The sequence below is a fragment of the Hesperophylax consimilis genome, chromosome 23, assembly GCF_061612785.1.
Source record: "Hesperophylax consimilis isolate HC1 chromosome 23, BYU_Hcon_1.0, whole genome shotgun sequence".
Classification (NCBI taxonomy): domain Eukaryota; kingdom Metazoa; phylum Arthropoda; class Insecta; order Trichoptera; family Limnephilidae; genus Hesperophylax; species Hesperophylax consimilis.
The window spans coordinates 21,671,513-21,815,691 of NC_142858.1; the positions used below are offsets into that span (position 1 = coordinate 21,671,513).

General features: G+C 35.6%; 2 protein-coding genes across 2 annotated transcripts; one reads left to right on the forward strand and one right to left on the reverse strand.

The window, feature by feature from the left end:
- Nucleotides 1–15,094: 15,094 nt before the first annotated feature.
- Aplip1 (JNK-interacting protein Aplip1) lies at nt 15,095–37,656 on the reverse strand. Its single transcript, XM_089645692.1, has 8 exons — nt 37,556–37,656; nt 34,914–35,158; nt 30,109–30,363; nt 27,309–27,506; nt 26,080–26,197; nt 20,007–20,169; nt 18,744–18,925; nt 15,095–17,034 (listed from the first exon to the last, which is right to left on the reverse strand). Exons 1-8 carry the CDS (start codon nt 37,636–37,638, stop codon nt 16,962–16,964), a joined length of 1,317 nt encoding a protein of 438 aa, XP_089501818.1. The 5' UTR covers nt 37,639–37,656; the 3' UTR covers nt 15,095–16,961.
- Nucleotides 37,657–68,646: 30,990 nt separating this feature from the next.
- On the forward strand, nt 68,647–119,410 carry Trhn (tryptophan hydroxylase). The gene is made up of 11 exons (XM_089645956.1): nt 68,647–68,768; nt 72,971–73,297; nt 85,596–85,758; nt 89,091–89,256; nt 92,197–92,247; nt 96,667–96,784; nt 97,822–97,985; nt 112,095–112,221; nt 112,724–112,956; nt 117,870–118,086; nt 119,103–119,410. Exons 2-11 carry the CDS (start codon nt 73,013–73,015, stop codon nt 119,199–119,201), a joined length of 1,623 nt encoding a protein of 540 aa, XP_089502082.1. The 5' UTR covers nt 68,647–68,768; nt 72,971–73,012; the 3' UTR covers nt 119,202–119,410.
- The last annotated feature ends 24,769 nt before the right edge of the window (nt 119,411–144,179 follow it).

Genomic DNA, 144,179 nt, shown 5'->3' on the forward strand with positions numbered 1-144,179 from the left:
TTATTCTCCTAAATAAACTCGACCAATTTGGATTTTCAGCGAAACTTCTATGTCTATTTGTAAGTTATTTCTCAAATAGACAACAATACGTAACTTATGGTATTTTCCACTCTTCCAACTTCATCACAAACTCTGGAGTTCCACAGGGGTCGAATCTTGGACCCTTACTTTTCTCGCTATTTATCAATGACATTTACCATTGCATAAAATTTTCCAAGTTTCTCTTATTCGCGGATGACATGAAACTATTCCTTTTAATAAAATCTTTGGAAAATTGCTTGCAGCTACAAAGTGATATAAATTCTATCGTCGAATGGAGTCATACCAATAAATTAGGGTTTAATATTAAGAAATGCTCCATTATGTGCTACACCAAGGCAAACCAAACGATTTACTATAACTACAAAATGTCTTATTCATCTCTTCAGCACATTGTTATTTCAAGAGATTTGGGAATCGCATTTGATACGCACTTAACATTTCACGTCCACATAGAAACGATATGCAACAAAGCTTTAAGAATGCTAGGATTTGTGCTAAGCAACTCCAGACATTTTTGCAGCTCGGCCGCGATTCGTGTGCTATACTATAGTTTAGTACGTAGCATTTTGGAAAGTGGTTCTGTAATATGGGGACCAATGGATTTAACTTACTCTAAAATGATAGAGAAAGTACAAAAGAAGTTTCTGAGATATTTATATCTTAGAGACTTCGGATATTATCCCTGGTTATATCCATCAGCCTTTTTGTCCGGCATGCTGGGTATTAATAGCCTCACCGATAGAAGGAAAACTGCTTTGCTGATAACAGCATATAAACTTCTAAATGGTAACGTCTGTATTCCCGATATTATAGAAAAATTTGAGTTTTATGTCCCCGACAATTATACAAGAGCGCGCAGGCACAGAACCTTTGTCGTTCCAAAATGCAGAACCAACTTACCATTAGTAATGCCGCTCGGAAAAATGATTATGTTACTAAATTACCTGTCCCCTGATATAGATATTTTCCAACTTAATATTCACCAGTTCAAAAACGCTATTATTACTTAATAAATTAAAATAAAATGTATGTTTATTATTGGTTATGTATAACTGTAAATGTGCATTTAAAATAAAATAAATAAATAAATAAATAAATAAATAAATATTCCTCAAAGTTGTCAGTTGAACAAGTTGGCATGTAGATTGTAAAAATACTTAATGTTTCAGTAATCAAACTAACCTCGAGTCCGGCCATCCGACAGTTATGCATTGGGATTGCGGTAACCCTTAAATTTTGTCTGTAGATTATCCCCACTCCACCGTACGGTCTTCCTAGGAGTGGCCCATCGGCGATATTAACGGCAGAGGTTCCCAAGCTGTTGAAATCCGGGTGTATATGCGATAAGAAGTCAATATCTGTAGGGAGTAACCACGTTTCTTGAACTAATATAATATCGTGTGATTCGCAAAGATCATGTATAAATTTTACAGAACTGCGAACTGATCTGCAGTTCACGGATATAATTCTTAAATTGTTATTTGTCATTTTGATGTTTGGTTGATATGCGCGATTTTATAAATCTTCGGAATACAATTCCCTCCGGCCAGAGTTATTCTGCCAGGAATCTCTTTACTTCGATCGCTTTGACAGAAAGTTTAAAGCTGTTAAAAGGCGTAGGGCGGAAAGCCCGCCGACTGAACAATATTTTTATGGTTTTTCTGTAATTTTCAGTGTTTAAAGACGATTTAACACATTTTAAGTACTAAACGACGACTAAACAATAATTTTATGGTTTTTTGTATTTTTCAATGTTTTACGACTATTTTTGACATTTTTAAGGTTTTTCAATATTTTTTAGTGTTATACGACGATTTTATGATTTTTATTAAACACATTTTTAATGGTTGTTCTGTAATTTTCAGTGTTTTACGACTATTTGAGATATTTATAAGGTTTTTCAGTGATTTTTAGTGTTATACGACGATTAAACACATTTTTTCAATATTTTCCAGCGTTTAAAGACGATTTTACACTTTTATAAGGTTTTTATATAATTTTTTGTGTTATACGACGATTGAACAATATTTTATGGTTTTTCTGTAATTTTCAGTGTTTAACGACGATTTGACACATTTTTTTTGATTTTATAATGATTTTGAGTGTTACACGACTATGAAAAATATTGTTTATGAATTTTCTGTAATTTTCAGTGTTTAGAGACGATTTGACACATTTTAAGTATTAATCGACGACTAAACAATTTTTTACGATTTTTCTGTAATTTTTATTTTTATTTTATTTTATTTTATTAGGAACATTAACAGGTTTATAACATAACATGCATAAAGAGAGAGAAAAAATAAGTAACAGAATTAGGTTACAACCCAATAACCAATGTTCACATCATGCAATAAAGATAAAGAAGGTTAAAAAGCAAAAAACAAACAAAGAAAACAAAGAAAGGTTAAAAACAAAGAAATGTTAAAAACAAGGAAATAATAAGAGAAAATGTATGTATATATATATACACGTATAAACACATACTTACATATATATACATACACATGCATATACACTTATAAATACATACGTACACACATACATATACATAGTTGCATACATACATACGCATACATACATGCATACATACATACATACACACACGTACATTTGATATTAAATACAAATAATATGTAAGAGTGATAATGAATAAATGATGAATGTAATGTATTAAATTTAGAAAAGGGTTAATTATTACAATACTCTGTTAACAATTTTTTTTAAATCTCCTAAGGTACACGACAGGATATCAGCATCAAAATAAGTTTTATAATAATGATTGCAAGTTCTTAGTAAGAAAGAATTTTGCCTGAGACTCGTTGAAGGAATTTCGATATGAAACAATGATTTGTCTCTAGTTTTCTTACTTGGGACTCTAATATTGATTGATGACAAAAGGGCTGGATTTTTCATTGTTGTACGACTATTTATAAGGTTTTTCAATGATTTATGACTTCCTTCTGTGTGGGTTAAAAAAATTTGCGATTTTGTACCAATGACATCAAAGCCAAGTCTAGGGTGAGGGATATCGCCTGGCAGCCATCTTACATGACAAACTTTTGAAATGATTTGTATTCCAAGAGGTGGTGACTTTGTGGTGTCTCACTTAATTTAAATGAAAATTAATCTCTTTGAACACAACTATTAAATCAAAATATTGTTTTGATTATTAATTCCTTTCCTGATGACGAGGAGAAGGATAATTAGGTAGGTATATGGATGAATATAACATATAGCGGGAACATAACAAATCAATCGGTTTAATTGTTGGCAGATGAATCATCTAAATGCGTTTAAGATTGACGATTGATTTTATTCATTAATTTCATTCATTTAACATATATATCCAGCTAACAATAAAAACACCCTAATATAATGGAACTTCCTTCTTCTTCTGGCGTTAGTAAGATTAGATTGTTAATATTAATTTTAGTTGTAAGTTGCTAAATATGTAAATACTGGTATATATGTCGTTAAGATAGTAGTTATAGGCCTTAGTCGTAAGTCACTAGATATAAGTCTTAGAGATAAGTCAGTAGTTCTAGTATTAACTATTTAAGAAATGTATTTGTACAGCGCCCTTGAGGTGATTTCTCACGAAAACGGCGCTATATAAATTAGCTAAATATTATTATTATTATTAATATCAAATTTTTGTAGGTATATGAATGAATATCAAAGCTGTAGAAGTCGTGCACGTGAAACGCAACCGACGCAGTCCGACCGGTTAGAGGCTGAGTTGACAAATGCGTCGGGGTTCCACCCAGAATCAATGCTGTCATCTATCATAACCGATATGAATGGGACACGCTGTAAGCTCACTAACAATGTTATTTTACAAGCAACGTGTACCCCTGCTGTCCCTCTTCCGCTAGCGACATTAAGCAGGCGTAAAAAAGACAAATAGCTGTTCCTCGCCGATGGAAGCGTATATCGATGCACAAATGCATTCAATGCTAACCTTTTTTATTACAGCCAACTCGCATTGCGTTACTTACACCGGGAAGGGTAATTGTATTATTTTCTACATTATCTATTTATTTACCTCATACAGAGGCCTTTACATACATTAACAATAATTATTTAGAGTTTAGATTTTATAATACTATTACTCAAAAAAAAATTAAGATAATGTGTTTTTTTACGATGATTCAATGTAGATAAAGCACATTGTTTGCCGCATTTCAATATTAATTCAGTTTCAGTTCAGTTTCAGTGCCGGCAACCCGGGCGTTTATTCAAGGTTGGTTCTGTACAGATTTTTTTTTCATTACCCTCCTCACTAGACATAGTCTGTTCTGAGGCTGGTAATTTTCATTTTATATATAAACTGAATGTTTAGTAAAAAATATTTAAAAATAATAAGAACAAATAGAAGTAAAAAAATGAGTAATATAAAAATAAGTGTAGTACTATATGTGTTGGAGAATTATGTATAAAAATATGAAATGAGTATTTCGTATTATAATAAATTGTAAAATTTTGTAATTTTGTTAGAATTTGTGTGCAGTATGGTTTGTAAAATGCATTAGATGTTTAGAATATATCTAATATCTGTTCTTTGTTTTATCATCAACCAGTTTACAAATCTTTTGAACACCCAATTCAAATTATTTGGTAAGACGTAAGTTTTAGTTTGGGTTAGGAACATGTGGAATATGTGAGGAGCCAGGTAAGATTCATGTCTTTTAGCGATATTTGATTTGATATACGGTACTTGTAATTTTTTGTGTGTAATTGCTCTCGTGTTTTGCGAGTGAGTTATGTGATGTGGTAATTTTTTTGTGCAGTTTTTGTAGATGATCTTCTTTATGAATAGTTTATCAATATCTAATAAGTTATTTTCAATCATTAGCTGTTCTGTCGGATGTTGATAAGGCTTTCTGAACATAATTCGAATTATTGATTTATGGTTAATTTTAAGGGATTTGAGTTTTGAGGAATTAAAGATAATGTGCTTTGTTTACAATAATTCAACATAAAAAATGTGTTTAGTAAATAACTAAATAATGAAATATGCTTCTCGAACCACATTATTCACGTTTCATTCACCTACACAGGATCAACACGAATAGGATTCGCGTCGAAACTTTAACCGTCCAAAGAATTCGCTTTTTTGATTACTTTTTCTCGTAATTCGTTGCTCGGCTCGCGATAAATTTCTACTGTTTATACGCAGCCTAGCAAGTTGCATATAAGTTGCTAGCTATTGCATGTTCAATAATATTGTTTTCCTTCAAAAAGCTTGGCTAACAGCTAACAAAAATTATAGCTATATATCTCATGGACAACAATTCGGTCCAATGGATGGGTGTTGAATACAAAATAATGGACCAAGTTTATGATTTCTAGAACTTCTTACTATTGTTCATTACTTATTAGGGCAATTTAATGTGCGTTTATAATATCCGGGTGGCCTAGGAGTGATTTTTTCCCAAGTATGGCGCTACAAAAATGGTCACTTAGAATGAATTTACCCATATTGAATAATCAGATATCAGTTACTTCCCAACCTTCATACACAGTGAAAGAAATCACAGTAACGCCATTGTAAAAGACAGACATTCTATTAAGAATACAAATGTTTGTTATTTGATATGGCTTTACCAATGTTTGTTGAACAAATCTGAATATCCAGGTATTTCCCAACCTCTTCCATTCATTTAGAATGCATAACGCATTTATTTTCCGAAATCATACGATTTTTATTTGAACAAGATATAAATATAATTGATAAAATAGGAATAATTTAAAGAATAATTCGGGGTCTTGGGATCACGTGGGCCTAACTACAAAAGCTTGGTTTCAGTAATGCCATAATCGTATTTATTAGTGACACGAAACTCTATCTCTTAAGGCGAAGCTTAATGCAGAATCACTCTTTTGATTAATCTTTATAACGAATTGGTGTAAATTATGAATACCAAAAAATATGCTTTAGATAAATTGAAGGTTTTTCTATCGTTTCGCTTGAGTAGAATGCAAATAAAAAATAAACTACTCAATCAAAAATGTAAATGTAAACTAATAAAAAAAAAATTTCAATAGAAATGTATGAATGCGTAAAGGAAACAACTTTTAAAAAATACAGTATTATAGCTAAGATTATTTGTGACTAAATAAATTTTTTTGCTTTCTTGTAAAATTATTTACAAACGATTCTAGACTCCGTTAGTCAAGCGATTTTAATGCATATTACCTACCATATAAGGTATACCAAGAATATACACTTTTTGGCATTCAAATCTTTATTTGCATTTATCTCAAAACTATGTTTTGTAGATGGGCACCTGTGATCAACCCCCGAATTTATAGTAATATTTCATTTTCGTAATTATGTATCTAGGAGGTTAAGGTTAAAATGAGAGTTTTTTTTTACATGATCTTAGAAATCACGAACATCTTCATCTTTAACCGTTTAAAATAATACCTATAGATATACTCGTGGATATAAAATAGTAAAATATATAAAATAGAACGTAATAAAACATCTTGGGCTACTGATCCAATTAGAAAGCTCGCAGTGGCCTCTCTGACGTGATAATAATAATATTGGACAATTTGTATAACGCCGCTTTTGTGAGTTATCATCTCAGGGGCGCTTTACAGTTGATGCAGGTATATAAAAAATTATAAATATTACCAAAATAAAGTGAAGTTAAGTAAAGTAAAATGAAGAACAGGAACAGGTGACATGAAGATAGAAAATGGAGACTCTGCAGCAAGAATCCTAGGTGGTGAAGAAACTGGACCAGCTGCTGCAGCGAAAGAGTCCACCAACAGTGCCAACACAAGGTTCGTCATCCATCCAGGTATGTGTTTGCTGCTAATAAAGCGCTGACACCATATCCTCACATAGATACCAGACCCAGGCAGCACCGCTGTGACGTTCGACGAAGATAGAAGATGGAGACTCTGCAGCAAGAATCCCAGGTGGTGAAGAAACTGGACCAGCTGCTGCAGCGAGAGAGACTACCGTGCCCACCAACAGTGCCAGCACGAGGTTCGTCATCCGTTCAGGTATGTGTATGCTGCTAATAGCATACATTTCGGTAAAATTGGGTTTATTGGAGTGTCCACAGGGAAACGTTTTATTAAATTTTTGATTCAGTTCAGTAATGGATACAGGCACACTTGGGGGACAGCGGAAAAAAGTTTGTGTATTTTAGGAGGGAGTAAACACAGAGGTCGGCAAATCGTTCCATAGTTGTAGAAACAACCCGTTTTTGTGTAACACATAACAACCGTGTACAATTTTCGGGTGGCGTTTGGCGTATATCTCGACACGCTAGTTCCTCGGAGCATCTTCCATTGAAATGGCGGTAGAACAAGGACAGCAGTGCCACCTGACGCCTGTGCCTGCGTTTGGGAACCTATTTAACTGACTGCCCTTTTTAGCACGGTCGAGGTATAAGGCTCTCGACTAGCAATCTGGTGGTCCGCGTTCAAATCCCGGCACGTGCAAGTAAATACTAGTTGATTAATTTGTGTTATTTCACAATTTATTAATATAAAATAATAAGTAGTATATTTCCAGCACGTTCCAGAGTGGAAGATTCTCTTAGTATTAGTTAGAATAGCCCTGGTGTAAGACCACCATTCAGAATAGGAACGTTGCATGAAATGGCTTTGGCCGTGTTTGGTAACAAGATCTGAATAGCCAGGTACTTCCGCACCTTCCTCTTTTCCAACTCCTTCCCCTCCACAATGCCTTCAGCCTCACAACATACCCCAATTGGGGATGCTATAGTCTCACTGGCTTCAGACGGTTGAGAGCATGTTGGCACTCTTGTGCGGTTTCACATTAAAAAAAAACAAAGTCAAGAGTTTTTTCAAGTATTTTGGGACTTCAGACCAGAGGTGGCTGCCAAATCTACAGGTTTTAGATACTATTATCAATCCGTCATAAGCTTCCTCATCGGCCTCTCTTCATTGCAGACACAAACTCTGGAGCAGCACTCCCCAGCTTGGTACAGAGTGACCGATTAAAACTGGTAGACGGTGGCGGTTTTATCAAAAGTGCATTTGTAAAGTGAACCCCCCATTAAAAATATGAGATTAAAACAAAATCAAACAGAACCAAAACAATTTCCATGGCGGTGAAATCTTATAACCTACGCTAAAATAAGACAATCTTTGTGCGCCGCGATGGACAAGGTTTGACGCCACCCGCCAGCAGCTGAACTTTGCACTAATATAATTTTACTTTAGTAGTTTATAGCAATTTTTGTACATTTTTATTTGTTTGTTCCTGCGTTTCACCAACCATTTGCTTTTAATGACATAAATAAATATACTTGTCTTAATCATCTTATGTCGCTTATTGTGTTGCGTTTTCTTTGGTTTGGTATCGGCTTTTGACACTAAAGCAGTTGCATTTAATGATTTTGACGTAGTTACTCTTGTTAGTTATACCTAATATTGTACAATGGCGAAGTATAGTGTTGCTTACATTAAAAAATGCGAGTTGGTGTGAAAAGGGACTTGAAATTAAACATGAAAAAAATTTGATGAAGTAGGTACTTATACAAATATAATATCCTCTCTTGATATTCTGAACCACCAGTGAAAAGACCACGAACCGCCACTGGTGGTAGATACTAGATACTTTCAGTATCGCTCTGGTAATAGACCACTATTAGGAATCGAAAACATTATTTGAAATGTCTTTAACCACACCTCCTAAGGTACCTTCCTCTTTCCCCCTTCATTCAGTCTAACAACCTACCCCGATTTTAGATGCCATAGAGTTCCACTCTGGAGCAATTGGGACTCTAGTGCGATATTCACGTATTTTTGTTACTATAATAGACAAAAAATCAAAGCACAAAGTTAACAGGAAATTTTCTAAGTGGCTTTTGTTTTCGCGGTTTTTTTCCGTTCCAACACATTTATTAGAAATTGCTTTGATGCTTTATAAGATGAATTATTGGCCAAGTTATTCGTATCTGGCGTTGTATAGTATGTGGGCAAACGTATAATAATAATATTTATATATTGTATCCCCTCCTCATATCCGCCTATGAAGTTTCTTGACCACTGCGAGTTCAAGGCTGGTTGCAATTCCCAAACACGTAATGCCACATCTGCGATCCATTCAGCCACGGTTCGCAAACATGACGCTACCTCACCAAAAGGGCATATTCTCTCCCCGAACTTAAGTTCAGTTCAAAAGACACGGTTTGGCTTTTTAGCAGTGATGGCGTAGTTTGAATTCGACCCGCTCAAGACCGGTTTTGGATTGATAAAAATAATAATATTGCAGTAGGCGCTAGCTCCACTGACATCTAACGGCAGAAGTTATGAAGCTTGAGAAAAATGTAATAAAACATTCTCCCTTTGAAAACGATATAATTTCCTAGTGTGTAAGTACGGGAACAGGAATAAAATAACAATATTATATTACAAAGTTAAAATTTAATTGTATTTATTTTAAAATGTAACTTCTAGCTGTTAAGTAATTGCTACTTCAATCAAAAATAAAATGTGTAGTGAAAAATAATGCCATCAATCACCAACATGATTTTTACAGGCTGATAAAATCGCTTTCTGTTCAGTGTTATGCTACGTATACATCCGCGAGCCAAACTGCCGAACTGAACCTCAACTTATGGGAAAGAAACGAAGCAACCGCAAATGGCGCGAAACGCCGCCGCTTGCAGTTGATTCGTTCCTTTCCCGAAATTCGTGGTACGGTTCGCGTTTCGGTTCGCAAATGTAAACGTACCCTTAGACTTTGGGGTGAATATGAACAATCAATGAAAAAAGAACCGTAAATGGCGCGATACGCTGCATGTGGTTGCTTTGTTCCTTTCCCATAATTCATGGCTCGGCTCGCATGTTTTTTTTCGTGTCTACTATTGCACTATTGATTTAAAAAACGATCCACTTTCCGAAACGGTTCCAACTGGTTACAACGTCATTATGACATAGAAACGCCACTGGCTGGTAAGACTGGTAGGCTGTCACCAAAGTTTTCCGGCGTGATGTTAATGCCGAATGTGTGTTTTTGGTTTGAAAATTTGGTCACCTAGAAATGTTTCAGACCCTTTAATTAAATACTGCGAGTAGAATACATCTTGGCCTTTAAAATAATCGGGTATTTTTTAGATAAGTCTTTTTATAAGCCCAGAAAAAAATAATGTAAAGGCCTATGAAAACTGCTTTAAAGTTCAAAATCTACTACTTACGAACCCATTTTCGGTTATGATTTTATTGTATAATGTTGCAAATTAAGTTATTTATAAAATGATCGAAAAAAAATTTATGCCTGATCCACAAAATAAAATAAAAGGCACTTTTTGGCCATGTTTATTTCTTGCATAAATCAAAACAGGCGGATGGTGTTAAGCGGGAATTTAAACCTTATCGCCATCTACGTAAGGGGTTAAGGGGTTACGTAAGGGTTGTTATTGATAGCGGCTCAATTTAAAATATTACACGACGTAGTGCATCGCCTTAATAACAATGGAATAATTGCAGAAGTTCGTTTGAAAATTTGTTCTTGAAAGCTGTGGGAGTTAAGACATCTAGTGTTATTATCAGCAAGCTTTTTAGTACGTAGTAAAACTTGATAAAAGCTTACACAAAATTTCGCTAGGTGCTGATGTACTCATCTACTGATGTTTCGGTTTTTTGTTGGTAAATTATATAATGATTTTATTATATTAATTTATGGTAAATCTTTTTTGGAATTTAATCAAAATGTTGGAGTTCAGACATAATATTTCCACTCTATACAATAAAAATCAGGATGTGAACGAGGGTTGTGTTTTTTTAGTAGTCTAGCGGTATTGTCAGTAAGCTTTTTTCATAGCTGGTAAAATTTTATAAAAGCTGACACAAAATTTTGCTAGGTGCTGATGGTGGTTATCTACAAGAAGTCTTCTAAATTTTTTTTATTAAAATAAATGATCTAATTAAATTGAATTTAATATATAACATAAATAGCGTAATTTTTCTTTAAATTTAATATATTTTTACTATTTATTTAATAATTTTATTATTTTTATTTTGTTAGTCGTTAAGACATCTAGCGATTCATTAGTAATCTTTTCCATTGTAAAAATTGATAAAAAGCTTACACATAATTTCGCTAGGTGCTGATACTTGGAAGAAAAATGCTGTCTGCGAAGGAGAAAGAAGTTTTGAGAATTTGTAAATATAAATCATTTAATTAATTTAGACGTCTTTCAAAATGCCGAAGCTCAGCTGTAATGCTCAAATACCTACAAAAATTCTTAAGAAATTCTTCACTAAATTGAGCATAAAAATATGTTAAATATGTTAAAATATGTATAAACGCTCCTGCCTCCATTTTTTGTCAATGAGGGATGGTTTGCCTAACACTTTTATTTTCCTTGATTTATTCAACTTTTCGCAATTTCATTTTAGCTCTATTTCAGATATTCTCCTTTTAACTTCACTTGGTACTTCAAACTTCAAATATATGCAAATAATGTAAGATAAAGCGCAACAACTATCGACGACCGATGGGGTAGTTATTAGCTATAATAAAAATAATTTTGCCTTTGACACCTCGCTCACAGATGTCTACTGAACAAAATTTACGATTATACCGTTTCTCAAAATTCCCTAGATTTGTAATTTAAATAAAAAAAATCGCCTTTCAAATTTAATATCCCCCAGATCTGGGGACTTCTCCCCCCGACATAGCATCACCGAATGGGACCCTCTTTTCAGATGCGGCACCTAGCGGCCAAAATCTTTCGAAAACAACTTATTGTAGGCTGCAGTATCAGATAAGCAGCAGGCCCGCCATAGTCGTGCAGGGCGAGCACAGCACGAGGGCGGTCCATCCAAGGGGCGGCGTTGCGAGAGCGTCATGTTCAAAGATTCTCATAAATCAGTAATTAAAGCATTATGAATGTCTTTCGATTTATTGCAACCTTTGTCTTACAATTATTATTTTTGATTTATCCCGTTACAACGCCATCTGTTATCAGCGGGTTCGAACCACCTTAACAAAAGTAGGTGCTCAAAGGTACATATCCGTGTTGCATTGAACATAAGATATCTGGGCATCTGTTTCACACAATCACAATCACAATCACAATCACAATCATCCCCGTTCTTTATGTTTCTTAATTTATTTATATGTTTAAGCTACTTTATCTGGGCCAATAATTAATTATATTTTAACTAGTGAATTTCATAAATTTATCAATGATTTTATTTACTTATAACTGAACACTATATTGCTACGATAAAAATTCCTTCATTATATAATGATGAAGTTCCCGACAATGCCCCGGATTGCACAGAGTTTGTAAAATTATATATTATGTAGAAAGTAATTTTCTTCTTCCTTCGAACATCAAACGTGCAAAATTTCATTAAAACGTATCATAATTCTGTTTTTCGAAATCTCATGTAGAGAGTCGTTTTTGTCTTATTTTACAGGTCAGTTGTGAAAAAAATTATGTTTTCGATGTGAACATTTGATTTGGCAAAATAAAGGGTTACAAAAACTTTTGGACCCTGTCTACACTTCACTGGTTAACCGATTTTAACCCTCAACCCACCGATTTTTTTCAATTTTGACTGAAAAATGTCAATCTTGAACTAGATTTATTTAAAAACGAAAAAAAATAATAAAAAAGCTTTTTACCAAAAAACCAAATACTTATGTGATGTTTACTCTGCAGTTTATCGTTTGTACTACGATTTTCCGAACACCTTGTAGATTGACTGAACTGAAGCATTAATGACGCTCAATTGAACAATTTGATGCGACAACCGCAAAAAAGCGGCATAATCTTCTTTTGCCGGTGAGAAAATTCAATTTTCTCATCTTGGTTACATTGTCTTGACTTTTCAGTCATTGATTCGCCCAACATGACTTTTCTGAGAATCTGTGACCGAATAAACGATTTGATAAAGTCGGTATTTCTTACCTACTCGTTTCAAAATACAATGGAAAAGGAAACCTCTTCGGTGTTCTGTAACAGGTAGAATTGCAATGACAGTCCAATATTTATCAACAATCTCCAATTTTTAGGGTTTTGTTGTCGTCGTCCCCTCAAAATTGACGCCCGGACGCACCGCTCGTTCGCTCCGTCCCGGAGTCGGTACTGTTAACATATGTCAGTATTTAGTATTAGTTCAACTTCGCAACACAGTAGCGCTGTCAGTCCGGAACCTTTTTCCAATAAAAACTACCACCCCTAAAGATAAAATAAGTAGGGATAGGACCCACAATAATCTATTAGTTAGTGAACTTTTGGAACTTGCCCTTCTGGCCTGGCCTCCGTGCGGTTGTTGATTGTTTTTGGCTTCACTCGATAAACGCTAAAAAGTTTTAGTTTTACGAATTTGTTGGGTTTACTAATAATTATTCGTTTTCTATTAAATTTGTCGTAAAAACTTTTTGAAATTTAGTCAACGACGGTTTTGTTTTCCATCCTTGCTTATTTCGTAGTGAAACAAACAATCAAACTTTGCTGTGTTTGTTTGTTAAAATAATTACTTTAAAAAAACTACTCATTCCAGTAATTGTCTGTGCGTAACTCTGGTTCAACTCAAATTTGATTTGAATCTGAGTATTATTTTAAATTGGAACTTATTGTGTGAAGTATTCAGAGTCGATAATTCAGTCAGTGTTATTACAATTGTTGATTCGTGTTAAATATGTTTAAATTATTCTGAAAAACTTCTACATAGAACTGATTTTTACTAAATTTTCGTGTTGTAACATAAGTGTGTTGATTTGTAGATAAGTTTATCTTATCAAGTTAGACTAGTGACTACTGGAGTTACGGTAAGTGAAGTCTTTAATTGGGTACATAATAATTAACCCCCTAACATCCCTAGCGACCTACTTTTTTCAAATTTGTCATTAAAAAAAATTAACTTCGATTGAACTTCCAATTTGGATTTGACTTACTCGAAATTAAAATGTGTAGCTATATAACAAAATCGACTTCAAATTTGATGTACATTTCCCGCTTGTACTACGAGTTTCAAGAAGGAGTTTAAAGGATCACGTGATTCGCGCTCAATTTTAAAAACGTTTATTATTTAGACATTATTTTTAAATTTTTTTTTTTAATATATTTTTCATCATTTATTTTTCAAATCCTTTGACTGATTTGTTCGCTTTTTTGTCTCCATTACCGTCATAGTTAGAAATATGAACTAAACGATGTTAGAAAGAGAAACACCAAGCTTTATATTCAAATATAGAAGTTAACCAAAGAATAATTAAAATGTACACCTCTGTCAAACCAAAAGTTCCGACCGCATTTTTAGAAAAAAATAAGAAATATTGAGATTTTTTTACTAATTCATTTTATGCGAAATGACAAAAAAATTAAGTGTAAAGTGAAAAATTTCGAGTAAATTTTTAAATTAAAATATGTATTTTTTTTATTAGTAATTTTAATTCCGTGTTTATAGGTAAAAACGTAAAGCCAGAACTTGAAAAGTTTGCATTAACAAAAATATTTAAAAAATTATATGTTTATTTATAATAATAAAATTTGAAAGTGTGTTTCATCACCTTTCCAAACAGTTTTTAGTTTTCAGATACGTTAAGAAATATACCATTTATTTGGATTTTATTGAGAAGCGGAAATACACTCAAACTCTCCGACTCTCTGACAGCTTCTTTAAGAAATATAACGGTCAATATGTCAGAGGCCTGAGGGGTAGGGTATTATCTTTTCAATAAATAATTTCGATTTAGCAATTTGTTTGATTAATTTCATCATAAATTTTACTAAAATATCTTACTTCGGCACAAGGATACTTCTACAACACACAATATCTCTTTATTATAAAGAAAATTTATCTCTTCAGTGATCATTTATTGTAAAGTCATCTGTAAACAGAGGAAACAGTGACTTTCGACAGAACGGTGACTGTGACATGTAGATACGAAATTGCTAAACACATATTAATTTAATATTGAACTATAAATATGTTTATGTTACAACGCAGGCTACTCAAGTTGAAGCAATACATAGTAAAATATTACATGGAATGAGTGGGGGTAAAAGAAATAGAAGAATTTTAAAGAGGCATGGGTGCCAGATCATTTATTTTATCAGTTGATGTGAACAAATATGCTGAATAATTATAACAGAAATCAATGATACCAGGGTATCGATTCTCCAATCCAGGTCGCTCGCAGTCGCCGTCGAAATTACATACTCCAAATGTCAAAAGTCATTTCACTCGAACAAAGAGTGGGTCGTACCACTCGTTGTTTGAGTCGAATGACTTCGTCGAGAATCGAGGCCCTAACCACACCACCTCCAGCAGATCTTCTGCCGCAGCGTGATGTGTATTAAAATATGTGATATTATACCTTATAAAGTTTAAACTGTAAGCATCACCTGAACAACACCCTTCGAAGTATAAACGCGCACAACTGCGCGACTTGTTCACCTATTCAATATCAGGAAATGCTAAGGGAAGCCTGTAGGGAATCTTCTGGTATTTAACAGTACCTTATTAACAAACTGTAAGCATCTTGAACACCACACTTCGAAGTATAAAATGTATGTCTTCGTAAACGCTTACCGCGGAGCGGCACGGGTTAATAACTTATTCAATATCAGGAACATACTTTAAGGGAAGCCTGTTGGAATACCTTCTGGTAGTTAACAGCACCTTATTATGTTTATCTGTATGCATCACCTCAACACCACACTTCGAAGTATAAACTATATGTCCACGCGTACGGCAGACCCGCATTTGTTTACACTTTCGATTACCAGAAAAAAAACTAAGAGAAGCCTGTGGGGGAATCTTCGAGTATTCAAGCCAATATGAATTTATCTATATTTAATTTGCTTTTCAGAGATTCTTGGTTAGTTTAGTTAACCCCTAGTGTATGTCGAGTGAGACCTACTCACGTAAAGTGTAGGATTAAAGATTATTAGAAATATCCAACAGCGGCAGGTGCCAATTGTGTCGGGTACTAACCATTGTCATTGTCATTGTCATCATCCACATTCACTGATCTGCCGTTCCGTTTTCTCCTCGAGTTCTCCTTTCTAATGATCATTTATATTTTTAATGATAAAATATTGAGATTATTATATACATTCATTCCTAAATTACGTTACTTCAAATACTGATCTTAAATATTTACAATACTAAGAGTAGATTTCCTTACGAAATCTGAAAATTTCACTGACGAAATAATAATTTAATCACAGAAGGTTACAGATTCACGAAAGCCTTTTTAACAATAATAATAATGAGTAATTTATTATTGATTTCAGCTAGCATTTAAAAACAATATATCACCAATAAATTGGGTTCTCCTTGTAAAGTACTCTGTGTTGTATTGCTTATGGCGAAGGCTACTCGAGTCTTCGGAGGTCACTTTCATTGTCTCTATGAATAATAATTGTTATAATAATTAAATCTGAAAAAATAGATTTGTCACACCTATCTTACCGGCAACCAGGGTGTGTTGTAAATAAACACCTAATGTTAATGTTTTTCTCACTTTTGATTTCGGCTAACGTACAGTTATTTAAAGCATCTCAATGCATTGCCATTGTGTAATAATACATCGTATCAATAAACAAGTTTCCTTATCACTTCAAGATACGGACATTTCCTTTTAAAATATTATGTAAAAAGTGACAGTACATAGGTTCGAATATTAAGTTATTAAACCTTGTTCATATCAGATATCTACATATTATTATTATGTTAAGTGAGTAATATTACTGTGACTTTGCATCACTGAGTTGAAGTCTAAAAAATAACTACTTAATTAATAATAATCATCATGTTAAATGAAATCGTAAAGTTTGAACAAAACAAATTTGTTTTCAATCACAGAAAATAACAAATTTAGGTAAAAGCTTCAATAACAGTAATTTGTTGGTGAAAACCTAGTCTTAACGAAATAAAAACAACGGGTGGGTTCTTCTTCACTCTATGTAGATGTCCTCCACGGGATAAGCGGTTTCTATGAACTTCTGGTAAAACCTTTGAAAGGCGCGCCTGAAACAGAAAACATTCCACAATTTGAGCTGAAAGGAGTAATAATTGTGTATAGGCAATACAACTTATCAGGATTGTCTTACTGTCTTTGACTGTTTTGCATACGAACTGGGTATCGATTCTCCAATCCAGGCCGCCCCCAAACGCCGTCCAAAATACATACATTGGTCGACACTCTTATTTTGAGTCTCGTCCAAGGTACACACTTACATACGCCAAATGTCAAAAGTCATTCCACTCGAACAACGAGTGGATCGAACCATTCGTTGTTCGAGTGGAATGACTTTGTCGAGAATCGAGGCCCTAGCAAGAAAATTTTGGGGGTGGCAAATACAGTGTATTTAGTCTCTTAACGTTCAAACTCGTTCTATTAATCAGTACAGATTAGGCCTACAAGTAAACAATAAGAATCAATTTTTTAACATATTAAAACAGCTTGGCACGTGAAGGAACAATTATCACTCGGTGGTCCGCGGTCGGCTGCAGAAAAAGCAGGTACCTAGTACCTGAACCTTAAAAGCCCTTTGGGGTTTATGGACTTCCCCGTATTGCTGTGAAGAATGAGAAAGTCGGGCGTCAGTTCAACGAACAGGGAATTTGTAAATTTGTACTGTAAATTAAGGCCCCTGTCCCACGAGTCGGTGAGGAATCTAAATAAACCGAGAGCTGTAAGGATGCGGGGAATGTTCCGCGATGTCTCAGCACACTGCAGATGTCAAAACAATGTTGTACTTTGTAGGTTAATATTTAAGTAAACAATAACAAACGACTGTGTGTCAAGTCACTACCAACGAGGTTATGGATTTTTTGTGATATTATTAATGCGCCTTATTAATTCATAAGAATATTGAAGCATTTTTTAATAAAATAAAGGTTATCGATAAAATTGATAGTTAAAAGTTTGTCATTTGATATCAACGGTGACGCTGAATATCGAGCGTCTACTGAAACCACGTACAGCTAGCTGTTATTGGAAAATACGTCTCAATCCACCCGCTGCTCTCCGACCAGTTTGCAGGCCAAAATCCAAATAAATGGATCAGTGGGCTCTCGGTATACCGCTTAACTACCCGTGGGACGACGCCCTAAAATGCATTCGAAATTTCATTAGTGTTTGCTTTTTTCACTAGTTCGCACGTAGAGCTAGTTCATTGCTCATGGCATCGATGTATATTAATAGTTATTTTATAATATACGAGTTATTCAAGTAATTGTAACTAGTTTCTCCCAGTCAATAATATTCTACTTCGGCTAGTAGTTTAAATTTTACTATTTTACCAATAAGTGTCCCTAATGTTATGTACTTAAAGTTTATCCGTTTCCCTGCAGGGGTAGGCAAAGTGGACGGACCAGCTGACTCCTTCACATCCATGGACTTACTTTGGAAAATCTCAAGTCTTAAAATCACAGACCCATTTTGCAGGAGGGAAAAAACACGAATACCGGCTGACAAATCGTTCCACAGCTGTTGAACTAGAACGACAAGAACGAGTCTTTTGACCGTACACAAATGTTGGGCGCGTGTTTCCCGACTGTGCTTTAAAGATTGCTATACGTTTGCTAAGATATCAAACGGACCAGTGGTTTTTTCAAGTTCTTTAGGGTTCCAGGCCAGAGATGGCTGCGAAATTCAACAACTGGGCGCACGTGCGATTTGTACAGGGTCAGCATTACACACGTATACATTGTGTAATGAAGGGTGTACTAACCCGACAGCTTCTGCCACGGGGCGCGTGGAGTCCTGACCACGGAAGACGTGGCACGCGAACCTTTGCAGCGTGGGGTGCTTGGTGATGAAGCCGAGGTAGCGGTGGTCGCGAGGGTGGAACGCGCAGAACGACACGTTCTTCAGGGAGTAGAAATAGTCGATGCACGGCGCGTTGTCTCTACGCTGCAACACACAAACAAAAACACAAATTATTCATAGGAGGTAATAATGATTTTATATTAATCTTTACTTCTGCCACTCGATTATTTGTGCCAATTAGTAGGGTCACATCTTCCTCGTGCGCGAACTCCTTCTACCGTTATTTATCGAGTCGTGTATTCTCCTTACACCCTTTCTCTGTTCATTCACTATACACTAGGGTGTATCGATTTTTAACTTTTTTTTTGTTTTCAAATTCCAAGTTGAGAAAAAGTTGTTACTAGGTACCACAACTTACCACAAAAAGTTTTGGATTTTTAAAAAAATGTTTAGGTCTCCCGCACAAGGCTTAAAGTTTTAATTTTTTTTTTTAAATATTTAAAAAAAATTAAATTTTAAAAAAATAAATACGTAACTTTTGTGTTCTGAACTCATTTTATGCCTTCTGTAAGAAAATTAAAATTAATTCCGGTGGTTTAAACTTAAAAAACTAACATGGTTCATATATGTACACAAAATTACAAAATTTCATCAAAATTAACAAACTTTAGGGCTTGTGCGGGAGACCCAAAATCCATTTTTTATAAAAAAAATCGTTTCTTACTTATTTTTATGCCCTAATATTACTGTTTTTTAACTTGGAATAAACACAAAAGTTACGATTTTATTTTTATAAATTTTAAAAAAATTGGATATTTTTTGAAAAAAATTAATACTTTAGGCCTTGTGCGGGACACCTAAACATTTTTTTTTAAATCCAAATATTATTGTGGTAAGTTGTCGTACCTAGTAGCAACTTTTTCTCAACTTGGAATTTGAAAACAAAAAAAAAGTTAAAAATCGATACACCCTACATACACGTTCAAACCATCTAAGCGTCCCATTGTGAAACTTTTAAATCTTGCATTCTTATCGGATCTCCACTTTTGTACCACGGTCCACATTCATTTCATGTAGATGTTTCTCGCGCAAATATTATATACAATTAGCAGAAATCTCCTGTGTTGCCCGCGCTTCACGCACAGTTTTGTTGGTGTTTTTTCTAAATATCAAGTAGATAGGGATCGTACGCTAGTAGTATATTTAGTTTAGTTTGGGTACTCACCCCCGGCTTTGATCTGTCGACCATCCTGAGACCCTGGTCGGACACCTCGAGGATGCAGGACTGAGAGCGAGGCTCCACGTCCGGCTCGCCGACTATCTTCTTGACCGCCTGACACACCACACCCGTGCCCTTATGTGCTAACGTCTCCACCGAGCCCAGATACCTGAACAAACACACAAACATAACCAAAATAACTATTTACGTTATTTTTCTTCAGTTTTTCTGCATTAACAATGTGATTTTGTGAATGTTTTCGAAAAAAAAGAGGTTATTTGGGACACATTCTTTTTTAATTGAATTTTAATAAAACTTCCATGAAAGTGAATTTTTTAATAACATATTTTATGCATGTGTAGGTAAATACAATTTTTGAAATCTCTGTTTAAAGTGTGCCAAAAATAGATCCATAATATATGGATTTTTTGGTTATTCTTCAGAAATTATTATTAAAATCATAAATTGTATGAACGAGATACGAGAACGACACGTGACTGTGAATTCTATTACGATTGAATCCTCCAGCGTTTGGGGGTCATATATGACGGGGCGTCCAAATTTTAAAAATGTATTTGTTTTCGAATTCTTTCAATTTTTCTATGATTGGACTAAAAATGTGATCAGCGTGAAGCAGATTTTTTTTATTTAACCCCTCCTACGTTTTAGAGTCATATTTGACCGGGCGTCCATATTTTATATATATATTTTTATGTTATTTTCTACCACGCGGAAATACTTATTAAATATTAAATTTTATTATAATTTGAATAATTTTGACGTTATTAAATATTTAAATTTTATTATAATTTAAATAATTTTGACGTTATTAAATATTTAAATTTGATTATAATTTAAATAATTTTGAAGTTATTAAATATTTAAATTTTACTATGGTATAAATAATTTTGACGTTATTAAATATTTAAATTTTATTATAATTTAAATAATTTTGACGTTAGAAAGGAAAATAATAATTCTTTCGAGTTTGTCTCAAATATTTATACTGGATGTCACTAATAAACTCCTAAAAATAGCCACAATGAATAATTCAGATTTCGCGCCGCTATCGTAACATTCGGTTTAATCTGAAAAATTATTTCTTATTTTTTTATTATATGAACGAGATAAAAGTTAAGTTACAATTTTCTTACAAATTCCCCAAATAAAACGAACGTGTTTTCGAAATATCGAGTTCTATCAATTTTTCTATGATTGGAGTAAAAAATTATATAAAAATGTGGTTAGCGTTTTTGACATTTTTCACGTTTGATATTAAAATTTTATCATTCAGAAATAGTAATGTTTATTTTAAATACATACACCTTAAGATAATTTCGTCTGGTTTTTACAGAAAATTAAAAAATAAGATGTATATAGCGCATTTGAAATACTCAGAAGGCATTACAAACTAAACAAATGTGATGAATGTACTGAAGGGTTTAAATAATTTCTAAATACTAAAGTATGTATATTTCAAATACAAATCTATAAGGTAATTTTATCTAGTTTTTAATCTTTTCCACTCTGACCATTTTTTTCTCAGAACCAATTGGCTACTCTGATTAAAAACTAATGTTATATTTTTGATTTAAAAATTAAATTTTTGGTTTTTATTTTCGCGGCACCCTATCTGGTAATTCGTGTGACCATTATATGTTTGGTACATTTTGCATAAAATAGTTGTTAAATCACACCTTAGGTAACTAAAAAATAATACGTTTGATTTCAATATGTTTTATTTACAAAATTTCTTTTATTGCACAGCGTTAATTTGTAAAATATGGGAATAATATACAAAGAATCCAATGTAAGTCCTTGTAGAAGTTCCTTTCTAATTGTCCTGTACCGCACAAGAGTTGACCGGTGACTATCTGGACCCGATTGGCTTAGGTTTTATGGCTAGTAAACGGTTTCTTATTTTGCATTGGTTATATTATTTTAGGTTCCGCTACATGGTGATTACAAGTTAGGGTTTTGTACATACTATAATTATAACTAGTAACTTACATGTACGACTTTTAGCTAGTGACTTATATTTCTGGCTTACAACTAATTTTTACAATTATTACTAGTGACTTACACCTAAGACTTATTTATAAATGACTATACATAATATAACAATGTCACACTTTAAGTATATTTATCACAATAAAAAACTCATGATTCGGTCCAATGTCATTATGAATTTATCTTTCTTACTTATTGTATTATTACTAACTTACCATCACTTCGAATTTATCGATTATCGAATTTATCTCCGGATTCATTTTTATAATTTTAGCATTTGCATATTTATTTGTTTCATCAACGATGTTACTAATTAGTGAATTTGTGAAAAATAGCTTAAAGTAGTCAATAGGCTCCAAACAATTTGTGGGGGTATTCGGCCCGACTATTCTATTTCCAATAGAAAAAGGTATTTGTTGTTGTGGTGTATTTGGTGTATGCGTAGACATTAAATCCCACCTTTTTGTTGAATCAGAAGAACTTGATAGTGAGGGATTGATGGATGTTGAAGGTTGTTGCGGAATCTCAATATTCTCTTCATCACTATCTTCACTGAAATAAGCACATCTTTTTCTTTTGGGTGGCATAATGTCACTTCCAATATCTGTATCACTTGGGTTGTTTCCCACTTATTCACTATCACTTAATATCACATTACCATTGTCATTGCAATCAATGTTATTAAATGTAAAAAGGTCCTCATCATCACTACTAGCGATACAATCACATTCGTCATTATAACTGAACTGCGCAGTAAAACTATCATTTTTTTCCATGACGGTTAAATAAATATATGTTTTAAATACGTAAATTATATAGAAATATAATAGTTCCACAAAACGAAAAAATATGGTCACAAAAAGTGGGACCGTCGTAGGACAACAACTGACTGTTCCGAAAATATTGGAATACAACAAGCATTCAGCAAGTTAAAATAATGCATCTATTTTTCCAAGAATATATCTAATTAATGGTAAATTTAAATGAATAAATTTTGGTTTATCCAACATTTTGCGACGACTCTTTGTACTTATCGGAAATAATATTTCATAGAATGTACTGGATGAATGGGCCAGAATGTGTGGCCTACAGAGTGGAAAAGGTTTTAAGAAGGTATTTGATTTTACAACATCCTCAAAATGAAGAAATATACACAACACTTAAATTACTCTGGAAAATTCCAAAATTCGATGAGAATTTATTATTATTTCAAGTTTATACAACACATAAACAACCTTCTTTGGCTGGGTAAGCGATGTGTATGTATATCTTATACATCTTTCCAACAATTTTACGTTAATTTCTATTTATTGGAATCAATTAGTAAGGTTTTCACATGCATGGTCGTTTATCAATTGAATGAATTTTCACCGCGTTTTTTGGCAAGTCTGTAATTATGTAAGTTTGATGAATCAATTATTGCATTTAATTATGCTGTTTGACGGGCGAATTATTTGAGACCTGTTTTTATTGCATAGAGTCATTAACAACTTGACAGGCCTACCATCATAGCCACTGTTAAATTACATGTACCTACCGACTAGGAACTCAAGGAACCCAAGATAAAAACTAACATATTCCTCAACACATATACCCACGTGCGTACAAAACCAACCATCAGACACACTCTCTAACTAATAGGATGCATGATCAGGGCATCAAGCTCGGGGATGATACAATTAATATATATATATAGCGTAGGTAAGAAGTTTTAGTAATTTGTCTCACGGTATTAGTTTATATTTTAGACAATATCTTATGTTACTGATAAGTGATATCATCTATTCAGTTTTACATTAGTGTGTGCTAAACGTTTGGTATACTTTTCGATAGCTCATTGGGTAGGTATTGTCTGTTATCACAATCTGCGTAAACGCCTAGTTTCCCAGGCAAAGAGGACGGACCGCCAAACAACTCGGTGTTGGTACACTCCTGGCTTCATTCACATTCAGACATCGTCTCATACATACCCTTCTGTTATTTTAACTTTTGCCATGGGTCGACTCAAGTTTATGGTTCACTTGATCGTGACATGGCTTTCACGACCTCTTCTACCATTCACATTCGCGTCATATATTATATTATCTACGTGAAACCATCTAAGCGTCCCTTTCTTAATCATACTCATTACGCTTACATCAGCTTTGAATTCTTCCCGAATCTCAGGCATCCTATTTCTAAAGCGTTCAGTGTACTTTCATCCTTCCTCTATTTGTTCCATGCCCCACTGCCATGCATCAGGGTAGGCACCAGCACCCCATTGTAGACTGCTAGATTCTATTCCTTGGGCAAATTTTTGTTAGCGCCAATCGTGTTCAATCCTCCAATTTTTGTTAGCGCCAATCGTGTTTAATCCTCCAATTTTTGTTAGCGCCAATCGTGTTCAATCGTCCAATTTTTGTTAGCGCCAATCGTGTTCAATCCTCCAATTTTTGTTAGCGCCAATCGTGTTTAATCCTCCAATTTTTGTTAGCGCCAATCGTGTTCAATCCTCCAATTTTTGTTAGCGCCAATCGTGTTTAATCCTCCAATTTTTGTTAGCGCCAATCGTGTTCAATCGTCCAATTTTTGTTAGCGCCAATCGTGTTCAATCCTCCAATTTTTGTTAGCGCCAATCGTGTTCAATCCTCCAATTTTTAACCAATAATAAAGAGTCTTTTTGTGTACCTATGGCGCCCTTAATACGATTAATTAACTAATACGAACAACGCCGTTTTTTAAAAAAAATCACGGATGCTGTAAAAATGTGAGTTTATGGGTTCTATCTAATTATAGTCAATTAATATACGTTTTTTCAACGTTTAAATACATTTAAAAATAAATTAACGGAGACATATTTTTCCGTCAATTTAAATATGAAATTATCAATAGTTATTGACACTTAGGTGATGCTTTATAAAAGCTTTTTTTACTATTATACATCTATTTTCAAATTTCATCAAAAACTTAAGAGGAAGCTGCAAGGCAAACATGTGTATATTCTTGGTATACCTTATATCGTAGGTAATAGGCATTAAAATCGCTTGACAAACGGAGTCCAGAAACGTTCGATTTCAAGCACAAAACTGGTTTTTATTTATTTTGTAAATAATTTTATAAGAAAGCAAAAAAGTTAATCAAGTGAAAGTGTCGCAGATAATCTTATCTATTTTTAAAAGTTGTTTCCTTTACGCGTTCATACATTTATATTGAAAAAAAGATTTTTTAGTAGTTTACATTTACATTTTTTATTGAGTAATTTATTTTTTATTTGTATTGTACTCAAGCGAAACGATAGGAAGACCTTCAATTAATATAAAGCATATTTTTTGGTATTCATAATGTACACTAATTCGTTATAAAGATTAATCAAAATAGTGGTTTAGCATCAAGCTTCGCCTTAACTGCTGTAATGTTATCGAATTTTAAAGAAATGTTTCTGCGTGTGTTTGCGCGAGATTGCCACTAAATATTGATGGTTAATTGTCATCGATCACCCGGCGTTGCCCGGGTGCTTCTTTCTGCTTTAAAGGATGAGAAAAAGGGTATGGGGTGATTTTCAAAATATCACATAGACAGTGCCCTTCGTCGCGTTTTGAAGGTCAAAATTTGATCAATCTCCTAATAAAACTGTAGATTTGTAAAAAAAACCTCTTATTTAAATATAAATTGCTGAAGTACCCGACGTTGCCCGGGCTTTACGCATATTTCGATTTCACCCGTAGATATTATTTTTTGTGTTGTTTTATACACAAATCAATATCCACATCGCCCGCCACAAACACAAACATTGTCAAACGTAACGAACCACCTAAAGTGATATAATATTAGGTAGTGACCGGATTACTCTAAAATGACAATTTGACACATTTATTTAAACCATTTATTAAAAAGTGACCTAAAGTCATGAAAAGTGAAGAAACAAAACCTAGGCTTAATGGGTTCTTAGTTTAGGTTTATTGGTTAGTTTTTTGGCCACTTTATATAATTTTTTAAAGGTGAGTTGAATTGTCATTTTGATGAGTTATCCTGTCAGATTTTTTTTATTTATTATAGTACTATTTTATACGAGACTGTAATCAAAACCTACCCCAATAAGTAGCGCTCCCTCTTGACTTGAACGTTTGCCGGATCAAAGTCATTGTAGTCCATATCCACTGCGTAAGCCGATGGAAATATGCCTTGTCTGCCTGTCCGTAAATTTACACCTGCAAATAAAAGTGTATGTGACATTAGCTTATCTACTGAACACCTTTATAAATACTAGTCTAGGTGGTGGCATCGATATATAATAACAAGGTGTTGGGAAACGAACCCTTAACCTTACTTCGGCGAGCTTCATTATCGGTTTGTAAAGTTTATACGTAGCATCTCAACATAGTTATTTTTTTCAGTTCCATAATACTAAATTTTAATCTCTTATCGTGAACACACCTCCTCAGAAATGTTAACAATAGTATTCATATATTAAATGCTTTGGAAAGATTAATATTCTATTACGAAATCTTTAATTCCATTAAACTTCGAACTACATACACAAACTAACTAAATCGAACTTCATACACGATCCACAAAACTACTTCCTTGGTCGTCCTTTGAATGAACTATTGTCTATCTTTGTGTACCTACTTATTTATGAATAGTTCACATCGTTGCCGATTGACAAGTGAGCATGGAACATCCTCGGAGACTCCGCGGTCTTTAATAATTGATGGGCCGGAGGGTAGCTAATTACTCAACCAAACATAATCATTTCTCGTACAACACAAAACACACAAATATCCGTCTGGTTCTTACCTTCGCACCAGAGATCCTCGGCCTCCTTCTTGGTCCCCAATCTCCACCTCGAACTTTCTATGGTGGGCTCTGTGTGTGGTCTCGAGCATCTCCAGCTGGCTGAGGGAGTCTCGCGATGTAAAAAAATAGTGCGTGGACAGTGTCAACAGTTTGTTTATTACTTTCGCACCATCCTCGGCCTCCGTCTGCACGTAGAGCGGGTCCCCTATCTCTACCACGAACTTTTTGTGGTGGCTTCTCTGTGTGGCCTCGAGCATCTCCAGCTGGCTGAGGGAGTCTCACGATATAAACGAATAGTGTGTGGACAGCGCCATCAGTCTGTTTCTTACCTTCGCACCAGAGATCCTCGGCCTCCTTCTGCACGTAGAGCGGGTCCCCAATCTCCACCTCGATCTCCCCGTGATGGCGCGGGATGAACTTGTGCAGGCCTCTGTGCGTGGCCTCGAGCATCTCCAGCTGGCTGAGGGAGTCTCACGATATAAACGAATAGTGTGTGGACAGCGCCATCAGTCTGTTTCTTACCTTCGCACCAGAGATCCTCGGCCTCCTTCTGCACGTAGAGCGGGTCCCCAATCTCCACCTCGATCTCCCCGTGATGGCGCGGGATGAACTTGTGCAGGCCTCTGTGCGTGGCCTCGAGCATCTCGAGCTGGCTGAAGGACACTCCCCCACCCGCCGCGCCGGGGTACGTACTGCAGCTCGAAGAGGGGGAGAGTGATCCTGAAAATCGATAAAAAATACAGCTTTATCATAAGTCAAATTAGAAAAACAACTAAATTAAATCAGACGAAACAAGATGCGTGAAAATCATGGATCTAATCATCCACCAATGAGCAATTCAGAAATCTAAAAAAAAGTTTTTCTTCTTCCACACCTTTTGTTTGGCGGTTCTCGGTAAGTTTCCTGCGGGTCCTAGATCTCGGAACTCCTGATTCGGTATCATTTTGGGTTTCTGGAAGTTTCTTTTCGATTTTAGTGCTGGTAAAGGAAACATCTCTCCACTCTGTCATTATTCTAATAACTGCTCCTAGTGCTTTATGGATTGGTGTTGGTTATTTTATCAGTGTTTTCACCATTTACAGTTATTGCATTGTTCTTCAAGTATTAGTAAGCTATAATTTATGACAAATACCTAGAAGAAATAATAATTATTATTTTCTCCACTCCCTGCGGAGAGGGGCGATTTCCAATAAATATATATATTCTTTACTGTTTAATCTTTTTTCTGATTATTTTAGTGATATACTCAATGCTTCAGTTCTGTGGTTTTCAATCGATAACGTTTTTTAATAGACACCTATGTCCCAAATACAATCCTTTTACGCGTATATATATGAATATTTAAAAAATATCACATATTTTCAGTTTTAATTTGTTTATATTTCTGCATGTATCAACGACTCATTACTGTTTTTTTTTCTAAAGGGGAATCTTATTCGATTTCTCGAGAATGAATTCTGTTGATGTATGGCCATTAATTATTTTGCAGATTAAAAGCATTGAAGGTTAGGGGCTACTTTTCTTCATAATTTTCATTTGGATAAACTTCTAATAAGAATCTTATAATAATATCACTATTGTATTTTTTGTTTTCATAACATTGACCATACCGTATCATTTAATTATTTTTTTGTTGAAATAATAATATGTAAATTTGAAAATTCACAATCGTAATTATTGGGATCGACCAAATGTAGTTCCGTGAGGTACCGGTTGGGAATCCTCATACTGCATAACTAAGCTAAAATGCATTCATAATGCCCAATACAAAAGCTAATTATATTGGGTATTATGAATGCATAACTTAGCTAAAATGCATTCATAATACCCAATATAAAAGCTAATTATATTGGGTATTATGAATGCATAACTTAGCTAAAATGCATTCATAATACCCAATATAAAAGCTAATTATATTGGGTATTATGAATGCATAACTTAGCTAAAATGCATTCATAATACCCAATATAAAAGCTAATTATATTGGGTATTATGAATGCATAACTTAGCTAAAATGCATTCATAATACCCAATATAAAAGCTAATTAATCTGTTCACAAACCTTGAGCAGGAGCTACTTTCGTCAACGAAATGCAAACATTGATTTTCTGGGTCAATTCTCAGCGGAAACAATCCATCCGAAGGCATTTTTTCTCGTATAGGTTCACAGATACCTATTATTTCTAAAACATTCAATATCTTTAAACTTCTGCAATAGACGTGCCGAGTAATATCTATAAGTAATTTAGTAATTTTAGCGAAGCGAGACCATCATTTATAACTAGATCTAAATACGTAGTCAGAAAAGTTAAACTTTTCTCTTCACACCTTCTTATTAAATTCTGTCTCCGTGAAAGTAATTCTCTCATGGGGAATTAATAAAATAAAACGGTTTTCAAGTTTGCAAGTAAAATTAGATTATTAAACGCAATTTAAATAATATAATACGCGGTTGGTAAGGTAAAGCCGTCGTTAAGACTGGTATAAGGTTTTTTTTAACTACATAAACGCCGTGGTTTCCGTGATTTTTTTCACATTTCCGACCTTACGCGCCGCGTTATATTTACATAGCGTTTTTAAGTAAAATTATCTTGTTATACGCCGGTTAAACTTTTGTATGGTAAAGCCGACCTTAAATCTGGTTGAAGGCCGTTTTATCCATACAAACTCAGTGGTAACGAGTCAAGTTTTATGCAATTCCAACCTTCCGCGCTGCGTTATGTTAAAATTATATTGTTTTATGTTAACCAGACAGCCGAGCACATTCTGTGGCACTGCGAGTTGATGAAGGATGCCCGAGAAGAAATGTTGGATGGCTTGAGAGGGATTTCAAGACCGGCATGGAATGCCGATCTCGTGTTGAACAGAGAGAATTTTGAATGCTTCAAAAAGTTTTGTACAGTCCTGGGTAGAGAGATGGCCTGTGCTTAGAGTTGCTGATTTAGATTAAAATCATTTTGTTTCAGGTGCCAAGCGTATTGTTCCTGTCACTCCACGGTTACTTTTTTTTATTTTTTATAGTGAATACCTCGAATTGAGCTAACTCTTTTTGATGAGCCGTATTCATAAAACTCCCAGTAAATCGTATCACGGTTCAATTGAACGGTTACTCTTTTTTTAACGGGAGATATTTTATAAAAATAGTGCCACTAAAATTATCAAAGTATTAATTGTTATTACATATTCAGAGATGTGAACAGATTTCTTCTACGATTTCGCTTCTACTTTATGTCTTAGCTTCTACCTTGAACTGTTGAACAGTTTCTTCATCAGATCTAAAATGGCTTTACCTAACTTCAAAAATAAAATGTGCAATAATCACCTGTGTGTAGCGTCTGGAGCGGCGTGGGCGAAAGGCTTTTGGGCCCCGTGTCGGCTGGTGAGTGTGCCGTGCTGTGACCGCTATCCACGTCGCCCAGGCTGTGCAGCCGCTCTGAGTCGGGGCTGCTGTCCTCGTCCAGCAGGTAGCCGCACTTGAGCACGAGCAGCGGGCGGGCGAGCGCCAGCGTGGGGCCCGTCACTGCGCCCATTTCCTCTGCCAGGGACGCGGGTCCCGAGCACAACGCCATCACGGATGCTAGAGAACATATCACAAACTCAAGATACCGCTGTAACACGTACATAAATGAACAATACATCGTACTTAGTGGCTAGACTAATGTGGTATTTCAAACTCCTCAATGACCATTAAATCACCGTTAATTGGATTTTTTGACATTTGAACTGTCCACGCTAAATAATTCAGATTCTCGACCCGTTTTAGGTTTAGTCAAATTGTGATCAGCTAACACACACATCATGACCGTTATGGTGGACAGTGTGTTATTTGGATTTTCTGACATTTGAACGGTCCACGCTAAATAATTCAGATTCTCGACCCGTTTTAGGTTTAGTCAAATTGTGATCAGCTAACACACACATCATGACCGTTATGGTGGACAGTGTGTTATTTGGATTTTTTGACATTTGAACGGTCCACGTTAAATAATTCAGATTCTAGACCCGTTTTAGGTTTAAGGTCATGAATCATTTTATTAAGAGCGGGAGCCACTGTATCAGCTCAATTTTTTCATACGGCTCAAAGAGTCGACTCAATTGAACGGGAGCCGTGAGCTCAGAGCGTACTAACAATGAGAATACTGTGTTCTCCCGATATTGCTCACTCGGTACGACTCCCCTGCTACGGCTCCCCTAAGTATGAATAATGGTACGATTCTTGGTACCGGCAAGCCAACTCGTATTACGAGAAAAATAAGTAGGTGTAGATACATTCATTCAAGTCCAGATGTAGTACCGTCAAACGCCGTTAATTTCTTGTGTATGTAATAACAATTAATTCTTCCATAATTTAAATGGCGCTATTATTCTAAAATATCTCGTGATGAAAAAGAGTAACCGTTCAATTGAATCGTGGTACGGTTTACCGGGAGTCGTACAAATACGGCTCATAAAAAGAGCTCTAGAAAGACTCATGAACGACTCATTGACAGTCAAAACGAAACTAACCGAGAAACAGTGTTTAAGGCGATGCACTACGTCATTAATATTTTCAATTGAGCCGCTATCAATAACAACCCTTACGTAAATAGCGATAAGGTTTAAATTCCCGCATAAAACCATCCGACAGTTTTGATTTATGCAATAAAAAAACATGGCCAAAAGGTGCCTTTTATTTGATTTTGTGGATGTTCAGGCATAAATATTCAAATTTTTTCGATCATTTTATAGATAACTTAATTTGCCACATTATACAATAAAATCATAACCGAAAATGGGTTCGTTAGTAGGAGATTTTGAACTTTAAAGCAGTTTTCATGGGCCTTATACATTATTTTTTTCTGGGCTTATAAAATGACTTATCTAAGAAAATACTCGATTATTTCAAAGGTCAATATGTATTCTACTCGCAGTATTTAATTAAAGCATCTGAAACATTTCTAGGTGACCAAATTTTCAAACCAAAAACACATGATTTTGCATTACTACGTATGGCATCGCCTTAACGGGGACCGTTAAAATGTCAAAATTAAAAACGCTACTCGACGATATGAAGGTCATAACGTGTTTTAGATTATAAAATACCCCAATATTATCGTTGCTATCAACACAAAGCTGAACAGAGAACTTTTTAGGTCGATTTCTTTTCATGTTTTTGCTTTAGTTTAGCCAAATGCATTATATTATATAGCCATAACTTTACACATTCAACTCCATTCTAATATTTAAAATATGGTTTGTAACTGTTTAGTTTTGTTTTTGTAATATACTATATATATATTTTATTTTATAACGGAGTTCAACATATGAAGTTTTCGGTTGAAAATTGGCTAAAATATGAAGCAACCCGGCCTTAGGAAGTTACAATAATAAATATTGTTTACATATTTTTATCAGATAACTTAACAAAGTTCCGCTGTCCTATGAATTGTTCAGTTCTTAAAAGTATGGCTTAAATCATTGCATTTTCGATTCAAAGAAACAATATAATATTAATTATTTTTCCGTAATATTGAACTAAAAGAAATGACTATACTAGTAACATGATCCACATATTTTGACACAATACAATATAATACGTTTGAGTATTGTATTGTATCTGTTACATGGAGCAGTAATTGACAGCTCCTCATCACAAGTAACAAAGCAGATCCAACCCAATCCCACTCGATACCAGTTTGAGCCAGGCCCGTCGCAAGCGGGGTGCAGGGCGTGCTCTGCACGCGGGCGTCATGTTCAGGGGGGCCGCAAATACAGCGATCTCGTCATATTCAATCTCATTCTTGTTAACTAGTACAAAATTTAGAATTCTTATTAATATAAGAAATTGTAGTTCAAGGGAATAATGTTTATATTCACATTACGATAGTGTAAATAACCGTAAAATTAATCACATATCACAGCCAATTAACGGTTCCAGAAAAGATTAATAGAGTGATAAATTGACGTAATTGAATTGACTGTTTGCAAAGCGCCAAGTTTTTTGACAGATTGATGCAAATATTATATTGTTTCTTTCGAATCGTCTATGAACAACTTTGCCGTGATACATGAGCACATAGTGGAGAGATTGCTGATCTTGTATTTCCCTGGTTGTATCGAGCTAATAAACAGATGTGTTACCTGTGCCGATAAAAACGTTCTTCTTCTTTTTATTCATATTATTTATATGAAGTAACGTTAGCACTGCTGCTCTGAAGTTATAATTCTTATCCTCTTTCGTTGAAATAATCCAGATAATTGAAACAAAGAACCATTACACAATATGCAAATTCAACAGGTTACGCAAAGTCACATCACAATCACAACAAACTCCGCGATGTTTAGAGAAGTGAATAAGCTTTTTCGCTTCATTATCGCGTTACCGCACACAATATGTTTAAAATATAAACAAACAAAGTTGATATTTAAGTGAATATTCACATGTCATAAGAAACGGACGACACCCGTTCACTCACAACGCGCGGAGAAAACAACCACTGTGATATTATCAAGGTAATCATTTTATTAGTTTCCAAGGGCAGTCATCGAATAAATCTCGAGTGTTCAGTCATCGTGCAAGCCATAAGGCATCGGAAAAGGCTGGCTGTTCGGATGACGTCTGTCGCACAATATCGATGAGCTTCGTCGCTAGCGCCTCCGCCGGCGGACGCCGCGACGCTTACTTCGCCGATCGCTTTCTGTCACCGCGCGCACATCACAGTTGGGCATACCGTATTACTTCCACTAAATAATCACACTTTGCACTTCCTACGGAATCCAATCTATCCATTGGTAAGTTATTCGTTTGTTTTAGTTGGCAGACTATTTCGAATACACAATATCTACGAATATAGGTTGATGTTCAGTCGCAACAGATAAAATCAATACAGCTGCAACAATGCAATTTGTGAACGGCGTATTTTGCACGGAAACTTGTTGGATAGCGATGTTATTCTTTTCACATGTACCTATTATCAAATCTTTTGGTTGGGATTTTAAACGATTGTAATAAGAGCAATATATAGACGATATACTCGGCCATCCGCCATTTAAAACAATGCGGGGAAGGAAGCAAAGCGATGGGTTTTCTCAAATTATAATGGGATTTTTTTTGAGGTAGTTTTTTGCTAAAATATGAAAAGAACGCAAAAAATCGCATATTGATGGATATTTTATAATAATTATACAAATGAGGTTGCAATAAAATAGTTATAAATTTCTGGCAAAGATTTGAATAAACTTATGGCAAAAATGCATCATTGAAATAATATATATACCATTCTTGTCGCAAATTTTTATACGCTACATAATAAGGTTTGGCAAAGAATGGTTTCATAAAAAAAGACATAATTATTTACTAAAACAGTGGAAACGTCGCAATATACAAATCAAAATACTTAATCGCAAGTGTCCTACAGGGAAAGAAACACAATATATATTTTAAATAGTTACCTAAATTAATTATTTTCACAATAAAAACTGTCACCAAGTGTAAATTGTTGGGAAATACAAGACTGCAATCTAAATACCACTATCCTGTAATTATTGTCATTAATAAAACAATGATGTTCTTATTTAAAATATTAACACTTTTCAAATCAGTGTCAGAATTATTAAAATTTATTATTTATATAAACATGATTACATACAGAGTCTGAAAAATATTGTTCTTGTTGTGTGAGGTTGGCGTGTGGTTGGAATTACTGAAAATGTGTGTTTATGTTAGTGTGTCCTCACCATGGAGATACTGGACCAAGGTGTTTAAGCTTTTATGTTAATTATGTGTATGTGTAAACGCAAATAATATTTTGTATGAAGTCGTGAACTCCTTCAAAACCTTGTTCTTGTCTCAACTTGACATTATGTTTATTATTTTTGTGACCTATTTTTGTCATAGCTGTAATTATATTTAATTATCCTGTATTTTAACATTTTTGCTTCGTGTAATTTGTAATGTGTTGAAATTGGACTTGGTCCGTCAGCAAATAAATAAATGTGTAGATTTGTTTTAATATTTTGAGAGAAAATAAGAGGTTTTGTTTGTAAGTAAATAAAATTAAAAATATCTACATTGTAATAAAATGAATGCATCTATCGAATGTACTCTGTTTTGTATTTGTTGTATGAGGTCATGTACTAATCACTTACATTTCTTGTTCTTAGGTATCTCCGGAAGCTTCCTCCGCCTGCGCTCGCCGCCCGCCCAGCTCACTGCAGGCCCCCTGGGAGCCGCGCGGCCTGGTCGCAGACCATCGTCATCCTCATCATCTTCTCCGCTGCTGGCGCGCCCCTCCGGCCCCGCGCCCGCGCCACCCGCCCGCACGCACGGCCTCTCGCTACCGCTCTGCGACGAGGTGGGGGAGTCCTCCTCCAGACCCACATTTGGTACCAGCCTAAACAGACAAGACAAATTAAGGTAATTTTTATGTTCAAAAAATATTCTCTCAGCTTCCTTTTGCAAATAAAAAATCTGCAATAATAAGTTTCTCACTACCAAAAGTACCATGATTTCTGACAGAATAGATCGTCCATCATCTGATCTGTCCATCATCTGATCTGTCCATCATCACCAGATAACTTCCCTCGTCAGATTAGATGATGTATACTGCAAGGCTGTGGGTATTGGGTAGAAAACACTTTAGACAAAATCATTTTGGCCGTAAGTATCTTAAATCATGTCGGAATTATCCCATTTTGGCAGCGTTGTTGTCGCGATACAATAATAACAATATATCTACGAACACAAATGTTTATTACTTTGAAGATAAAGACTATAGAAAGAAGCAGAGAAAATTAATAATGGCTATAGAAAAAGTAGATAATAGAATGTATATTGTCCTCTACCCTATCATCACGACGATAGAAAGACGACACTGAAAGAATATCAGAAACATGACTAAATCACAAAGAAACGAAATTCTGCTTATTACGGCAAAAACCAATAATCCTGGGATAATGGACATCGAAGTTTTGTAACATAACAATGTTATAGATATAAACGTGAATCAATTTGTTTATGTTTCACAATTTTATCTAGTGATTTTGGCTAAAAACTAATAACAGTGCACTATGACAGTTTTCCAGAATCCGGTGCCTTATAAGCCCATTATTTCATTTGGACATAGGGCAATGTGGTTTCATGTCATGAAAATGATATTTTCACGTATACCTTAGTGGGGATACAGTTATGCAACACATTCACACCTTTATACGAAAATCACACTTTATACCATTATACGAAAATCGTTGTAATACGAAATTTTCAAGCAAGAGTAAAGGGTTTATTTCAAACGTCATTGCATGTGCTGGGGGAGGCCTGGAAGGGTCAGGAGGGTGTTCTCATGCCCTTAAATTGAATGTACCATTCAAAATAATAGATGTATCGTTGTATATTTACGTGGAATGTAACGTTCTCGCTTTTTCTAACGTTCTTGTTTTGTTAAAAACCAACCTTATTTTGACAACCTGACTTCTGGGTAATTAATAATGATGATAGTATGATGTTAAGTGTGACACAAGACACAATACACGCAGAGTAATAGACTTCTGGAACTAGCAGGAACGATCATTGATCCACCAAATTGCAAATGCGAGATGTGTCGAAGACATGATGTTATGATATATCATCACGTCGTATAAATTGACGTTTCCCGAGGAAACATATATGGTCGAAGACAGTCATAGGTATATGTATGTTGTATGTGTATGTTAACTATATGTGTATGCAAAAATGCTTAGAGAAATTTAAATATCTCCTTGGGATGATATCTCCTATATCAAGATCTAGCCTTACAGGTCAGTCTAGAGTAGAGTTCTCTATGAATCAAGAATCGCGTGATCGTATAAGTTAAATTATGGTAAAAGTTTTAAAAAAAACTCTGTTTTGCAAATTATGGACCTAAGCATTTTAGTCAATACTCCCAAACTGAACCATATGGGATTTTTTAATTGAAGTTTGAACGCTGTAACTAAACATACATTAATTTTGTACAATTTGTACAATAATAATAACAATAATCATTCGCAAATAGGTACTGATATTTACATATTAAGTATTTCCATTTAGGTACACTTCAATACACAAAACGTCGATTGAGTTTACACGCACAAAATCTAAGAGCCCTATCGACCTACGCACGAAGAAACCCCAGAACCAATATCAACATGGATTTATAAACAGCTCTTGATGAATTAAGAGAATATTAATTTCTCTAAAAATCATTAAAACATTTATAGTTTTGATATGCGTAGTATATCAAGAGAATTTACCACATTGTTTTTATTATTATTGAACTCTTTCTACATCTACAGCAATCCCCGTAAGTTATGAAACCCATTATGACAAAAAAATAAAAGAAATTACATTTAAAAACAGAAAATCGATATTTTCTTATAGGTTATAAATTGGTGGTTCTTCTAGTAAGTACACAATATAAAGTAATTATTCAATGCATTAGAATTAGTAAACTACATCTTGTTAGTATTACGCTACACTAAATCGATGACGACTCATTCGAAGTCTGTTAAAACGTCAACGTCATGAACACACATTACGCGGAAATTACTCTTATTGACATAGTATTTTTGGTTTAATGAATCAGTTCAGTCATCACCATTAAAATATATCTTACCGATAAGTTAAACAGGCTAGCCCTAACAAAGCACGAAGTTACGCGAAGGCTCAAATTTGGAAAAATGCGAATCGTTACGAGCACTTTTGATATGACTTTTTTCAGAGTGAGGGATGTCGAGGGAAATGTTACGGGAGTTAATAATTAAGTAATACTTACGAGTAAAACGGAGTGGAAGAGTTAACATTCTGAGGATGGCGGTTGAAAATATGATGGAACTCTTCGAATTCACTATCCGCCATGACTGTTGTGGGCCGAAGCAGGCGTGCGCCCACGAGGCTCGCCAGAGCTATCGATCTGCGCGCGCTTGCGCCTCGACCTGCGCCAGGGGTGGCGGGGTGACCAAGCGTAAAGCACCCTTTAACCGGATATTTTTCTTACAGATGAAGCCCGAACAACTTCCTGTGAAAGATCCTCTCGACCTACCGATCAACAATATCTACAGGACCACCAACATTTGGCCCGACGAAATACCATATTTCGTCGGTAGCCATAATTACGTTAATACCACGTATTACTCACGAGAGGGCGAGAACCTGTGTGACGCGTGCGCAGAGCCCTACGAGGATAAGGAACCATGCAAGAAGTCGAAGGGATTCTACCCCTACGAGTGGCACTTCATCCTTCGCGAGGAGTTTTGGTGCACGGGCTGCAGCCGTGGCTTGTTCGTGTGGCTGGCAGAGATTGAGAACATGATCCTAATCAAACCAGAACTGGTGACGCTGGAAGAAAAGAAAAAATGGTTGGACGATCCTATCCTCATATTAATTCCCTTAGAACTGTGGTAAGAACATCTACGGGAGCAATCTTCAATCAAAAATGAAAAATGATTTACCAAACAAATATTTGATCCTATTACTAGTGTAGCTGTACACGGATAAAAAATAGTATTGCTGATTTATTAAAATACTGTTTAAAAGGTGGTGGTAGGGCATTTCCTAATAAATTATTAGTACTTTTATAATATATCGGAACACGTGTTTATGCATCTGCGTTTATCATGTTATTATATAATGACGAAATACGAAAATATTTACATTTTTATGTAACACATGTTCCGACATTGACATAACAGACATCAGTGTTTTACTTGTAGTTTATGAGGAAATCTGTCAATTCATTCGATAAAGGCCTGCAGTCCCCTTTTTAACAGGAATACAAATAATTTGAAGAGATTTTTAATAAATTAGCAATATTTTATTTCAGTATGTTTTCTCCGTGTACCGGCGCATTTGGGAATATTTGTAAGTAAGACGGTAAGTGTTTATGTTTGGTCACCCTAGGATTGCGTCGCTCTAATCTAAGTGGACGATAAAGTAGCTTTTAGCGAAATTGTACATAGAGACCTTATTTCCATGGATGGAGAAGGGGTGGGAATCGTGTGTAAAGTTTACCGCTACAAACAGTAGATCATTTACATGACTCATAGTAAATTTTGTTTGATACACTTGTCCACCTAAAGAATCCTGGATTACCTTCATTGAAGTTACTTCATAGGAGCAGTTGGCGGCAAGCGCCCAAATCACATTATTGACTGGCGTAGCGAAGTTCTGGTTTAAATTATGTAATTTTGAAATCCCAGGACAAATTGTTTCTTACGCCGACGACACGGCTATAATAGTAAATGGAAATTCTTGGATCGAAACATTTTCTATATAATGTATTGCACTACTTTCAACGTGAACTGCAAAACTTTTCATTTAACTTTTTTTATAAAAATACTAGTGGGCACCGGGCAGACGTTGTCCTGCCACAGACCGCCTTCGATGTAGGGAAGTTAAAATTTGTGGTTGCATGTATTTTTGGATGAGAAATCTGAAAAAAATTGAATTTTTTCTATTTGTAAATTTGATTGTACGTTCCGTTTCCGGTTCAAGATGGTGGCCGTTTCAGTGGTTCGGTAAAGATTATTGTATCAAATGTGAAACCACTTCCTTTCGACTTCCTTATTCGAATTTTTTCAATCTACCTACCTGAAGAAAGTTCGATAAAATAATTTATTGTCATCGAGATGACGGTTTTTTGGACAAAGTGTATAATTCCTTAGTAGAAATAAAATCAAAATGTTACGTAAAAGATATGGTTTATAATTAAGTAGGTTTCAATGTATTTTGGTTCCTACTTACAAATTTGTATGATTTCAGAGGAAATTTTGGTAGAGAAAATTTAAAAAAAAAAAAAATTTTGACGTGGGGTCTACTATAACTGTTCATAGCATTACTAATTTATTACACCTTACACAGGCGTGTAAAATTAGGAAATGTTAGCTGTGGAATGTGATTTCATGTTTTCATTTTATTGCTATTGTAAATATTCTTCAAAATATCGATGTAAGTAAATATATCATCACTACAATTGATTAGGAAAGAGTTAAATTATGTGCGGCCTACATTACATTTATCTAACCCTTTTATTCTTTGCGATTAATTTGATTGTTACTTTCTCATTTCAGACACTATTAATTCGATTATATTAATTATTCAATAAAATTTTCAGAAGCATTTAAAAAAAAATTATTATATAATGCATTTAATTATTTGTTGTTTTTGGGTAGGCGTTACGATATTGCTAGAAATTAAATCAAATATCAGCACACTTTGTCGTCAAATAATATAAAAAAATAAGTATAATATTTTTTGTCACTGAGTTAATTACAATAACATGTATGTAATAAGAATAATTTATTTCAATAACATGTATGTAATAAAAATAATTAATTACAATAACATGTATGTACTAAAAATAATTTATTACAATAACATGTATGTAATAGTTTAGTTAGACTTGTGAATTATTTTATTTTATATTTTATTTTCGTGATGAATTGCCATCACTTACTATCGTTTAGAAATAGTTGTTAACTTTACTGAACCGGTATTTTAGTTCATTCTATATGTGTAAATGTGTAGGTACCTACCGCAGTTAGAGTTGACTCGAATACAAAAGTCACACAAATGCATTACTTGAATGCAGCATGTTTAAAACGTGTGATTTCACTTCGGAAAAATTACACTTCGTTTCAACTTAATTACTACAAGAATTAACTATTTACGTCGGAAGAGATGATATTCATTATAAGACGCATTAAAGTTACATTTTTATTTAAAGTTCAAAATTTCCTTTACAAAACAATCTTGTGGCCTCATTTTTGTTTTCTTTTAGTATTGTTTAACGTTTCAATCTTAATATACATAAATTATTTAAATACCCCTAACTAAGAATATAATAACCAGTGGCGGCTCGTGACTTTAGGGTGCACTATAGTGCTAAAATTACAAAAAAAAAATCATTATTTATTTTGTTTTTTTTTTCGAAAATTCGGTATTTTGTATAATTTTTTTCAGGAAATCCGTGCAATCAAACTGAAATGTCCTGAAAATCTTTATAAAAAAAACGTTATTAAAAAAAATTGTTTTCAACATCAATAATGTCGAATTTTTAACTTGGCACTCTTAACATGCCCCTAAATTCACGAGCCGCCACTGATATAACCTATTTTGTGCTCACAAATAGTTGTTTTTTGTAGTAATTTTGTTGAAAAGAAGTACACTTTCCATAATCTTTCCCCAAAATTTAGGCGGATAGGTAAATATTTACGGATCATATTTAAAATAATAAAAAGGACAGACTGTAAAACATTTGAATAACTGTAAAAACTTTTCGAATTTTAAAATTCGAAGAACGATCATATCATGTATACGATATAAGAATCATCATGTATATGAATACCTATTCTCGTTATCCCTTTCTAGTTAATAACAAGATAAAGGGCTGTTTCTCAGCGAGGTTTCGCAAGCAAATCACTGTCGGAAGTGCGTACGTGTACCGATAAGCACAAACCTAAGTGTATGTTATTTGAGTCAACTATAATTGCGCGACCTACACCAGTTTTGTAATTATGCCTAACTATAAGCATTAGAATGAAGTCACTAGATATAAGTTTTAGACGTAAGCCACTAGTTATTGTTATAAATCTTAGTTGTAAGTTGTAACAGTTACATCCTTTATTGTAAGCCTTAGTCGTAAGTCACTAGATATAAGGTTTATATAATATGTATATATTGACCGGTCGGTGGCCGAGTTGACATCGCGCTTGGGTCCCACTCGGGCGTAGTGTGTTCAATTCCTCGGGTGGCTAAGTCCTCCATCACAACACAAGCAACATTTTCAGCTTACTGTGGTGGTAGTGGGACATTTTCAAATATTGTCAGGTTATTCGTAACCCGGTAATGTTTGTCTTTCTTTTAAAAAAAAAAAAAATAATAAATTGTACAGATGCCTGAAGGGGATTTTTCACAAATTCGGCCATATATTATTAAACGAATAATTAATTTGTATTACTACTACCCCGATGAAACACAAAAAAGCCGTGTCTTTCTCGGGGAATAATTCATGTTTATGGTAGTCCCTGACATAGGTCGTAAATGACGTGATGGTTCTAGCATCTGCTTTTTCGTTATGAAGGAAAGGACGATCGTCGACGAAGTACATACGACCTCTCTCTGGGACTACTCTTCGGAGTCTCAGCTTTGTCTTATGTATTGAAATAATCAGAGGGAGAGATAGGAATGATAGCAGGTTTGATATGGATTGTTTTATTACGTGTTCAGGGGGTGGGCTGTATCTCGAATGTAAGGTCTGTTAAATTTCAGTGTAATTATTTTATTAAGTCAATTACATGACAACGAGTTATTTGATTATTTGTGTTTTTTTTAATGTTTTTTACTGATTTTTGTAACTCCTAGTTCTTCTAACATGCCTATTCGAAATTATAACTGGTGCTTCTTATTTGACATTTTTTTTACATTAACTCCACATAAAAGCCCCTAGGGAAAATAATTTCCCTATCTTTGGGGACTCTGTGCGGGGGGTCTTTTTAATTAATGCAAGGGGTGAAATAAATGGATATTGAAGAGACCCATGTTGTAGGAGGGAGAAAACACAGAGGCCGGCAAAATCTTTTCACAGTCGAGGTGTTGAACTCAAGAATGTAATTCATATGTTTTGCGCGCGTTTTGGCGTGTTTCTTGACTATGTACTGGAACCGAAGGGATCAATGACGCTAGTTCCTCGGAGCATCTTCCATTGTAATACAGGCAGAACAAGGAAAGCATACCTACCTTTCATGATGTCTGTTCTCTAAAGATTGCAATCCGATGAGAATCTATCAAACGTATCGCTCGTCTTCAGCCACTCGTTTGGCCGCCGAAAGTAAACGGGGATTGATATCGTCACCACAAAATGGTCGGACGATACTGAAGGCGCCGTTACATCAATCTTGTAATCGTGTGGCTGTTGTTGTTGTTAGAAATAGATCTAACACACAGACATAGGATGGTGAGTCTGAACATCAAGAACCCTTGTAGACTCCTGAACCATTTAATAACATGACCAACCATTTAAGCGATGCCATACGTAGTAATGCAAAATCATATGTTTTTGGTTTGAAAATTTTGTCGCCTAGAAATATTTCAGATGCTTTAATTAAATACTGAGATGTAGAATACATCTTGGTCTTAGAAATGATCGAGTATGTTTTAGATAAGTCTTTTTATAAGCCCAGAAAAAATAATGAATAAGGCTTATGAAAACTGCTTTAAAGTTCAAAATCTCCTACCTTCGAACCCATTTTCGATTATAATTTTGTTGTATAGTGTGGCAAATTAAGTTATTTATAATATGATCGTAAAAAAATATATTTAATCGTGAACATCCACAAAATACAATAGAAGGCCCCTTTTTGGCCATGTTTTTTTCTTGCATAAATCAAAACAGGCGGATGATGTTAAGCAGGAATTTAAACCTTATCGCCATATACGTAAGGGTTGTTATTGATAGCGGCTCAATTTAAAATACTACACGACGTAGTGCATCACCTTAATAACATGAACCTAAGAGGCTCTGGAAAGAGCTACTCGAGAACAACTTGAAGCCACGGGGCGAAGGGGGAAGATATATTAAAAATGCCTGTACCTACTTCTTTTTATTATGACATGTTGTCCCATTCCCGGTCTCGCAAATACTGAAAAATATATTTCATCAACCGTTACACACATTAACAACATAAAAATAAAATAGTTTATTTTATACCATTTTGCTACAAATCATTTCAAAAGATTGTCATACAAGATTGGCTTCAATGTCTTTCACACAAAATCGCACTAATGCTGTGTTCTGAGTTGTTTGGGTTCATGTTTAATTATTTGTCTTTTATTTGTAACGTTGTATAAAACCATAGAGAATTTAATACATCAATGCACGAAGCACCCTTATAACGGTGACCGGATAAATCATCAAAATGATAATTCATCACATCTTTAAAAAGTTATACAAAAGTCATGGAAAGTGATGAAACAAAAACTTTATTAACCGGGTTAAGTAGGTTAGGATAGGTTTACAATTTTTTTTCATCATTTTTAATGACTTATCACTTTTTAAAGGTGTGTTGAATTGTCGATGTGTTGATTTATCATGGAACCCTTATAACTACTACTGTAAAATAGTTGTAACATTGCAAAATCTCTTCACCCAGAAGCGGTGGCGGCTCGTGACTTTTGGTTTTCTAGAGTGCCAATATTACAAAAATTGATGTTGTTGCAACTGAAAATGAGTTTTTTTTTTTTTTCGAAAATTCGATTTTTTGGATGAAGAATTTCAGGAAATTTCAGTTTTCCTGAAGTTCTTCAGCTATGACAACATCAATAATGCCATTTTTTGTAATATTAGCACTCTAGAGTCTAGTACACCCAAAAGTTACGAGCCGCCACTGCCCGGGAGTGGATAACAGTGGCGGTTTGCGGGGTCGAAAAGTGAGGAAGCCCAAAAGTTTTAAATTTAAGTATTAAGTATACCCACATTTACCATCTATATACTTAATGACATAATACATAAAAAATGCAATTATTACCCTCGTCGATCTTTAATACTAATCAATAATTGTTTGCATTGATAAGCTTTCGTGTTCCGCTACGTAATACTAGAAGTCGTGATTTATTTTAGTGCGGAAAGTCTGAGACCAACTACCATATGTATTCCTCATAACCCAGAATATTTATGGAGGGGCATAATTATACCGAGTCAGTGGACATCTTCAATTTATCACTTAAGGCGATGCCATATGTAGTAATACAAAATCATGTGTTTTTCGTTTGAAAATTTGGTCGCCTAGAAATGTTTCAGATGCTTTAATTAAATACTGCGAGTTGAATATATCTTGGCCTTTGAAATAATCGAGTATTTTTTAGATAAATCTTTTTATAAGCCCAGAAAAAAATAATGTATAAGGCCTATGAAAACTGCTTTAATGTTCAAAATCTCCTACTTACGAACCCATTTTCGGTTATGATTTTATTGTATAATGTGGCAAATTAAGTTATTTATAAAATGATCGAAAAAAATTAAATATTTATGCCTGAACATCCACAAAATAAAATAAAAGGCACTTTTTGGCCATGTTTTTTTCTTGCATAAATCAAAACAGGCGGATGGTGTTAAGCGGGAATTTAAACCTTATCGCCATCTACGTAAGGGTTGTTATCGATAGCGGCTCAATTTAAAATATTCCACGACGTAGTGCATCGCCTTAACAAACACAAGATATTGTTACTGAGGCAGTTTTGTTATGCATAAAAAAATTTAATTAAAACATTCACACACGAAGATGTGAGCTAACTTAAGATTAATAAATAAATAAATAATAAATATGTACTGTCTACTATTTACTATTCGTATGTAAAAGCCCATAAAAAGAGCGTTAATAATAATTTAAAAAAGAAAAACTTTTTCCATTACTACGTAGTGGACAAAAAATTAATTCAGTTTTTTCTTCATTCCGTCCGCTGTAATTATTATTATTTAAAATTTACACAATTTTATACATTGGTAACATTTTAATAAAAGTTATACTATAATTTGGACATATCTTTTCTTCTCAATTTTTAGGGGAGGCACAGCCTTCCCCGCCTCATTTCACGAACCGCCACTGTATTATAATAAACTTGGTTCTAGATCCACATTGGCAACAAGTTATTATTATTACTCCCGAAGGGAAATTAAATAGCGCCGTTTGATTTGGCAAATAATCTGCTCAGTATAAGCTCCGCTGTGTGCCAGGGGGATGAAGGGGGAGGGTGGTCTATGTTTACTTTCCTCCCCCAGCCCATTCGCTCCTGCAGACGTAGGGCTAATCAAACACTCGGCAGATGAGTGCAAAGCGTCGGCTTTCAATTACTTTACCCTGGTGTCAGATGTGAGAAACCACGTTTCCATTGATTACTAATAACAATTAGTTAATTATTCTATTTATAATATATGCATTATTGATGTATTAGGTTTTTACATTACTATAACGTTATTATAAAGTTAACAACAAAAACACTTTCAGCCTTACTTATAAAAAAACACTACGGGTGTTTTAGTTACTGTTAAAAACTGTTTAGGATTTGTTTTGAAAACATACTCATAAACGCATTTTAGTGACTATGTAGTAAAAAACATTGTCGTCTGGAAATGGCTCGATGCGAGTCAGAAGATGACAGTTTTGAACAATTCACTTCACGGAGACCGGATGGGTTCAGAAATTTTTTAAATATATATTATGTTTTGCTTACAATGCCAAAAAAATGTCCACTCTCTAAAATATAAAGTGCAATTAATCATCGTTACGAAATTAGTTTTTGCTATTATTATGGCAAAAATCTGTGAAGTCAAAGGCTTTCAGTGTGTGGATTGAAAAAGTACATTTTACTAGAAATATACAGGTCAGTGGCGGCTCGTGATTTTTGGGTCTAGGTACTAGAGTGCAAATATTACAAAAATTACATTACTGATGTGGTTGTAGTCTTCCTTTTTTCGATAATTCGGTTTTTTGTATGAAGATTTCAGGAAAACCGTGCGGTGCACGGTTTTCACGGGCAAACTGAAATTTCTTGAAAAGGTTCATACAATAAATCGAGTTTTCGAAAAAAAATTTTAAAAAAGGTTTTGGACTAAACAACATCAATAATGTCGAATTTTTCAAACTTAGCACTCTATCACACTCAAAAGTCACAAGCCACCACTGGACTCATGACATTTTTTATAGTTTTTCAAGTTTGCTCGCATGATAACATCGATGACAAAAATAACTCAAAGTCAACCAACCACTGAAATGTGTAAGAATTATTTTCACAATCATCTCTGTCAGTTGACTTAGCGCTAAAACACAGCTAAAAATCTCTTCCGCTTTGTAAGTAACGTGTTACTTTACATCAACTCTATACGATTGCAAAATATCAGTTTAGCCTATGTAATAGAAGTTTATTAGTAAGGTTTTTCAATAAACAGCTGTATATCAGTGGTGTCAAATTTAAAACATGGTTATTAGTAATACTTCTGTATATTGTGTTCTTTTGTGCTTAAAATTGAACCAAATGCATATCGTATGCTTTTAAGCTGATAAAATAGTCAAATTCATTGGCCTGCACAGGGCCTGGGAGGCGAAAGATCATAAGTAAAACGGATCCATCTGTTTTTCTTTCAATTCGATATAGATTACATGGATTTCGATAGTACTACAACAACAACAAAAATTGATCAGAATGTAGTTACATGAATATTTCATTTCGACTCCCCTGCAGGGTCTTTCCTGTGGCCCATATTTTTCTCGCTAAGCTCTCTCGAGAATTGAACAGACTCATACATAGGCAAAGACTCTGTGCTTCTTCTCTGACTCCGTTCCACGGCGCTGGGAGATACTGAGACGTCCAAGTAAAAGTATTGAGCGTTCTGTATGTAAGGTAGTCGATTGCCGCTAGTTGCCGCTAGTCGGTAGTCACCAACCATTTATCACTCTCGGTATACAGTTATAAAACAACATGAGGAAATCTATTTTTTATCCTCAATTTCAGAATGCACTCACAAACTTCTTGCCTTTCTCTGGAAGTGTGAACGTGAAGTAAAAAAGAATGTGGGAATTTGAAAATAAATTTGTAAATATTTAAAATAAAATAAAAACTTTAAGGCGATGCACTACGTCGTGTAATATTTTAAATTTAGCTGCTACCAATAACAACCCTTACGTAGATGGCGATAAGGTTTAAATTCCCGCTTAACACCATTCGCCTGTTTTGATTTATGCAAAAAAAAAAACATGGCCAAAAAGTACCTTTTATTTTATTTTGTGGATGTTCAGGGATAAATATTTAAAAAAATTTCGATCATTTTATAAATAACTTAATTTGCCACATTATACAATAAAATCATAACCGAAAATGGATTCGTAAGTAGGAGACTTCGAACATTAAAGCAGTTTTCATAGGCCTTATACATTATTTTATTTTTTATTAAAACACAAATAACATTGTTTACATCACTTTATTTCGATACAAAATCTCATGAAAAGCAGTTAGAAGAAGTTTTCTTCGAAAAATCATTATTTTATTCTGGGCTTATCTAAAAAATACTCGATTATTTCAAAGGCCAAGATGTATTCTACTCGCAGTATTTAAATAAAGCATCTGAAACATTTCTAGGCGACATTTCTAGAGGACTGCTTGCACGTGCAATGTGTAATAGAGTGGACTCATTTATTTTTTCAGAATTTCGAAATCGCAACATTCAATAAAAAGTATAAAAAATTTCAATGAAAAATAAGCTTAATTGGGAAATATACTCTATCTATATGTTTACAATTAAAATTGCTTTCAAAACTTTTTTTTTTCTTACGATTTTATCTTAGTATTTATGGCTCGTAAATGCTAAAAAAATACACTTAACATTTTTGTTTCACTATTAAGGCGATGCCATATGTAGTAATGAAAAATCATGTGTTTTTGGTTTGAAAATTTGGTGTCCTAGAAATGTTTCAGATGCTTTAATTGAATACTGCGAGTAGAATACATCTTGGCCTTTGAAATAATCGAGTATTTTTTAGATAAGTCTTTTTATAAGCCCAGAAAAAAATAATGTAAAGGTCTATGAAGACTGCTTTAAAGTTCAAAATCTCCTACTTACGAACCCGTTTTCGGTTATGATTTTATTGTATAATGTGTCAAATTAAGTTATTTATAAAATGATCGAAAAAAAATTAAATATTTATGCCTGAACATCCACAAAATAAAACAAAAGGCACTTTTTGGCCATGTTTTTTTCTTGCATAAATCAAAACAGACGGATGGTGTCAAGCGGGAATTTAAACCTTATCGCCATCTACTTAAGGGTTGTTATTGATAGCGGCTCAATTTAAAATATTTCACGACGTAGTGCATCGCCTTAAACGGCAACGATTTAAGTTTTGACAAGCTAGCTCGCGCGTGACTTGGTAGGACTGCTTGCACGTGCAATGTGTAATAGATTGGACTCATTTATTTTTTCATAATTTCGAAATCGCAACATTTAATAAAAATTATAAAACATTTCAATGAAAAATAAGCTTAATTGGGAAATATACTCTATCTATATGTTTACAATTAAAATTGCTTACAAAACTTTTTTTTCTTTCTAACGATTTTATCCAAGTATTTATGGCTCGTAAATGCTAAAAAAATACACTTAACATTTTTGTTTCACTATTAATTAGAAAAGAACTATCTAATAAAAATTGTCAAAAGTTTGTCAAACATTTCTTCATCCTAGACCACTCCACCCCATTGTCATGAACTATACGTGTGATATTATGAGGTACTGACAGAATAATAATATTTTGAGATTGCTGTTTTTGCTTTTAAAATACATGAATGAGTGCAAATCTTGGGAGCGGAAATTAACTCACTTCCCGGCATCCGATCGTGCTGAATCTCCGCAAATAGACTCGTTGTCGATGACAACGCATTCTATTAACTTTTGGTGACAATCAAGCACACACACGCCGACATATACGCATTTCTCTGAAATTCGATGACTTTACAGCACTTAATACACGCAACAATTTGTGGTCTTATCGTAGGATGGTTCAATCCTCAGTAAAACAAAACTTTTCTGTTTTTTATTTTAAATTAAATCTATTATAGTTTAAAAAAAAACAAGTTGTTTTACTCGTTGATTTAAAAAAAAAACATAAAATAATATCCCTCAGCGAATATGTCATCTTGGAGGATGCTGTGTGGGCGATCTTTTACGTGTGGGGGGGTGAAGTTCTGGCCGCAAAGACCTGGACAAATCTCACCCCATGAACCCTGGCACCCCTGCTAAGTCACCAAACGTAGCGAACCACTTTGATCGACCTGTGGCAGAGGTGTTGGTTATCGAATGAATGGTTCCCGGGGCGGCGGTACCGAATCCCCAAATTGATTTGCTCGTGTTGGACAATGCCGTATTTCGTTCAATTTCATGTGCCTACAATGACAGTGCACGAACAATGCTGTCCTTGCTTCAGTACCCTCATCATATTTATTTATTTAATTATACTTCCATATGGGCATTTACAAAGTGTTGTATTCGACTTACTGTAACCAGTGATTCCTTACATTATTTGAAGTAAAAACTGTTAATTAAAATTTGGTCTCCAGCGACTTTTTCAATGATTTTTTTTCACAACATAATAAAATTGGTCCCTCAGCCGAGTATATTAACCGCCCAACTCCTCACATCGACCCTAGCTGTCCAATACCTGCTAATTTTCTATGTTTTTAGTATTAAAAATCATCAACAATGTCACATTAAATTTCGCTTACATCTTTTACTTCAAATAATGTCAAGTACGTCCCCGTTTATAATAATTTTGTGAAACATTATGAAAGAAGCAACATTTGTTAAAAATATTAAAAAATACGTAGAACACATGCAAAAGAATACTAAAAGCTCACATTAATATTTGTTTTTGAGGAATATTATTATAGCCTTCTTGTAACTATACACCCTGTTTATCATAATTTTGTGAAACATTATGAAAGAAGCAACATTTGTTAAAAATGTTATTAAATACGTAGAATACTAAAAACTCACACTAATATTTGTTTTTGAGGAATATTATTATAGCCTTCTTGTAACTATACACCCCGTTTATCATAATTTTGGGAAACATTATGAAAGAGCAACATTTGTTAAAAATATTATAAAATTTGTAGAACACATGCAAAATAATACTAAAATCTAATATTAATATTTGTTTTTGAGGTATGTTATTATAGCCTTCTTGTGTAATTGAACACTGCTGCATATAGATATCATAAATAAATGCACAGCAGTTTCCAAAGTGAAAGATACTCTCAGTACCGACCTGTTGTAAAATCACCATTCAGAATTGAAACGTTGCTTGAAATCGTTTATATACAAATATCAATTCTTGGAATGGAACAGCACCCGTGTTTGAGGACTAGATCTGAATAGCCAGGTACTTCCCCACCTTCATCTTCCACATCGCTTTCCCCTCTCCAATACCTTCAGCCTCACAACTTTCCCCAATTGGGGACGCCATTGTCTCATTGGCATTACAAATTGATTACAAAATTCCTCTAGAGAAGATGGACCAGACATGTTCATAATACCATGATGGTTTACGTTATGTGTTTTAAATTAGTATTATATTATTCAATACTATGTATTTCCTATACTTTTGTTACTAAGTACAACGTACAACAAATAGTTAACACAACTGTATCGCTTACAAAGCCCACGTAATGTAGTTAGTGTACTTGTGGCACATTACACGGTTGAAGATACTATCATTATCGCCCTGATGAAAGCCACCATTTAGAATTGTAAAGTTGCTTGAGGACAGATCTTCCACAACTCCTTCCCATTACACTATTTAGCCACACAACTTACACCAATTCGGGATACCATAGTCTCACTGGCTCCATACAGTTGGGACTTTTGTGCAGTATTCACATTAAAAAGACCGCTACACAACTCTGTCTCGGCACACAGTTCTTGCTTCATCCAATTTCATACACCGTCTTATAAATATTGTTCTGTTATTCTGACTCTTGAAATGGCCCTACTATACGAATAGATAAAAGGGTAAGCATAATGAACGATATTTGAAAACTTAGTACTTGCATGCGGTATTCTTATGGACGTGACTGTAAGGTCCGGTATATCAGTTGCTTTCAAGCTCGGCTTGGTTGGAATTTCTAGCTTAGTATGACTTAACACATAATCCATATATTGACCGTAAGCACAGATATCATCAATGCGACACTATTGTCCATGATTTTAACAAAGAGACGGTGTTTCTTTTTTTGATTAAAACTATCAAATCATCGCGATCTTTCAAAAGTATCATCTATGCTTGGAAACTAATTGTATTAATAATACATAATTTTTGTTCGGTGGAGTCAGGGCACAAACAAACCGTTCTCAAGTTGAAACTTTTAAAATTCCTCTTATTTCCTGACTAGACTATTTCAGATTGATTATCATTAATTAATAATATCAATATTCCTTATCACTCAATGAAAAAAATGGGCAATTTATATAAATTTCGCTTAGATGGAAGGATGCAATTATTTACTTAAATGTCAAATTTGTCTCGTGTTATTGCCAGTGGCGGGACGTGACTTTTGGGTTACTAGAGTGCTATTATTACAAAAAATGGCATTATTAATGTTGTTGTAGCTGAAAACGATTTTTTGTTTTTTTTTTCGAAAAAAAGATTTTTGTAAGAAGATTTTCAGGAAACCCGTGCGGCGCACGGCTAAACTTTTTTTTTTCTGAAAATCTAAATATAACAAAATCGGTTTTTCGAAAAAAAAATCGTATTCAGCTACAACAACATCAGGAACCCCATTTTTTATAATATTCGCACTCTAGTACACCCAAAAGTCACGAGCCCTCACTGGTTACAACTAAGGAATCGGCTTCTAAAAAGAAATATTCCGATGCTTATCAAGGATTGAGCAGCCGTTTGGGGCCGATTTAGCCCGCTTTAATATGAGTAAAGAATGTCGTGTACAGTATCGTGCTGACTGATATACCGGGCCTCAAATATAATCAAGTATATCGGATTGAGCAGAATGCAGTGTGCACATAGGGGTGATACACTGCGTCACGAATCACTACCGAATCGGTTAAGCAGGCTGCCTTTTGAGATAGCTAGGTCACTGGGAGTACGCAGACAAGAATCTCCGATAAAACCTTTGAGCATTGTCCGTCCTCCCTGCTGGAGAATTAGCTCGTACGAACTGCGGACTGTGAGGGATGCGAGGGCTTTGTTCTTCATCTGAAGCTAACGACGCGTGACACCTTCGTTAACGCCAACGTCACTGGCAGTTCTGTTCGGACTGTTCTACAATAATATCTATCATACATGTATGTGTCTTTATAATATAATTAATATTCATGGACAATAAAGCAGTGACTTCACTTTAAAGAACTACATAAAAGCTCAAATAAGAGCAACATCTACAAATGTTAATGTATAGGTACCCAACACTTATAATTGATCCGATTTTAAAGCTCAGAAATTATTTATATATATTATTCTAAAACTACCGATCACAAGCAGTTCGGATGAAATGTTTAGGAGAATCTTTGTTTTTTTTTGGACATTAGCAACAAACACAAAGCCAAACACATACTAGAATATGACTTCAAACACAGAACTGATTTGAACAATGTCCAAACTGCTCGCGATACTTGAAACAAAAGATCATAACCTATTACTTATTCCTTTCGCTAGAACAATTTTTGGCCAAAGAAATTTTAAACACTTCGCAACAAAGCTTTACAATGCTCTTCCACTGGCCATTCGACAGAACTCAACTTTCTTTAAATATAAATCAGATACATCAGGATCATCAACCAAGACAGATCTAATATCAAAGATTTTATTAAAACCAATTTACAAGTACACATTTCCAATGGTACGATATTGATTTTTTTTACAAGTGCACATTTCCAATGGTACGATATTGATTTTTTTTACAAGTGCACATTTCCAATGGTACGATATTGATTTTTTTTACAAGTACACATTTCCAATCGGGCGATATTGATTTTTTTTAAACTTAAACGTTATATTGTGTTGTTATTTAATTTTTAGTAATAAACTGTTGTAAACTGTTATAAACTGAGCCTGCTCTCAACACATGAGTTCCTAGTGACACTATCACTAGGATCTCATGTGACTGTCATGGGTGATATGTTGTATCTATTTTGTTCCATTTTTGTTCGAATCGAATAAAGTGTCTTGTATTTTTACAGGGTTTTCCAATAAGAGGTGTTATTTTAAATAGCCCGCTATTTCGGTAGATGTTACTTTTGAAGCTGTCATTTTTCGACATTTTATAAGTAGAAACTACGCCATTAATAAAAATGGAACGATACACGCTTCAACGACGCATTGAAATTATTAAAATTCACTTGAGTGAATCAAATACAAATCATCTTGAGTGATGAGGCCTATTTCCACCTCGGTGGCTTCGTCAACAAGCAAAATTGTCGCATCTGAGGCTCGGAAAACCCAAGAGTTATTGTTGAAAAGCCTCTCTATCCTCAACATGTGACTGTTTGGTGCGGTTTATGGTCCGGCGGAGCCATTGGACCTTACTTTTTCAAAAATGAGGCTGGTGCAATAGTTACGGTGAATGTATTGCGCTATTGAGAGATGATTAATGATTTTTTATGGCCGGAATTTGATGATATTGATCTGTACAACGTTTACTTTCAACAAGACGGCGCTACGTGCCACACAAGCAACGAAACCATTGATCTTTTACGATTGAATATCAAAATAACACCTCTTATTGGAAAGTCCTGTATAATGTCATTGATTATTATTATTTGTAAATTTCTTCTTTTGAAAGGTAATATTTTAAATATTTAATATAAATAAATAAATATTTTGTAAATATTTTTTTAAATAAATACCTACGGCATCACAAATCCTACAATCCACAATCCCGTGATTTTTCACAGGTCTTCGCTAATACCTATATTTATGTACATACCTACGTAAAATGTACATATGTCAGTAGTATGAAAGTAATTCCATATATATTATATTTATTTGTTGACTGCAAATTATTTTATGTAGAAAATTTCGTGTTTCCAGTTTAACAAAGATTAAACACAATAAACAAATAAATATTTTCAAACCAAATTGTCGACCATCATTGAAAACTAGTTTTATCTTAAAACAATGTTAAGTAAATAATAAATTAAAATATCTCTGCACCTGACAAAGAGAAGAAAGCTTTTGTGGCTAGACTTTTTAAAATATATCTATTTGAATCTAGATTTTGTTTTCTTGGTTGAATGAATAAATTAATGAATTGGAATCTTGGAAGTGGAAATTAACCCTCTTTCCGACAGCTGATTGAGCTGAAACTCAGCAGATAGACTCGTTGTCGATGACAATGGTTTCTGGTGTCACTCATGCACAAACATTTTTCTGAAATTTGATGACATTATATTTGATATTTAATTTAAAAATTAACAGCGGGTAATAAACGAAATACATGTCAGTACTATCCAATTATGATTTGGCTTAGGTGTTAGTAGTAGTGAATCTAGTCCCTGGGGTGCAAGGTACAATCTTCAAACAAACCAGTAAAAAATTATGTTTTAAAATATATGTTAAAAGTTCACTGCAGAGCAAGTCAGTGACGAGGAAGGTTCAATCATCGGTCAAACAAAATGTTTTTACGAATTGATTATTTAACGTCACGATTAAAACCCCCACATTTTTGAATGATTGACCATTAGGCATTAATTTGTTTCAACTCACGTCCAGGACGAAACAGAACTTTTCAATTACAGTGTACCTACTATCACGAGTGTTAGTAAGAGTGGTGGAATTTCCTAGTGTTATAATAATAAATATAAAACAATAACACGGCCAGAATTACACACGGGCAAAATTACACATGGATCAAATTACAAATGTTTAGAATTACACCAACTTAAATTACACCTTCTGGAAAACTCTACAAATTTTTTTTTTTAGTGTGTAATTCCAGTAGGTGTAATCTCTTCAAGTGTAATTTGGTCCATGTGCAATTTCTTCCTCGTGTAATTCTGGCATTGTAATATTGGTACATGAAATTCACGCCCGTGTAATTTTGTTCTGACACCATTCCCTAGACACCCTGAGAAGTGGCTAAGAGAATATGCTCCCTATCGAGATCTATTATTCTTCTTTCGCCAGTAAATCACTACCAGGGGTGTGTCAAATCCTAGGGTTACAATCGTTTTCACAACTATCAATAGAACTCGTAAACCAAACATGGGTTGTAAAACGTATAATATTTTATAAATTAATAAACTTAATATTTACTACCAGGTTCTATGCTATCGTACAAAGCGTGAACACTAAGGATTGGTTGTTTAAAAAAAATCGCAATTCACAAATTTATAATTTGATTTTCAAGTTCTGCAAGGGCTTCACAAATCTGGAATAATAACAGAACTTTAAATTGTTCAAATCCAGTGAAACAACCAATCCTTAGTGCTTTGTAAGAGAGCTTAGAACTTTGTAGTAAATAATACGTCGATTCATTTATTTTCAATTTATAACATATTTAATAAATTAAATGAAAATACTTGGTTTTAGGTCATTTTATTGATAAATTTTATTGTCTACCGGTTTCAGTACCTCCGTACTGAATACAATACGTACTAAATACACTTATATATACTAACGTAAATTATCAAAAAAGAAGGAGACAGTATACTAGAGTGCGACAGTGCGTCAGTTGTAGGAGAGAGGTGGGGGAGGGGAACTCGGGATAAGTGAAGTAATGGGGAACATACTAAGGGGGGAGAATATATTGGAATGACAGTTAAATTTAATTGGTTATTAATAATTTCAACCTTTGAATTTACCGATTTTTTTTATTTCTAAAACTTCTAAATTGTTTAGTCTTAAACCTATTCAATTTTTATGTAGGACTTTAAGTAGGCAAATTTACGTTATCGATTGTTTACTTATTATGCATGTACACTCTATGGCAGTGTTCCGCAAACTTTTTGTGCTCAAGGTACACCTATCAAATCACGAAATTTAGAGGTAGACCAAAAGAAAAAAGCAATGTTTATTTAATACTTATTTATTACTAAAATCAATATACCTAATATGAAAAGATGTTTAGTGAGAAATGTGAGCCTGTTTAACTGAGCACAGGCGATCGAAATTTGAAGCAATCGTTGATAAGGCTGCTCTCATCTCTTCATTGCTCGTCCTCAGGCGTTCTCTTTTTTTCGATTTAATGGTAGTGAGAGTTGAAAATCCCAATTCGCATAAGTAGGTTATGGCAGATGGTAGTATATTTTGAACAGCATGCTTTGAAAGCAGTGGATCCTCATTTTTTATATGCAGCCAAAAATGTGCTAGCCCTACTTTGGAATATTTTAGTTTTAATGTCCGATCAGTTTTTTACTCCATGAATTATTTCTGCTCGTTTATCGGTAAGTATCCAAGGGAAATGTTATCCGAGAGTGGATTTCATACCCAGTCCATTGGTTGTAGGTCACACTTAGGAAAATAACAGTTTTTCTGCTAATAGCTCCAAGTGTTTCACTATCAAAGCCTGCAATTTTTTTCTGAATTGGCAGCCATGACATTTGGAAACAATTACTACCATTGACAGCGGGGCTGATCCATAATACCAACTTAGCGTGAAAGCTTTCAATTCTGTCCGAAGACGTTAAAATATAAGAATTCCTACCTTTCATTTTTCCGTTGAGCTCATTTAAATGAGCTAATATGTCCGCCAGTATGCAAGTTTTACTAACAATTCTTCTCTTTTAAACACAGAAGCAAAATCTGAACCCTGGGCCTCTAAAAACGTCTAGGACTCATTTTTTCAACAGAAGTGACTGATGATCTGCTCCCATTTGCTTTCTTAATCAATCTTCACAATACCTTGAATTTTTCCGCGGCACACCGACTGATGACCACGGTACACCAGTGTGCCGCGGTACACGCTTTGCGGAACACTGCTCTATGGGATGAGTGGGATAGCACTAACCTCATCACATTCCGTAATAAATAATAAAAAAATAATTATTATTATTAATTATAGATTTTTGAAAAAACACAACTATTGATAAAACAATCTCTCCGCCGTGAATCAGTTTCCAAAAATATCTAGGTGAGTCAAGACTACTTTATTATTTGGGCTAAGATTCAAGGCGAAGATTGCAGAAAGATGCTGCATCTTGGGATTCAAAACCAGACTGGTACAAGTACAGTTTCTAGCCGCACCCTGCAGACGGATATGCTGACAAATAGACTTCCTGTAACTGTAATTGTAACTGTAACTGTAACTGAAAAACTCTATTAGGCTAACCAGAACAAACTTTTAAACATCGAAATAAGATTTTGTTTTCTTTTTTTTTTCGTTGTTTTTGTGTCATCCCTTTCCTAGTTGCTTGGCAGAGTTAACTCGTACGGTCACTGTTTTCATTAGCATCGTTTAGTGAGACAGCTCCCCTCTATCTCTTATCTGGGGCTCTACTCAGATAAACAGGAATACATCGCAACCCACACCCTGGTAGCCTGGCTGGTGGTTACGGCTCTGTACTCTACAGTGGGCTTCTTCTTCTTTAGGCATCGCATTACCCCTGTAACTTGGATTAGTCTAAATCGTCTGAAACATGCTTTATGACAGAATTGTGTGGTGTTTTTCACTGTAAAATTTGTCGCCCAATGCTACTAATTAAATTAAAATGTAATTTTTATTTAGAATTTGCGTCAACAATCACCCCCAAATTGCTTGTGTTCATGCTTTGCAGCAATGCAGCCCTCATGGTTGACGTAACGTAAGGCGTTGAGACAATTTATTGAATAAGCAACTCAACACACTTTAGATATAAAGTCATGAAAAGTGATGTAAAAAATAGGTTAAAATAGGTTTTTAGGACAGTTTTATGTCTTTTAATGACTTTTTCATGTTTCAAAAATGTTTTTAATTTTCAATGTCCTGAGATGCTATGAAACTGTTTATAATATAAACGGTTCCCTAAAACGGGAAACTTCCTAGTTGGACAGTCAAAGCTTCCTTTTATATTTGTATATCTTGTATGTAATAAATGTAAAAATAAATAAAATAAATATAGACTAAACTATATTATAGTCAGATTAAATGGTAGGTAGGTATTGTACAAGCGAAACATTAGAGATAGTAGTAGTAATATTTTTATTAAATAATTCAGGATGAAATACATTATTATTACATAGGACAGTGATAATTCTACCCATTGCTGAAAAATGATCTAAAATCGTGAAAAGTGATGAAAAGGTTTATAGGCCTATTTCATTACTTTTAAATACTTTTCAAAAGTGTGGTGAATTGCTACAATCCTGAGTTTCCATAATATTGGTTCAGATTTAAGAATTAAGATTTTAGAATTAAGTTCAAGTTTTAGAATTAAGATGGTGGTGTAGGTTCCAGACAACATTCCCATATTTCAATTTACTTTTAAGGCAATGCCATACGTAGTAATGCAAGTTTTTGGTTTGAAAATTTGGTCGCCTAGAAATGTTTCAGATGCTTTATTTAAATACTGCGAGTAGAATACATCTTGGCCGAGTAGAATACATCTTGAAATAATTGAGTATTTTTTAGATAAGTCTTTTTATAAGCCCAGATAAAAATAATGTAAAGGCCTATGAAACCTGCTTTAAAGTTCAAAATCTCCTACTTACGAACCCATTTTCGGTTATGATTTTATTGTATAATGTAGCAAATTAAGTTATTTATAAAATTATCAGAAAAAAATTAAAAAATTATGCCTGAACAATCTGAAAATAAAATAAAAGGCGCTTTTTGGCCATGTTTTTTTCTTGCATAAATCAAAACAGGCGGATGGTGTTAAGCGGGAATTTAAATCTTATCGCCATCTGCGTAAGGGTTTTTATTGATAGTGGCTGAATTTAAAATATTACACGACGTAGTGCATCACCTTAACTAATAAGTTGTACAAAGTTATAATGGATTAAGAATTTTTAATGGTTTTAATATTCTATGCCATATAGCGCCCTTGAGGTGATTTTTCACAAAAACGGCGCTCTACAAATTATCCAATTATTATTATTATTATATATACTATATACATTATACATCAATTTTTGAATCAAGAGATACATAGATCTATGCCATATATATAAATATATCATGATGTGACATCAAACATTATACATCAAATTTTGAATCAAGAGTATTTCATAGATGTATGCCATATATATACATATATCATGATGTGACATCAAACATTATACATCAATCATTATACATCAAATTTAGAATCAAGAATAATTCATAGATCTATGGTGTTATCTGCATTTAAATGTGTCCTTTCGTTTTGAGGGTCTCCGTTGTCGAGTGTTCGACTAGAAAATCAGAGGTCGCGGGTTCAAATCTCGGCGTGCCCAAGTAATTTTTTATCTTATAAATTTGTGTCATTTCATAATCTATTCATTTAAATTAATATACATCATATTTGCGGCACGTTCCATAGCAGAAGCTACTCTCAGTATCGCTCTGGTGTAAGTCCACCATTAAGAATTGAAAGGTTGCCTAAAATGGCTTTAGCCGCGTTTTGGAGACCTGATCTGAAGAGCTAGTTACTTCCACACCTTCATTTTCCCATCTCCTTCCCTTTCCCGCTTCCTTCAACCACACAACATACACCAATTATTGCGAATTTCATTGTTTCCTGGCTCCAGATGGGAGCAGTTGGGACTCTTGTGTGGTATACAAGTTTGAAAAAAAATCTGTTGGTATGAGTAAAGGTTATAAAGTAGTCAAATTTTTTAAATATGTATTTAAAATATACCATTTTGAATATGTAGGTAGGTAGCTCACTTGAGGTGATTTTTCACAAAAACGGCACTATACAAATTATTATATTATTACTATTATTATCCGCAAATAAGAAACATGATTCAATGCAACGCGCTGGACGAAATTTACATGATTTAGCGACGATAGGTACGAGACCACGTTGGCAAATCATAAACATAGATAGCTACTACAGGTATAACACCCCTCCAGATGGACGATTCGATTATTTCGATGTTGTCAAAATTAACGCACTTTCAACTAAAAAATGGAGTCCTTATAACTTTTCACAAACACAGCATAGCCCTTTTCTTTATAGACGAGTCACTTTTAACATTAAGGAAATTGCATATTATTAATATAGAGGCTGTCTAAAAAAATATTTATTTATTTTTATTACACGCCCTATAGGGCTTTTCTTTAAAAAAATACAAGCATTTTATATCAGAGTAAACACTTAGAAATTGATACAATAAAGAAGAATGTAAACATAATGGAAAAAATGAATCCTCACGCATATAATTGAATTTAAAAGATTCAACAAAATAAAATAGTAGAAGCGGAGAAGTTATATGGGTACATAGGTCTATTTGTGTCTAGAAGAATAAAAGTGATAGAATATACAACATTTATACTAATTAGTTTTCAAATGAAATATATCACCCAGATCAGAATATTAATTTGTTTCCGAGATTGTGAAGTCTCGGAATCGGAGAATTTTGGTAAGCTAGTGTCCTGGTGTTATTGAAGTAAAAAGGTAAGAAATGTCGGCATGATTTTTGGGAACATGAAGTAATACATACATTGAAGTAATTCGGGCCAGTCAATTTTAAAATGTAGTATTCTTTGTAACAGTATTAAATCTGTGCTTATTCTTATTTCTGAAAGTTTCAATAGAGACATTTTATCCAAGAGGTAATTGAAATTTATGTTTTGTATAGGAATATGCAATTTATAATTTATAAACCTTAGAAACTTCCGTTGAATCTTTTCAATTTTATCTGAATGAATATTGAAAAATGGAGACCATAACGTAGAGTTATACTCGAGTTGGCATCTGACGAGGGTTTTATATAACATAATAAATGTTCCTAAATTATTGAAATCTTTTGCAGCTAATATATTCCTGCTTAATGCCTACATTGTGCGTAAGTATGTAGTGTGAAATACTCCTGCGTAATGCGTACATTGTGCGTAAGTACGTAGTGTGAAATACTTCTGCGTAATCCGTACATTGTGCATAAGTACGTAGTGTGAAATATTTCTGCTTAATGCCTAACATTTGTTCTAAAATTGAAATTTTTCTAATCAGATATGTGATAAAGAAGGTACCTACCCCAAAATTATTTTGTGAAATGATAGTTCCTTATTCGAAATGAATATTTGTTTTGTTACACTGTTTACAGATTTAAATTTGGCAAAAATTGACATGATATCATTGATGTGTCGTATTTGGTCAATGCATGATATAATTTTTTTGTTATTGGTGCCCTTTTTTACTCATTTAAAGTACGCTCTAGCGTGTTTAAATCGCACTTTATGGAACGCGCGTTTTTTAAAGTTACCATGGCAACATCAACAAATCAACAAAATGTGAAGTTTAAATGTCAATTGTGTTTTTCAGTTCCATGACAACAAGATATTGTCATGTCACATCACGAATTCATTAATAGTTCTTATTTCCAAATTTTTAATAATAATATCAATATTTATGTTTTCAAAGTGTACCAATAAAAAAAAATAGCGTAAAGTATTCGTGGATAACTGATCTTTAAAACACTTGCTTTATTTCGAGCACTCGGCTACGCCGTCGTGCTCGAAAAATCGCGCGTGTTTTAAAGACCTGTTTATCCACTTATACTTTAATATACTAATATACACGAAGAAAATGAAATAGTCAATAGGTCGTCAAATAGGGCGGTTTAGTTCTGGTTTTTGGTATGTTGTATCAACGTAGTAAGTGGTATTTCAAAATCGAAATTTCTGACTTTTGCGACATTTTGACATTTTGGCGCGCTTCAGTATAAAGGCTGGTACAAATATGTCAATGCAGGTACAACTAGATTTACTGTCACAATTTTAGGTTTTCGTTAAATAACTCTTAAATAATGCGTCCCACAAAAAAATACGTACACACTTTTGTAGAGTACAAAATTATTTATAATTTGTTTTCAATCATTTATTAATGCTTTCCGAAAAACAGTGCTCAAAGAACATAATTTTACCAAAAATTCGCAGTTTTTGTCAAATTAAAGATTTATTAAATCTACATTAGAGTAATTGAAGACAAAATACGAAACAGTTCGTCATAATTAAATATGTATTTCATATATGCATATTTTTATCATAAAATAAATTTTACTCACATTAAGTTTTTGCAGAAATTTAAAATTTGAAGAATGTTAAATTACTACAAAAAATATAGTGGTTACTCTTGCAGCGCACACCAGAGATATTAAAATGGAATCCTGCATTTCTAAAATTGAACTTGCGACTTTTCCAATGGCTCTCTTTTTTGCCGAAGGGATGCAGAAGGGTATAAAAAAACCTTCGCTCTATGCCGCATTCACTCCAATACAGAGACTAAAGAGCGAAATCATGCTTGGAAACTAGAAATGTACAGCAATTGACGGTGTGTATCTTCTACTTCGTAAATCGTTTCAAGTAAGACTTTGGGGCTGTGTGTAAGACTTATGTGATGTTCACTCATGGTTTTTTTTATGGGTACCCTGATATATCCACCAAAAAAAACACAAAATCGTGTGAGAGATCCCGTCGAGCATTTTTCTGCTAAAATTCTGCCCAACAAAACCACTGCAGTGAAAATAGCAGAAGAACAATTCTTGTCAAACGATATCAACAAACGTCGTTTAATTGCATTCTTGAAGAATGAAATGGTAGAAGTGGACAAAGTTATTACGGGCATTAGAGGATGCTGATGTGTTTATCATCCGAATTGGATAGTGTTAACATCGTAGAAGAAGATATCGATCTGGTGGCGTTACTAACAGCAATAGCTTCTTCTCATGGTAATATTTATTTCGAAAAAAGTCGAAGAGGTAATGCACCCTAGGTCTCGTATTCTCCCAAATCATCAAATACGAACAGCAACAGATTCTTTTTCTCCACACATGTAGTGTAGTGACACAAAATTCTGCAGTGCATTGAAAGAACCAGAAGCTACTTCTGACCAAATTGGGGAAGCAGGTGATACATTTTTGTAGCTTTTAGGACATAGATCTTAGATTTAAGGACATAAATCTTCAAACTCTCGATGATCTACGCTGTCAGCTATTTTAATACGCCACACTGCCACGAACATAAGATGCAGCCCGGTTTCACGCCTTACGAACCTTACATCAAGTGAAAACGTTGACTCATCAAAAAATAAAAAAATATATAACAAACATTCGTTGTTGCAAACAGTGCAAACCATTATTGCCATTATACGAAAGGTTGTAGGTACTAAGATTGTAGCTATAGACTGAAAAACTTGTGTGGGATTTTTTAAATTTGTTCGTTGAAGCTCTGTATTTTAGGTAAATAAAAAAAATGATGAAACTAATTTTATATTATTTTTAAAATTTCAGTAACACTGCTTAATTCCTCAAAAAATGTTTTAAGAAAAATTGTTTTTTGGTTTGTTAAAAATCTGAAGTTATTAAAAGCGTCTCCAAGTTGAGGACACGATTTAGCAATTTGTTTGACATACTTTAAAAAGGTACCTCTCGCACCCACTGACGCAGCAAAGAAGTGTGACAGTAGAAAAGAACCAAAATCACACCTCCGCTTTCTACCAGCTTCCATTCTGTTCTAGAAATCCACATCACAATCTGTTTACAGCGGTTTTACTTGAAACACTAACCACCGATTTTAAATTTTAACATTATTCACTTATTTTTGAATACCCAAGTATTAAAAAGCTATTTTTGAATACCTAAGTATTAAAAAGCCAGCTTCTAGATTTTTCTGCATGCCACAGTAGTGTAAACTAGACGAGGGTGAAAATGAATGAATTAATAAAATTAATAAATACAATATTTTTGTCACACTAGATAAGAGGTTCCCAAACTTTTTTACCCCGCCCACTTGCACTTGCCAAATATTTTTTTCCGCAGACCCTGCCTGCCGAATATTCAATTTTCCTAAAACTATTAACGTCCCATGTGATAATCATTTATTTTTTTCGTAAAAAGATTCCCTTCCCCTTGCCTGGCCTACAACCGGGTGGCGATATAGTTCCTCTATTTTTGCATTGTGCAGACAGGGGCGCCTTTGTGAGGTATTACACCAAATTAAAATGGAGCAGGATAAGCAACGGGAATTTCTTTCTGTAGCTGGCCCTACAAAACTGCCCCTTAAGTTCTTTGTTAGCGCTTATTACGATCAGTTCTTCTTGTCATATGACATCCGATTCTTCAAAATGTCCTCAAACTTAGGACGGGTTGTTTCGGAGAATCTGAACAATTCATCAAATTTCAACGTTCATTTTCGGGTTCTGTGAAAGACTTGTTCAAGTTTTGTTTTTATATCATTGTAGGCTAGTTGCTTGACAAAACTGAAATAAAAACAGAACTTGAAAAAATCTTTCACAGAACTTGAAAATGACCGTTGAAATTTGATGAATTGTTCAGATACTCCGAAACAACCCGTCCTTAGTTTTGAAGTCTGTGTGAAGTACATCTAAATGTTGAACGTCATTATTATTCTGGAAGTTTTTAAAAAACTAGTTGGGGAACTAGGAAAATTCGCGGCTTTCAATGTGCAATTTTTTGGTTCAATATATTAATTCTGATGATAAAAGGAACGTAGACTCTATTTATATACCTCATTAAACAACTTTACGATATATAAACATACAAATATCAAATAAGTAATTTCTCAGTCTATTCACAGCATCCCCAAAGATGACATAGGCCCTGAGGGAAATTATTTTCTTCAGGGCCTCCTGTGTGGAGTAAATATAAAAAAAATAAATTATTATTACGTAAACTGTGTTATTTGTGTTAGGTGTGTTGTGTCATTTACGGAACTCCTAAATATTGAGTTGAGGTAAATGGGAGTCCACTCGTATGTACCCCCATTTCAATCTCGTGGACCCTCAAATTTTTTTCTCGCTGACATAGACCCCCAGCAAGCCGATATCGACCCCTGGGGGTCCATATAGACCACTTTGGGAACCTCTCTACTAGATGAAACAGATTAGTGCAAGCCTAATAATAAACCTAAATACACTTTTCTATCGATTTACGAATCGTAGAATAAACTTTTAAAGCAATTTTGTTATGCAAAATATCATAAATTAAAAAATTACATAACCCCGTCGTTAAGAATACAGTCTTACAGAAAGAAATAAAAAATTAGTGCTACTTTTATGTCTGTTTGATAATTTTTCAAACAGTCAATCAATATAAACAATATGACATTGGGAAATGTTTTCACCACTCCAGAACTTTATTATACGCAGATGACATGAAAATATTCTCCCCTGTCACGTGTATCAATGAGTGAACCCGCGTGCAAGAAGATCTAAATCGCCTAAATATTTATTTTGCAGAACACAACCTGCAAATAAATGTAAAAAAATATGGCACCATCAATAAAAATCCCATTTCTTTTAATTACTCCCTTAACGGCACAATACTGAGCAAAATGACAGAGGCTAAGGATCTGGGAGTAGTGTTAGATCCGAAATTACTTTTTGAGCGCCATATCGAATCCACGGTTGCAAAAGCTTCCAAGGTACTTGGCTTTGTACTCAGAACCTGCAAAATTTTTTAAAAAGTAAATACCATGAAAATGCTGTACTTTGCGTATGTATGCAGTTCTCTGGAGTACGCCTCTCAAGTCTGGAATCCCACGTATAAGTCACACATAGAAAGGATTGAGAAAGTGCAATATCGTTTTCTACGATACCTTGATTTTCGGGCCTATCGTCCTCATCTGAGTCACGAGGAGTCAGCAGCGTTTTTCAGGATTTCGTCACTGGAAAGTCGTAGAAACTCCGCAGTACAGTATTCACCGTTTTTCATACAATTTTAATACTTCATACAGTGAATTAGACTTATTTAACTCAGCACCCTACAATTTCAAACCTAAAATCAATAAATAATTATATTATCATTATTATTTTTTTATTAATACACATACGTACATGCTACACATTACACAGGCTAGATCCATCCCATACTCCTCCCTTCCGCCATCCCATCCCTATAGACTAATGTAACTTTTTTTCTTACATAAATATTATATATATTCACTAAATAATTAAAATACCTAAGTGAAAACCTATTATTGGTTAAATAATTAACACTTACTACACCATACCTTGTAATAATTAAAACTGTTGGTTTTCCAAATAAAATAAAAATAAAAATAAAATAAAAAAGTAGTTGTTTTATAGAGCACGCCTTTGTGAAGGTTCACCGCAGTTGCGATTTACACAAAATAACCAATTCGTTGTGATAAAAGAACGAATAAAATGAATCAATTCTTAACGGCCAGGTGAATAAGACTAAATCGATTCACCACTGTGCGTAAATCTGCCCATGTCTACTGTAAACCGATCTTCTTAGTCAGACTCGTCTATCGAACTTTCGTGTCAATTTATTGTTTCTCTAAACTCATTTGCGAATGTTCATCCTTCTCCTATCAGAGGTGTTCAGGGCCGCATTTACATCAAGGTTGCAGCATAAAGTTTAAGCATTTCAAATTTAATTATACTAACAAAAAAAGTTTTGTTTAAAATTAAATTTTAAAGCACTACTTTTTTAACTGATTAAACTATACAATATCTTATTGTTGTTATGGCAAGGTCAATAATATCAACAAAATAATAAAGTCACTACTAAATCCGATCACTCATAATGCTACTGAACAAAATCGTGTTGATCAATTCATACCATTTGTAAATACATAAATTTGAATTTATAATTTGTTTTCTTGAATAAATAAACAAGTGAATTAATGAAAAGGAATCTTGGAAGTGGAAATTAACGCACTTCTCAATAGGGAATTCTCTTCACACCAAAAAATCACTTATTATTAATTATTCACATGTAGAAACACTTCAGACACAAGAATACATAGTTTTTATAATTTTAGAAAATCATTTATTAAATTTATAATGACTTTAAAAACAGGCGCGAACGAAATATTTCAATACAGCTATAAACGCCCGGTGATTGATCAAGCGTTCAAGGGCGAACGATGACGTCACTGTTGACCGGCCTGAGTAGATCCTGCAAACCGATGGCGGCGGCGGCGGCAAAGGTGTGACGTAGCACTAGTGACGTCGCGGTCAAAATGGCGCATGACCGTTTTCAGAGCCGAAATAGCACGCAATTTTTAAAACAACTACAAAAAATTGAAAATGGTGATTGATCAAGCGTTCAAGGGCGAACGATGACGTCACTGTGGACCGGCCTGAGTAGATCCTGCAAACCGATGGCGGCGGCGGCGGCAAAGGTGTGACGTAGCACTAGTGACGTCGCGGTCAAAATGGCGCATGACCGTTTTCAGAGCCGAAATAGCACGCAATTTTTAAAACAACTACAAAAAATTGAAAATGCATTAAAAAAAAAGAAAAAAAAAGAGGCACATAATAAAATAATTATCTTTATTGAAATAAATTATTTACAAAATGCACGAGAATTCCCTATTCTGATCAAGCTGAAACTCGGCAGGTGGACTCTTTGTCGATGACAACGCATTATATGAACTTTTGGTGGCACTATTGCACACATTCGCTTGTACACATGTACTTTTTTAATGGCACTATTGCACACATTCGTTTGTACACATGTACTTCTTTTTTGAAATTGGATGACATTATATTTAATAAATAAACACCTACAGCAGTAAAGTTACGAAATAAATGTCGGTACTCTCAAATTAGGCTTTAACCTAGGTATTAGCGGTGTTGACTCCAATCCCTGGGGAGGAAGGTTCAATCCTCAGTAAAACCATTTTTATTATATTTTTAAAAGACATTTTAAAAGTTCATACCAATTTAAGACACACTCCCTTGGGAGGAAGGTTCAATCTTCAATCTTCAATCTTCAGTCAAAACAAAAAATATTTCTTTATTTGGCCAACTAGATGGAAAATAGATCTGATTATGAAAATAGATCAACTTCTAAACACAAATTTTCTCCAAATTTATAATAATCTTAAATTAAAAGGTTTTTAGTTGCTCAAATTGCAAAAATTGCTCTGAATACACTTTTAACTTTTACCCCCCCCCCCCCCCCCGGTAGGGCCCGCACCGAAGGTTCAGCCTCGGTCCTAAATACGAAGTGAAAAAAAAACGCAGCACAAAGAGTCGTACATCGGCTAAAGATTTTTTACGAGCAATTAATTAAGTTCCGCTGCAAAGAGACAATCCGCCTTGGGGGTTGCTACTTGCACAAGTCGCGCCAAACTGTTGATTCGGCCAATGAATCCTCCCCCCGCAGCTTCCGACCAATGGGGTGCTCCCGCCGAAGCCTTATAAAGGCTGTGCGCGCAGAAACCCTCCATAGATACCCCCAGTCCTCCCAGCCTCGCTGGTCTCCAGTATCCTCTCAGTCCGGTGCCTCTGCCATCAGCACATATCATCGCAGTGATTTAGAGAAGATTTTATCTCGTTAATTTCAAGTGATTTTAATACGTCATTGTTCATATTTGTAAGTGTTTTGCTTTAATAATAAGAAAATTTTCCTGAATATGTAATTAAATATGAACCAATTTATATAAAATAGTCGTACTGGTAGTTATGTATAGTTTTTCCTTAATAATGCTGCGTATACATTTGCGAGCCGAGCCTCGAAAGGAACGAAGTAGCCGCAAGCGGCGTTTCGCGCCATTCGCTGTTGCTTCGTTTCTTTCCCATAATTCGAGTCTCGGCTAGCTTTTCGGCTCGCAAGTGTATTCGCGCCATTAGGCGTAAAACGTTTGATCTATAATGATCAATTGTCATATTTTTTTTCTAGTTCTAGGGCGTGTAGTGATTGATTATCATTTATATACATATATATATATATATATATATATATATGTATATTTATATAGAATGCTCCTAATATACATGCATGTCTATATAATATATAAAAATCTTGTTAATGTAAAAAAAATTCACCATTGGCGTATTTGGCAGGAAAATAAATCTACATTAACAATTGAAATTTTCCATTAATTCTTTGTTAGAGGTACAACCTTATCGAAAGCGTTGTTTTGTTTTATGTTTAATTTTTTTTCAGCGCATTTACGAATGTATTGTTTTGCCAATTATTCAGCATTCATATTATTACCTTTTTAAAAAACATTTTTTGTACTTTTTAAAAATAATATTTCACTTTAACTAGCCGTGCGTTTCAATTAAAATCTGCTTTTGCGATGGAAATTGTTTTATACATAATTTCGTTTTCTTCTGCGAAAATGCGAAAACTAAAATAAACTAGCTATCATTTCTTGGTTTTACTTAACCTGCCTTATTAATTAAACCTTACTTAACCTTATTATGAAAAATCTTAACTATATATAAACAAACTCGATGTAATTTTTATATGAGGAAATTATTTTCCTCAGGGATATGTGTGGTTATTAACAGCTATATTGTTTTTACTGTTTTTTTTTTTTTTAAATATGTCCAACAGATGGCGCTGTGACAGGTACTTTTACCTGTCACAAGTGATCTATATTATATAGGCATATAAAAACACGCGCCAAAATTTCAAATCAATCTGTAAAGAACTTTCAAAGATTTATGTTTTTGAACAAACGAACATAAACATTTTTATTTATATAGATAACAAGTAGGTTACATATAGGTTACTTATTTTCAATTAATCAAAGTGAAGTGATTGATACCTACAACTATAATAACGTAAGTAATTATTTTTCAAACTAAGTGAACATCCTGGAAATAATTATTGTGGTGGGCCCGGTAACAATTTTTTTTACTACTTAAATAATAAATAAATGGATTTATTTATTATATATAATAATGAAAAAATCGGATAGTTATCAAAACTAGATAGGCATATTTATAAATCTACCTAACTATAAAGAGAAAAGAATTCTCCTGACTAAATTGGGGAGCACAGTCAATATTGTTTAAATAAATTATAGAAATAATATACATTAAGTCCAGCATTCCCAAATTTCTAACGATTTTTAACATTTTTCTCTTTAACTTTTAAATTTCAAAATATTCTCTAACATTCGTATTTACATATCTCCCTTCCAAACCATCTTACTACGGGGCCTTTATGTAAATAATTTTTTTATGCATAGCACAAAGGATAACATATTATTTTTAAGCAATAATTATTAGCCTGAAACACCTTTATAAATAGAAATAATCTTTCGAAATGAAAATCTAAAAGGCAATATTTGTTGTATGAAAAATACCAGGCTTATATTATAAGCTGACGTAGCTTAATTGGTAGAACAACTGACCGGCAATCAGAAGTCTGCGGGTTCAATTCCCGTCGGCGGCATGTATTTTTTCTCGGAAGATTTTTTTCAATTTTTATGGGTGTTTCAGGCTTATAACTATTGCTTGAAAATAATATACAATAGGTTATGTTAATATTTATTATATGTAACCTTTAGGTACCTATATATTCGGTTTACAGAATATTCACACATATTTAATTATATACAGGGTTTTACAAATACAATGATATTCAGCTAGTAGAATATTAACACATATTTAATTATATACAGGGTTTTACAAAGACAATAATATGTAGCTAGTAGAATATTAACACATATTTAATTATAAACAGGGTTTTACAAAGACAATAATATTCAGCTTGTAGAAAAATCACACATATTTAATTACGTACAGGGTTTTACAAAGACAATAATATTTAGCTTGTAGAAAAATCACACATATTTAATTACGTACAGGGTTTTACAAAGACAATAATATTCATCTTGTAGAAAAATCAAACATATTTAATTACGTACAGGGTTTTACAAAGACAATAATATTCATCTTGTAGAAAAATCACACATATTTAATTACGTACAGGGTTTTACAAAGAAAATAATATTCAGCTAGTAGAGTATTCACACAAATTTAATTATATACAGGGTTTTAAAATAATAATAAATCTAGAAAACAAGCAGAAAATAGTAAAAATATTTTTTAAATATAAAAGTAGAAATCAACTTATTTTTACAATATTTCGTTATAATGAGAGAAAATATAATCTAGAAATATGATTAGAAAAGTTTTATGGAGTTGAGGCGGAATTAAGATATATAATAACGAAATTCACAATAAATATAATATATAAAATTAACAGCTTTCTTTTTCTGGATATATGTAAAACATCGAAACAGTCAAACGCTGGGAGTCGTAAGAACCGCACCGCACTGCCACATTTATAGACGGTTGACCATTGGTGTTTATTTAGTCAATGCGGTTGACATATACTTAGATGCGTGAAAAATCAGGAAGCCACAAAGCTAAAAGCCCAGCTACACTACTCGCGAAGTTGATCGAAGTTGACCGAATACGATAGTGTGGGCACGAACTTCACTTCGCTTCGGGCAACTTCGCTTCGCTTCGCCCGACTTCTGATTGTTGTCGGTAAATGCGCCCGAGTCAAAGGACTCGGTTAGTTACTCGCGAAGTTGCACGAGTGTGTGAGCACGCACTTCGAACTTCGGCTAACTTCGTCGAGGACTTCGTCGAAGCGTCGAAGCGAGTAGTGTAGCTGACACTTAACATTTTTAAGTTCTTAGTGTGCTCTTTATCGCCACGAATATAGGCAATAAATTGCTTGGCAAACGGAGTCTAGAAATGCTCGATTTCAAGCAACAGTGGTTTCTATTGCGAATAATTTCATAAAAAAGAAAAAAGGTACAGTGGAAAAACTTTTAAATTCTTAGCCATAATGTTTTTTTTTATATTAATTTGTTTAAAAAAATGATCATATATTTCTAATGAAAAAATCTTTTAGTTGTTTACGCTTCATATTTTTTATAAAGTGATTACAATTTTATTGTTATTCTACTCAATCGAAACGATAGGAAAAGCTTCAATTTATCCAAAACATATTTTTGATATTCATAAAGTTACGCTTTATTCTGTGCTGTTCAATTATTCAACCTTCTGACTACATCGTTCCTGGTTGTGTTCAAAGATATATTGTGTTATATGTGGTTGTGTTGTAAGTTTTGGCCCATCCAAATTCACACTACAAATCCGATGAAATCCTTCTGCCTACGTCATTCCTCGTAGTGTTGTCAAAAATGTGTTATAATAATAATAACATTAATAATAATAACCGAGCAGAACCCTCTGATATGAAAATATCTGGAGTCGGTGAAATATTTTCCCATTTGATCTCTGGTGATTTGATGTGTTGTTCTTGTATTGTTTTATATTTATTATGCTTATTTAATGCGTTTGCATAATGTGGATTCACTAGATGATCATTTGTGGAAAAGTGTGTTGAAGGGTTTATTCTTTCCTGTGGGGAAGATTTAACCCGGACATAAAGTCGGAAAAATAATTTGTTTTATTCCGGAATCTGGTGAGTTTAATGCGATCACACACATTCCATAAAATTATACAGGATGTTAATTGATGTACTTGACTTACTTTAACCAGTGATTCCTGACATTATTTCGATTACAAAATGCGAAACAAATTTTGGCTTCCCGTGAAATTTTTGTTTTTTTTCTAAATTTTTATATATTTTTCAAATCAATAAAAAAAATCCATTATGTTGTCACTGATAACTCAGTCGAGTAACCGCCTAACAAGTCACATCGACCATAGCTGTACAATTCCTACTGATTTTACTCCAATCTGGAATCACTGGTACTTTAATTAACACCCTCTATATTCTTACCTTCTTTGTTACAGGACCATCCAAAGTCACGTATACCTCAAATCTAATCTACCGTCATGAGCGCGTCCGGCAAGAGCTTCCTGGGCCTGTGGCTGTACCGCAGCGGCGAGGAGTGGGCCGTGAAGCAAGGCAGCCCCGTACACCAGACCAAGCCTCTACCGAGCCTGGATTTGGCCCCGGCGACGCAGAGCGGCCCGGCGGAGGCACACGAGAAGACCGCCGTTATCTTCACGCTGAAGAACCAGGTGGGCGGGCTGGCACGAGCGCTTACCGTCTTCCAGGACCTAGGCATCAACGTGCTGCACATCGAGTCCAGGAAGTCGGAACTGGAGGCAGTGGAGGTAAATCAATGAATAATAATGAACATTTTGCATCTTTATTAATTTGAAAAAAATATGTTAACTGTTTTTGATGGTGTCAAAAGTAACACCAGAGGCTGTGCATGGAAAGGCAGGGTCTGCAATAAACATACACGGAGAAAAATTATTGATGATTTATTAAAATCCTGTTAAAAATGTGAGTACCTTCCGAATATATCGGAAGACGTGAATATGCTGCTTTCCTTTATTTTTTTATTATATAATGACGAAATGCGAAAATATTAGAATTTTATCAGAACACTTTAATGTTTTACCGATAGTTTATCGGGAAATCTGACAATTCATTCGGGAAAGGCCTGCAGTGCCGTAATGCGAATAATTTGAAGAGATTTTTTATAAAATTAGCAAGTTTTCTCCGTGTACGGTAAGTGTTTATGTTTAGTCACCCTAGGATTGCGTCGCTCTAATCTAAATGGACGATAAAATAGTTTTTAAAGACATTGCACATAGATACGTTATTTCCAAGGATCGAGAAGGGATGGGAATCACATTTTAAAGTTTACCGCTAAAAACAGTAGATCATTTACATGACTCATAGTAAATTTTGTTTGATACACTTGTCCACCTACAGAATCATGGATAACCTTCATTGAATCTACTTCCTAGCAGCAGTTGGCGGCGAGCGCCCAAATTACATTATTGACTGAGCGTAGCGAAGTTCTGTTTTAACTTGACCATTTTGCATATCGTCTATTTGTACATTTGCGTTTTACCAGTTACATTAATAATAATATAATATTAATGACTGCTTATTATTACAATCAAATCTCATTAGCTTTTCTGATTGGTGTATCCTAAATAAATTAACTCTCAATGTAAAAAAGTGTCAAGTCATGAAATTTTATAGGAAGAAAAACCCATTGATTTTCACATACTGTATGAATAATCATGTCTTAGTATCTGTACCCGAAATAAAAGACCTGGGGATAATATTTGACACCAAATTAACACTTATCTCCCACATTAACAATATAACCACTAAAGCGATGCAAATGTTGGGTTTCATATTAACCCATTTACGCCCAAGACTAAAGTAATCTTAGAAAAAAGAATAAATTCATTTTATGTAGTAGGAAATAGAGTTTTTTAACAAAAAAAAAAAAAATATATTTAATTTTTTTTTATTTACTAGAAAAAAAAGTGCCGTGCTCAAATGGGGACACTGGGCACATTCAGTATAGTATTTCTCGAAGGTTGATTTTTCAAAACACAAAGTTTTTTTGCATTTTTTGCACTCCTCACGTGCCTTACTATGGCAAATAGTGCATCGCAACTGTTTTGTCAACTTCTCCGGAAAGTGGCCAAAACCATCAAACTGTAAATTGAGCACTACAGAGGCTGATGGGTGAAATTGTAGCTGGTCCATCTTCACGTCGTTACTAAGTATGTGTAGATCGAACATGTATGTAAATAACACCCACAACCACTTCTTGCCTCGTATTGAAGTTCGATACGTTGAAATCGACTGATCGACTTGATCGACACCGTCCATGCCTCTGTTGTAATTCATAAATATTTGAGGAATATTTTCATCGATTTTCTTCTTTTAGATTGAGCTCGGAAGAAAATTATCGTAGTTTGTTCCCATTGTACAAACGCTGTTATCCAGCCAGCGAACAAACAATATTTTATTGACCGTGTTGAACCGGTCGTCAAAGTCAGCACGACTTTTCTTTTTCATCTCCTTGACGGGTGTGAGAGGAAATTTGCAGGTCCTACCCTCACGTACAGTTCCTGTGGCCAGATTCCCATAAATCCCGCAGCAATGCATAGCTAGTGAAAAAATTATCGAAGAACACAACATGGTCTCTAGGATCTGTGTTTAGCTTGTTCAACAGGTTTTTCACAACTCGTGTACTCAAAGGCTCATTGGTGGGTATTTGCGACTTGCCGCAATAAATATCAAAATTGTAGCAGTAGCCATCAGCACTAGCGAGCATCCAATTTTTGTAACCAAAGCGTTCAGGCTTACCTCGAATAAATTGTTTCGACGGATGACGTCCAAAATATTTCACCATGGATTCATCTATTGACAGATTTGTGTGAAACACTCCCCATTGCATAAATTTCTTCATGAGAACCTCAGCAAGGGTTCGCATCTTGAACATTTTATCTGATGTTTCAGCAGCTACAGTATTATCACAAAAATGTTGGTACTTTTTGATATCTAAAAATCTGTTTCTCGTCATTGCCTTAGAAACAACAGGTACATTACAGTCCTCGTCTAAAGACCAAAATAGACGTTCGCGAGGCAAAGTGTGATAACCAGATAGAGATAGAATGCCCAAAAATGTTTTCAACTCACCAACGGTAATATTGATATCATGTTTATTGTTTTGTGATGCATACAAATCAGAATATTGAAGAATCATATCGATTACTTCCTGATCAAAAATCTTTCTCAAAAATTAGGTTTTTGCATCGTTGTTGTACATTATTCTCATCAAAAGGCATGTGATCGTAGCTAGGCTCGCATTTACGCCAACGGGGCCCAACATTGCATCGTTGCCTTCTAGCGGAATTCGACAAAGACTCTTCATCAGAACTGTCCCAATCTTCTTCGTTTCTGTTTACGAAAACTTCGATATTTCCAGGAATATCTCTTGGCATGTCATTGATAATAATATTGTCTTCATCGCCTTCTTCTTCGTCAGTGAGGATACTTTTTTCTGGGGGAAGAGCAACGATATCAAATTCAACATCTGAGTCCTCTTCTGCCATAATAGCATCAAGGGCCTTCTGGAGTCCATGATAGTTATCGCTTACTTCAAATTGCCGTTTTGACATATTTATGTGCAGTCAAAACTCTGTAAAAAAAAGAATATTTTACTCTTTATGTGCCCACTGTCCCTATTTGGGGACACAAAAAAAAAAGTAGTTCACAGTTCAGTAAATTATATATTTTAACTTATCAAATTTTTATTCCAAAGTAAACAAAGTGTTCAATAAGATTATGTAGAAAAATTAAAAATTTACGAACGTAAACATATAAAAAAAAATACTTACATTTGGTAATCACCGCGACTCTGAGATTCACTTTATTTATGACACTAAAATACTTTTTATAAATGGTGTTATCCAAAATGTTTGATATAAAATGTAAGACACATCAATTTACTCGACAATAATGCACTGTTAGCAAAACTTACCACATTAATAACAAAATGGTGGGTAGATTTGAAGGCGTCCTCGTTTGGGCACGGCAGGCGTAAATGGGTTAAGAACTTCAAAAGATCTCAAAAATTTAAAAACTTTAAAAATATTGTATTCATCCATTGTCAGAAGCCACTTAGAATTCAACTCAACCATTTGGAATTGTTGAAAGTCATGGGCCTTGCCACATTAAAAGAAAGAAGAATATGTTCTGATCTCTTTTTTCTTTATAAAATTGTTAATAACATGTTTGACTCCCCTGAACTCCTTAGGTTGATCGACTTTCATGTGCCTAGTAGAACGGTTCTTCAGAAGGTACCTTACCATTGTAACATTGCGGGTACCAAAGCAGAAATAAATTCAGTAATGAACCGACTACACAGTGCAGGGAATAAATATTGCGTGAACACTAACGGTACTGAATGTCTATCAGCCTATAAACACATTATTATTAAATCTGTATGTCAAATATGAACTTGACAAACATTAAACGGAGTATGTGCGAACTATTTCTACTACTCTACAAAATACGTTTAAATAAATAAATATTATAATACTTAGTTTAATATTATAGTACTTAACTTAATATTATAGTACTTTGTTTAATATATGAATCCTATAATTTCTATACCCGCTATATCCGATTTTTTGACAAAATGATCTGAGTATGACATCTTGTTCACATTTTTGCGAGCAACAAGAGGAGCCTAAAATTGAGTTTCAAAACCCTCCTTATCACGACCAAAAACCATGTTAAAACTGCGAGTGAGAAACCAAATCCGCTATATCATACAGAAAGTTACTAAGTATCAAAATCCGCTATATCGGATTCAACGAATCACAAGCAGTTATTTTGCCAAAATACAATATGGCCGCCGCTCTGACGCCACGCTCGTGTGTCAAAATGATCTACGCGTGAGTTTCTAAACCCGCCATGTCGGCTCAGTTGACTTTCAAAATCACGAAGTGAGAATCAAAATCCGCTATATCCATTTTATTTATCGAAATTACTTAATTATTGCTAGACATATATAGAAAAATAAATGCTTTTCGAAATTTTATTACTCCAATTCATTATATAAAAAAATTGTAATGCATTTACTTATGTACGCTAGAGATGTGACAGTTTTTTGCGGTTTTCTCCAAATCAATGAAAGTTGATATAGCGGGTATAGAAATTACACGACTCATATAGTACTTTGTTTAATATTATAGTACTTTGTTTCATCAGGCATAACCAAGTGTCACAGTGAACACATACTTTTTTTGCTCCACAAAATTTAACAGTAAACATTAATCTAAGGACTATATGTAGTGATTTTTATTACGAAAACTCAACTAAAATCTAATAGCCCAGCTACACTACTCGCGAAGTTGATCGAAGTTGACCTAATACGATAGTGTGGGCACGAACTTCGCTTCGCTTCGGGCATCTTCGATTCGCTTCGCCCGATCTCCGATTGTTGTCGGTAAATGCGCCCGAGTCAAAGGACTCGAAGCGTCCCGGAGTTCGAACACGAAGTGTCTGCCCACACTACTCGGTTCACTTCAGTTCGCTTCGAGACGTCGTGTTTGGTGGTTGTGCGAACGCAGAGTCATAGTGACTATACGTAATAAAATATGGCTTCTACACTGTGGTCACAGGTCACAGGACCTAATTTTTTTGTTCCTAGAAACACTCCAATCCGAGGCGGTTATTTGGGACCCAATTGAAAGGGACCATAAAGATAACTAACTAACCATCACGCCGTTTCCCCGCAGGGGTAGGCAGAGAGGACAGACCGCCAAACAACTCGGTATTGGCACACACTCCTTGCCTCATTCACATTCATACATCGTCTCATACATACTCTTCTATTATTCTGACTCTTGACATGGCCCGACTCGAGTATCTGATTCACTTGATCGTGCCATGTCTTCCTCGGGCGTCCCCGACTTCTGCTACCATTCACATTTGCATCATATATCCTCCTTACACTCCTATCTTCGCTCATTCGCTCTACATGCCCAAACCATCTAAGCGTCCGTTTCTTAATCTTACTCATTACGCGCCTTGCACTCTTTGCGGATCTCCACATTCCTCACACGATCAAACATGGTTTTACCACACATACGCCCTTGAGGTGATTTTTCACAAAAACGGCGCTTTACAAATTATCCAATTATTATTATTATTATTATTATTATTATAATACGCCTCAGGGATCTCATTTCAACAGCATTTAATCTACTTTCATCCTTTCTTTGCCAGTTCCATGCCTCACTTCCATACATCAAGGTAGGTACCAGCACTCCGTTGTGGACTGCTAACTTCGTTTCTTTGGACAATTTTTTGTTAGCGCCGAAGGCGTTCAGTCTTCCATTAACGGAATTACCTGCATTTACCCTTCTTTCAATAAAGATAAAAACAAAAACAATATAAAAACAAAAAATAAAGATAAAAACAAAATTAATGATGCTTGGATGCGCATTCAAGATATTTTACAAATTTCGGTGGGAGAATTGAAAAAAAAATGAATCGCTCATCGCGACTTACCGGGGCTACCATAGAAAGAGAGAAGCCTCAATCAAATCTGGTGCCGGCGTGGACGATGTTTATCGTCCAGTATGGTTTGCGTTTGACTATATGGATAGCTTTTTAGGACGGGTGTACAAATGTAAAACAACCATGAGTACGGTAAGTAATTTATTTATTAATAAGCACAGTTATAAACATTCATTACTTTCATGTACGCCACGTACGTTGTATATTTCTTATTACCAAAGATTAAAGTTGAGAGAGGGGTAGCTTACTGTGGCGCCTACTGTAAATCAATACATGTGGATTACAATATTATTTTAATTTTCAATAAATGTGTATACTAAAATTTAAACTGTTACCTTTATTTCCTCCTTGAGAACCTCGTTAAGAGCTTTGCAGACATCGACCACAATTTTTGAAATTAACTGGCTTGAAATTTTAAATAAAAAGTGTAGGCTTCTATAACTGTCACCAGTTGCTAAAAATCTTAAAGTAATTGCTAAACGAATTTTAGCAGGTATGGCTTCTCTTAAATGCGTATCTTTTTTGGAGATAATAGGTTCTACTATAGAAAGTAGAAGATTAAAATCACCCAATGACATTCGGTGAAAATTTTCGAATTCCCCAGATCGTTCTTGAGTGAGTTCAAGGAATTGTTGCGCCATAGTATGTCTGCAAAAATATAATTGAATGATTAAAATAAATAAGTAATTTAAAAATTCATTGTAAGTACTTACTTTGTTTATTCCACTAACCTAGTTCTGTTCCTGTGCATTGCAATCATCCACCATCTTCTTTTTTTTCGTTGTTTTTTATTTTCTTGTGATGAATTTGCACGTAGTTATAATAAGCGAGAGTGCACATTGCGACGGCAGCTGCCACTTGAACGTCCATGTTGCCTAGTGCAAGCCTAGTGCACGGACTCCGAGAGACTGAGCTACTCGCGAAGTTGCACGAGTGTGTGGGCACGCACTTCGAACTTCGGCTAACTTCGTCGAGGACTTCGTCGAAGCGTCGAAGCGAGTAGTGTAGCGGCCGCTTTAACTTAAACAGTGTAATAAAGTAATAATAGTTGCAGCTGCCTATTATAACTTTATATCTCAAATCTCAACTGTCACCAGAGCGCATTAGACACACACAAACAAACGCCATACAGAAGGAAGTACTACTGACATACACATTCAGAGTATCGAAGTGTGCAAGTGAATAGCCCTTACTTATTATTACTCTAAGGAATAGCCCATCTAACTTGTCACAGACAACTCAAGTGCAGGGTTGTCACCGCTATATTATATAAAATAAAATTAAAATAATTTTATAAATTCCAACTTGCAAGATGAGTGCCACAGATGCTCTTTCTTATATCAATAAAGCGAAAGAAGAAATTAGTGCTCTATACAGTAACATAACGGATCCCGCTTTAAAACTAACAAAAGACCAGATGACCAAACTACTCAATAAACTGTCCAACCTCTCTGGCACTATGTTGGATGTAGGTGTAAAAGTTGGAATTCTCGAGGGACAGATCAAGTCGTACGAGCACATGATCTCTTCAAAATTGATAGATTCAAACTCATCACAAGAATCCACAAACTCATCAACTGTATCAATGTGTGAAGCTGCCGATGAGCTCGAAGAGAGGAAAAAACGGTCAAAAAACATAATTATTTTTAACTTCCCTGAAAGCTCAGCCAGTTCCCATATAGAAAAAAATACTGATGATACAACGAGAATCTTAACCACACTAACAACTCTTAACTCATCCATCACCCGAGCCAACATAACAACTTTTCGTCTGGGAATCACAAAACCTGACAAACCTCGACCTCTTAAAGTCATCCTTGACAGTTCCATCCAAGCCATAGACATACTGAAGAAAAAGAACAACATAACCGAATACCCCGGTATTAAAATTTATTCAGACCAAACCCCAGCTCAAAGAAACTATCTCACCAAGCTACGTTTAACACTAGACCAAAGAACCAAAGACGGTGAGATTGGACTCACAATAAAATACAAAAATAATAAACCTGTTATTGTAAATAGTAACCCAAAAAACTAAAACCTATCATGGCTTACTATCAGAATATCAGAGGCTGCCGCACAAAACTTAATGAGCTAAGATCATCAATTCCAATCCATCCCTTTCATATATATTTCCTGACTGAAACTTGGTTGGATCCGTCCTTTAACACAGAAGAACTAGGCTTCACTTCACACAACACCTACCGCTTAGATAGAAGTACCGCCACCAGCACCAAATCAAGAGGAGGAGGTGTATTAATATCAGTCACCAAATCTATAACTTCATCCAGGCTAAAATGCAAACACAAAAATATAGAACAAATTTTCCTACTACTCAAGACGAACCTAGGAAAAATCATTCTTGGATGTGTTTATATTCCTCCCGGATCAATTACACAAATTTACGTAAACCACATTGAAGATGTAGAGGCCCTCAAGCTCAAATATCCGGAAGCTAGAATGCTGCTAATCGGCGACTACAATACTCCCAATACAGACTGGATTACCCATAGCGATAACTCAACAACTCGTTTTAATACATCTGCTAATGCTCGTGAAATTATAAATATGTCAAATTTCCTAGGTCTTAAACAAATTAATAACGTATACAATTCTAATCACCACTTACTAGATCTTGCATTTAGTAGCGATCCTTCAGTATAATTATGTAAATCCATAGACGCCCTTCTTCCCGAAGATTCCCACCATCCTCCCTTAAACATCACCATTACTAACAACTTCCTAAACATTTATTCTAATAGTATTCCTAAATATTCATACAATTTTGCAAGGGCAGATTATCCACTGATAACAAAATACTTAGAAAGTACAGACTGGTCCTTTTTAGACAAAAACACAAATGTTAACCAAAATCTTGAATCTTTCTACTCCATCATCAACACGGCTATTGAAAAATATGTTCCCTTAATCCAATTCAAACCATCAAAGTTCCCCAAATGGTTTAATAATGACTTAAAACACTTAATAATTAACAAAAAAATCTGGCACAAAAATTTCAAAGAGAGCAACTCTATCTCAGACTACAAAATATTTCATAAATATAGAACTGACTGTAAAAAGCTCTCCAAAAAATTATATCAATCATACATACTCAACACAGAAAAGTCTATTCCTTCAAATACTAAAAACTTTTTTACACATGTAAACTCACTAAGAAAAAACAAACCTAGCCTACCAACAGTATATATGTATTTCGAAGGGAAAAGTAGTAGTGATACTAATGACATCGTTAATTTGTTTGCCGACTTCTTCAAAAATTTTTACGATAATGATATCCCAAATGTTCAACTTCCACCCTTTCATCCAAAGAAATCGGTCCACATTCCCGCTTTACATATAAATGTTCCTGATGTTATACGCAAAATAAAAACACTCGACTTAAAGAAAAAAGCGGGTCCTGACAAAATTAGTCCTGCCTGATAAAGATTGGTGCAAAACTAACAAACTTTATCTCAATATTAGTAAATGCCACATTATAAGATTTTCAGAACAAAACAACCCCTTAATTATCAATACAAAATTAACAATGTTTCTCTCGCCTCTGTAAGTGAAATTAACGATCTCGGCATTATTTTTGATTCAAAATTTAACTTTCTTTCACATGTAGAAACAGTCACCAACAAAGGATTAAAAATGCTCGGCTTCATTCTCCGAAATGGCAGAGACTTTAAAAATATTTCAACACTAAAAATCTTATATTCCTCACTTGTTCGAAGTCAAATCGAATATAATTCTCCTATTTGGTGTCCTTACTTTAAAATCCACTCCGATGCTATTGAAAAAATTCAGCATAAATTCCTAAGATACATTAACTATAAACTCGGTCTACCTATAGAATCAATAAATTACAATCACTTGATGAAAGAATTAAACCTACTTAAACTCTCAGATAGAAGACTTATTTCCGATTTGACTTTTATTTTTAAAATTGTCAATGGTATTATAGACAGCCCTGATATATTAAGCCTAATTACCTTCCATATACCCACTAGAACCACTCGATCCAAAATTATTTTTAATTTTAATAACAATATCAGGACTGCGTCATTTAGAAACTCCCTTATACCTAGATTGCATGCAGTTGGCAATGCTTTCTCAGAAGTAGTAGATGTGTTCAACTGCATGGAATATAGCTATAAGAAGGCTATAATAACATACCTCTGTCGTAATTATCAATGTTATTAGGCATAAAACCATTCTATTCATAAGTTATCACAGAACCTAAACAATGCACTTACATCAGATATCAGACAGAAGTGTGTTATCTAATAATTTTATATACTTAATTAAAACTATAATTTTTCCCAAAATTGTTATGAGATGTCTTACTGACAGCCCTGATTCAATAGAGCTAACTCTTAGTTCTCAGCAAATTCAACCAAATTCAATATTGAAGGTAACAATAACCTCAATACTAAACTACTGTACGGATTGAAAATAAAAATGCTAATGTACCTATGTATACCAGATGTTATTTTTGTTTAATTTTCAACATAATTTCTCAGTAATTATTCTGTTTAACATAATACTGTTTCGCTCCTGTGAACCACTGTAAACATAAATCATGTATATTGTAAAAGCCTTTTACGGCGTCTAAATAAATAAATAAATAAATAAATATTACAATACCTAACTTAATATTTTAATACTTAGTTTAATATTATAATGCTTGGTTTAATATTGTGATACTTGACTTAATATTGTGATACTTGGTTTAATATTGTAATACTTAACTAAATGTTTTTCTATTAGACTTTTTGTCGATTCTTATCCTAATCTTGCGTAATAGAGATTGTTAATTAGAGTTACATAGTTTATAGGCTAACAATTTCATCCTTTTTTATTCAATTGATTTGGAGGATATTGGCAGATCATATATATCTTATTTCATTTACTTAAATTTCATGTTACCTAAGTTTCGTAAATCTTGTTTCATGTTACCTATATTTTGTTAACCTATGCATTGTTAAATCTTATATTTTATGTAATCTGTATATTCTTATATATTATGTAAACTCTTTACTGTTATTGTATTTAAAAAACATAATTGCATTGTATGTAAAAGCCCTATGGGCGTTTAAATGAAATAAATAAATATAGATAACCACGGGTTCCGACAAGTTTAACACGAAACCTATCAATTCATTCGTTGACGGCCTGCAGTCCCGTTTTTAACAGGATTACGAATAATTTTGAAGAGATTCTATAGAAATTAGCAGCATTTTATATAAGTAAGTTATCTCCGTGTAGAAATAGCCCAAGACAGGGACGCCTGGAGGCCTTTTATCGAAATGATGGCTACCCGATTTGATTACGATAAGAGGACCAATATGAAATGAGATATTAACAGTTATTATTTATATTTATCATTAGTTGACTATTGTAAAAATATAATATTGTGTAATTATTTTGTTGTCTAACAGTCCTATTAAAAACGTGGTGTAAATATTGCGCCTAAAGTCAGAACACTGAAAACTTATTTCGATGGCGTTTTTTTGATTAAAACGGTCTTAAACCAGCCTCTAGGAAATCTTTACCACACCAACATCTAACGGCGTGTAAGATTCTTACTAGTAAGACAGTAAATGCTTAACCCTTTGAATGAATATTATATGGCACATCTACATACCTTAGGTTTAGGTAGTTTCATAGGTTTAATGGAATAAATAGCCTGCCGTTATCAGTTCAAAGACTTTTTTCCGGTTCCACAATGATACGTCAGCGATATCGTGATATTTATGCCGGGATCACACGACGACAGTGCAATACTGTTTTGTCCCAGCTTTGGACCCACTGTCCTAGTTTGAACAATAGTTTGGAAGACAGAACAATGAACAAAGACACTCTCTCAGAGACAATATCCAAGACACTGATGCATGGTGTCTTACCCCCGCCATTGCAACCGCACGCGTTGTCCTCTAGAGTTAGTATAGCATTCTGTCCTTGTTCCGTTGTTCACGGAACAGGGACAAAACACTATTGTATTGTGTTCTGAATTGCCCTCGTGTGAACCAGGCACTAGCCCAGTTACATAATTTAATTTATCTTTTCCTGATTTCAAATTTTCTTTTGAGAATCGCTAATATTGTCTTCAATGATTAATATTTTATTAATTGTGTGTATTTAAACTAAAAATAAAAATAAACCATCTTTCAACTTCATCTGATAAACATTAAGGACGGGTTGTTTCGGAGAATTTGAACAATTCATCAAATTTCAACGTTCATTGACGGGTTCTGTGAATGTCCTATACAAGTTCTGTTATTATATCAGTATAGGCTAGTTGCTTGACAGAACTGAAATAAAAACAGAACTTGAAAAAAAACTTGAACTTGAAAATTAACTTTGAAATTTGAAGAATTGTTCAAATTCTCCGAAACAACCGGTCCTTAGCTTCCCTTGAACCTTGTATATTATCGGTCACATTATCTTGGTTTCCTATGACGATTAGTGTAAGATTAAAAAATAAAGAAGCTGAGTTACCATCGATTGCCGTCTTGAGTGCGGAAGAGTTGATAAAACATTTCTGTTTCCCCCAAGCAGTCCGACATCCTGGTGGAGATAGAGTGTGAGAAGCGACGAATGGACCAGCTGAGCCGCATGCTGAAGCGTGAGGTGACCTCTCTGCAGATGCACCCCTCTGCTGCGACGGGCGGGGAGGAGTTCCCTCCGCCCACTCCCCTGTCCGCCGCGGCCAGCTTCGGTAAGTGACTAATCATTGATCACTATCACTTATCAAATATTAACAATCTAAGAGTTTATGTAACTAACGTAATTTAAATATTCATGAGTCAAATTTTACTCAAAAATAAACGAAATTAGTATCTACTCTCAGCCTTCTGAAAAGGCCGTGGTTTAAAAATAGGTATCATGTAGGTACTTTGCTCAAGAGTCACTGACGCCAAAAAGAGTGTCATCATTATGTCTTCGAACAATAAATAATAAGTTTTAATGAGAAAATAAATGGCTTCAGTCAACCTTCCGTGGCCTCGCTTAATGCCATGTGCTCAAATTTTATTTATTTAATTTCCACGGTCAGTATAAAATATTTTCGCGATACAGTTTTAAAGAGGTTTAGTTTATGCTAATATTTAAATTCAAATTCGATTAATTATAAGATAACTCAATTCATTTGTCAAAAGCCATCTTTATTTAAAAAGTAGTCGAGAATTGCAAATTTTGACCAAAGAGAAATTTCAACGTAATTGTAAAAAAAAGTTTTCACAAAGTGAAATATCAATACATTTTAGTTCTGCGATAAAAGTATCATTTTTAATAAAAACAAAAATGTATGTATGCTTTGTCTTTCAAAGTACCTACCTAATTCCACCAAAAAAACATTATAAAAATTTAACACCTACCGCTGATACGTGATTTTATAGGGAACAAGATTTAAAGTTAATTTTTTTTAAATATATGGGGACCTACTCAGATACATTTAAATAAGATAATAATGGCTCTTTTACATTATATTTCTATTCAAATGTATATTTTTTATTATATATAAAGCAGGTAAATATTTTGATTTTTGAGAATCTGAATTGGCCATTTTGTAGATACATACTTGGAGAAAAATAATTTTAAAAATCTGTTTTGATAAATGTTTCTCTTTGTGAAAACGCTCCTCAATTGCAAGCTACTAAAATACTGAATCCTGTTCATCTATTTTGTATTTGTATCACGATATCTACGTATCCCCAAATAAACATTAAGGCCCCCGTAGTAAGCGTTCAAAGATGGTTTGAAAGGGTGATATGTAAATACGAATGTTAGAGGGAGCTCGCTAATATCAAAAACGATAATAATTAAGCGAAAATGGTGAAAATATTTAATAAAACATGACTCGTTTGAAATAGAGCATAAATCTCTCGATAAATGCTCTTGTTGCATTTAAATATACACTGTGGTTTTTTTCATGCCTTATTTTTATTTATTTATTTATTAATTTTATTCGTACATTTAAGGTTAAAAATTACTAATTAATTGTTACATATAAATATACTATATTTTTCTTGCTTGATGTGGCTCCTACACAACATCTTGAACTTTCCAATTGGGGAAGCCTTTAGGTTTTCCGGCAGCGCATTATAGTATTTCATCCCTTTATATAGTATATTATTCTAAGTATTCGCCTTGTCCTTTTTTGGTAGCCTGATTTCGTTGCACGTCCTTGTTTTATGTTTGTGTATGTCCTTGGTGAATACAATTTTATTTAAAAAATATTTGGGTAGCAGGTTGTTTACTATTTTATGTACAAATATCATCGTGTTCAAGGTCAACATCTATTTCACCGCTAGCCAATTTAGTTCACTTAACATTTTATTTACTTTTGAATATCGATTTCGTCTGAGTATTGTTCTCATTGCCCTATTTTGGAGAATTTGAAATTTATTTTGCTCTCGGTCGTTACACAGGAAAAGGATAGTGGAGCAGTAGTTAAAATTTGGAGCAATAATGGAGTTATAAATAATGGAGGTATAACACATTAAATAACAGAACAAAAGTTGTTAATTTTCGGAGCTTACTTTGCGATTTTTTTTCTATCGAGGGAATTTCATATAATTAACGTTTCGGCATAAAAAATGTACGAGGGGGCGTAGTTAAGTATAGATATTATCTTCAAAATATTATTTTTTGGAACTTGGAGTTAACGAGAAACTTGTTATAAATCGGTAGAAAATGGGTATGCGGGGGCTCTAATAACACTGATTTACTTCAAAAGCGACGCACGAGTTGCAAACAAATTATTATCGTAATTGATGTGTTATGGTCGAAATATTCATCACCACATTCAATAAAAACTGTTCTTTTTATAGCCACATAAAACAAGAAGTAAACAATTACAATTATTAAACTCTTTACGTTATTATCGTGATTAAATTTTCAGTAAGGACGTAATTTCATTTTTATTAGTGAATTTGTAATCAGTAGTAATCGCAAGTCACTAAAAATCGGACAACTTCGATAGTGACGTTCAATACGAACAAGGGATATGGTACCCAGTAGCGTGTTTCTTTTGGTTTCCAAATAAACTTATAAAGTGTATGGTATGATGTGATATTTTTTATATAACAAAATAGGTCGATACGTCATGTCCGAGGGTGTATCAGGTTAGAGATTATTCTGGGTTGATTCTTTTGTATATTCATAAGTGTTAAGAATCAACCCAGAATAATCTCTAACCTGATTATTCTGGGTTGATTCTGATGAAGAAAAAGTACATTAAACAATGTAAGGTATATAAATTATTCTTCACTCTGTTAATATTTATTTGAAAATTGTTTATATTCGCATAAATTTACATTTTTTTTAGTTATTTCAATTCGTTCAGTTGTCTATAAAACAAAGATGGTGTTTTTTTTTGTTAATACTTATATATTTATTTTTTCGTAGAAAAAAATCAATTTTCTTTGTTTGAAAATTTCATTTTTGTAGCTCTGCTATTTTTGAATTTATAGTTACATTTTTTTAAGGATATATTTATTACTATTTCTATTTTTGATACTGACTATGTGTGGTAAAATATTTAAATCATTAACAAATTTAAACCATTTTCCACTTATTTTTTTTTACCGTTACCGGTTTAAGTATTTTATCTACGGATACATACTGGTAGAATATTCCTTAAACTAATAATAATTTAATTCACGAAAGGTATTTCCTAAAGTAATAGTAAAATAATCCATAAAATTAAGGTAAATCTGCCTGCTGGTAATAACCAAATAACTGAAGAGACTTTATTTATTTATTTACTATTTAGAGATTGTACTAGTGTGAAGGTGTATATTCTAATTATTCTGTGGTTAACTTTTATCTTTGAATACGAAGCTTGGTGTTTTCTTTTTCTAATAATATTTAGTTGATATTATTTAGAGGGGTCAAAAATAATCTGTTGTTTACTGTATAGTCATTTTTAGGAGTTGAAATTTTATTGTCAAATCTCTTCGCAAAATGATTTAATGTGCGTCTCACTCTCTTCCTTCAATGGTATGTTTTGTCATGGATCCGTAAATTGGCGTATTTGGTTCCACTCAGACTTCGACGAGATGCCGTGGTTCCCGCGCAAGATCAACGATCTGGACCGCGCTCAGAACGTGCTGATGTACGGCGCAGATCTGGATGCCGACCACCCCGGCTTCAAGGATCCCGTCTACCGCCGCCGCCGCAACCAGTTCGTGGCCATTGCAAATAACTACAAGTGGTAAGCACTGACTGACTAACAAGCCTTTTCCCGAAGCATTGGGCAGAGGGGATAGTCCACCACACAACTCTGTCACACGGAGAAAAATTATTATATCTAATTAATCCCGTTTTTAATTGGGTTACGAATAATTTGTAAAGATTCTTAATAATTTAGCAACACTGAATTTTCTCCGTGTATCCCCTCATTTTAGCTTTATATTTATGCTCTTCTGTTATTCTGACTCTTGATATGTCCCGAAAATTATTGTATATATGTATTTTATTTTTATTAATATAAACTTTTGTACTTAAATTCAGGTTTTACTATTGGTTATTTTATACATCTTAATAAAAGAAACATTTGCTTGTGGATGGAAGAGGACTGCATAATATATGTTTGCTAAAAAATAACAGATTGACAATATTTTAGTTCAGTATGATAGATGCAATATTACAAAGTTGGACTGTTATTGTCTAACAAAATTAAGATAAAATGTGGGAATTAAGAAACACTCTTATGTTTGCATTAATTTTCTATTCAAACATTTCTCATGTATCGAAAGTTATACGATTGTATGATGTTGTATTATGCGAAATGCAAGTACCTATCTATCTACGAATTGCTAGATAGTACCAACGCTGATCGCAGTTGTTTTCTGTCATGGAGCGAGATTGCTCCTCTATCAAAAAGCGCTTTAGTGTTATATTTAATGTTTAATATTTCTGTATGACAAGGGGATTATGGTATGCCAATAATTGACCTATAGCTTGTCGTGTTCGAGGACTATTTTCACTGTAAGTTGTTGAATAACATTGCGGCATTGCAGTTATGGATTAAGCCTGCCCGTACCTATCACCACATGACCCAAGAAATGGCTTCAGAATATTATGATACAGATAGATAGATAAGCTTCCTATGTGGTGGCGGAGAAGCGCTCTGAAAAAGTGCAATCGTCCCTCCAGGACTACAATTCCGTAGCGCTGCAGTATCTCGGTAGGCTGAAAAGTTTGCGAAAATTATTGTATTTATATATTTTATTTTTATGAATATAAACTTTTATACTTAAATTCAGGTTTTACTATTGGTTATTAATTATATATCTTAATATTAGAAGCATTTGCTTGTGGATGGAAAGGACTGCATATTTTTATACATCTTAATATTAGAAGCATTTGCTTGTGGATGGAAGAGGAATGCATATTTTTATATATTTTAAATATTAGTTATAATATAACTAATATTTAAACTGCATATTTTTAATATTAATATTGTTCGCCCCCATCTTGAATATGCTTGTGTTATTTGTCTCCTTTTTATGCTGTCCACATTCGACGCATTGAATCTGTTCAACATCGTTTCAAGAGGGATTGCTAGGAGGCTAGGTTTAGAAAAAGGCAAATACTCATATGATGAAATTGAACTAACTCTAAACCTCTCTCCTTTGGAAGTCCGTCGGGAAAGAAATGACCTCATTTGCTTCCTCAAAATTATAAATGGTATTAATTATTATTTTTTTGATAAATTAATGTTTTTAAAGACAAGATTTTATTTATGCATAGCACAAAGGATAACAATTATTTTTATAAGCAATAATTGTTTGCCTGAAACACTCATCCACATTGAAAAAATCTCCTGATAAAAAATACATGACGCCAACGGGACACGAACCCGTGTCCATTCGATTTCCGGTCGAAAGCTCTGACCACTGAGCTATGGGGGCTTATTTCTTACCCGAGAAAATATTCAATATATGCTAGTGTTTCATTCAACAATTACTGCTTTTTACATTTTTTCACCTGAGAAAAAAAAGTCAAAGTTCAAAGTCCCGTTGGCGTCATGTATTTTTTATCAGGAGATTTTTTCAATGTGGATGAGTGTTTCAGGCGAACAATTATTGCTTATAAAAATAATAAATGGTATTATTGATTCACCTACTCTACTGCAACTCATTCCCTTCAATATCCCCTCGCAAAGACTCAGAAATAATGAACTGCTCTTCCTCAACCATCATTCGACAAATTATGGATATTATTCACCATTGTCCAGAATGTGTAGACTGGTCAACTCAAGTCAAAACCTTAACTTTTTGGGATAAGTCTGAATGATTTTTGCCAGTCGCTAAACAAGTGACGGAATATTATAAGTGTCCTGTGTTCCTGACCCACGGCGTATTCTTGACTTGATTCCACTTGTCACTTTATTTTCTTATATTATATCTGCCTTATGTCTTTGCTTTCATATACCTTTGTCTACTCCTGTATTTTTCATTTTACTTTATTCGTGTTATTATTTTGTAATTTGGACGATGTCCGTTAATAAATAAATAAATAAATTAGAAGCATTTGCTTGTGGATGGAAGAGGAATGCATATTTTTATACATCTTAATATAAGAAACATTTGCTTGTGGACGGAAGAATACTGCATATTTTTGCTAAAAAATAACAGTTTGACAATATTTTAGTTCAGTATGACAGATGCAATATTACAAAGTTAGACTTTTTATTATCTAACAAAATTAAGATAAAATGTGGAAATTAAGAAACACTCTTATGTTTGCATTATTTTTTTATTCAAATGTTGCTCATGTATCGAAAGTTGTATGACCGCTTCGCACACGTTATCGATGTATTGAAAGTGAAATTTGTATGATCGCATTATTTTAAAAATTTTACCAATTTAAAAGCTCCATGGTCGTATAAAAGAGTAATTAAAAAATTAATAAACTTTACCCCTAGTACTTCGGGTTGTGGACCCATCACTTTAAAAAGGGGACACCAGGAGTGTATATCCTGGACTACTTCAGCGGCCTGCGTCATCCCTCTTTGTCGTTGCAAAGCTTCTTGAATTGCTTTCCCAATATTTCCTGGAGTGGCCCACTGGACGTCTTATTGTCTTTCGTTATGTTATGAGTTATAGTACATTCTTAAAATATTAATGATCATTATATTATATTTCAGCGGCCAACCAATCCCAAAGGTGCAGTATACCGAAGAAGAAATTAAAACATGGTAAGTAAGTTTGATTGAGAATAATCTAATGAGGTTTTTATAAGTCGGGTACCGCTGTGAGAATTCACCACAGCCAGTCCGACGTTTCCTGTCAATCGTACACTCAATATATTTCATTCAATTTGGGAGGCAGGTACGGGTACCGCCGCCCCAGGAACCGCCAATTTATTGGATAACCAACACCCCTGCAATGGGTCACCCCAAGTGGTTTGCTACCTTTGGTGACTTAGCAGGGGTGCCCGGGTTGATGGGGTGAGGTTTATCTATGTCTTGGCTGCGGATGCTTTTACCCGCCGACTGCGTGGTTCCTACCCACCCTCATACGTTCTTCCTTTCAAGAAATTTCTCTCCTTCCTTTACCTAAAAATATCCCCACACAGCATCCCCAAAGATGACATAGGCCATGAGGGATTTTTTCCCCTTCTGTGCCTCCTGTGTGGAGCTAATGTAAAAAAATCTTCATAATGGCTGAATAAAAGGTACTTACATCCTAACAGGATTGACCGGACACGGAACACACAAACAAATGTACAGACAGTCGAAATGTTAGTCAATTAATCAGTCACTTATATTCACTTCTGTTTCAATCAAAGCTACGCGGTGACAAGTTTAGTATGATTCGACAGAAAAAATTAGTTTAGGCGAAGACCAATGAATTAACCGAAAGCAAAATCAACTTAAATATTATTATGAGTACACTCCACAGTGTTACAACTCCCCCGCGTAGGTAACTCGATTTGTCTGACTTCGAATACGAAGGCCAAATTGAGTTATGAATGCAATGGAAATTCAAGACATCTTGATGAGGCTACAGAACTAACTTAACCAAAATACTTTATATTCGGTAATATCAGACAGAATCTGAAATTTCTTACTATTGAATGAAAAAATATTAATATACATTCCTAATAATATGACAATTTTTTATGGCTCGTTTTGGTGAGACACTTACAATTCTAGTAAATATCTTCAAACTACAATATATAATATAATGGCAATACCATAATTTGTACATAAAAGTATTGCCATAATCATATTCATAGACGGCATCCGTTGTTGAGGGGTAAGGTTCTCGTCTAACAATCTGGAGATTGCAGGTTCAAAAAGTTGTGGTATTTCACAATGTATTGATTTAAAATAATATATAATAAATTTACGGACCTTTTCGGATCTCAGTATCGCCCTGGTGTGAGACCATCATTCAGAATTGAAACGTTGCTTTGACTAGCTTTAATAGTGTTTAGTTACTAGATCTGATTAGCCAGATACTTCGTTACCTTCCTTTCCCATCTCCTTCCACTCCCCTCTACCTTCAGCCTCACAATATATCCAAATAGGGGTTGCATTAGTCTCACTGGCTCCAGATGGTTGGAAGCGGTTGGGACACATTATATATAATTCAATATAAATTAGTAATTTCAAAAATTTCAAATTTCATTGCTCGTAACATCTTGCCTGTGCATGCCTTCAGATATTGATTCAAAATAAATTAGAGCATGAACACAACACCTTCCCATGTTCCAAAATATAGCAATTTAAAGAGATTTTTAATAACAAATTATTATACGCAATAAAAAAAATGAAAAAAAAATATATATACACGGTGTCCGGAAACTCGTAGTACAAGCGGGAAACTGGAGAATCTACACCACATGGGGAACCCAAATAAACATAAAGTTTTTTGATTTGAGCATTTTCACAAAAAAAAAAAAAACAAAAAAAAATATTTTTCGGCTATTTTAGGGTTAAAGTTTTTTCTGGTGTTTAGGGTTGAACAACAGATGTTTTAACCCTGCAGAGCAGAAATATTTTATGATTACACCGGATTAAATGAAGGGTGATTTCAAAATAATGCTTCAAATCCGAGTTTCTTCATTTGTTTTACTTTCAAATAGTTTTAATTAGTTGGGTACTTTGATCTTCAGTAATAATTTATAAGAATTTGACTAAAAAAAAAAAATCAACTTCTAACTCGATTTACTCGATAACGAAAGCTCAAATCAAAAAAATATATACTACAAAATCGACTCCAAATGTGATGTAGATTCACCAGTTTCCCGCTTGTACTACGAGTTTCCGGACACCCTGTATATATATATATATATATATATATATATTTTAAATATTTTTTCTTTTTAAAAAACATTAATATCGTTATGTTTTTTGCATTATTATTGTCTTTTGTTTTCGTTTATTTTGTATGTATTATCTTAAAATATTTTTTATAATTACTTTATATATATATTATATGTATAATATGGAGCTCGTGGGATTGCACCACCCTCCCCGAGATCTGGAATAAAAAAAAAAAAAAAAATAAAATAAAATAAAAAATATTATTAGCCGGAAACAAAAATATAATGAAAAAAAAATCTAGAAATAATAAATGCGCTGACGGGAATTGAACACGCATTCTTTTCCAAGTATTTTTTTCAATTTATATTTGTGTTTCAGGTTAATTGATAAAAAAATGATAAACACCTAACTTTTAAACAGCATATTCAAGATATTAAAGATAAAATCACCCCCTTAATTAGCGTATTTAGCCGGATATCATATCTATAATGTGTCTATATTCTAGCCTCGTACACTCACATTTAAACTACTTGATTGAAATCTGGGGAAATGCATGTGAAACATATATAAATGAACTGCAAGTAACACAAAACAAAGTAATCAAAAAGCTATTTCATTTCAAACCTAGAACATCAACAAAAAAATTATACTTGGAAACAAAACTATTAAAATCAAGAAAATTATATGAATATAATATATGTCTCCTTATTTACAAAATAAATAATAAACTCATACATACAAATACAGAATTCATTAAAACGTCCCAAGTACACACACACTTTACACGGCAACACGATAAAATACATTTAAACACCATACATACTCATTATGGTAAGTAATTCATTGCTTACGAGGGGAGCAACATATATAATTGCCTCCCAGACGAAATAAAAAATAAAAAAATGTAGGTACATAAAAAAAAATTGTTCCGTTTTATGCTCAATCAACAAAACAATGAAAGTGAATAATATCGTTGTGTAATATACAGAGATGTGCTTTATTTCAAATAAATCCATTTCAAATAGAAATGCAAAATGCAAAATAGGTATTTTCCATTTTGCATTTTAAATGCTTTTCTAAAAACCATTTTGCATTTTGCATTTTAAATGGTTTTCTCAATGCATTTTCCATTTTAAATGCTTTTTTGCAACATTCTTCCTACTATCTCCACTCATCTTTTTTTCATAAGCCCCAAATATCAGTCGGTCCTCAACCTCGCTATGAGAGATAATTTACATTTGTCAAGTTGCTCCCTGGTAGGAGCCCTGGCAAATGAGTGATACCATTACAAAAAATACTGAACATTGGGCCATGACGCTGTAATATTAAATGTTACATAGTTTCTAGGTTTTTACGTTGGCAACATTAGTCCCGCGCAAATTTTTTGTGGTTTCATAATCTGTAGTCGTGGTGTTTTTGGATTTACCATCATGTAATATGTTTGTTCTACATTGATGTCCATTATTAAATGACAAAATTGTTTAAAAATCCTATAATTATTTTAATTGTTTGACCTGAGAAACCATTTTGCATTTTGAAAATAGGTATTTTGCATTTGAAATGCTTTTCTAAAAAGCATTTTGCAGTTTGCATTTTCAAATGGAAAAGTTTTGACCCATTTCCATTTTGCATTTCAAATGGTTTTGGGTACCCATTTTGCACATCTCTGGTAATATATTTATGTGTAATGTATTTGTTATTTCAAGTTAAATAAGTGAAAAATGTAATTTTCTTTTATCTAGAATAAAAAAAATAAATAAAAAATATTTGGTCAGAAAAACAACTATAAATTGAAAAAAAAATCTTTTAATAATAAATGCCGCCGACAGGAATTGCACCCTCAATTTTTTTTTCAGTTAATATTTATGTTTCAGGCTAATCATTATTGCTTATTATAATTTGTTATCCTTTGTGCTTTGCATAAAAACCTTGTCTTGTAAACATAAGTTTATCTTTAAATAAAAAAGTTAAGATTTTTAATAAATTAGCAATAACTTAAATCAGTAAGTTTTATCCGTGTACGTTCAGAATTTACGATTGCTGTTTTATGTACCTGCCTGAATATAATATATAGTTTTTTTTTCCAAAAGAAGCAAGCACATTGAGACATGACCTTTTAAATAAATGTAACTAAAATACTTGGTTTTTAATACACATATAAATATGTGTATATTTGTGTACTTCTGTATTTGATAGCATTTTTTATAACAGTCCTGATGATGGTACGGATGTACCGAAACCGGTAGACAAAAAAAGTGTATCAATTAAGTGAGTTAAAACCAAGTGTTTTCGTATAATTTATTAATGTTAATTACTCTTGAATTCCTTATTATGCTCACTTAGGGGGGTCATCTTCCGCGAGCTGCAGCGGCTGTACGCAATGCACGCCTGCCCAGAGTACCTGGAGAACTGGCCCCAGCTGGTCAAATACTGCGGCTACCGAGAGGACCACCTCCCACAGGTCAGACAAACAAACAAACCTTTATTTCAAATGCATTTTCTTCAATGGAAAACTGCTCATAGTTTCGTTGTAACCATTCCCGCTTTCTTTCTCATAAACGGACGTTTAAAATGATGCAACTGTATAGCAGGGTGTTAAGGGATGTACTTGACCTACTTTAACCAGCGATTCCTGATATTATTTGGAACAAAACTCAAAGTAAGACAAGCACTGGTCACTCAGCCCAGTAACCGAACAACTAACCTAACCTAACCTAACTGTCCAATACGTACTGATTTATTAATGATTTATTAAAAACTGTAGACTAAATCCACGCAACCGCCCGATATAGATAACTATTTATGATGTTTCGAATTTCTTACCGATATTGCTTCGTTATCGATACTGTTATGCTTATCCCTCTGTGCTTATCTTCTTCCCCTGTCCATTGTAGACACGATCTCTCCTCGTGCAGAGTTTTGTTCTGTTTTCCGCCAAGACTTCACCCCCATGAACCTGGGCACTCCTACTAAGGCACCAAACGTAGCGAACCACTTTGGGTGACTGTGGTGCGGTGTTGGTTATCCAATAAATGGCGATACCTATACCCGTCTCCTAAATTATTATAATTTATCTTACTTTTTAAATTGATTTTCATTTTCGGAATAATTGTGTTACGAGTTATTTCAATAAAAAGCGAACATTCATTGCAATTTTTAAAAAGTAGTTTATTGATATAAAAAAAAACACAGTAAAACTTTAATTTAAATCATGTCATAATTAAAATTAAAATACATAAATAAGTTTTTTTTTAAGCTTTCCAAAAGGAAAATATGCCTTTTGCCAGTAAACATATGTTTGAAAATCAAAAGCATTTGTTTGAAAGCAATGTACCTCAACAAGTTATAGAGGTAACCAAAGATTTTCATTTTTAAACAGATCGTTTACCGAGGGAAACTTTTAGCGGAAAATGCACAAGTTGCTCTAATCATGTAAAAATGCCAAAAAATGACCATTGCATCATTAACAGTCTCTACGTATTATTTGAAATGTTGCAGCTCGAAGACGTGAGCGCTTTCCTCAAGCGAAAGACAGGATTCCAGATAAGGCCTGTGGCGGGCTACTTGTCTCCGAGGGACTTCCTCTCCGGACTGGCTTTCCGCGTGTTCCACTGCACGCAGTACATCCGCCACTCTTCCGACCCGTTCTACACCCCTGAGCCGTGAGTTTTAGCTTTACCTCGACTAATTAAGTAACTAACCACCAAGCCATTTCGGACGGACCGCCAAACAACTCGGTCTTGGCGCACACTCGTTGCCTCTTTCAAATTCATTCATAGTATCATATATACTGTAACGGACGTAGTTGACCATATTATTTAATTTCATAAAAATTGTTTACTTTTATAAAATGTCCCTACTCCACGCCACTGGCAAAATCACCACTCCCCGCCACTGGTCATTTTGTCCAGTTTTCGGCCCAAGCATTTTTTTTTTTTTTTTTTTTTTCATTTTCTAGATTCTTATATTCCATGAAGTGGTGAATCATTTAAATTTACTGAATTTAAAGTTAATGTTCTTTATACAAATAGAACGGCGTCATATGCGCCTCACAATTTTTACCTCATATGGGTTTATTCAAATATTACCTGGCTTTTATAGACTTAGAGGCCTTGTATTGTATAGACTTAGGGGGCGCCACGTAGGCCGACGCTGGGCCTATCGGGGGGCGCGTGGGGGCAGGACTGGGTCCTGCTGCCCAAGAGGGGCCTGCTGCGGGCTCCGTCATCTCCGTTTCATCGGGCGTGGTGGCAGTCGTGGTGGTGGATGGTCTCCGGGTCCTTGGGTCCTCGGGGCGGGGCTGTGGTGCGGGGACCGTATAGCGCACGGTCCCGGTCTTAGTGCGATGCGCAATTTGGCGAGCGCCGGGCGGTACCACGACCGGGGAGTCCTCGTGGTCAATGGGGAGCATCCGGGTCGGGAACATGGTCATCTGTGTCGAGCGGTGACTCCTCTTAAAAAGGGAGCACGTCTCAGGTGCTTGCGGGCGGTTTGTGGGGGCCAGCGTGGATCTTCGTAGGTTGAGTGTTTTGCGTGAAAGATTGCCTTGATAAAGGCAGTTGGGTGGGCGCGAGCGCCTGTTCAGTGGGCCGGCGGGATTCCTCCGGCCGGCAAAAGTAGCGGGGCCTGGCTGAGTGCACAAGCCAGACAAAAACGCTTGTGTGGTTGTGTCACAAACCACAAAAACCTCCTATCTCTCCTCAATCTCTCTATCTATCCTATCTTTCGGCCCAAGCGGCTTGAAAACTTTGACTCCGAATGGCTTCGATACCACATCGCCGGCTTACCTGCCGCGTGGATCAATGTCCAGCATTTTTTCTATGTAAATTTTACATAGAAAAATCAATTTTTAAACATTGCAAATATGTATATTTTACTTGTTCATCCCCTCGGCGGTAGTCAAATAAACACTATTTTCGATATACTACCGCTGAGGAGATATTAAAAAAGCTGTTTTTCACCCATATGTAAACCCATTTTTGAACAATATTTTTTACCTTTTTTGCGTGTACAAAAATCCAGGAACCTCGTAGCATAGTGAATCTTATCTCTTTCTGAGCGCTATGTTACGGGGGACCTCGGAAAAATACTAACTTAACATGTTTTACAAATTTGATCGCTTGAGATCATTTTTACACATTTATTTTACAAACATTTCTTATTTTTTGTCGTATCTTGGCAAACAAAAAATCTAGTTGTCAAGATACACATTCTCATAACTACTATGCTTTTAAACTATGTAATTGTCATTCATGTAAGCGTTCAAAATCTTTTCTAACTCGCAAATTTAAGCGACCACTATCACCATTGCTGCCGACAAAATGAATATGCAACAGTTTGTCGGAGGCTATAAACTCATTGTTGGCGCGGGTACAACCCCCCACCACTTTTGGGCTCCTAGCCCAATGTCGGGCGCGAGTCAGGCTAATTAAATATAAGCAGCCACATAATTCAAAATAAATCAGTTCATCTTTACCACCAAAACCAAGCGTTTTATTTATCAACAAGTGACTCCTGCTCAACATCTGCCTCACCTCGCCGAGTCTTCTGCTCCAAGATCTTCTGGTGTTACCTCTTCGAGACCAGCCGGCCCTCCTTTGGAAAACCGCCAACACCAGAAGCGAGCAGAGACGAAAGCACACCCAGTGCCCACCATTCACCAAGCCTGGGTGCGGGAGGCAGATTTCATCACCAATATCAACTACAATCATCATCATCGGCCGTAAAGGAGCATCTCATCGGTTGAAGACACGGTTTGGACCCGGCGCCTAAATCTACAGTCTTGTGCGGACTCCCGTCCAGTACAAGTGGTCCTTCGAGCCGGATTCTCACACGCCTTCAACCAGGATGTCTCCAACTTTACGGTCGAGCCGGATCCAAGACGATGGATCCTCAACACCATCTGCAGATGCCCTGGACGCTGGGTCTCAGGCCACGGCTGCGGTTCACGTCACGACTGACGTAACCCCCATGCCCACGCCCAGCACTACTCCTGACATGGCACCACCTGCACATCATGACTCACCGCCCTCCACATCTCAAGAGGATGCGATGGAGTCATTGCGACAACAGCTTCGCAGTCAAACCGAGCACATTGAGAGACTTAAAGCAGCTCTTCAATCAGCTCCAACAGCAGCAGCCCCTGCCCCTCCTGGACCTTCGAAGCTCCTGGAGAGGTCACCACCATCATGGACGCAGCCCGGCCAATCGAGCCCGGTGCCTCTGGTGGACCAGAGGTACGAGGAACCAGCAGCAGCAGTGCCTGCCCGATCTGGACCCGTACTCCTGGAAGGGTATCCTGCCCAAGGAGGACCCTGGCGCTTCCAAGGGTACAGCCCTGGATGGGTGCAGCCCGGCCAACCGAGCCCGGTGCCTCTGGTGGACCAGAGGTACTCAGCAGCGGCGCAGCCAAGGCCAGCCGGTCCCCCGCCCTCGTCACCCTGGCCCAATGCAGGGTGGCCAAACATGATGCAGCCTGGACCCTCTGGCCCCGTACCGCCCACCCCTCTGATAGAACAGAGGCAAGCCGTACCTGAAGTGCCAGCCGGACCTGTACCTCTGGTGGACCAGAGGTACGCATCACGAGCGCAGCAAGAGCCAGCAGGCCCTGCGCAACCAGCACCCTGGACCATTCAGGGATGCCCAGTACTGGTGCAGCCTGGACCTCATGGCCCTGTGCTGCCCGTACCTCTGCCCCACCCGGGGTACCCAGCGCCGACGCCAGGATCACCTGCCGGACTGCTGGAGCAGTGGGACGTGCCATGGACACAGCCTGGACCACCTGGACCCTCTGGACCATCTGGACCATCTGGACATGTGCCGCCCGTACCACTGCGCGAACAGGAGTATGGCGTGCCGGCACGGCCAGATGGCCCGCCCACAGCCAGTACCAGCTCCATGCCGAGATTCCCGCCCCAACCTACGGCGGATGAGACGGCCCAACATACCAGAGCCTGGGTTCAGCATGATGGCAGTCCCATGGCTCAGCTGGCCTCCGCCCTGACAGAAGCCATCAGAGCTTCAAGGGCTCAGGACAGCCCCCGTCCCACAATCGAGGACGATCCACGAATGGCGGCCCTTATTGCCAGACAATCTATGGCCAAGGACCTGCCTCCATTCTCTGGAGATCCACTGGAGTGGCCCACCTGGAGGGCTCAGTTCAACCAGTCTACCTCCACATGTCGGATGACCTCCAGCGAAAACTTGATCCGCCTACAGCGGGCCCTCAAGGGGAAAGCCCGAGAAGCCGTCGGCCCCCTTCTGATGGACCCTGCCTAGGTTCCGGAGATCCTGGCAGTCCTGGAGCAGAGATTTGGAGGGACTACCTCACTCGCTGCCCTGATGCTGGACAAAGTGAAGAAGCTGCCCCACCTCACAATTGAGGCCTCTCTGGAGGACATCGCAGACTTCTCTGGCACAGTTCAAAACCTGGTGGCATCACTCCGCTCCCTCAACAATGATGGCTATCTGACGAATCCAGCGCTGCTCAGTGACATCGCGGGGAAGATGCCGCCCACCTTGCGGTTGGCGTGGCTGATGGAAGTGCGGCACTACGAGGCCTCCGCTACCATCTACCAGTTTGCCGCCTTCCTGAAAACCGTCGCGAACGCCATCCCAAAGTCCGGTTTGGTTGACCCCGCGAGGTCCCGCCCACGCCGTGAACATTCGTTCTCAATAACGGAACAGTTTTCGCGAAAAAACAGTGCTCAAAATCGTGAAACATGTGACGAAAACCGTTTAGAGAACACGTCTGCCGCGTCAGAACAGTTTTGGCGAAAAAACGGTGCTAAAAAACGTGATACCTGTGAAAGTTTCATCAATATGTCTGCCGCGTCAGAAAAGTTTTCGCGAAAAAACAATTCGAACAAAAGTGACACTTGTGACAACAGTTTAAACACGTCTGCCGCGTCAGAACGGTTTTTATCGCGGGAAAACAATGTTTACAACAACAATTCTAGTGAAAAACAACAGTTCGCGCAAAATAATCGAAAGCCCCAAAATTTGTCTGGTAATAATCGAATGCCCCAAATTTTGTCTGGTAATAATCGAGAAAATAATCGAAGCGGGGAAAAAGTGCAAAACAGTTACAATGAAGTTCGCGAGTTCGACAACCGCGCCGGGTGTGTCGAGTGTGGTGAAAATGGCCACCAACTTTGCGAATGTCGCACTTTCGCCGCGAAAGACTTAAAATATCGTTTTGAAACAGTGAACGACGCCGGTTTGTGCCGATTGTGCCTCAATGGCAAACATTATACAAAACAGTGCAAAGTTAGTGAATGGTGCGGCGTGGGGGAGTGCAGATCCCCCCACCACCGACTTCTTCACAACTATAATAACAATCGTGATAATGACATTACTGTGGCAGATGTTCACAATATGTGACGCCACACCGAAAGTGCCGTGTTAAAAGTGGTGGGAGTCATATTGTCGGGCCCGAAGCGGCAGATTAAAACCTTTGCGCTTCTGGACGAGGGCTCAACAGTCACCCTTATTGACGCCACCACAGCACAAAAACTCGGCACAACCGGACCTACCCGTGAGCTACGACTACACGGAGCAAAAAACATGTGCTCAACAGACTTGACGTCCCGCCGCGTGCCAATCACTCTACGCGGCGCCGGAATCTCTGATGAGTACATGATCAAAGCAAATACCATCCAGCAGCTCAGCCTTCCTGTCCAGAGGTACCACGGTCGCTACATCACCCCCACACTTCTCATCGGGCAAGACAATGCTAACTTAATTGTCTCGAGGGAAGTGCGCGACGTTCGTGATTCTACGCGAATATTATCACGAACGGCGTTGGGGTGGACCACCCATGGCGGAGGGACCTCTGAACATATGGATGAAGCTACCACATTGGCCATACGAGCCACAATGTCACCCAGGCGCACTGCCGGGAGGCATTATACAGTGCACCATGGACCATCTGGCCCCGTACCGCGAGCACCTCTGATACAGGCGGCCGTACGAGGAGCACCAGCTGGACCTGTGCCAGCATTTTCGCAGAGAAGGCCAGTCGGCCCCGCGAAAGGGTCTCCCAGGCACATTGCCGAGAGACCTCAAACAGTGCAACATGGACCATCTGGACCCGTACCGCGAGCACCTCTGATACAGGCGGCCGTACGAGGAGTACCAGCTGGATCTGTGCCAGCACCTTTGCAGAGAAGACCACCCAGGCACCATGCCCGGTGGCATTCTACCATGCCCCATGGACCATCTGGACCCGTACCGCGAGCACCTCTGATACAGGCGGCCGTACGAGGAGTACCAGCTGGATCTGTGCCAGCATCTTTGCAGAGAAGACCACCCAGGCACCATGCCCGGTGGCATTCTACCACGCCCCATGGACCATCTGGCCCCGTACCGCGAGCACCTCTTATACAGGCGGCCGTACGAGGAGTACCAGCTGGATCTGTGCCTGCAAATGGTACGAGAAAATCAGTCGGCCCCGCGAAAGGGTCTCCCAGGCACATTGAAGTAAGGCGCCAAAACGTTGGCCTTACTTCAACTGTGGCAGACACACTGCCCGACATCAAGAAATTTTCCTCATTTAATCATCTTATTCTAACTACCTGCCGGATACATCGTTCTATTAAAAGGTGTCGTGGAAAAAGCCACGAACAACCTGATAATCATTTAAGAACCGATGAAATCAAGGAAGCAGAGTCCCGATGGGCAAGAAAATGTCAAGAAGAAACATTTTATCGTGATATAAATGCGCTCCAGAAAGGAGATCCACTTCCAAGTGACAGTCGGCTCAAAGCCTTGAGCCCCTTCCTTGGACCTGACGGCCTACTGAGGATGAATTCCAGATTACAAGCCCTCAGTAAAGTGCCTCAAGCAGTGCGGACACCGATCATATTAGATGGTGATCACGCTTATGCACGACTTCTGGTGAGACATCATCACCAGGAAGCCGATCATCCGAATAAGGAGAGAACAATGGCTGAGGTGCGAGACAGCTACCATGTGCTGCGACTGCGAACAAATATTCGCAAGATCGCCCACAACTGCCCCACCTGCAAGATGCGCAGGAGCAAGCCAGCCCCCCCTCTGATGGGGCCCTTGCCGCCATCAAGGCTAGCCCACCATGTTCCTCCATTCACCCCTGCTGCAGACGGCCGAGTGAGGACCGCCCGGATCCAGACGAGCACCGGATTTTACGTCCACCCCAATGTGAAGCTCGCTGTTATCCTGCCGGCCCCGCCTACCGATGCAACATCAACAGTACCACCAGCCCAGCACCATCCCAGAGGGACTGGCCGCCGCGGACTGCGACGTACCAACAAACGTCCTATTTTTTAGTTCAGCATAGCTAAACGGGGGGAGTGTAACGGACGTAGTTGACCATATTATTTAATTTCATAAAAATTGTTTACTTTTATAAAATGTCCCTACTCCACGCCACTGGCAAAATCACCACTCCCCGCCACTGGTCATTTTGTCCAGTTTTCGGCCCAAGCATTTTTTTTTTTTTTTTCATTTTCTAGATTCTTATATTCCATGAAGTGGTGAATCATTTAAATTTACTGAATTTAAAGTTAATGTTCTTTATACAAATAGAACGGCGTCATATGCGCCTCACAATTTTTACCTCATATGGGTTTATTCAAATATTACCTGGCTTTTATAGACTTAGAGGCCTTGTATTTTCTCGGTAGGGAAAAAATTTGTTACCTAAAAACCCTACTAAAATTGCATGTATCATCATCCAGCATCAGCACCAGCGGCGACCTACAGCGGCCATATACTACATACGTGTCTGTTTGTGTTGTGTTGGGAATGGGAGGGAAATTTTGGCTGCGCCCTTTTGTTGGAGTCCTTCCGCATTTGCCGTTGGGAGTAAGGAAAATCGCAGAAAACCTTACCCAGGAAGGAGCGGCCGAACGTCAACTTGAAACGTTTGCGGCCTTCAGTAACATCGGTATATGATGTCCTGCATTTTTGAGATGTGTGTGTGTGTGTCTGTTTTTATGTTAATATATACTTATGGGAAGATAGAAAATAAACATACATATACATACAAATTATAAAATATTATATAAATATATAAATAGATATATAAACATTATATATTTGGGAAGAAGGTCGGGAGTTTAGGAAATACCTACTGCTCGCTATTCGTCCGCGTCTAGTTCTGGTATGTGCCATATGTGGTCATGGTCCATGAGGATGTGTTTTGGTAGTCTATGTGTGTATCTGAATGTCAGGTCGCTCGGAGCATTGTATTGTCCTATGTCTCGTATTAGTTGATTTTTACTAAGTGTGAGTGATTTGTAAAAGCGTTCAGTCAGTCTGTGTGTGAATTCGTATAGAGTTGGAATTTGTTCTCGTTCGTGTAATCTCTTCAAGTTTGTTCTGAGTCTCGTGTTGTATGTGATTTTAATGCAGAGATTTTGAAGTGTCTGTAGATTCTTGTGGTCTGTGTGTGAGATGCTGCTCCATACGGGAATCGCATAAGAGAGTACCGGACGAATGAGCGAGTAGTAGATGAGGAGTTTGGTTTTGGGAAGTAGCGGACTCCGTCTATTGAAAATTGGCTTCATCATGCCGATCGCTTGTCGCGTGCGCGCGTGCATTTTCGCTTGGTGAGATTTCCAGTTGAGGCGGGAGTCCATGGTCAGGCCGAGATATGTAACTTCATCTTTCCATTCAATGCTGTGTCCTCCCATTTCGATGTTGAAGTCAGGTTTTCTATTTATACGTTTTCTCGTAAACATGATGGCTTCGGTTTTCGCCTCGTTCAGTTTCAGGCGCCATTTCTTGTAATACTCTACGAGCGCGTCGAGCGCTCTCTGTAGGTAAATCGCGGCCATGTTCGCTTTCAGCGAAGAAACGTATAGTTTGACGTCATCTGCGTAGATAGACAGATTGCATCTCTCGTCTCGGGGGATGTCGTAGGTGAATAGAATGAAGAGAAATGGTCCCAGTAAACTTCCTTGCGGCACGCCTTTTGGAATCTCACGCATTGAAGATAGCACGTTCCTTATGAACACTCTGAACGATCTATTCTTTAGGTATTCCTGTATCAGTCTCGTTAGGTATATGGGCGTGTTAGTGCGGTGCAGCTTATGCACGAGCCCGTCAATCCATACGGTGTCGAATGCCTTCTCTAGGTCGATGAGCGCAGCGGCGGTGAAGCGATGTTCGTTAAATTTTCTTGCGATAAATTCCGCTACTCTGGTGAGTTGATGGGTCGTGGAGTGCCTCTTTCTGAAGCCGAACTGCTCGTCTGGCAAAGTCTTGTTGTCGTCGTGGTGTGGTACAAGCCTGTTGAGTATAATTTGTTCAAATACCTTGCTCAGCGTAGATAATAGGCTAATCGGCCGGTAACTTGTCGGTTGCGTTCTATCTTTATTCGGCTTTGCGAAAGGCAGCACGGTCGCCGATTTCCAAATCTGGGGGAAATGCCCGGTCATGAGGCAGGCATTGAACAATTTTGTTGTGTAGATGATGGCTTTTTGAGGAAGATGTTTGAGTAGAATGTTGTGTATTTGATCGCTTCCCGGCGCCTTGTTCGTTCTGAGTCGCTTGATTGTGACCGCAATCTCGCTCGGCGTTGTGAAATGAATATCTTCAGCGTTTGTCTGCTCCGCTTCGTTCAAATCTCGTAGAGAGTCAGCTACGATCCGGTCCGTAGCCGGGTCGGAAAGGCCGTCTGTAGCGGCGTAAGCTCTCTCGAACCCGTCGGCGAGTGTTTCAGCTTTTTCTTGTAGCGAAAGCGCCGTCCCGGGGCCGTTCAATTTCTGTAGCGGGGGAATTGTGTAATCTTTATGTCTCAGCGCGCTCGCCATTTTCCATAGGGAATTATCCTTCGGCGTGAGCGACGCAACTTTTTTGTCCCAAAGTTCGCGCTTGAGTTCTGCGATTTCGGTCTTGATTTCCCTCTGCAGGCAGTTGTACGCTGTCTTGAAGTATTCGTCACGCGTGCGGTGGTACATGCGTCGCAGGCGATTTTTGTCCTTGATGAGCGATAAAACGTGTTCGGGAAGCTTGATCGTGTATGAATGTATTTCTTTGAGAGGAATGTGTGTGTCTTGTGCTGTTTGAAGAATCTCTGTGAGAGTGCTTGTAGCTTCGTCGATTTCTTGTGGCGAGCGCAGAGTTCCCGAAGTGAGATGAATTCGTTCGTTGACTTCTTTTTTGAATCCTTCCCAGTTCGCATCCTTGTAATTTCGCTGTTTTCTGGGGGTCCTTGAAGTTGTGCCGCCTATAGTAAAGCTCACGGGCAGGTGGTCCGAAGACAGTTCGTCTAGTGTGCGCAGTGGAGATATTGTCTTGACATTTTTCTCGAGTACTATGTCCAGTGTACTCGGATATCTAGATCGTTGCGAGTAGTACGTAGGTCTGTCGGGCGCCATTATCGAATAGGTATTTGTCTGCATGTGTGTAAAGAGCGTATTTCCGTTCGCATTTCCTCTGTAGTTATTCCAATAGTTGTGTTTGGCGTTCAAGTCGCCTCCCATCACAACAATCGGTCCCAGATTGAGCAATTTATTGAGATCTTCTCTCACTAGGTTGTGTTGGGTGCAGTATACGGAGATGATGGTATGCGCTCTACCCTCTATGGTGACTTCGATAATCGTGGCTTCAGCGTGCTTCAACTTCGGAGTAGGTATTCTTGTGGACGTCATAGATTGCCGAACGAATATTGCGGTTCCTCCGCCTGATCTTCCTTGTCGATCGTCACGATAAATCTCGAAACCTTGCACTCTCAGCGGTACGCTTGGATTCAAGTGAGATTCTGATAGGAGAATAATGTCGGTGTGTAATTCGTTTGCCAAAGCGAGCAGTTCGTCTGTCTTGTTGCGCACGCTAAATGCGTTCCATACGAGGACTTTCACCGTCTCGGTATTAGGCATCGAGGGTGTCTAGGAGCTCAATCAGGATGACGAGCTTGTCTGCTCTTGTTGCGCAGCGGGCGAGCTGTGATCGCATCCTCAGGAGGCCTTGGAGCAGGGCCATCAGGTCCAGGTTGTCATCTGAAGAGGTGGGCGCGCGCACGGGCTCCTGCTGTGGGCGTGGCTGTGGGGGCGGCGCGGTCTCGCGCTGCTCTTGGGCGGGGGCGGTGCCTCCGGCTACGTTGGCCCATGTGCGTCCATCCGTCCTCGGCTGAGGAGGTGGCCTGCTCGGGTTCTGTTCTGCCGGCGGGCGTTGGGCCCTTCTGGCAGGTCGCTGCTGTATTGAGGCGACGTACGCTACCCGCTTGGGGCAGCCTCGGTAATTGGCGGGATGCGGGCCTGAGCAGTTGCAGCATGCGGCGGGCTCATCTCTCGTCTTCTTGGGGCATTCTGCCGAAGCATGCTCCAGTAAGCATTTTACGCACCTTGCTGTGTGCGAGCAGTTTCGGGACCCATGCCCGAAGTCTTGACATCTGTAGCACTGAGTGCCGTGCTGAAGGTGGTTGCTCCTGTGCTTCTGGAGTCGAATTCGGCAGTGGCACAGGTACTTGACGGCCGCGCGCAGCTGTCCCATGTTGACTTCCTTATTGAAGTGCGCTAAGTATATGGGATATTCTATTGAGGCGGTCATCTTGACCACCTTCACTGCTGGGAATCCCTGCGATTCCAGGTCTGCCTTGATATCTTCCACTTCTACGAGCGGCAGGCCCTTGATGACGGCCTTTTTCATCTTTTCTGCTTCGGCCGTGAATGTATGGAAGCCGCGAGCCTCCGCCCGCAGTCCGTTGGTGAGGGCGCGATGGTCCTCCATCGTGCGCACGAAGATGTTGGCCGTGCCGCCCCTGTTATACCTGAAAGTAAAATGCTTACCAGCCCCCAGATGTCCTTGCACCGCAGCTGTGATCTGCGCGTGCGTCATGTTCCCCAGGGTCATCACAACCGGGGGAACGCGGTCTCTCCTGCCGGTACCTGCGGGAGAGAAAGATGAATTAGTGTTGGCACGCTTCATACGCGGCGCGCCAGCGCCTTCGCTTACCTCGGGCAACTCTTCAAAACGGTTGCCACATTGGAGCGGTTGTGGTCCCCGTGGGGACATGGGCCTCTTCACGGGGTTGGACGGCCTCGTCCAGCCTCCATCCTGGGGGGCAGCCGTCTCCATCGGCTGCTGCGGTCTCGGGGGCGCCACGTAGGCCGACGCTGGGCCTATCGGGGGGCGCGTGGGGGCAGGACTGGGTCCTGCTGCCCAAGAGGGGCCTGCTGCGGGCTCCGTCATCTCCGTTTCATCGGGCGTGGTGGCAGTCGTGGTGGTGGATGGTCTCCGGGTCCTTGGGTCCTCGGGGCGGGGCTGTGGTGCGGGGACCGTATAGCGCACGGTCCCGGTCTTAGTGCGATGCGCAATTTGGCGAGCGCCGGGCGGTACCACGACCGGGGAGTCCTCGTGGTCAATGGGGAGCATCCGGGTCGGGAACATGGTCATCTGTGTCGAGCGGTGACTCCTCTTAAAAAGGGAGCACGTCTCAGGTGCTTGCGGGCGGTTTGTGGGGGCCAGCGTGGATCTTCGTAGGTTGAGTGTTTTGCGTGAAAGATTGCCTTGATAAAGGCAGTTGGGTGGGCGCGAGCGCCTGTTCAGTGGGCCGGCGGGATTCCTCCGGCCGGCAAAAGTAGCGGGGCCTGGCTGAGTGCACAAGCCAGACAAAAACGCTTGTGTGGTTGTGTCACAAACCACAAAAACCTCCTATCTCTCCTCAATCTCTCTATCTATCCTATCTTTCGGCCCAAGCGGCTTGAAAACTTTGACTCCGAATGGCTTCGATACCACATCGCCGGCTTACCTGCCGCGTGGATCAATGTCCAGCATTTTTTCTATGTAAATTTTACATAGAAAAATCAATTTTTAAACATTGCAAATATGTATATTTTACTTGTTCATCCCCTCGGCGGTAGTCAAATAAACACTATTTTCGATATACTACCGCTGAGGAGATATTAAAAAAGCTGTTTTTCACCCATATGTAAACCCATTTTTGAACAATATTTTTTACCTTTTTTGCGTGTACAAAAATCCAGGAACCTCGTAGCATAGTGAATCTTATCTTTTTCTGAGCGCTATGTTACGGGGGACCTCGGAAAAATACTAACTTAACATGTTTTACAAATTTGATCGCTTGAGATCATTTTTACACATTTATTTTACAAACATTTCTTATTTTTTGTCGTATCTTGGCAAACAAAAAATCTAGTTGTCAAGATACACATTCTCATAACTACTATGCTTTTAAACTATGTAATTGTCATTCATGTAAGCGTTCAAAATCTTTTCTAACTCGCAAATTTAAGCGACCACTATCACCATTGCTGCCGACAAAATGAATATGCAACAGTTTGTCGGAGGCTATAAACTCATTGTTGGCGCGGGTACAACCCCCCACCACTTTTGGGCTCCTAGCCCAATGTCGGGCGCGAGTCAGGCTAATTAAATATAAGCAGCCACATAATTCAAAATAAATCAGTTCATCTTTACCACCAAAACCAAGCGTTTTATTTATCAACAAGTGACTCCTGCTCAACATCTGCCTCACCTCGCCGAGTCTTCTGCTCCAAGATCTTCTGGTGTTACCTCTTCGAGACCAGCCGGCCCTCCTTTGGAAAACCGCCAACACCAGAAGCGAGCAGAGACGAAAGCACACCCAGTGCCCACCATTCACCAAGCCTGGGTGCGGGAGGCAGATTTCATCACCAATATCAACTACAATCATCATCATCGGCCGTAAAGGAGCATCTCATCGGTTGAAGACACGGTTTGGACCCGGCGCCTAAATCTACAGTCTTATGCGGACTCCCGTCCAGTACATATACTCTTCTGTTATTTTAACTTTGACATGGCCCGAATCAAGTGTCTTCCTCGGGCGTCCCCGACTTATTGTACCATTCACATTGCGTCATGTGTTCTGATTACACTCATTTCTTCGTTCATTCGCTGTACATGTCCAAACTATTTGAGCTTCCATTTTCTTATCTCTTAATCTTACTCATTGTAATCTCCGCATTGTTTGGGGATCTTCACATTCCTCACAATATCATATATGGTTTTACAGGAATCTCATTTCTACAGCATTCAGTCTAGTAGGCGCCAGCACTCTATTGTGGACTGCTTTTGTACTTCATCATTCACAACTATATTCCACACTGTTTTTGTACTCTCTCTTTACTGTGATTTTAGACTTGCTTACATTAATCATTAACTCATTCTTCATACATAATTCCTTCAACCGAGATATCGATACGAGAGACTGTAGATCTTTCATACTGTTAGCAATCAGCACCGCATCATCAGCATACAACAGGTTTAGGTTACTCAAATTCACGCCCAATCCCACCTCTTTCAATTCCTACACACAATTATACATGTATAGATTGAATAATCACGGTGGCATTACGTAGTCTTGCTTAACACTTTTTGCGATGTCAAATCAAACCGAAAAACCACCGTCACACTAATAAATGGAACACTTCCCTTATACAGAGACGCAATAGCCTGTGTGAGATTCGTATTCATTCTATTTTTGGACAACATCTTACATTACCTAAGACACATCCACCTTTACCTCAACACTATCAATTTTACGTGCAGAAGAATATTAGATGATAATCTTTTAACTAAAAGTTTTTAGTAAAAAATAGTAATAAAGCTAACCTAACCAATTTTTTAAGGAATATTTTTAGCAACGCTTAGTTGATACAGATCAAAACTTATGTATTATCTACTCAATTTACTCTACTAGATTTTTTTATTATCACTCATCAGAATGTTCAGAATATAATGGTCAGTAAGGCGTCCATTCACAATAATATGCGGTATACTTTCAGCGACTGCTGCCACGAGCTGTTGGGGCACATGCCACTGCTGGCCAACCCGAGCTTCGCGCAGTTCTCACAGGAGATCGGGCTGGCTTCGCTGGGTGCCTCGGAGGAAGACATCGGCAAGCTTGCCACGGTAAGTACCTACTGTTGGGTCATCTACATCCAAGACTGAAGACTCTTGATGCGCATCTATGTACATAAATGATGTTGTTAATACTACTCTTCAACTACTTGGTTCATCACCTACAGCCAAGGAGGAAAGTACAATTCCTCTTTTCCAGACCCCCTTCCACGAACACTTCGATAAAGATTTTATTTGTAATGTTTGTAACTTCACGAATCCAGATCGCCAACGAACAAACAACAGTTCAAGATAACTAAATTAATGCAGTCTAAATCTGCAGTCTTTCTCTGGAACGATGCCAAGTTACCTACATTATCGATAAAACATTTATCGATGTGTTTGTGTTAGGGGGCATTTAGATTCATAGCCTTACTTAGCTTAACAAGTCACACCATCGGATTGTCACTGAATAACTCTGTTTCCCTATCCTTTCTCACATTTGTGGGAGACACTTTTGTGGTGACAGATGAGAGATGTGATGTTGTTGCATATATTGGTTGGATGGTTGCAGCTGTACTTCTTCACGGTGGAGTTCGGCCTGTGCCGGCAGGCGGACGGCACGTACCGGGTGTACGGTGCCGGGCTGCTGTCCTCCGTGGCCGAGCTGCAGCATGCGCTGGCCAGCGCTCACAAGATCAAGCGCTTTGACCCTGACGTCACCATCAACGAGGAGTGCATCATCACCTCGTACCAGAACGCCTACTACTACACGGACTCTTTCGAGGAGGCCAAGGATAAGATGCGGTAAATTCTAGGGAAAAGTCGACTCATTTATTACTGTAGCATTTGGTTTACTCCATCAACAAGTAACGAAAAACGTTGCTAGTTAATGAATGTATTCTTGTCAAACAGATCGAGGTTGGATGATTGATGTGTAAACCTGAGAGTTACTCCCGACAGTGTTCAAGGGCATTGGCGGTTTTCTCCATACAGGCTATTAAATATTTTTATTTGATGAAATTTCTCATGGAATTTCAGAATGCTTCCAAGGTACTCTAAATATGCTAAACATGTCTTCCATTTTAGAAAGTAAATAAAATATTCTTTCAGATATTTTTATTTGAAATAAACATCAATATCAATATTCAATTTTATTATCAAACATGAAAATTTTAATAAAAAACTTTCGAAACATTTTGACTCGAAACATCCATAATTTTGAAAGTATTCCTCATTTTGTGAAGATAATTAGTAAGAAAACCGTGCCTTCACTTTTTATTCCATTTATTTTAAATATTTGTTTTATTCATGGAATCAAGTATAAATATTTGAGACAAACTGAGGAGAATAATTATTTCTATTTCTAACGACAAACAAATCACATATCTCTGCACTACAGAAAAAAGATTTTCAAATCTTTTATAATGTATGCACAACACATACAGATCTTTCCCTTAGAGACTCAAATGGCATATTATGATCTTTGTGGCAAGTAATGTCCTTGCAATGAACTTCAATAATAAAGGTTATAAAATAAGACAAACTTATATTTTAACAATAGCTGACCTGCACTCAGCGTTGCTGGGCGTTATCCTTAGAAGATAGACATATATACCATAAAGGAATTTTCTGTAGACCGTACTACACACTACACTAATTCCGTACTACACACAGACATAGGAATTAATAGACGAGAAGATAATGGCGAGGGGTAAAATCAACTGTTGAAGAACGAAGGGAGTGAAGCTGACTGTGATTCGTCAATAAATCAATCTGACAGTAAATAGGCATCTCGCATTATAATATCACCATTTACTTCGTAAAAGTAAAATCTGCTTTTGAATGAATAGACATTTTTACATGGGAGCGCAAATTACTCGCCACGTTATGAACTAATTTGCGAAGTCCAAATTCGGCAAAGTAAATTTCTTCTGTTTGCAGAGTCGTAGTTAGTTTCAGAGTATTTAGTTAAGACACTTTTACAAATGTTTCATAATTTACTTACCCCAGTAAACAACGATGAGCACACTTGAGAATCGCTACATTGTGATGTGATAGTATATGTTTCTAAAACTGATCCATATAATACGGTGTGAATAAGCTTAAAATAAAGTAAAATAATGCTTACTTATGGAATGTAATACGACAATTGGGTTTATTCTCTTTTTCACATCTATTTTTACAAGTTTTCATATCACAAGTCAACATTTTGCCGTGTTCTTTCGTAAAATGAACCGATGATGCCTCGACCATAGTTCGCACAAGAATGATGACGTCACGTTTTCAAATTTCACTTGAGGCCATACGCGAGCCCAGCCGGCTCCAATGGAACCGGTATGGGGAGTGGGAATAATACGCTTTTAATCACTTAGGGCAGGTCTACTAATATTCATATGTCTATGGTACTACATCATTTTGATGTATCTCATAAGATTTAGACAACGTTAGCAATGTAGTGCCCGAAAATATATTTTTACGACATTATTATAAAATATCGACTTTTCTCTTCTTTCTATAAATATAAGATGCTCGTATTATATATATAAACCTCAGATATATTCTGTTGCTTATTTCTGTTGCTTATATTGTTGTTTATATTTATGTTGATTTTTGTTGATATTCTGTTTCTATAATTATATGTAATTTTATTATTGTAGATACAATATTTTGTAGTATTTTACAGTATTTTTGAAAATATTCTTTTTCCATTTTTGTAACTATACATATTATTATCTATACATATTATTATCTATATATATATAAGCACATAGACTAGATCCCAGTTTGACCCGAGAATATTTCTCTACAAATTGGGTAAACAAAAAAAGTGATGTCTGATATGAAATTTAATATATTTTTATCTCTTGTGAATATTTACTTTTTTCTAAATAAATAAAAAAAAAAACCTTCCGGAAGAATTTTTCTAAATGATAGTAAAAACCCTATCAAAATCCGGTATGTAGTTTAGAAGAACTACAGACACACAAACAGACAGACGCGGATAGCGACTTTATTTTATACAATTTAGAGATTATCGTACTTTAAACAGCGTGCAATGAAGGAATGGTATTTCAGTTGCTTTTTCAATTCGTCTTGAGAGAAAATACGTCGAAACCTACCTGATAGTAGCTTGACGAACGTAAATATCACTCAAGCCGAGCAAAAATCCACTGAAATACCGGCCCTAAAAATCGTAGTAAAAAAATCAGTCGTCCGAATATTACTACCCAAGAGCGACTTCGAAATTTAACCCATGCGTGATCAGTATGATCACTGATCACAGAGCTGCAATTAGAGGCGCTACTGCGTACTAATATCTTGTCTAATAAATTTTGTTACACTATTAGAACGCGATAAGCGGTGCGCGTAGAGACTTGTTTCAGTAATTTTAGTTAGAGCTTTGGAAGAGTTATCAGTTGGAAATAAAAAAAACGGAACCTATTGTTTCGCTTGATGTATCATCTTAATATAATACATCAATGTACGTGATAGAAAAAAAAAACAAAACCTTTATTATATATTTATTTATTGGGCAGATCTATACAATTTTTACTACGCCTGTCTCACTAGGGATATTCAGTTCCGAGGCAGGCAAATTTACACATATTTTATTTTAACAATAGTTACCTACATTTAAGGTTAATTTCGACTTGTAAATTTTATTGATAAGTTGGAATCAAATATGTAATTCAGGTTGGTATTAGTAATACTAATGGGATTAGAGAACTTTTAATTTAGATTTGTGTGAGTTGACTTGGTGAATTATTGCACGGTTGTGGCTGATCCAATAGTTAGTCAAGACTTTAAATTTGTTTTGATTTTTTAATTATCTTGTTTTGTCAGGTAGATCTTTGTCCATCCAACTGACCGTCACGTCGATTCGAGGACTGGCAGCAAAACAACTCGTTCATCCAAATTTCTTCGTTCATTCGCTCTACATGCCCAACCCATCCGAACGTCCCTTTCTTAATCTTACTCATAACTTTACGCTTACATCAGTCTCGAATTATTGGTAGATTTCACATTTCTAACACGTGGTCTTATCACAAGTAGGCACGCCTACGTGATCTAAGGCTGCGTATAAACACGAGAAATTTACCGCGAGCCGAGCCACGAATTACGGGAAAAGTTCGGTTGCTTCGTTTCATTCCCGTAAATCGTTGCTCGGCTCGCGGTAAATTGGTTTAAAACTGACTGACTTTCAACTGCTTTTAACTTTTAAAGTGTCTTCTAAAAAAATTTAAGGAGGATTTAACCTTCCTCTCATGAAGGAATGATATCCTGATTTGGATTACCGGTATTTATTTCGTATATTAAATGCTCAAATGTCATCCAATTTCAGATAAATGCGAACCAAATGTTCGCGGGTGTATTCGTGATTGCTACCAAAAGTTGAAAGTATCCATTGTCGTCGACAACCAGTCTATCTGCCGAAATTTAGCTCGATCGGAGGTCGGGAAGTAGGCTAATTTCCACTTCGAAGATTTGCATTCACTCATTCGCGAAAACAAAATCGAAATTCGAATAGATGTACTCGTATTTGAAAATCCGTTATTCCAATGAGGTGTGTATAATCTACGTATTTAAATGAAAAAAGTATGTCGTTAAAATCGTTGATTATTAATCGTTACTGATACTAATTTAATAACAGTGTATTGAAGTTGTAAATGTTGCTTTTATGGTTTATAATCAAAGTTTTCACGGTGTTCTCCCGGGAAGTGCTAAAGTGTCTGTAAAGTGACCTTTTTTTTACACATGGCTTTCACCATACATTATATTCAAAATTTATAAAAATAAAGAGTAGCAGGGTCTAGTGTCGTTCTTTTAAAATCTCAATCTCGTATTGAACTCCCATTGAAATCGACCACGAACAGTCACGAACATAACTTGGTGACAAACTTTTAGATTCTTCTTTGTCATGTTGATCTCTGACGACGATAAATTAACAAAAAAAAATACTTCCAATACCGGAAAAAAACGCACGAGATTTCAAAATGATTTTTGATTTGTGATGATTATGTGCTTCCCGCTACACCCTACCTATTGGGGTCCGTATAAACAGAACAAAATTTCCGCGAGCCGAGCCGTGAATTACGGAAAAGGAACAAAGCAACCTCAATCGTTTACCGCGGAAATATTGTCGTGTTTATACTTAGCATAATACAGGGTGTATCGGCACGTACCCGACAAACTTTAACCAGCTATTCCTTAGCATATTTGGAGTAAAAAATCTTATGTGCACTTTGCTGTCCGGTAACGTTTTTTTCATAAAAAATTTATTATTCATATTTTCACCACATGTCACCACTGTTTTATCCTTTGTCAAAGTTTGAAAACCCATCTGGCAATATTTTATTCGAATTCCGTTGAATAATGCACGTGTGTACCTATATTGGCGCACTTTTACAATCACAACGAAATGGCACGGCACCATTCATATCATTTTTAACAATTATTATTTAGTGTTTGCGAAAGAGCGAAAACGCTTTTCGACATACTTGCTTATAACAGCTGTTGGACACGAAAAGCAATGCCAATGACAGTGACGTAGTGTGGAAATTTTTATTTTTTTTTTGAAAAAAAAATGCTACCGGACAGCAAAGTGCCCATAACATGTTTTACTCCAAATGTGCTAAGGAATAGCTGGTTAAAGTTTGTCGGTTTAGTGCCGATACATCCTGTATATTACACCAGTAAATAATATTGGTTCTCCTTAGCGATTTCGCCGACAGCATAAAGCGGCCTTTCGGCGTGCGTTACAACCCCTACACGCAGAGTGTGGAGGTGCTCAGCAACGCGCAGAAGATCACGGCCGTGGCCAACGAGCTCAAGGGGGACCTGCACCTCGTGCTCTCCGCCATGAAGAAGATCTCTGCCAAGGACACCAACCTCGACATCGACACCATCGCAAACATGCTCAACACCAACCTGCAGGTGAAACCCTTTGATGTTTGCGATTTGTTTGGACATTCGTTGTGTGATGCCATGTTGCCCTTGACCACTCTGACACCTTGTTTCAAATGTTCCAGCGGTTATGTTAAATATTAAAATCTGTCCATCAGCGTAGTTAGTCAATAACATATTGTTGATGAAAGACTAGCGATTTTCTTAATTATGTTTAAATGCTTCTTCTAGCGAAATCTGCAAGAGGAAGCTACAAGCCAAAAATGTGTATATTCTTGGCACACCTTATATTGAAGGTAATAGGCATTAAAATCGCTTAACAAACAGAGTCTAGAAACGTTCGATTTCATGCACAAAACTGGTTTTTATTTATTTTAAGAAAGCAAAAAAGTTAATCAAGTGAAACTGTCACAGATAATCTTAGCTATAATAATGTTTTTTTTTAAGTTTTTTCATTTACGCGTTCATACATACATATTGAAAAAAAATATTTTTTAGTAGTTTACATTTATATTTTTTACTGAGTAATTTATTATTATATTTGTATTCTACTCAAGCGAAACGATAGGAAAACCTTCAATTTATCGAAAGCACATTTTTGGTATCCATAATGTACACCGATTCGTAAAAAATATTTATCAAAATAGTGATTTAGCAGCGGCCTTTTTCATACAAAACTTAAATTTGGATTTGAGGCCAAAATACTTCACCAAACTAAATAACTATTATCTTTATTCAAAAGGAAAATCAAAAGAAGGTATTTATTTATTGCCCTAAATCTTATAATTTAAAAAAAAAACAAATGAATAAAGAAGCAAATATCCGTAATAGATATAAGTAATAATTTTTTATTTAACAAAAATTATTCTTTTTTGTTCGCTATTTTGGCCAAATTTCAGCTTTGTATGAAAAAGGCAGCGCAGCTATTCTTAAGATAATTATATTTATACTTTTTGGTAATTGCCAGTTTCAGTTAGTTAGTTAGATTTTGTTTGGATTTGTCAATTTTTGATCCTAATCGTTTCAAATGGTCGTTTTGGTTCCAGGTTGGCGATAAGAGTCCCTCGTCTGTGCGGTCTGGTGAAAGTTCTCCCAATAACGACCCCACCCATGAAATCTGCATCGAAAGAGACCACGCATATTAACGCATCACTCGATGGAACATAATATTAGTCGTTATTTAGTAGACATCGGATTATATGCAGTTGAAAATCCAAAATGTACACCATTAATTCAAAATACGCCCTAACAATATTTATGTACTGAATACGCAAAATAATCTGTAAATTGTTAAAAAATATGCATGTTTTTAATTCAATTTAATAAATAGTTTCAAATTAATGAACGCAAACGCATGAAGATAATTAAAAACTTTTTCGTATCTATTTCATTATATAATTATTTATTTTAAAATGGAGTTATACAAATTGAACTTGAAAACCATAAAAAATAAAACCCATTGTATGTTTTAATGTTGAAGGGGTGTTTATTTTTTAAATATATATTTTTTCTAATATTCATAGGAAAGGATTGAATGATTATTTTAAATAAAGCAAATATATAATTTATTTAGGTATGTACCGTTGTATCCTTATGTAAAATCTCAATAAAAAGCTTACGAAAAACGTGTTTTTTTAATCCTCAAAATAATGGTATATTATTAAAAATTATTTTTTATCCCTGGAACTTTGTTCTGAATTTGTAGAATATATTGCATCACTTTCTCCCAGTGTTGCAAGATGCAGGTTTTTTTCGGTAATTTATACATCCATAAAATTGCGAAATCCATTGGAATAGTCTTATCGAACAAGACATGGTATTTCACCGGTCACCAAAAATGGGTACATTTAATTGAGATACGATTTTTTGCAATCAATCCAGAATTCAGTAATGCAGTTCTTGAATTTCAGAACAGGTTCATAGTGTCTCTTTATCTAATTATTGTCTTTGTCACTAAATAATATGAATACATTAATATTATAAAATTAATTACTATCGTGTAATTTTTAATTAGGTAGGTAACTACAATAACTGCTGTAAAATGTAGAAAAAATAAATCGTTGGAGTTCAGGGAGAATTTCTACTCCCTCATCTCATGGATTTGAAAATACTGATTTTGAAAGGCAATAAAATACGCTTTCAATTTTTATTATTGAAAATATACACATAATTTATAAATTATTAAAAATTTTAAATCAAACACAAAAAGTTATAAAAATGGTTCACCTAAGGTTTTTTCGTCTACACACTGAACTTAAATAACTGACAACGAAAAAAAAATACATGTTTTATTAGACAAATATATTATAAATATTAACAACTATCTCACTTTTTGTCGTTTGATATAAATAATGTATTTAAAATGAATGGTTAACTTCGTTAATTAATGGTTTGAATATAAAGCTTTGTGTTTTCTCTTTCTAACACCGTGTAGTTCTTATTTCTAACTATGACGGTAAGGGAGACAGAACGATTTCTATGTCCATATGAGCTGTCCCGAAAAGTGATCAAATTAACTTTACGTGTAATAGATGTTTGTTCCAAAAACCGGAAGAAAGTAGCCCGAAGTGTAGAGGTTATTTATACTTGAATTTTATTATTCAATTTGACAAGGAGTTCTAAAAATTTGACTGCACTGTAACAATAATGATCATGACCAATAATATAAACTACCGTTTTATTTATTTATTATTTAATTAACGGACTTACGTCCAATATATTACAAAGCAACACGAGATTTGGGACAACGTACAATGCAAGAGTAAAGGATGGCATATAAAAGCAGAGACAAATAGGGAAAACATAAGAAAATAGAAATGAAATTTCCAGTGTCAGTCAAGTCTTGCTAAAAATAAAGTGAAAATATCCTCAATTGCATAGTGAGCGACAAAAAACATTCTAACTTGTACCAAAAAAATCAAGGTCTTGACGTGAGTTGACCATTCTACATATTCATTCGACAATGGTGAATTATAACCATGATTAGTTTTTAAGATTTTTGAAGTGGAATGACTGTAATATTATTATTACACAAACAAAATAAAAGCTTTTTATGTGATTTTATTTGTATGGTGGTTTTTTCTATTATTTAATTTCCTATTATTTAAAGGAACCATAAAATAATATTTTAAAAAAGGATTTTGGATCTACTTGGGTATTAGGTAGATAACGTTGTTTTCTTATTTAAATTCTCAATTAAAAAGCTTACGATAAATATGGTGAAGCTTGGTTTGTTATGGTTTGTTATCACTACAGCTTCATGTTTTCAGGAACCGTTCACCGTTCCCCGCGACCCGTTGAAACCACAACCCGTTGCCCACAGTTGAGATTTAATTGCCGAAGGCAGAGGTTGCGTCGCATTTTTATACCAAACTAACCGCTGCAATTTGCAACAGCGCGCTGTTGCAAATTGCAATCATTTCGCGATATTATTATCCATTAATGTGAGATGTGCCCCACCTTTTATTGTCAAGTTACAACAGTAATACAATTTTCAAAATATGTGTTTGATGAAGGGTGAGTACATAACAAATTTGATTTAAATAATTTATGGTAGTTTTCAATATCTGAAATTCGTGAACTTTTTCCACAATTCTTAGGTTAAGTTGTTATGTCTAGATAAGTGTAGGTGTTTTTAATTTTGCGAGTGTTAAATTTTAGTATTATAGTCGAAAAGGCGGTTAAATTTGTCCACGCGTAGTTTGTCATTGTTTACCTAATCTCTGCACCTATAAGTACAGATTATTGAAATTAATCTTCGTTTTAACTCAATTGCTATAAGAAACATCTACCTATTTACATGTCGGAGGAGAAGAGTGAAAGATAAAGTTCCAAATTTCATGAGTTCTGAAAGTTAGACGGCCATTTTACATTTTTCAAAATCAGAACGCAATAACAATAACCTATGATTTGAATGTATTTTCATCTCCCCTGACATAAATAGTTGTTTCTAGTAGTAGAAACACTTCAATAGTTGTTTATAGTAGTAGAAGTACTTCAGAGTCCAAAATTGATCATATAAATCGATCCCTTTGCCGCCATTTTCGAAGATTTTAGTAAAATTACCTCAAGATGCATTTTATTATTTTACATTCAATAAAAGTCATAAATATAGGTTTTTCAGAGATTCGTATGTAAGAGTTATTAGAAAGTTGGGATTCATAATTAGGGTCCTGAAATTTTCGCGTTTTTGTCTTGGCATACTCTTTGCTTCCATTACATTCGCACATCGTCTCATACACTCGAGTCTATGCTTACTATACGTTTGTGCATTTACTTTGTTATTTATTGTCATTTACAAAGCCCATACCATTTGCAGAGAGGATCGACCGCCTAGCAACCTGGTCTTGGCATCCTCTTTGCTTCAATCACATTCATACATCGTCTCACACACACTCACGAGTCTGTGCCTAATATTTGTTTGTAAATTTACTGGGTTATTTTTTTTCCTATTATTCGCATGATTTAGAAGGCATAAACGCACCCAAACCAATTATGATATAGATAGACTTGTAGAGAATTTAACTAATGGTGTCGGTGTTATTTTATAGCACTAAACGAAAAATATCAATTGATAACTTGTCCGTTCAAGATCCTAACTCCTCGACCACGGAAGCCGTCAGGTATTTTTAACCTGAAAGTTTTAACAACTCAAATTTGATTGCAAGATTGATGTTAGCGTAATGAGTAATATTGAGAAAGATGGAATGGGCATGTAAAGCTAATGAACGAAGAATGGAGTTTAATGAGATTATATCAAGCGAATGTGAATGATAGAAGAAGTCAGTACTGTCTGAGGAATACATGGCTTCATGGTTAGTTAATTAGTTAGTGTCCATTGTTAATTTAACACGATTTTTAAGGAATAAAACATTCCTTCAAATTAAACACAAATGTCTGACTGATTACTGAAACAATTCGAAATGATTGAAACAAACATCATTTTTTCTGGATAATATCCGGTTCATTAATAATAATAATGATTTAAAATCACCTCAAGGGCGCTGTACAAAATATATAATACACTCCGTCATAACCTACGGTTGCATTGGATGGGGTGGAACAGGATTAACAATATTATACCCGCTACTGAAGGCACAGAAATCCATTCTACGCGTCATTATGAAGAAACCCTTCAGATACTCGAGCGACGCTCTCTTCAAGGAGTTTAATGTGCTTGATGTTCGACAGTGTTACATAAAAAAATAACAATCTGCGTCCACAAAAATAAAAACAAAACGATAACAGTCGATCATAATCATCAAACCAGAAGTAAGAGCAGAAACGACCTTTCTATTCCAACTAGCAATACTGCGGCTTATCAAAAAGTTTTCTCATACCTGGGACCAAAAACATAAACAAAATCCCCTCTCAATTTAAACTGTGTGAATTATCAGCCTTCGGTACTAAAATTACTAAATGGTTATTAGACTTAGGTAGGACACTTTCCGAAAAATTATTAAAAAACGTAGTCTGAGTTGATTTCTTAGATTTTGTATTTTGTATTTACTTACAAAATATTTTTTTATTTTTCTTTCTTACATTGATATATTACATTTTTATTTTATATTTTACATGTACCTATTTGGATTTTATTGTTTATTACTGCTAAATTGTATTTTCCTAAAAAAATATTTTCTTCTATTTTTCTTTCTTATGTTATGTTATATTTTAATTTTATTTTATATTTTACATGTACCTACCTGGAATTATGTACATGCAACCTGCCAATTTGACTGTCCTAAAACGGGAAACTTCCTAGTTGGACAGTCAAAGCTTCCTTTTATATTTGTATATCTTGTATGTAATAATAATAAATAAAATAAATAAATAAATGATCTACTAACTATATATGAAGATAATATAGTGTACCATACTTACCTGGTAGGTCATTTTAGATTAACACTTAATTAACATTAACTAATTGTTTATTAGCGAAATTTAGATACAGGATTTAGGACATAATTGGAAAATTGGATAAAATTGGACTTTCTTTCAGGAATGGTATATTTGTCAGATATCTCCAGAAAAAAACTCCACTTCTAATCCACAAATCTTAATTATTTTGTCAGTACCGAATATATAGACACCTGTTTTGCCATAACATTTATGTCAAACCTATAAATAATATTTGATTTATGGTGACCAGTCGAATATTGCTTTGCACGTTATCTCAAAACTTAGTATTTTGTTATTTCTGAGTAGTAATCTGAATGATCGATAAAGGCTATAAATCGAATCCCAAACATTTTTTTTATTGTTAGCAAAACTCGCTAATCGTAATCAACACCCAAAAAACATAAATGCTGAAAAATCAGAACTACACAAGAATGAAACTTTGTTTCTTCTACCTACGTAACAGCTACTGCTGCCGGATACACAGTTTTAAACATGTTTTCATAGAACTTGACATTATTGTATAATTAAGGTTATAAAAACCAAATAAATCCAAGTTTTACATGATATTTTATGTTGAGATTTACATAAAGAAACAACGATAACTAATCTATAATACTCATTCTGAAGAAAAAAAATTGAGATTTACATAAAAGATCATGTAAAACTTTGATTTATTTGGTTTTTATAATACTCACTTTTATATTGAGATTTACATAAAGAAACAACGATAACTAAATAATCTCTGAAGAAAAAAAAAGTTAAATGTTAAAAACCCACCCAACAAATCAATAAAAATATTATAAAATTTAACTTATACGGGGTGTATCGGCACGTACCCGACAAACTTTAACCAGCTATTCCTTAGCACATTTGGAGTAAAAAATGTTATAGGCACTTTGCTGTCCGGTAGCATTTTTTTTTAATTAAAAACAAAAAAATTAAAAATTTCCACACTACATCACTGTCATTGGCATTGCTTTTCGTGTTCAACAGCTGTAATAAGCAAGTATGTCGAAGAGCGTCTTCGCTCTTTCGCACACACTAAATAATAATAGTTAAAAATGAGACGAATGGTGCCGTGCCATTTCTTGGGTTTTCAAACTTTGACAAAGGATAAAACAGTTGTGACATGTGGTGAAAATATGAATACTAAATTTTTTATTAAAAAAAATCGTTACCGGACAGCAAAGTGCACATAAGATTTTTACTCCAAATATGCTAAGGAATAGCTGGTTAAAGTTTGTCGGGTACGTGCCGATACACCCTGTATAAAAATAAGTTGCGAAATGTACAATAGTGATGTAAATACTACATTCCCGAAGGAGTGATTTCCCTAAAGCGACCAGTGCTGAAAAATCCAACCTGCGGATGAAGTAGTTTGTCTTACTTCAGCCGTCTTCAGTGCCATTCAGAAATTATCATAAAGTTTTAAAATGACTGTTAATTATTTTCAGTTTTCTAGTTCGATACAGTTTCGGTATTCTGTAAAATGAATTTATATATATTTTGAATAATGTACTAATTTTATTCTCATAAACTCTACATTCTTATTTTCTTTTAATTTATATACTTTTTATAGTTATTTTAATTTCATCTATATTTCATACTTGATATATTATTTTTATGTAGATACTGTATATATAATCAACCACCACAAGACGGGCATGTGCTTAGCTTGGTGGTCTAAACATACCTAATAATTGTAATAACCACGTCACTGAATAAAGAAAAATTAAAATTAAAAAAAACTCACAAATAAGCCAAAGTTGTATTCAAAATCATGAAAATTCGAATTCCTTATGTACTGGCCTATATTTTATAATTTAAAACACAAATAAATAAAACGCACATATCCGAATTAGATATTTTCTTCACTTTTCGATTAAATTATTTTGGCATAGTTAATTAAAAATAATTAAGGTATTTTGGCCTCAACTCCAAATTTAAGTTTGTATGAAAAAGGCCGCACAGCAGTCGGATATCCGCCGTATATACAGGGTTTTTCAATAAGATGTGTTATTTGGAATAGCCCGCTATTTCGGTAGATGTTACTTTTGAAGCTGTTATTTTTTTACTTTTGACAAGTACAACCTACGCCATTAATAAAAATGGAACGATACACGCTTCAACAACGCATTGAAATTATTAAAATTCACTTGAGTGAATCAAATGTAAATCATCTCGAGTGATGAGGCCCATTTCCACCTCGGTGGCTTCGCAAACAAGCTAAATTGTCGCATCTGGGGCTCGGAAAACCCAAGAGTTATTGTTGAAAAGCCTCTCTATCCTCAACGTGTGACTTTTTAGTGCGGTTTATGGTCCGGCGGAGTCATTGAACCTTACTTTTTCGAAAATGAGGCTGAAGCAACAGTTCCGGTCAATGGATTGCCCGGAATTGGATGGTATTGATCTGGACAACGTTTACTTTCAACAAGACGGCGATACGTGCCACACAAGCAACGAAACCATTGATCTTTTACGATTGAATATCGAAATAACACCTCTTATTGTAAAACTCTGTATTATAATAAACCTTGGGGTTACTGCCAAAAGTCGGTAACTACAAATTTATTTGTTTTGAGTTAACGATGATTTTAGTGTTTATGTATTATAAACTATGTCAGGAATAAGTTAAGGTCCCCTCTATCTAAAATTCAAGAAAAATCCAAAAACAGGACACAGTTATGCTCGCGGCTGTCCCGGAAAAAACTAAGTTACAAATTACTCTGAGATACCTGGCAACGGGGATTATTTTTCAAGTCTGGCTTATATGTACTTAGTATATGTTAGTTCCAAAAATACGATATCTTTGTTTACAAAAGACATGTTCGTTGCAATCGTTGATACCTTAAAATTTTTTATGTAGGTAAAAAAATAATTTTAATACATTTTACATTGAAGTAGATGCCATGGTGGTAGGTATTAAGTACGCATACATAAACCACTCACTAGGAACGTCTAATGTCTACTTTCGAACTAAAAGGAACTTTTCCGCAAGGAACTAAAAATCGAGAGCAACTCTAAACATACGTTCACACGATTCGATTTAGTGGGAAAATCGAACGATGACTAATACTTGAACAACAAAAGTTGACGGGCTTTCAACTTTCGTCGCTCAATTAAAAACTTGATCAACTCTGTTGAATGGTGTTCGCATTTGTCGAATAGCTCTCAAGTATCATTCAACACAGAGTTGATCAACTAAAATCGCCCTGTCTGAACGGGGTAATTGTTTTACCTCTACGCTTCGGCCTTGGTACATGGATATACATACTTGATATACTTATAAGCTACGTGACTATGACGCAACCACAAGTAGCCTACCAATATGCTACTCTCTAAAGCTGGTTTCCGTACACGACGCTACCCGAAATATAGATTTTTTCACGTGCAGCCGTCGAGTTAATACGTGACTGTGACGCAACCACAAGTAGCCTACCGATATGGTACTCTATAAAGCTGGTTTCCGTACACGACGTTACTCGAAATATGGATTTTTTCACGTGCAGCCGTCGAGTTAATACTATGTCAAATGACTAGCGACGAAAATAAATAATATTATTCTTCTTTATATATACAAGCATTTTTGGTTCACCCGTAAAACGAAATAAATGTTCGTCGCCGCCAAGCGCCAAGGGACTACATGAGTATGATATCAAATAGACTTTTCTTTACAACCTCAATCCACGCCTTCTCCGCTAAATCCTTTCTTACGTATTCCGGTAAATTATAGTAATGTAAACATGGATATTTTCCCATCTCTGGAACAAATTAAATTTAACAACATTAATGCAACTCGCGTAGCGTTCTACCAGCACTGTCAGTAGCGTACTAGCGTGCAACTGACACCAAACCCACTAGCACTAACAGTAGACACTGCAACTCGCGTAGCGTGCTACCACCACTGTCGGTAGCGTACTAGCCGTCAAATTCACTAGTACGATCGAGGTACAACTTAGTAGTATTTCCAATAAGAGGTGTTATTTTGATATTCAATCGTAAAAGATCAATGGTTTCGTTGCTTGTGTGGCACGTAGCGCCGTCTTGTTGAAAGTAAACGTTGTTCAGATCAATACCATCCAATTCCGGCCATTAAAAATCATTAATCATCTCTCGATAGCGCAATCCATTCACCGTAACTGTTGCTCCAGACTCATTTTCGAAAAAGTAAGGTCCAATGACTCCGCCAGACCATAAACCGCACCAAACAGTCACACGTTGAGGATGGAGAGGTTTTTCAATAATAACTCTTGGGTTTTCCGAGCCCCAGGTGCGACAATTTTGCTTGTTGACGAAGCCACCGAGGTGGAAATGGGCCTCATCACTCAAGATGATTTGCATTTGATTCACTCAAGTGAATTTTAATAATTTCAATGCGTTGTTGAAGCGTGTATCGTTCCATTTTTATTAATGGCGTAGTTTCTACTTGTCAAATGTCAAAAAATGGCTTCAAAAGTAACATTTACCGAAATAGCGGGCTATTCAAAATAACACCCCTTATTGGAAAACCCTGTAGTATGGTGGGTACTAGAGTGTATCGATTTTTAACTTTTTTTTTGTTTTCAAATTCCAAGTTGAAAAAAAGTTGCTACTAGGTACCACAACTTACCACAAAACATTTTGGATTTTTAAAAAAATGTTTAGGTATATTTAGAATTCCTTCTCACACTCAAGCGGTGGAACGAATTGTCAAGGAAGTCACAGAAGCTTCGAAGCGAGTATGTGAGCTGATCGAAAGAGATGGTTTTATCCGTGCCAGACTGGAAGACCGTAAAGAGCTACCTACGTTCGAGACCAAGAGCCAGTACAAAACCTCTGCAAAGGATTAGAATTTAAGTAAAAAATTTTCGACTATTTTGTAGTTATAATGTTTCTAAATAACGTCTTTATCATACTGTCTCCCATATTAAATTGAAATTTCATTTGGGAAATGTAATAACATTTATAAAATTTTCACTAGGCCTATGTAAATACTATACATAACTTTGATTTGAGGTTTTGAAGCCAAGATGAAAGGACGAATACTTAAACAAGTCAGTAAATTTGCAGTAGAACAAGAAAACTGCCACTCATGTCGTATGGAAAGTAATCAGAAACATTTTGTACTTAGTTATTATACTACATTTTATGACATGTTACAACCTTTTATACTTTTGTAATAAACAATAGTTATAGCAAATAACATTAGTTACTTTCAACACATATCTCATACAATTTACACCGTCCAATTATCTTTTTTCAGGTATAAAACATATTATATATATATATATATATATATATATATATATATATATATATATATATATATATATATATATAGTATATATGTGGTATATATTTTTACTATATGTATATATGAATTATGTATTATATATTGTGTCATTTTATGCCTTCTGTAAGAAAAGTACAATTAATTCCGGTGGTTTAAACTTAAAAAAACATGCTTCATATATGTACACAAAATTACAAAAGTTCATCAAAATTAACAAACTTTAGGGCTTGTGCGGGAGACCTAAAATCCATTTTTTATAAATAAAAATCGTTTCTTACTTATTTTTATGCCCTAATATTACTGTTTTTTAACTTGGAATAAACACAAAAGTTACGATTTAATTTTTTTAAATTTAAAAAAAATTTGATATTTTTTGAAAAAAATTATAACTTTAGGCCTTGTGCGGGAGACCTAAACATTTTTTTAAAAATCCAAAATTTTTTGTGGTAAGTTGTGGTACCTAGTAGCAACTTTTTTTAACTTGGAATTTGAAAACAAAAAAAAAAATTAAAAATCGATACACCCTATCGGGTACTCACAAGCAGCGCGTATGCTACGCGCACGGAAGTTGAGTCGCTTGTAAGCAGTACCTCTAAAAATCGAGATTTTGGTGAAAAAAAAATTATACGTGCTAAATCACTGATGCTATTCCAGATTTTTTTCTAATCCATGGGAGGGGGTGGCTAGAGATTTCTGTAGAACGAATAATTCCCCATAATATTTATTTTTGCAAATATCAGACGAGAATAATTCCCCACATTTTTTCAAATCCATCTATGATGGGTATCTAGAGAATTTTGAAAAGGAATTGTGATTTTCGGAAGACATTCAAAATCTTTTCACAGAATGCGGTAGTCAAAAATTTCGGAAGATTTATAAAAAATTCGGACAATTTCTAATGATTTTCACAAATTAAGGTGGATTTTCTACGCATATCGATAGATTTTTGAAATCGGTAGATCTATCGAACTTTCGGTAGGTATGGCATCGCTGCTTGATGGAGTATATCCATGTACGAATGGTTTACCAGTGGTCACCACCGTTACCACTGCCAATGCAGTTTTGGCCCCCAATGGAGACGCAATTGTGGCAATTGCGAAAGTAAGATAAAACTGACCTTGTATCGGGCACACAGGCACGCCCAAAACACGGTTGCATTCCCATTGTAAAAGTACATGATGTTGAGCTGTAATGTTCTAATTATTTAAATATTAAAATTTTATTTCATTCTTCCTTTATTCCGTGTGTGGGGAGGTTAATGCTATTCCTCACATCTTATAAAGTGTATACCTGATACGATCCTATATAATATACTTACATACAAAATATAATAGTTAAAACTAGCTCCAGTCAGAGTGGAGCAGTTGGGACTGTTGTGGGGTATTCAAATAAATAAAAAGATAATAATAATATGTGGTTAACATGGAAATAGTGTATAATATGTCAAATATATATACAGCATAGGACATAGGTAATACATACGTAACATTATACAGGATATTTTTTTTATTATTTTTTTATTTATTTATTTTATTTATTTATTTATTTATTTAACGCCCAGAGGGCTTTTACATGTGGGTGGTACAAATTTAATGACAGTTTTGAAACATAAGAAAGAAAAGAAAGAAATAATAAAAATAAAATTACATAAGTATATGCGAGAAACAAAATTAAAAATATCAAGAACATAAATTAAAAAATACAGCGATTTGACTGGTTTACAAAAATATAACTTCCATTTAGGAATAGTATTGAAATAGGTCTTTTACATAATCCACAAAATTCGCAAAGTTAATGTTAAATATATCGACATCACCTAAGTATTGGTTTCCCATAGTGTGAAACCGTTGTATTGGGGAGTTCGCAATGTAATTTCGCTTATGTGTGTTGCAGTGGAATAGTGTATTTTGTCGTGTTGTTATTGTAGGTATTCGTAAGTTTATGAGTTGCAGAAGTTCGCAACAGTCGAATTTAGAGTTTAGAATCTTGAATAAAAAAGTTAAATCGTTTATTTTACGCCTGTCTTCCAATGTGTGTATTTTTAGAGTGTTTAATAAGAAATGATATTGTAAGTCTTCTAGTGGGATATTTAATTTAAAATTTATAAAACGCAGAAATTTTTTTTGTAATTTCAATGTTATTAATGTGAATTTTGTAAGAGGGAGACCAAACTACTGAGTTATATTCAATTATGCTTCTAACTAGAGATATGTATAACAGTTTAATGGCTTGTATGGAGTTAAAGTTTTTAGTTGTTCTTAATACGAAGCCTAGTGTTTTCATGCCTTTGTTTACAATTTGGTGGATATGATTGGCGAAACTTAGTTTTTCATCCAAAATAATTCCGAGATCTCTCATTTCCGTGACTCTTTCTAAAGCTGTATTGTTAATGGAATATTCAAATAAAACAGGATTTTTATTTCTGCAGAAAGTCAGGGTTTTGCATTTGTCTACATTTAAAAACAGATTATTTTGTACGCACCAATCTTTAAACTTATTAATATTTGATTGTAGTATTTGGCAATGATTTACATCAGTTATTTTTTTGTATAGCTTGATGTCATCAGCAAAGAGCAATACCTCGACATCGTCGAAGCAATTTGTTATATCGTTAATGAAAATGAGCGTATCGTATCGTTTATGATAAACTAATATAAGACAAGGTTTTTATGCACAGCACAAAGGATAATAAATTATTATTTTCAGGCGACTTATTATTGCTTATAATAATTTATTATCCTTTGTGCTATGCATAAAAACCTTGTCTTATAAACATTAGTTAATCATTAAAAAAATATTAATATTTTACAAGTGAAAATATTTGTTACATGATAACTCAACACAGTGACAATTCAACACACTTTTAAAAAGTGATATAAAGTCATTAGAAACGATGAAATTTTTTTTTTAACCTAACCTAACCTACTTAACCCAGTTAATAAAGTTTTTGTTTCATCACTTTCCATGACTTTATATAACTTTTTAAAGATGTGATGATTTATCATTGTGTTGATTTATCCGGTCACCGAAAATATTTCACCAACAAATGTAGATATGATATGTCACAACGCCATCTAGTGGGAAATTTAGTACTAACAAAGCTTTTCCTACAAAAATAAAGTCTGTTGTTTACAGGTGGAAAAAATATAATAAGCAGTAATTGTTGATTGAAGTACGAAGTAAGGGTTGGGAATAAGCCGACGTGGCTCAGTGGTCCAGATTGTCAGACCGGATATTAGAAGGCGCAGGTTCAATTCCCGTCGGCGAAATTTATTTTTACTCGGGAGATATTTTCAATTTGTATTGAAGGTGACTAATTATTGCTTATAATAATTTATACAGGGTGTCTGAGATACATGATTTTAGAAGTAGAAAAGAAAAATAGCTTTTTCGAAATCCCAACGTTTTGGTAGTTTTTAGGTTAAAAATTTGAATTGTTTGTTGGAAAAATAAATATTCTTCCATGAAAAAATATTTTAGTATGGGAAAAAAATTTGGAATTTCTAAAAAAGTTATTTTACTTCTAACATCATGTAGAATCACCTCCCGAAGTTAGTGACCTGTCCCTGCAAGTACATATATGTATCAAGTTGCAACACAACAGTTGCAAAACACCATTATGAATACCTAGGCCCAAAGCTATTTCACGATTTACCTGATATACTCTTAATAAAAAGTGAGAAAAGCTATTGCAAATTAAAAAACAAAAATAGTTTTAAATTTTTACTATCAATGATTTTCAGATATATTCTTTTGCTATTTTGTTGCTATTTTCTACGTATTTTCACTGATTCATTTATTGTCTAAAATTTATAATATTTTTGATAATACTTACTAAAAAAAAATTGTAACTAGATATACCCACTATTTTTAAGCAATTACTTTGTACCTTTACTATAAGTAGGTAAATAGACTAGTTCCCCAGTTAGACCCGAGAACATTTATCCACTAACCGGGTAATTAAATTAGTTATTTAAAAACATTATATAATATATTATTATTCAAATATGGAATGTATTGCATTACCCCTGCATACATTCCGGAATAAATTCTTATTATTATAAATTATTATTATTATTATTATTATTAATTTGTACGCTTTCTTTATAATTTCAATTAAATTAAAAAATCACATATTGAATTTATTTATAAATATGTACTTATGCCTTTTCAGGTTTAAAATGGATAACTTACCTAGAGCGTACGGACACCCTTCTTCTGAGGCCGTTACATGTGGTAAGAAATTTGTCTTAGTTTTTTACTGTCCGATACCAAAATACATAACTAACTAACTGTTAAGTCAATTTCTCGAAGGGATTAGTAGAGAGGATAGACTGCCACACAACTCTGACTAGACACACTCCTTTCTGCATCCTAAAAATGGGTTAGGTATAAATAGTATCATAGTATTTTCCGGGAATGAAATCTATCAGTACTATTTATTGTGTTTTTTTCCTACGGAATACCGATGACGAAGGAGAGGGGGTCTGAACCTTCTAAACTTTCTAAACCCTCCAATCCTCACTTTTATAAACGTCAACGCTCGCTAACTGAGATATTTACATCTGTCAAATTGCTCTCAATTCAAGATAAGCCTAGTGACACCATTATTAAAAATTACTGATGTACCGGTCCGAAGACACCATACAGAAGATTACCAGCTGTTAAATTTGCATTGTATTATTTAAAATGTTTGGGCGTAAATAACTTGCTAATTTTGAGTAAAATCAAAGAGTTAACATAACATAATTATCATCTTCCTTACAGCCAATTCCAAACGTCATAGTATCACAGATACCGCATGGGACTCATTACGCGACCGCCGAGTGCTATGCCCGCCAGTCACCCGCCTGGGTGAGATCCTACACCAGGCTAATGACACCGAGATGATGCCCGATGGACAGCAGCCGCCTGTATTACTGGGCATAATAGTTGTGAACCCTTAATAGTTCTGAGGACCTGAAGGAATCCAACTCCAATAAGGAGAACAATAAGCCTGCCTCCAACTCCAATAACAATTGCAAGAACATTAACCTCCTCTTACTCCAACTGTACTCAGCAAATAGTTCTGAGGGCCTGGAGGAATCCAACTCCAATAAGGAGAACAATAAGCCTGCCTCCAACTGTACTAGTATATTTACCAAAAATTATTCTTCTTCTGTAAAGAGTGAGTATTATTTTTATATTTTTTTAAATCCTGTATCTATTTTTAAACATAATATAATTCTCATCTTCCTTACAGCCAATTTCGAACCGTGTTACGGTATCGCAGATACCGCATGGGACCTGGTTGCCGGGCATCCCTCCGCGGCCGCCAGGTGCTATGCCCGCAGGTCACCCGCTTGGCTGAAATCCTGCATCAGGCCAATGACACCGAGATGATTCCCGATGGACAGCAGCCATACATCACCTTGCATAATATTTGTGAACCCTATCATCAAATAGAATATAATAGTGTTGACGATCTGGAGGAATCAATCTCCGATAAGGAGAACAATAAGCTTGCCTAGACTAGTATATTTACCAAAAATGATTCTAGTTTTGAAAAGAGTGAGTATTATTTTTATATTTTTTTTATAATCCTGTATATAGCTATTTTTAATTATTTTTGTAAACATAATTCTCGTATACCTTACAGCCTATTCCGAACGGTGTCACGGTATTACAGATACCGCATGGAACAGTAAAAATGCAGAAACGAAACTTAAAACTACAAATTCCCACATCCGACATTGTTCCTCCATTTTGCAATTATTAATTTCTTTTAGTTTGCGATAACTCTTCCAGATCTATTTATTACCTACTTATACAGTTTACAAACTTTGTGTATGAAAAAACTATACAAACTGTTAATTTCTCTGAACCAATCCTTTTACCTACAAGATTTGGGAAGATACAAAAAAGTTTTAAGGTTATGAGCAATTAAACATGTCTAATGTTTTATTAATTTCATTTAATAGCACCATTCCTCTTGTCACACTATGCTTTGTTAGAACATCTGATCTGCCGTGGGTATCTCGAACAAGTTGTGGTGATGCATAGGTTTCCAAGGAAAAGGGACATTTCCAAGGAAAAGTAATGTAGTGAATAGAGTTATCCACTATATTATAACAAAGAATTGAAAGATTTGCATAGTATCTAATCTGTATAGTATACATTTTCAGGCCCAGAAAGGCAGGTACCAGGGCAGGGAGTGCCGGAGAGTCTGGGAGAAGTGGCGCCATAACTGAGGTTGCTCTTAATATCGGCAGCAATTTTAAAGTACTGACAAATGGGTCAAGACCAGTAGTACAGGTAAAATCTTTGATGAATTAATTGACTGAAGATACGTTATTGAGACACTGCCTGTGGTTTCACTGAATTAGGTCCAGTGGAGATACTTAAGTGAACCATTTATATAGCTATTCTTTGAAAGGCATTTGGTACCGAAACGTTATGGTGTGAACATAGTTGATTATTTTCTTTTAATTAATTTATTTAATATCAGTAATTTCAGTACAAGTTAGTGTTGTTTCCTAATTTTTGTGAACAGGGTGTTACTTAAAGAGCTGTTTAAACTGCATTTGATTTTGATTTAAAAGACCCATCTGCTCAGAGGACATTAAATTTAAAGAAATACATATAAGTTTGTTTTCCCCCACCCAGTTTTAAACACTCGACCATGGACCTAAGATGTTTACCGCTCTGCCCTCTCCATAGATCATTATGAAATATTGTTAAATTATTTGATTCTAGTTGCATCCTACAAACATCCAACATCGATGAGCCCATTCTAGTTGCATCCTACAAACAACCAACATCGATGAGCCCATAAATGATTCGACCACAGAAGAAGTGATGCATGGTAAGTTAGAAATCAAATAAAACAACCTCCTCCCATTATAGTGATTTGGTTTTGGGGTATTATGCCGTATTGTGCTACTATGAAATTGTATTATGAAATCTACTTCCTTTTATGCTGCTGCCAGAATATAACATTACAACTGCCATATTAGAAATAATTCAACACACCAACATTAAACCAGCCTTTAACCTCTTGGATGCCAGCGTGTCCTTGGGGATATGTTTAAATAATCATTTCTCTAAATATAACTAATTAATTGATAGCCCTGCATTATTGCTATTGATTTCATTACATGTTCCCAATAGAGATACACTAACAAAAACTATCTTTGACTGCAACAATAATGTCAATATCAATTCGTTATAAACTCCCTTATACCAAACACACAAAGATTAAAAGAAACAAACCAATATTTCTATTTTTGATACTGACTATAAATAATATAACAAAAGGTTTTAAAACTTTTTTCCACTATATTTTATTTTTGACCGTAACCGGTTTTAGTCTGTTTAGACCGTCTTCAGATAGATAAAAATATAATACATTCCATTTGGGGGAGGGTGTAACACGGGGTGTCATACAATGGGTTAATTCAAATTATTTTGATTTTCTTATCTTCATTGTTGTGTCTTGCTTTTCAACTGAAAAAAAAAATATATATATACACGGTGTCCGGAAACTCGTAGTACAAGCGGGAAACTGGAGAATCTACACCACATGGGGAACCCAAAAAAACATAAAGTTTTTTGATTTGAGCATTTTCAAAAAAAAAAAAAAAAAAACCAAAAAAAAATATTTTTCGGCTATTTTAGGGTTAAAGTTTTTTCTGGTGTTTAGGGTTGAATAACAGATGTTTTAACCCTGCAGAGCAGAAATATTTTATGATTACACCGGGTTAAATGAAGGGTGATTTCAAAATAATGCTTCAAATCCGAGTTTCTTCATTTGTTTTACTTTCAAATAGTTTTAATTAGTTGGGTACTTTGATCTTCAGTAATAATTTATAAGAATTTGATTAAAAAAAAAAAAAAAAAAATCAACTTCAAACTCGATTTACTCGATAACGAAAGCTCAAATAAAAAAAAAATATACTACAAAATCGACTCCAAATGTGATGTAGATTCACCAGTTTCCCGCTTGTACTACGAGTTTCCGGACACCCTGTATATATATAGTTTAGGAATTTTACTTACTTATGTGTTTTGGGTTAAAACAGATCCTAAAGGACTCTCAATATCAGAAGGTTGTTTTTAATAAAAGAATATTGAAATTCACTGAGTTTATTTGAACACATTGTTATACGCGACAATAAAATTTACATGGACGATTCTAGAATGTAGACGGTAATGTAGAAGGCACAACCAGTCGGGTCCAGCGGGAAATCAAGAATAATTCGGTCGGCTCACTGGCGGACCGTTGTGTTGAACACAGAATGTTGCCATAATAAGGAACTTAAATTAATAATTATTTTGTGCTGTTCGCTGGCAGGTCGCTGGTAGGTACCGTCTACATACTTCGCCCCCAGTTGTTAAACGATATATAAAGTAAGAAACATATAGTAGTATACATGATTTAAAAAGAAAAAAAATTATAAAGTTGAGAACTTGTCAGTGATTATAACACACAATTGTACATTTTTAAATTTAATACAACAGGAATTATTTTTTAAAATTATTTTCAACTGTATATCGAAATATGTTATTTATTATCTCTACATATTAATGGAGATAGTAATATTAAACAAAAATGAAACTGGGCAGTGTCCTCATCCAGTCTGGCATATTCCATTTTTATTTCCATTGTAAACTATTGTTATTACATATGGAATGCCAAATAACATTTACATGTTTACATAAACATTTGGATAGAATTATCGCATAAATTATCACATGTTATATTATATTACTACATTAAAAAATTTTATCATCTGTGAATTTGATATTAAAAAATATAGCCTAAAAGTGCTTAAAATTATAACTTAAAATTATACAAGGCTTCAACGCGTAAAGCGTAATTATTTTCAATGCAAGTTGCAATTTCTTCGCTATTTGCGGAATGGTGAAAGTATATAAAAAAACTTAAAAACTATTAACGCTTGCGGAATATTTTTAAAATTATAAAAAACATGTTTGTACAGTTATATATTTTGGTAATATGTGATACATTGTTTTACATGAACAATATAAGACATATTATTAAGCTATTATATATTTAGGACATTAGCGTGGTGTGACATTTCTAAGTATAGGTATATAAGATTTGCTTATACATATCTAAGTACATAGGTTAGTTAGATCATTTATTTATTTTTTAGGAAAAGAAATGCCTTTTTATGCTTTAAACTGTCCTAATCTGTCTGGGAAATGAACTCTTCGACCAGATTTTGTGGTTCTGATTATTTCTGGTAATACTGGAACAGATGTAGGAACAGATACATTTTCTTCTGCAGGAACAAAAGCAGGTTTGAGGCGGTCTATTGTGACACGCTTAGGTTTTCCTTTTACAGTAATTAGGAATGTTTTTTCATTCCGTTCTTCCACCTTGTACGGGCCTTCGTACGGATTCTGCAGTGGTCTTCTTCCACCGTCAGTTCTGAGGAACACATGTGTCGCGCTAGGTAGGTCTTTGTGGACAAAAAACTTTCCTGTACCATGAACACTGGCAGGAGTTGGTTTAATGGCTTCGAACGTATTTTGTAGCCGTCCGATATATGTGTCTGGTTCCTCGCGTGGTGTTGCTGTGAAGAAATCACAGGGTAATTTAAGGGTTCTACCATAGGTTAATTCAGCTGGTGAACACTTCAGATCTTCTCGTACCGTTGCTCTCAAACCAAGTAGAACTAATGGGAGGCTTTCGACCCAATTTCGATCGCCACAAGCCATGAGAGAGGCTTTTAAGGTGCGGTGCCATCTCTCGATCATACCGTTAGCTTGTGGGTGGTACGCGGTGGTCCTAGAATGTTTTATTCCAAATTTTTCGGTTAGTTTTTTGAAGAGGCAGGACTCAAATTGTCTGCCCTGATCCGAACTGATGGTATCTGGGGTTCCGTGACGGGCAATCCAATGTGTTGTCAGTGCAGTAGCGACGGTTTCTGCAGTCATATCTTTCAAAGGGATTGCTTCGGGCCATCGTGTGTACCTGTCAATCATAGTGAGTATATATTGGTACTCGTTACACGCTGGGAGAGGTCCAACCAGGTCGATATGAACATTACGGAATCGATCCTCTGGTAGTAAATACGTTGCTAATGGTGCAACCGTATGTCGAGAGACCTTAGCTTTTTGGCAAGCTATGCACTGTTTGACAAAGTTTTTTATGTCTGTCGCCATGTTAGGCCAAACAAATCTTTGTTTTATGGTCTTTGTCGTTCCCAGGATGCCAGGATGGCAAACATTGTGTACACTTTCGATTACCTGCATTCGCATGCAAGCGGGTACGAATGGTCTGATATGGCCCGTTGATACGTCACACCATATTGAAGCTTCCGAGCCTGGAATCACCATTTGACATAAGGCGAGGGCGGTGTCATCTTTTGCCTTCATAAGTCCGTCGTCTTGACACTGCGCTTTCTCCATCTGCCTGTAGTCAATAGAAGTAGGGCTGTTAATCTCTTCGATTCGAGATAGTGCGTCCGCTACTATATTTTGTTCTCCAGAGATATGCCTGATGTCCGTTGAAAATTGGGCAATGTAATCCAACTGTCTCTCTTGACGTGGAGAGCTAGAGGCTCGCTTCTTGCAAAAAGCAAAGGTGATTGGCTTGTGATCTGTACAGATGGTGAAATTTCGACCTTCAATATGACTTCTAAAATATTTTACCGCTTCGAAAACACCAGTAAGTTCTCGATCGAAGGTACTGTATTTTCGCTGTGCTGGTGAAAATTTCTTGGAAAAGAATGCTAAAGGTTCCCAAGAATCGCCATTTGACTGTTGTAATGACGCACCCATAGCTATGTCGCTAGCATCAACCATTATAGCTATTTTAGCGTTGGTATTTGGGTGTGCGAGTAATGCTGCGTCAGCTAAGAGTTGTTTGCATTCCTTGAATGCGTCCGTCAGTTCTTGATTCCAAGTTATTTCCCTCTTGTCATTTTTCTTATAACCGGCAATGCAATCAAATAATTTAGTTTGAGTGTTGATAGCCTTAGGGAGGAATCTTCTATAATAGTTCAACATGCCTAAAAAACGTCGCAAGTCTTTTGCTGTTTTAGGTAATGGAAAATTTATGACGGCATTCACCTTTTCTTTGATAGGCGACATTCCTTTTTGTGTTATTGTGTGACCCAGGAAGTTGACTGTAGGTACGCCAAATTGGCATTTATTAATGTTGATTACTAGATCATATTCAGCAAGGCGTTTGAGTAATATTTCCAAGTGTTTTCTATGTTCTTCTTCATTTTTAGAAGCAATCAGGATGTCATCAAGGTATACGAAACAAAAGTCCAAATCTCTTGTCACAGCATACATAAAACGTTGAAAGCTTTGCGCTGCGTTTGATAAACCAAATTGCATGGATGTGAATTCGAATAATCCAAATGGTGTGATGATGGCAGTCTTCGGAACGTCTTCAGGTTCCACTGGTATTTGATGATAAGCCCTGGTCAAGTCAATTGTGCTGAATATGGTTGCATCTGCAAGTTTGTGTGCAAAATCATGAAGTTGAGGTATTGGAAATTTATCCGGGATCGTTTTAGCATTAAGACGACGATAATCGCCGCAAGGACGCCACTCGCCGTTGGGTTTTTTTTACCATATGTAACGGGCTGGCCCAATTGCTTTTAGAAGGCCTGCAGATCCCTTGTTCCATCAGATATTTGAATTCTTTCTTCGCCGCTTCCAGTAGGGCTGGTGCTAGCCTGCGGGCTCGTTCGGTAACGGGTGGTCCTCGAGTTTCGATGCAGTGGGTCACTGAGTGTTTTTTGGCATTTGATGTCTTCATGATAGGTCTTGTTAAGTTTGGGAATTTGTTTAGAATATCACGGTATTTTTGCGATGAAGAAATTGTGGAAATACCGGATGTAGGTCCCTTATGAGTTATTCCTTTTATGACTAATCCTGTTGACTGGTCTGCGATTGTTGACTTTTTTAAATTCGCCGTTAGGTTGAAATGATGAAGAAAGTCTGCACCTAGGATTGGTCTTGATACATCAGCCACAATAAATCGCCATTTTAGTGCTCGGCGTAGGCCAAAATCGAGTTCTACAGTTCTTGTGCCGTATGTCTTGATGGGATTTCCGTTGGCACCATATAGTGTAGCTGGACAGTTGTCAGAAGTGATGTTATTTTTGTTGTATGACGGGTTTCTAGGAATGACAGAAACGTCCGCCCCAGTGTCCACTAGGAATTTTTGTCTAGTTTGTAGATCATAAACAAAGAGACGACATGTGTTACTCGGAATCTCGCACGTCCCTACTGAGAGGTTCCGTTGTCGTTTCCCGAATTTTTGTTTTTGAAATTACATGGTTGGTAACATCTGAAGGATTTTTCGCCATAACGTCTGTGGAAATGACATAATCCATCAGGATTCCTCTTGGGTGATCTACCGCGAGACCTGGACCTCGGCCTTCCAGCGGGATTCTGTTGTGATGAATTGTTGTAAGAGTAATTTCGACGTGGGCTCTGGTTTTGTCGTCCACGGAAGTTTGTAAAGTTGTTATTTTGAGACATTTTTAAACGTGACACTTCATGTGTAAGGTCGGAAATTTGCTGTTGAAGTTGTAATAATATAGAATTTTCCGTATTTTCCTTTCTTGAGGTACCCGGTTTATTTTGATGGTCTACAGCACTGCATTCGGATGACTGGTAGACGTCTATTATTTTATCAGCCGCCAACGCGAGCTGATTCGTGTCATTGTCGGTTAAAGCTGACAGGATTGCTTGGACGTGTTGCGGTAAACGCTGCAACCAGAGTGTTCTCACTATAGCACTGTCCGCTAAAGCTGGTCCGGCAAGTTCCATCATGTGTCGGAGGAGTCCGGTTGGTTTCCGATCTTCCAGCTGGATTCCAGTAAGTAGTCGGGTGAGTCGTTTCTCAGACGAATCTTGCAGTCTGTCAATAAGTGCCGCTTTGAGGCTTAAATATTTGTCAGTTGCGGGTGGTTTTGTGACAATATCGCTAACGCATTGTAGAGTTTGAGAATCTAGCGCTGCAATAATTATGTTATATTTAGTAAAGTCGTCCTTAACACGTGAATTAGCAAATTGCGCTTCCGCCTGTACTAGCCAAAGCGATATACTTTCTCTCCAGCATGGTGGTAACCTGACTGTTACATAATTGATATTTGAATCGGGATTAGTTGCGCTTGATGATTCCATGTTTTCGGTTTTCTTTGTATCCAGTTTATTCGTAGTTGATTCAAATGTTTTCTTCAAGTTGGGAATTTCTTCATCCGATATCATTCTGACATTTTCGTAGTATTTAAATGGACAAGTTTAATGCATGTAAGGCTTAAGATTTAAATACGTATTTAAGCAAAATGTAATTAGTTAACATAAGATTATCTTTAACCATTCACTATCAAGTAAAAAAATCAGAAAAACTTTAATACATATGTTTAGAACCATCTATGTATTTATGTTGAAAATATTTGTAAATACTGCGTGGATAATCAAAGACGCAAACCAAAAATTTGAATGGAAGTAGTCTACACTAAATAGTTTTCAAAGATTTCGAATAATAATGTTAAATCAATAATGTGAAATAATTAATAATATAATGAAATTCAAGAATCATACATGTTTTTGTTAAGATGCTTTTCAGATTCATGTACATTATTTTTAAAATTGATAACTGATTTGTGAAAATTGCAAGAATTGTAAAATCATTAGAAATATTTGCAAAATATGAATTTATTTTTAAAAAAACATTCAACGTTATTCATAAAATATTTTTTGGAACTGCATAAAATTATTAAATTTTTTATATTATTATGTAGTTTCATGTTAATCAACTGTAGGTATGACTCTAATATTGCAGTTATAATATTTCAAAAGTTCTAGAAGATTTTTTTTATTCAAACATGTGCTGATTTGCAACATATTATTTAAAATTCATTATTATTTACGTCTAATCAATGCAACATATTATTTGAAATGCATTATTATTTACGTCAAATCAATGCAACATATTAACTTTAATATGTATATTTAATAGTATGTAAAAACTGTTTAAACATTTACGTGACGTGAATATGATTTCTTCTTTCTTTCTGGAACTTGTAATCCCAGGATGACTCAGGATGACTCAGGAAAACTGGAATTCGCCCAGCAGATCGTCTTTCTGCATATGGACCGATGTAATGTGGCGAAATCTCGCCCCGCTGATGAAATGTATCGTGACGTCGTATTTGCAACTGCTTGAAGTGGTTGTCATGACGCAATCCGTCTTCCGATGGATGTAGCTGGTCGATCTTTCCTGGAATTAAGTTTAAAACGCACTTAATGCTCGAAGAAACAAGTATATTATATGATTAGTTGGGACATTTTATTAAAAAGTTAAAAGACTTTAATCATTTGTAGGTATTTCGTTAAATTGACAACTCGTACTGCATATTAATGCTTGTAAACACCATGGTTGGGCTGCTAAATAGCAGATCGCGCGATGCGCTTTATCTTAAACGATACTGAGAACATTTATTTTCGTTAATTATGAGAAAATAATAGTTAAAGTTACTTACGGAGGGGTATTCTGTCTCAGGATCCTTGATTCCACGCTGTCTCGACTGGATGGCAGATAATAATAATGATAAATACGCGTAATTTAGAATGACAATAATGTCAATACGTGTGAAACTTCGGGTCACCAATTTATGATGACGGATGACAATAATGATACGCATGAAACGTCGGGTCACCAATTTAGGATTTTACTTACTTATGTGTTTTGGGTTAAAACAGATCCTAAAGGACTCTCAATATCAGAAGGTTGTTTTTAATAAAAGAATATTGAAATTCACTGAGTTTATTTGAACACATTGTTATACGCGACAATAAAATTTACATGGACGATTCTAGAATGTAGACGGTAATGTAGAAGGCACAACCAGTCGGGTCCAGCGGGAAATCAAGAATAATTCGGTCGGCTCACTGGCGGACCGTTGTGTTGAACACA

What these genes read in the sequence shown, in the direction of transcription:
- Aplip1 (XM_089645692.1), bottom strand. Translation starts at nt 37,638, where the DNA reads ATGGCGGATAGTGAATTCGAAGAGTTCCATCATATTTTCAACCGCCAT. An exon ending in TCTTCCACTCCGTTTTACTC is followed by an intron (nt 35,159 to 37,555) that starts GTAAGTATTACT and finishes TTGTCTGTTTAG; the next exon opens with GCTGGTACCAAATGTGGGTC. An exon ending in GCTCCAGACGCTACACACAG is followed by an intron (nt 27,507 to 30,108) that starts GTGATTATTGCA and finishes ATCGATTTTCAG; the next exon opens with GATCACTCTCCCCCTCTTCG.
- Trhn (XM_089645956.1), top strand. Translation starts at nt 73,013, where the DNA reads ATGAGCGCGTCCGGCAAGAGCTTCCTGGGCCTGTGGCTGTACCGCAGC. An exon ending in CGGAACTGGAGGCAGTGGAG is followed by an intron (nt 73,298 to 85,595) that starts GTAAATCAATGA and finishes GTTTCCCCCAAG; the next exon opens with CAGTCCGACATCCTGGTGGA. An exon ending in GAAGAAGAAATTAAAACATG is followed by an intron (nt 92,248 to 96,666) that starts GTAAGTAAGTTT and finishes ATGCTCACTTAG; the next exon opens with GGGGGTCATCTTCCGCGAGC.